Consider the following 126,266-nt stretch of genomic DNA (forward strand, 5'->3'; position numbering starts at 1 on the left):
ATCAGAGTTTCCGCAAACATTTAAAAAATTTCCCCTTGAATTAATCATTGAATTTTAATGGGCCACCACAAAATAAGTGTGATTAACCCTAACCCTTCGGCGCTTCTGTATTTTTTTCTTTTTAATATCAAGAACGGTTTTATAATCAAGAAAATGAAATATCTTCTAACAGGTGTCAAGCCCACAACACTGCTTGATATGATTTACGGTTTTATAATGCATTAATGATGGGACTGCATTTTCGTCTGCCGATGTTGTCATGCAACCTTTTGAGCGTTGTTTAGTTTGGTTGTAATTGCGCAAGGTTGAACGAAGACACAAAGCCAAAGCCCTTGCATGCTTGTGTGGGACTTTGTTAAATACAACACTTTTTGAATGTCATTTGTTAGGATCGTGCGTTTTTTAAAGTCGTTCGTTAGGATCGTGTGTCAGTCAAGCAACAATATTAGCACCATACAATTAAATAAAGAGAATGAAAAAAATTGCATGACAGCTTTTTTGTTACTCACAAGTGTCAGTATTAGTGAGATCAAAAACTTTCACATGATCTCGATGTGTTTTCATGGTAGCCTGGTCATTCAAACGCTGCTGTGTTAGTGTAGACCGCAAATGTGTTTTCAAGTTCCGAAACACAGAAAAGATCCCTCTGCATCACATGCAGAGATGGGAATAACGATAAAAGTTTTCATTTCTGGAATAAATTTTCATGCCATGTCTGCTAAAGCGCAATTTTTTTTAAAGTTTTTTGCTGACTTTGGCTGTAGAGATAGAACAAAATTAGCTCAGCAACAATACAACATTAACCATAATAACACAAATAAAACATAGCAAATGTTTTCGTTTATACATAGCCCTTTTCAAGCCTTCATCTTTTAAAGGCATGAAAAGGAATATATGTATAGTCGCGGAATGGCCCGTTTCGGCGAGTCCGATTCGACGAGTCCGATTCGACTAGTCCGATTCGGCGAGTTCCCTATTCGGCGAGAGCCTTTTTCGGCGAGTGCCCTATTCGGCGAGTTTTTGAAATTTTTAAAAGGAAATTATCGGGTACCGTAGCCTAATTACAATTGCCGTTTTTACATCGTTTTAACATCGCTAAACGTTGAAATCGTGCAGAAAGGAATAAAAATAAAATGTTTGAACTATTAAATTAAAATTCGTCATGTCAGTTCAGTTGTTTTTATTTTTGACCATCATATGAAAAACAATACACGTCGACATAGCAAAGGTGTAGAAAAAGGTAGAAGCGACAAAACGCGAACGTTAAAACGTGCTTGTGACCGAAGTAAGTTATTGAGTTGAAAGAAATTTGGCACGGTTGCAACACCTTCAGAAAAATTTAAGATATGAAGGGAAAATAAAACAAAGAAAATGTTACAAAAAAAATCATGCTTATGTGTATAAGTTAGTACTTTTGAATAGTTAAAATGATTAGTTTGGATCAACAAATGAGAACCCATTGTAGTAACAGAATGAAAAGGCTAACCAAATGTGTGGCCTATCGTTTTAACGTCGCTAAACGTTGAAATCCTGTAGAAAAGAGAACTTTGCTGACTAGGATACGTTGAAACTGAAAAACATTCACAGAAGCCCTACGATACGTTGCATTTTTAAGATAATGTATTCAGACGTTGAATCAATGTACAAATGAAATGTTATGCTAAATGGGTTCTTGGAACAATTCGAAAGGCTTCTGTGAATGTTTCTCAGCTTCAACGTATCCTAGTCAGCAAAGTTCTCTTTTCTACACGATTTCAACATTTAGCGACGTTAAAACGATGTAAAAACGGAAATTTTTGCTGGTTGGGATAACTGGGCTACGGTACCCGATAATTTCTTTTAAATCCAAGCTGTAGGCCACACATTTGTTGATCCAAACTAATCATTTTAACTATTCAAAAGTGCTAACTTACAGACATAAACATGATTTATTTTATTTTTTTTTGTAACATTTTCTTTGTTTTATTTTCCCTTCATATCTTAAATTTTTCTGAAGGTGTTGCGACCGTGCCAAATTTCTTTCCATAGGCGCCGACTTTTCAAAAGACCTTGGGGGGCGAGAAAAGTGATAACGTCATAACCATAGCGCTATTTACTCGATTAAAATAGTCTTTGATTAAGCTTAGTGTCGTGTTTATATTAACAAATAGGTCGCAAACCGAATTTATTAGAAGCGCTGCTTGAAAGGATTAGTTTTACGCACGCAGTACGCCTAATCGTAAAAATTTTGATATTGTTAGCTCATAATTGGAACAGTTGGAAAACAAGCCGATTCCTTTCCTTTTCGTGCGAGTGAACAACAACGATCAAGACAGTGAAGTTATCGAAATAAAACGCAAAAAATCATGATCTCAAGCAGAGTGAAAACCCGGTATCAGTTTTATTAACCTCGTTTCGCTAATTACTTACTTTCAAAGCGTTGACAACGGCGAAGTGTTTTCTCTTCTGTTTTTTATCGAAAGTGTTTATAGTCTTTTATTGAATACAGTAGGCTATACTCGAGTAAAGGTCGAGATGTTCGCAAGTGATTTTCACCTCAAAAAGACAAGTTCAACTAACACGGGACAAGCTGTTGTCTCCAGCTCAGCAATTTTCAAAATGAACGCACTAAAAATCATTGTCGACGTAGATTACGGATTGTGAAATCGCGTCGGCTTAAGTGAAAGTTTTGAATACGTTTATTTGCAGTGATTCAAACTTAATTTTCAAATTCAATGATTTCTTGTCAATTCTAAACTTTATGCACTTGTTGAGCAATATGCAAAGCTCACGAGACAAAACAGAAAGAGGAGATCATTTTTTTATTTTTGCGTGTAGGATATATTCGTTCTTATTATTACGTAACATTCCATGATCGTTAAAGTCGATGTCAAACCTTAGCGGTCGCATAAAACAATGATGTCAGGTTAGCTAGGTGATAATAGCGGTGAAAGACGTCGTTAATGCAGGCAATATCTGCGACCAACACCATTAAACACCTTTTCTTTTTTCGGTTTTCAATTTAATTCTCACACATTGCAAAAACAATGCTTTCTGTTGAATCACAATTGATCTCACAGCGGGAAGACCTCGTTGAAAATAGCGCGTCTAATTTAGCTGGTTTACTTAATATTGCAGTGAATAGTTACGTGACTATTCCAGCAGTACTCTACCATCTACTTTGAAATTTCCATACCGTATGAGATAGCCATGCGATCAGCTGCTGTTTTGCGGGCAAGAGCAACGTAGGCTTTTCTTGCTTTAGTCATTCTTTAAGTCCGTTTAAATTATCTAAATCTCCTTCGCGAAGTGTTTTATATTTGAAACACCACTTGTCATCACCATTTTTGTTGCCCCTCAACCATAAATTTACGGGGGGCACCGGCCCCCCCTGAAGTCGGCGCGTATGTTTCTTTCAACTCAGTAACTTACTTCGGTCACAAGCACGTTTTAACGTTCGCGTTTTGCCGTTTCTACCTTTTTCTCGACCTTTGCTATGTTGACGTGTATTGTTTTTCATATGATGGTCAGAAATAAAAACAACTGAACTGACATGACGAATTTTAATTTAATAGTTCAAACATTTTATTTTTATTCCTTTCTGCACAATTTCAACGTTTAGCGACGTTAAAACTATGTAAAAACGGCAATTATAATTAGGCTACGGTACCCGATGATTTCCTTTCAAAAATTTCAAAAACTCGCCGAATAGGGCACTCGCCGAAAAAGGCTCTCGCCGAATAGGGAACTCGCCGAATCGGACTAGTCGAATCGGACTCGCCGAATCGGACTCGCCGAATAGTAGCAGACCCGTATAGTCGAAGCTCGCTGCACCCTTGGGATCTTGCAGTAGGGTGAGATTATTATTGGCTGACCATGAGGCCAGGCTTTTTCCGTCGGTGTTGGTGGTGTTGTAGCCCCAGTCAATGTGGTGGCAATTAAAATCGCCAGCATAGAGGCTTCGTTGGGAGAACACTGGGATGGTGGCTGTTGGTGTTAAGCGTGACGGTGGTGGCTTATAGACATTGATGATGTGATAGCCTGATATGTCTATGCATAGCCACTCTATCTCCGATTTGGTGTTGGATTGGTCTATTGGAGTCCAACTCAGTTGCTCGTGGACAAACGTGGCAAGGCCGTGTTTCCTGCTGATGGTTGCGAGTGTGAAGTTGGGTAATACCAATTTATCCACATATGTGCAGTAGGTCTCCTGGAGGAGAATAACGAGGGCCTGATGTTTTGTGGCCAGGTACTCGATGATACTGAGTTTGCTGGCCGTAATGCCCTCGGTGTTCAGCTGCAGTGCGGTGGTCGGTTGGTATTTTTTGACAGAGGAGCTGCCTCGCCCTGAGAAGGGCGTTTCCCTATCCACCCTGCGATATTTAGGTGCGGAGCACTGTGGCGCCCGTTCATTTAGGTGCTATTCCTAGTAAAGTCTGCAGAATGTATCAGCTTGGCAGGTAGGGCAATGCTTTTCACACAAAATGTTATATTGAACAAAATATATGTTGTTTTGTTGAAGCACGGCTGCGCGTGCATTTACTTGTTGTTAGTGTTGGCTTCAATGAGTGAACCTGCTTTGTCCGGCAATGCTTTTCACACAAAATGTTATATTGAACAGAAAAATATATTGTTTTTTTAATGGGCGTGTTTGGCATTTACTTGTTGTTAGTCCAGGTTTGCGTCGGCGACAGCTTTATCAATAAATTATTCAAGTTTCCGAACATGACTGAGTTCACTTTTAGTTTTAAAAGTCAAATAATAACTACACTAAACAGTAAACATCAGTAAAAAGTATACCGTAGCCTATATTCAAGTGGGTGGTAGGCTTGAGTGAAGACTGAAGAGTAACTTAGTTTTCCGTCAAAACCCCGACTAAGCTGAGCTGATACTATCTGCAGACTTTACTAGGAATAGCGCCTAAATGAACGGGCGCCACAGTGCTCCGCACCTAAATATCCTGACGCCACAGTCTGCGCGCCTATTTGACCGGCGCCTAACTGTCTGCCCCTAAAAGACGTAGACCCTCGTTTCGCATATCTCTTCTGTGTCTTGAAGATATGGTACTGACGGGAGGGACCACGAGAAGGTGCTTGTTCTCCCCCCCACTTTGTACGGAATAACAACAGCCTTAATTCAAAGGCGGATTGGACGATGTTGACTGTTGAGTATGTGGGGATTGGATCCAATATGCGCTTCACACAGCCCATGCCCCATAGTGATGGAGTCACTTGCAAAGATGAGGTCCAGGTTTGAGCCTCGTTTCCATCTTCCGCTGTTAAAGGAAGGAGGCAGCTTGGGGTGCCAAGTTATTATGTATGAGGTGCAAGTTATTATCGTCAGCCCATTTTTCAACGGCTTCTCCATCTTTAGTCGTGTTTCTATAGCCCCAGCTCGAGCTGTGGCTGTTGAAGTCACCAATAAACAAACCAGGCGTACTGCCATTTTGCTCCATCAGTTCGTTTGGTATGAAGGGTTCATTTTGGGGCTTATAGACAGATGTTACGTCTATTCCATCGAGGTGGGGAGTCAGGCATTCAGTGTTATTGCTATCATCGGACGAAACTGAGTTAATGCGTGATCCAGATCTTACGTACATAGCACTGCCATGTTTACCATGAGGGATTTCGTTGACGAGGTCCATGCCGGGTATTCTTGGCCAATGGTGTGTAGCACTTCGGTGGGTTTTCTGTAGGCAGAGGACATCACATTGATGTTGCTTGCAGAGTTCAGCAAGGATGGCTGATTTTGCTGAAGAAAACCCTTTGATATTGGCCGAGATCACATTTAGAGCAAGCCCTAAAAAGGGCTGGCTAGGCGCTAGAGTAGGCACGGTTGTCGTGTGACTTGGTGAAGACATTGGTTTCACTTCTGGTGTTTGTTAGCTCTGGTCGAAGTTACTTGTAGGGAAGACCACGTAGAGGCTGTCTTCATCTTCCGCTTGGTGGTGATTTTGCGGAGAAACTAGGGGAAAGTTAATCCCCCAAAATTAAGCCCTTTTACAACTCAATGGGAATGCATGTGCTGCAAACTCTTTGCAACTGGTTTTATTAATGAGAAAATAGGCACAGAGCACGAAAAGTTTGATTAAACTACAAAGAACAAGGCAAAACAATAGTGCAGCAATGTCCAAGGGGTTTCAAAATCTAATATTTACTCCTCATAGTCATAGTCTTCTTCGGCTCCACCATGGGGCATGTGTGCATTCAAGCCTGTCACATACTATAATGCTTCTTCAAGATATCAGGCCAGTGATTAGTCTTTCACTTTCTGAGGAATTATGGAGCAAGCCTGTGTAGAGGAGATCAGTGGAGTACTCAACCGGAGTGAACGGTGGCTTTAAATACCGAAAACTTTGCTTCAACATGGTATTCATGTCTGTAGCCTGTTAAGTGGGCTGTATCTGAGGATTTTAAACTGGGTGATTTTTCGGTCCTTAGTTTTAATCTTGTAACTTTTTCAAAAATGTTTTTACAATCTTTTATGTCACTTCCTTTCATGGTGGATTGGTGGTCAACTGAAAGCGGTCACAGATTATGTCGTTTCAGCCGGTGTAAAGCTGGACATGGTGGCGCTTTCTCTGCATTCTCTCTATAATGCCGAACTCTTTGTCACATGGCAGATAACAATAACCGTACGTGGCAGATGGTGAGTGATGGAATCCAATCTTCCATGCAATACCAAAGAATGCAGATATTGCACCTAACGCATCAAGAGTGTTCTCCTCAAGACCATCAATACTTTTGATAACCCACCAAGGTCGATCAACATAGCAACTGTCTTTTTGTCGCGTTATTTTTTTTTTGTTTATTTTTTTTTACTCATAAAATTATGAATTGTTAAAAAAAATCACTAGTCTTTTTTCCCTCTTTTTTTTCTTCTAAATTTGTAAAAAATTTATTAAGGTGTTGCGATATTTTAAACTGATTGTCCTGCTTTGGTATCATGCACGTTATAACGTCCGCGTTTTGTCGCTTCTACCTTTTTCTAGACCTCTGCTATGTTTGTAATATTTTGTTTTTTCATTGTGATGGTCAGAAATTAAAACAAACTGAACTTAAATCAGTGAATCTTGCGGGAGGTTTTCGGCTTCTCCGAGGACGCTCTCGGACAACTCCATCTGCTGTTTATATTGTTTGGACAGACACACGTGTCGAAAACGTTAGAGTTTATTTTTAATTATGTTACATTTGTGTATGTAATACATCATGTTAAACCCGCTGAAGTTACTTTATTTTATTTCTCTATGGTTCAACAAAGCAAACTCTCTACCAAAGCTTTATATTAGTTTGTGTAACATGGAAACAAAAGACTGTGCTTTTGTTAAAAGTTTGTGTACTATAGTTATTACTTTTCAAGATGTCACTTTTGTGCGCATGGTTTGTGCTTTTATGGATATAGAATTTAACTTGCGATATTTTTGCTGATAAGTATTCGACTATGCGATTATTCGCACTGTTTACCAATATTGAATTTTTCACAGTTTGTTACCTGTGTTTCAGGTTATAGGCTATTTATCCTGCAATATTTTTCATACTTTGTATATAAGTCTTTTGTTTGGTCAACCATCGCTAATGCACGACTCATTGATATCAACCATTCACTTCACCTTTCACCATGAATCAAAGTGAAGCAATTCTGGTAAAGCTTGAAGAATGTGAACCATACGGAATCAATAACCAAGAACAAGTGGTGAAATTGAAAATTCATGAGAGAAGTCACACTGGTGAAAAACCATACAAGTGTGATTTATGTGAAAAATCATTTCCACAACATAGTAGCTTAATTCGGCATAAAATGATTCACACTGGTGAAAAGCCATATAAATGTGACGTCTGTGAGAAATTGTTTGCTCAGGTCAATAACCTGAAACGTCATATGCAAATTCACACTGGTGAAAAGCCATATAAATGTAACGTGTGTGCGAAATCGTTTGCACAGATCAGTCACCTGAAAGGTCATATGCAAATTCACACTGGTGAAAAGCCATATAATTGTGACGTGTGTGAGAAATCGTTTGCACAGGTCGGTTACCTGAAAGGTCATATGCGAATTCACACTGGTGAAAAGCTATATAAATGTGACGTGTGTGAGAAATCGTTTGCACAGGTCAGTCACCTGAAAGGTCATGTGCAAATTCACACTGGTGAAAAGCCATATAAATGTGACGTGTGTGCGAAATCGTTTGCACGGGTCAGTTACCTGAAAGGTCATATGCAAATTCACACTGGTGATAAGCCATATAAATGTGACCTGTGTGAGAAATCGTTTTCACAGGCCAGTCACCTGAAAAGGCATATGCAAATTCACACTGGTGAAAAGCCATATAAATGTGACGTATGTGAGAAATCGTTTACACGGGTCGATAACCTGAAAAGTCATATGCAAAGTCACACTGGTGAAAAGCCATATAAATGTAATGTATGTGAGAAATCGTTTTCACAGGTCAGTCACCTGAAAGATCATATGCGAATTCACACTGGTGATAAGCCATATAAATGTGACGTGTGTGCGAAATCGTTTGCACAGGTCAGTAACCTGAAACGGCATGTGCGAATTCACGCTGGTGATTAGGCATAGAAATGTGACCTGTGTGTGAAATCGTTTGCACAGGTCAGTAACCCCTGAAACACCATATGCGAATTGACACTGGTGAAAAGCCAAAATGTGATGTCGGCCTATGTGAGAAAGTGGTTCCGTGTGTTAGCAATTTGAATAGTCAGAAGATGGAGAAACACTCTGGAGGAAAGTTATAGGAATGTGATTTATTTGTTATTATTTATTTATTATTATGTTAACTATTTGTCTGCTTTTTCTTTGTTTTTGGTGAATAGATATTAAGAGATTGTTTTGTTTGATTGGGATTACTTTGTATGCTACCTTGTTACTATGAATATAGATTATCGCTTGTGATATTTTTGAATGTTTTGTATTGCTAATCGTTGTATAACAGGATCGGCAACCTTTCTTTAACCGAGGGCCAAAACCAAAATTTACAAAGTCTTGGCGGGCCGTAACTCACATTTTCCATTAACAAATTTTTTTTTATAAAATTGTCACAACTTTCGAATTTATAAAATTTAATCAGATTGAGTCCTGATTTCGTTAACAAAATCACAAAATATAACATACATTTATTGCTAGAACAACATTAATGTGAGATTTTGCAGTTGTTTTGGTTTGAAAGTTTTTGAAGTTCAAGCTGTAAATTGGATAAGGAAAGAAGCATGACATCTTGCAAGTGGTCGTCAAAAAATGTTGTTCTCAAGTTGTTCTTGGTGAGTTTCATTGACGAAAATAGATTTTTACATGCGTAAGTGCTGCCAAATAATGACCCCCTTTTTTGGCATGATTAATCAAGTTAGAATTTTGTTTCCACCCAAGAATTTTTATAGAAGTCAAGCAGTGATACACTCTCGGCGTGAAATTTCAATTATAGCTCGTTTCTGCATTGTATCCATCTGTGCATCAGATGGAGTAGGACTTAATACTTTAATGTTGCTTTCGAGAGAACGAATGTCACCAAAGCGGGATGAAAATGTGTTGTATCATAGAAACAAATGACGTATTGCTCGTAGGTTTGTTCTTCTGCAGTGTAGCAAAGTGAGCATAATTTGCGTTTTCCAGCTGACTTTCCCAGAGTCGTAGTTTTGTTTTGAATGCGCGTAGGCTAGGCCAGGGGTGCCGGAAGCGGGGGATTAGGAGGGAGGATGCCTTCCCTGCCCTCAATTTTTTTGTTGATGGTGGGGCAATGGTGCCCTTTAAGGTCATGTAAACTACTGCACATTGTGCAATATAACAATTTTTGCTATTTGCTTTTAGCCTAATTGTAGCCTAATCTTTCATTTTTGCCTTAAAAATGATATTCAGTTATTCACGGCACAAAATTCTGCAACACAGTAGGTTACATCATTATAACATAGCATGATGTCCTTCATTGTATACCGGACACTTGTATCATTACTCGATAGTGAGCTGATAAATAAGCATTATTGCTATATCTTATCTTAAAAATTAAAAAAAATTGGCTTGTGTTATTTTTTTTTGTTTATTTTTTTTTTACTCATAAATTGTTAAAAAAAATCACTAGCCTTTTTTCCCCTCTCTTTTTTTTCTAAATTTGTAAAAATTTTATTCAGGTGTTGCGACCGTGCCATATTTTAAACTGGTATTCCTGCTTTGGTATCATGCACATTATAACGTTCGTGTTTTGTCTCTTCTACCTTTTTCTAGACCTCTGCTATGTTTGTAATATTTTGTTTTTTCATTGTGATGGTCAGAAATTAAAACAAACTGAGCTTAAATCAGCGAATCTTGCGGGAGGTTTTCGGCTTCTCCGAGGACGCTCTCGGACAGATTCCATCTGCTGTTCATATTGTTTGGACAGATACGTACGTGTTGAAAACGTTAGAGTTTATTTTTAATTATGTTATTTTTGTGCATGTAATGTATATATACATCATGTTAAACTCGCTGAAGTTACTTTGTTTTATTTCTCTATGGTTCAACAAAGCAAACTCTACCCAAGCTTTATACAGTCGAAATCGTTTAAGCGCATAGTCAATTTGTCAAGCTTTTTTATGCGCTTAAACGGTATATGCGCTTAACCGTTTACATTGTTTGACAGTATCCTATACGTCAATACCGAACGTTTATCTAACGCAAAAGCGTGAAAACAGACCGCTGGACTTTTTCGATGAACGAAGGCATTGAGCCTTAATACGTAACCCGGAGTGTTAGGAGATTTACAGAATATTCTAGAATAGTACTGTACAACCGAATTCCAAATAACGTTACTACTTTGTTTGGCTGTTGGTCAGCGAAGTGTGACGCAGCAACAACTGTTCACGCGCGTTCCTCGTGGCTTTCGGGTAGCTGCCGTGATCACCCAACCGTAACGAATTCGCTTCAGCGAGCAAGAAAGAAAATTCACTAATCATGCGATTTAGATTTTCCTTAGTCTTGTGGTTCTACAGTTCGTACTGCGACGTAATGATACTTGTTTATGATGTAACAATCCATAAATGAAATGTGGTCTTGTGATTCATACAGCACTGTACTCAAATCATAGAAGAGAAGGCCTTTTTTCGTGCGGTTTTACTTTATTGTTTAAATCATGTAGGCGCTAACTGTCTGTCTTGAGGTGTTATCTTGAGCAACTTTGCTTTGCCAAAGGAAATATGCGGTTAAGTGATAAAAGTCTACAAATCTATCAAGAATTCCTAGTCGCTTAGCCGATTTATGCGATTAATCATTATGCGACTAACCGTTGAATTTTCTTCACAAGTGAATGGGAATGGTTTGAGATTATGCAATGCTATGCTCTAAAGCGATTTATGCTCTTAACCGATATGCGACTAGCCGATTTCGACTGTATTAGTTTGCGTAACATGGAAAATAAAAGACTGTGCTTTCGTTAAAATTTGTGTAATATAATTATTACTTTTCAAGATGTCACTTTTGTGCGCATGGTTTGTGCTTTTATGGATATAGAATTTAACTTGCGATATTTTTGGAGATAAGTATTCGACTATGCGATTATTCGCACTGTTTACCAATATTGAATATTTCACAGTTTGTTACCTGTGTTTCAGGTTATATAATAGGCTGTTTATCCTGCAATATTTTTCATACTTTGTATATAAGTCTTTTGTTTTGTCAACCATCGGTAATGTACCACTAATTCAAAACGACCATTCACTTCACCATGAATCAAAGTGAAGCAATTCTGGTAAAGCTTGAAGATTGTGAACCATATGGAATCAATAACCAAGAACAAGTGGTGAAATTGAAAATTCATGAGAGAAGTCACACTGGTGAAAAGCCATACAATTGTGATTTATGTGAAAAATCATTTCCACAACATAGTAGTTTAATTCGGCATGAAATGATTCACACTGATGAAAAGCCGTATAAGTGTGACGTGTGTGAGAAATTGTTTTCCCAGGCCAATAACCTGAAACGTCATATGCGAATTCACACTGGTGAAAAGCCATATAAATGTAACGTGTGCGAGAAATCGTTTGCACAGGTCAGTGACCTGAAACGTCATGTGCAAATTCACACAGGTGAAAAGCCATATAATTGTGACGTGTGTGAGAAATCGTTTGCCCTCATCGGTAACTTGAAAGGTCATATGCGAATTCACACTGGTGAAAAGCCATATAAATGTAACGTGTGTGAGAAATCGTTTGCACAGGTCAGTGACCTGAAACGTCATGTGCAAATTCACACAGGTGAAAAGCCATATAAATGTGACGTGTGTGAGAAATCGTTTGCCCTCATCGGTAACTTGAAAGGTCATATGCGAATTCACACTGGTGAAAAGCTATATATTTGTGACGTGTGTGAGAAATCGTTTGCCCTCGTCAGTAACCTGAAAGGTCATATGCGAATTCACACTGGTGAAAAGCCATATAAATGTGACGTGTGTGCAAAATCGTTTGCACGGGTCAGTCACCTGAAATGTCATATGCGAATTCACACTGGTGATAAGCCATATAAATGTGACGTGTGTGAGAAATCGTTTGCACAGGTCAGTCACCTGAAAAGGCATATGCAAATTCACACTGGTGATAAGCCATATAAATGTGACGTTTGTGCGAAATCGTTTGCACAGGTCAGTAACCTGAAACGGCATATGCGAATTCACACTGGTGATTAGCCATAAAAATGTGACTTGTGTGTGAAATCGTTTGCACAATGCACAGGTCAGTAACCTGAAACGGCATATGTGAATTGACACTGGTGAAAAGCCAAAATGTGATGTAGGACATAGTCGTAGGCCTATGTGAAAAAGTGGTTCCATGTGTTAGCAATTTGAATAGTCAGAAGATGGAGAAACACTCTGGAGGAAAGTTATAGGAATGTGATTTATTTGTTATTTATTTATTGTTATGTTAACTATTTGTCTGCTTTTCCTTTGTTTTTGGTGAATAGATATTAAGAGATTGTTTTGTTTGATTGGGATTACTTTGTATGCTACCTTGTTACTATGAATATAGATTATCGCTTGTGATATTTTTGAATGTTTTGTATTGCTAATCATTGTATAACAGGATCGGCAACCTTTTATTAACCGCGGGCCAAAACCAAAATTTACAAAGTCTTGGCAGACCGTAGCTCACATTTTCCATTAACAAATTATTTTTTTATAAAGTTGTCACAACTTTCGAATTTATAAAATTTAATCAGACTAAGTCCTGATTTCATTAACAAAATCACAAAATATAACATACATTTATTGCTAGAACAACATTAATGTGAGATTTTGCAGTTGTTTTGGTTTGAAAGTTTTTGAAGTTCAAGCTGTAAGTTGGATAAGGAAAGAAGCATGACATCTTGCAAGTGGTCGTCTAAAAATGTTGTTCTCAAGTTGTTCTTGGTGAGTTTCATTGACGAAAATAGATTTTTACATGCGTAAGTGCTGCCAAATAATGACCCCCTTTTTTTGGCATGATTAATCAAGTTGGGATATTGTTTCCACTCAAGAAATATTATAATAGAAGTCAAGCAGTGATACACTCTCGGCGTGAAATTTCAATTTTAGCTCGTTTCTGCATTGTATCCATCTGTGCATCAGATGGAGTAGGACTTAATACTTTTTAATGTCGCTTTCAAGAGAACGAATGCCACCAAAGCTGGATGAAAATGTGTTGTATCATAGAAACAAATGATGTATTGCTCGTAGGTTTGTTCTTCTGCAATGTAGCAAAGAGAGCATAATTTGCATTTTGCAGTTGACTTTCCCAGAGTTGTAGTTTTGTTTCAAATGCGTGTAGGCTAGGCTAGGGGCACCGAAAGCGGGGGGCAAGAGGGAGGATGCACCCCTGCCCTCAATTTTTCTGTAGATCAGGGGCAATGGTGCCCTTTTAAGGTCATGTAAACTACTGCACATTGTGCAATATAACAATTACACATTTATAACACTGAAGATGAAGACAGTATAGTTTTCGAAACGTTATACACTTGTACACTCTTTAGCATACATATCGTCTCGACTTAGCCAACAGATGATTGAGTCAAAAGGAATGTTTAAAGGTTTGTCGGGTGTTATGACGATTCACATCATGAACGGTATAAAAGTCACCAAAGAAGCGGAGAAAATAAAGCGTAGTCTGTGTTATAATTAAGGATGTGCCGATTAATCGGAATCGGCAGGTATCGGCAATTTTTGGAGAATCGGCATCGGAATCGGCATCGGAAAAAATTGCCGATTCTTTCCGATTCTTTATCAAAGTTTCCTAATTAAAAGTAGCGCGAGCGCGTGGAAATGCCGATCAAAGAACGGCTTCTTTGAACAACCGCATTAGCGTCAACTAGCATTCGGAGAGCAGTAGTCTAAAACTCTAAACTATGACGATTGTCCGCCATTTTGTAAACTCTTGTTTAGTAGGCGCGAGATCAAAATACTTTCTTTCTTTGAAATGACGAAAAACGTTCAAAGAGAAAGTCAGACCAGATAAAATATAAAAGTTGAATGAATACACAACGGTTGGAAGTTAAAGGAGAAATGGATTATTACGTAATAGTTATTAGCTTGCAGTATGCGATGCGCTAAAAGCAAGTTAAGAGAAAAAGCGAGGAAGTATAAACTGCAAAGAAAATGAGAACAACTGTCTGAAAGATTCAAAACGCTTTTGAAAAAAAACAAAGGGCGTCAATGGAAAACAACGTGTGAAGTTGCAAGTTATATTTTTTCAGACGCTGAATTGCAGTGAATTAATTTTGTCACTTAGTAAACACGTGAAAAAAGATTAGGCTACCTCGTTTGCGCAATAATCACTCGATAGTTTGTTCAACGCATGAAACGGACTATGTTACAGCCAAATGCTGTCCCGGCTCTAGTCGGCATTCGGCAAAATTAGGGAGTTTTCTTTGATCTGTAGAATATACCTTAATGCAGACATTTTTAGCGCAGCAAGAAGAGAAATGATTTGGTGGAAAGCAAACAATACTATGTTTCCTAAGCTGAGCAAAATTGCAAATAAATTGCTTTCGTCACCACCATCGTCGATCGAAAGCGAACGAATTTTTAGCACAGGTGGCAATATTTTTACGCCTTAACGGAACAGACTTACTACAGCAACTGGTGAAAAGTTGATGTTATTGCATTTTAATTTACGTGCCTTTAATTTTGAATATTAAAAAGCGGAAATGTTCTTTGAAATTATTGTTTAATCGTTGTAAAATTCGTAGTCACTGAAAGTTGCTTAATGTTAATTTACAAAGCAGAGAGAAGTGAACTCCAAGTATAGGCCTATTACGCTTAATGCGTTCAACAAACAATCGTGTGATTGCGCAAACGTAATCAAACCAGCTACCCGGTAATCTTCACGTGTTTGCTAAGCAACAAGATTGGCTGCAACTCTTAGGGTTGTTGGTATTTTACCCGACCCAAAAAATCCGGGTGGGTTTTTTTGATAAAACCCACTTAAAAAAACCCAAAAAAACCCATAAAAAACCCAGAGCATCATATTTGTCCAGTTTTTATTAGAAAATTAAAAAAATGAACAAAAACACTACAAGGCACTTAAAACAAACTTTACATTAGGACTTAAGGATGTGAATTTAGGGGTGTTCGATTTCAATTATTTGAATATTCGGAATTCGAAATTCAATTTATTTTCGATTTCCGAATTTCGATTTCGAATATCACAACTATTCACCACACTGCAAAATGTGATTTTATTAAAAGAAACGCTATGAAAATTCGCTAGAAAACACGAAAAAACGCCATGAAAATTTGCGAAAAAAGAATACAAAATAACGTCTACAGCTCCAGGCCCATGTTGGTATTTAAGAACACAAGCTGATCGACATGGTCACCCGTCAGTCGGGATCTCAGCTTCGTGACGGTCAGGCCAGCTTTTGAAAACGTCGCTCCGCTGGAGCCGAGGTCGCTGGGGTCACAAACACCTTCTCGGCTAGCTTTTTCAGCAGCGGTAGCTCGCCTTCGTTTGCTTTCCACCAGGAAAGCGGATCAGCTTGCCTAAAAGCAAGCTTCTGCTTCATAAAATAGGAAATCTCGTTTGAGATTGAGCTGATTTCATCATCATCACTGTTGTTGGAGTCTTTCATCTGGACCCTGCCCATGGAGAAGAGTTCCGTCAGAGTGGTCTGGCGTCTTCGCTCATCGCCTGTGTTGGCTCAACGTCGGGGCTATCGGAATTGGAAGAACTGACACCTCCCGTTGGCTGCACGCGCGTGGAAGACAACGACGTTGCGCACGACTTTTCTCAATGCACATGTGCAGGACTGGCTGTTGGACCCGCGAGAGCGTGTGATAGTCACGTGATCGGCGATGCACATGCGTCGAAGTCTTTTTTTGCTTGCAAAATGCGACAAGACAGATTTCGCGCCAGTCGCGTTACTTTCAACCGCGTTCAGCCGAAAGGACAGCTATAATTTCGAATATGCCTGATACGAAAACGAATTTCGAATATCACCTTAATCGAAATCAAATCGACATTGAACACCCCTAGATGTGATTGTGAAGTAAATTTCCAAGAATAAACTGAAAACGCAGTGGATATTGTACACTGTACAGTACACAAAAATCAAGTAATGTCACTTTGTGTACACTACACTAAAACTCATTTATGCAAAAAGGCCTTATAGTTAAACTGGTGAAAGTACTACTCTACTGTAGTCTGTATCTACTCTACTGAAAGTACTACTCTACTGAATCTACCTTTTTTTTGCATCTTTTTTAAAAAACCCAATAAAACCCAAAAAAACCCGGGTTTTTTTAAAAAAACCCGGGCGGGTTGGGCTTTTTTAAAAAAACCCGGGTTTTTCTCAACCCTGGCAACTCTGCATTCAAAAACAATACTAATTTCTTCACAAGATGTTTTTCTTTTTTCGCCTATTGATGCACTTTGAATGCAAGGCTGGTGTGTTACTTTTTTAAAGGTTTTTGTATATTCAATACCGCTGCGTTCATTTTCTTTTACACTCTAGTCTTTTTCTCTTCTTGTTTCTGGCACCTTCTTGAATTCTGCGAGAAAAATACTGCAAACCGCACAAGATAATATTTTGCACATTGCATTAAGCTACGTTTATTTCACACTCTGTGAGCAATGGCGATTTTTCTCTTTTCCCTGATTTTCGCAACAAATAAAACGCGTGTCTATCACCACTTTGTAGCGCGCAAGAAGCGAAGAACTACCATAAAAAATCACGCTGTCTAGAGCAGGCGACAAAGTGAACGCTTTTAGACATTTCAAAGGCAGCAACTTGTAACAAAATCGCAACCACTTGTAGAGCGCCAACTAAAAGCAGCTTTAATCATTTAACCAAAGAATCGGTATCGGCATCGGAATCGGCACATATTTAAGAATCGGAATCGGCATCAGCAAAAATTCTGTAATCGGCACATCCCTAGTTATAATCACATTAATCAAAAGTTAGGGGTTTGGTTATAAAATAATACATCACTAGGCAGGCAGGCAGCGTACCATTGAGAGCCCAGGCCTGTGATTGTTGGAAGGCTCAAAATTATGATTTCATACTTTACGCACGAAAATGTTGGTTAAAACCATCCTAAACGACTAAATTCAACCATAAAAGTTGTCATTCTTTGGTCCTGGGGGGGGGGCTACTTGTAAACATGTTCTGTTAAAAAGCGCCCTAAATTAAATCATAAAAGTTGGTTATTCTCCTGTGTGGGGGGAGGGGGATAGGGTAGCAAAAGCAGGCTTGAGAAAAACGTGTTTGGGCTTTTTTGTGTTTTTTAATAATTATTGGAAAAAGGTAGTTTCACGCTTATTTCACTTCAAAATGAATTTCGGAGCCTGAGTCGAAAAAAGTGACTTCGTTCACCTCTGCTGGGCAGTGGGCATGTGGTGAATGCAAAATTTAATGAAGAAAGGTTATTGGTCAGATGATTAATTTGATTATGTTTAACAAGATTTTATGTTTGAGTTTTGGTAGAAAGCTTGACTTGTTGCAGGCTACCAGATACATAATTATAACTCTCAGTAATGTTAGCGGGGAATAATTATAGGCTATATCTTAGAGAAATAATAAATAAATTTGACATTTTAAAGCTGTAGAAGCGACACCTCAACAGCACCATCAACAACTGACACAAATTCAAATCATGATAGCCTACACAAATTGGCGAGGGACAGATCACATGATACGCACAACACAAAACATTAAATAATAGTTTTATTGCAGCCTGATGCTATTATTGCGCACAGATGTGCAATTCTGCAGTAAAATGTTGTATGGTGTGCAATACGTGTAAGCAAACCTCATGTGTTTTGACAAAGGGGGCCCGGAGTGAGACGGGGGCACCGGAATGACTCTTCGTTTTCGTACAGTACCCCGAGTGAAAAATTTTCTCAGAAGCCCTGTAGGCAGGTCATATAATGGGCTACTATAATTTGTAAAGCGGCGGCGGGCTGGATGATTTTCCTTGATGGGCCATAGGTTGCCGACCCCTGTATAACTTTTCGTAATTCGTTTCCTGTGTTTCTGGACAGGAGTCGTTTGTGGTATTTTTTGAACTTGTTGAGAACACGTTCTAACCCGACAATAATTAATCTTTGATTGAATTTCAAACTACGCCATGACTTGATATTGCTTTAAGCAGTATATATTTGTGTTTTCTGATTTGTTTTTGTCACATTGCCGTCGGTTTGTTGTCAGTTTCCTTGCTGTTTTGATTCTGTTGTTTACTTTAGTTTGCAAGATAACTTTCTTATTAACAAATTAGACGTCTAATTGAGGAAATGTTAATGTTGCACTACAGTCTATATTGCTTAGTAAAGTATGGATTTAAAAGACTTGTGCCCTAGCATAGACTCTTAACTGCGGATCCACAAAGTAAAGGCGCCAAACAACAATGGCAGCAAGTTTCGACGAAGCTATCGAACTTCTGATAAAATGAATAAGAATGAACTTTTGAATAAGAATAATCTATTTAAACTGAATAAGAATTTTTTGACTTATTTTTGATTTAAAACGTTGTTTCAACTTCAACAATATGCCAACAACCTTGCTTTCGTGAATATAGACTGCAACCTGTGATTGTTTTGATAATGAATATTCTCACTGTTAACCATTATTGAACCTTTCCTATTTCCATTTTGTAGCCTAATTGTGTTTTAGGTTTGTTTTTGTTTTTTTATATCCTGTAACATGTCGCAAAAAGACTGCTTAGTGTAACATTGAAAAGAATTATGGTTCTTTTGTTTTTAAAAATAACAATGCGGACACAATACATGTATAATTTTCCTGGATTTAGCCAAAGCCTTCGACACTGTGAACCACCACATATTTTTCAACAAGTTGGAACACTATGGCATTCGAGGACAAATGAATAAATTATTATCATCGTATTTGTCTCAAAGAAAGCAGTTTATAAAATATGAAGACACTTCATCAGACCTTAAAGATATTACTTGCGGAATACCACAAGGTTCGGTGCTAGGCCCACTTCTTTTTCTTTTGTATATCAACGACTTGCCCTGCAGTACTAAAATGAATGTTAGGCTGTATGCAGACGACACAGTTATTTTTATCTCAGGTAAAAATTGGAAGCTGTTCAAGAGGAAGTAAACATAAATAAACAAAGAAATGCTGCATATCAATGACTGGTTAAAAGCAAACAAACTAACTTTAAATTACACTAAGTCATCATTCTTACTATTAGAGGAGCATCAAACAAAAAGCTTTGATTATAAACAATCTAAAATACAAGTTAACGCAAATGATATTATTTATCGAACAACTTTTGCAAAGTACCTCGGAATTAACATTGACGAGAATTTAGATTGGAAAGTGCATATTGATGACATATGCCAAAGACTTTCAAAATTTCTGGAACCTTTTTCAAAATAAGAAAATACCTGAACAGAAAAGTGTTACTGAGCCTTTACACTGCAATGGTCAATACTATTATTAGCTATGAAATCATCAGTTGGGGTTCAGCTTCAAAAAAAAACAATTAAATCGAATATATACTAGTCTTGCAAAACAGAATCATATGAGCCATAACATTTAGCACATGAACAACTACAGCAGCTCCGCTCTGTCAGAAGTGTTGTGTGCTACCTGTAAACCTCATCTACAAACATTAAGTTACAAAAATTATGTTTAAGTACAAAAGTGAACAATCTTTACTGGATACTTCCAAACTCAAAGAGAAATACGCTACCATAACACAAGATCTTCTCAACAGAATAATTATTTTTTGCCAAGAGTTGAAACGAAGAAGTCAAGCTCTAGCCTCAAAGTGCAAGGTCCAAAAGTATGGAATGAAGTCCCACACTTTCCAACGTCAAAGCCTTCAGTGATAACTAAAATTACATTATTTGAAAATGATGACAAACCAGTTGCCTACATGAAAAGCAACTTAGCCTACCTCTACAAACAATTACGCTGTTTAAGTTGGCTATGTCAAACACTGACTTATTGCCGTTCATTGTTTAACGTCCATTCGCCAATTCGAGTGCTTTCTTTAATCCATTTATGTCTTCATTAATGACCAGTTGGGAGCAGCTGACTAGACGACCAAACGGTCTTTTGCTGCTCCTGGTAAATCAGATTGAATTTGTTAACACTGAGCGTACTTATGCGTTCCTCCATGTTCATGAACTGTTTGTTATTGTGATGTAAGCTTATTGTGTGTCCTACTATTATAGAATCTGATTGGCAAATAAAGTTATTTCTCTCTCTCCAGAAACTTCAAGTCGCAACTTAGAGTCAGAAATTACACCAGCAAGTTCTTCCTAAGAGTTAGGAAAGAGGTATTTGGCAGTCTACTTTGTTTTAGCATTGCAAATGGGTTTTGAATGCAATCTAATTTGGCATTGTCCAATTCTGGAAGAAAATGAAGCAGAGACTCGATAACGTTTGATTTCACATCATTGTTAGCAAAAAAAACACACATGTGTGATGTATGTATAATTATGTTGTAAATCCTTTCCACATTATTTTAAGTTGACGTTTCATTCTTGTGAAAAAGCTTTCGTCTGTGATGTGTTTAAAATCTTTTCTTAAGTTAATTATTTGAAGCCCCATCAGCTATAGTTCAATTATGTTTCTTATTAGTTTGTGTAACATGGAAATAAAAGACTGTGCTTTCGTTAACAGTTTGTGTAATATAATTATTACTTTTCAAGATGTAACTTTTGTGCGCATGGTTTGTGCTTTTATGGATATAGAATTTAACTTGCAATATTTTTAGAGATCTACTTGTGTTTCAGGTTATAGGCTGTTTATCCTGCAATATTTTTGATACTTTGTATATAAGTCTTTTGTTTGGTCAACCATCGCTAATGTACTGCTTATTCAAATCAACCATTCACTTCACCTTTTACTATGAATCAAAGTGAAGCAATTCTGGTAAAGCTTGAAGTACTTGAAGGTTGTGAACCATATGGAATCAATAACCAAGAACAAGTGGTGAAATTGAAAATTCATGAGAAAAGTCACACTGGTGAAAAGCCATACAATTGTGATTTGTATGAAAAATCATTTCCACAACGTAGTAGTTTAATTCGGCATAAAATCATTCACACCGGTGAAAAGCCATATAAATGTGACTTGTGTGAGAAATCGTTTGCACAGGTCAGATACCTGAAAGGTCATATGCGAATTCACACTGGTGAAAAGCCATATAAATGTGACATGTGTGAGTAATCATTTGCACAGGTCGGTGACCTGAAAAGTCATATGCGAATTCACACTGGTGAAAAGCCATATAAATGTGACTTGTGTGAGAAATCGTTTGCACAGGTCAGTCACCTGAAAGGTCATATGCGAATTCACACTGGTGAAAAGCCATATAAATGTGACGTGTGTGAGAAATCGTTTGCACAGGTCAGTAACCTTAAAGATCATATGCGAATTCACACTGGTGATAAGCCATATAAATGTGACATGTGTGAGAAATCGTTTTCACAGGTCAGTCACCTGAAAAGCCATATGCAAATTCACACTGGTGAAAAGCCATACAAATGTGACGTGTGTGAGATATCGTTTGCACAGGTTAGTCACCTGAAATGTCACATGCAAATTCACACTGGTGAAAAGCCATATAAATGTGACGTGTGTAAGAAATCGTTTGCACGGGTCGCTAGCCTGAAAAGTCATAAGCAAGTTCACAATGGTGAAAAGCCATATAAATGTAATGTATGTGAGAAATCGTTTTCACAAGTCAGTCACCTGAAAGATCATATGCGAATTCACACTGGTGATAAGCCATATAAATGTGACGTGTGTGCGAAATCGTTTGCACGGGTCAGTAACCTGAAACGGCATATGCAAATTCACACTGGTGATAAGCCATAGAAATGTGACGTGTGTGCGAAATCGTTTGCATAGGTCAGTAACCTGAAACGGCATATGCGAATTGACACTGGTGAAAAGCCAAAATGTGATGTAGGCCTATGTGAAAAAGTGTTTCCGTGTGTTAGCAATTTGAATAGTCAGAAGATGGAGAAACACTCTGGAGGAAATTTATAGGAATGTGATGTATTTGTTATTATTTATTTATTATTATGTTAACTATTTCTCTGCTTTTCCTTTGTTTTTGGTGAATGGGTATTAAGAGATTGTTTTGTTTGATTGAAATTACTTTGTATGCTACCTTGTTACTATGAATATAGATTATCGCTTGAATGTTTTGTATTGCTAATCGTCGTATAACAGGGTCGGCAACCTTTTTCTAACCGCGGGCCAAAACCAAAATTTACAAAGTCTTGGCGGGCTGTAGCTCACATTTTCCATTTAACAAATTATTTTTTTATAAAGTTGTCAAAACTTTCGAATTATAAGATTTAATCAGATTAAGTCCTAATTTAGTTAACAAAATCACAAAATATAACATACATTTATTGCTAGAACAACATTAATGTGAGATTTTGCAGTTGTTTTGGTTTGAAAGTTTTTGAAATTCAAGCTGTAGGTTGGATAAGGAAAGAAGCATGACATCTTGCAAGTGGTCGTCAAAAAATGTTGTTCTCAAGTTGTTCTTGGTGAGTTTCATTGACGAAAATAGATTTTTACATGCGTAAATGCTGCCAATTAATGACCCCTTTTTTGGCATGATTAAGCAAGTTGGGATATTGTTTCCACTCAAGAAATTTTATAGAAGTCAAGCAGTGATACACTCTCAGCGTGAAGTTTCAATTTTAGCTCATTTCTGCATTGTATCCATCTGTGCATCAGATGGAGTAGGACTTAAACTTTAATGTCGCTTTCGAGAGAACGAATGTCACCATAGCGCAGGTGTTCTTAACCTTTTTTGTCTTGTTTACCCCTTGCTAAATGAAAAAAGTAAAATTTACCCCCACCGTTTTGGTGTCTCCTTGTGATGTCATCATATCCAGTCAACCATGCTTCACGCAGATAGTAGTTGGAAAAGGTATAATAACTTCAAATGCATGCTTAGTCAGCGTAGGAAACTCTTCGACTAATCCACACCAAAACTTGGAATAGTCACCATTGCATGATAAGAATTTGGAACAATGCTGATGTTAGACCTTCTACATTTAGCTGTAGCAGCTTGATGCCTTCCTTTACGGTGTTAAAATATACCTGCCCTAACAAGGGCACATGCTCAGGGGAGGCATCACGCTTATCAGACTTCTTTGTCTGTGACCTGCAATTTTTGCAGTTTCTGCTTCTGATTGCTTGACGACGGAACAATGCTTTGTTGAACATTGAAGATCAATCAATTCATCTTTGCAAAGATCATCGTCAGTAACACTTTCTAACTTGGCTTCGAAGGGATGAGTTATCTAAAGAGCAGTACTGTTAAAACTTTCACCTTCGAAAAGTTCTTTTTTAAGGCGACAAGGTGCTGGCATAATTCGACTTCGAGGTCAGAAATCTCGTTGCGACTTTTTAATCATCAAATGTTGGAAAATTTGGGTAAATTCCTTTTTAAACTCTTCTACTTCACAGATCTAATTTTGTCTGAAAGCTCTCAATTTTATCATTTACATATATGTAATGTAATATACAATATATATATTATAATGGTAACAATTTTTCCTTGCATTTGCATATTGAGCTGGTTCAAACTTGAATAAATGTTTGTCAAGTAAGCCAATGTATCAATAAATTTATTGTCGCCAAAGTGCTTACTCAACGGGGATTTGCGTTCTCGAAGAAAAAATCTCGATTTCACCATGTAGTTCAAAAACTCGAGACAAAACAAGACCCCTAGAGAGCCACCGAACTTTGGTGTGATAAAGGAGAACAGAGTGTAGGCTTCTGATCCCATCTGATCACAAGCCACTTTGAAAAGAAGATGATTAAGAGCACGTGCCCTGATAAAATTCACACATTCAACCACATGCTTCAATACTGTTTTCAAATATTCTGGAAGGTTTTACTTGCTAGTGCATGTAGATGAACGGCACAGTGTGTAGAAATGATGCTCGGTACGCGTTTTTTCACCACAGTTGTAAAGCCAGACGTAGCACCGAGCATAGAAGGGGCACCGTCTGTGCAAAGTGACCCCACATGATTCCAGGATATATTATTTTGCTGAAAGAAATTAGGCCTATCCATTTTTTCAGAATTATAACCGCTTTGGTACCGTAGTCGTCTCTAAACTTTCGAGTGCAACACTACCAGTTTTTTAATAACTGAAAAATTGAAGTTTGCTTTAATTTATGATTCAATAAATTTACCCCCTGAGGGTAAATTTACCCCCGGTTAAGAACCTCTGCTATAGCGGGATGAAAATGTGTTGTATCATAGAAACAAGTGACGTATTGCTCGTAGGTTTGTTCTTTTGCAGTGTGGTGCTCTTTTAAAGTCATGTAAACTACTGCACATTGTGCAATATACAGGGGTCCCACTCGGCATAAAATCATAAAAAATCATAAAATTTTGCTTGATTTGGTAAAAATCATAAAATAGCATAAAATTTAGACACAATCATAAAAAATCATAAAATTTAGTTGTGATGGAGAACTGAGCATGTAAAAATCAAAAAATTGATATAGTGTAATGTGTAACAGTTCCAACCATGATAACAGAATAATTATTCGTGCAACGATTGTGACGCCGTCTATTGAATGCACTGATTTAGGATAACATGTGGTTGCGTAATCAAGTCCAGCGTTGCCTGTGGAGCTGGAATTAGAAAAGGATCGTAGCTAGATACTTTCATTGCATGTTTTAAACGTCATTAGACATAGGCTAGACAGTAGACAAGTAGACGCTGACAAGATTTCAAGACATTGCAGTTATTGTGGGAGAATGGTGATAGGATAATTTGACAGCAATGTTTTGGGAAAAAGCGTAGGGTTAGGCAAGGAAACTATTGAGGCCATTTGCAAGCAATGTGTTACTCAGGCCTCGAAATTCATGGCAGACATGTCCTTAAATCTTGAATGGGACTTCTGACATTATTTCCTGCAGTTTTTGTCTCAGCAAAAAAACTTCAAGTCAAACATTGCATCCACCCAGAGATACAAAAGGATTTCAGAAGCATTAAAAGATCCTTTGATTGAATATATTTCATTTGTATCATTTGCTTCTGGTGACTTTGAACGGTTTTTAGTCCTATTCCAATGTGAAGAGCCACTGATTCACATTCTTTACTCAGCAATCTGCTATCTGATCACGGCTTTGTTTAGTAAATTTATCAACAACAAAAAAAACATCATCCACAGAGTCAGAAAATATTTTGCTTGATGTCACAAAGAACTTCAGAAGCCGTTGAACTTGATTGATGCTGGAACACAAGCAAAAATTTTAGTCAGTGATATTGCAGTCCTTACTGAAGCTGACAAGAAATTTAAATCTGACTGTCTGAACTTTTTTGTGGTTGCTACAAGTTACCTTTTACATCATTTGTCATTCCATTCATCTGTTCTTAAGCAGGCACAATTTTTGGGATGCAATCTCGATCTTTTCAGGAGGAAAAATTTAAAATTGCCGATACTGCGATCAGCCACTTCGGCTTTTTTTTAATTTTTTCTCTTGATCTTTTCAGGGTACGAAATGAGGGTACGAAGTGTTTAGAGTACAAATTAGGTTGCACCCAATTTTTGTACCCAGAAAAATGAAATAATGTTGGAGCTACAACTTCTATCGTCAATCTAACTTGGACAGTCTCCAATTGCCTTAAAAAGTGTCCTGCAAATGCTTTTGCAATTGATGTACATCTGTTTTAAGAGAAGAGCTTTATGATAAGGCAAGACTGCAGGGGTTATGGTATCAATCTAAGGATATTCTAGATGAGTTTTACAAAAAGACTGATCTTGAAAGTAACAAATAGCTACACCAATTCCTAATCTTCTTACTGGACTCAAGCACTAATCAAATATGGTTTAACAGTAACACCCCTACCAAAAGTGTCTTCCTACAAGACAATTGACTATTATTGGACAAAAATTGGAGGCCTGTTAGATGATGCTGGGATAAAAAAATATCCGCAACTATTTTGTCTTGCAAAATATGTTCTAACATTAAGTCATGGTTAGAGCTGGGCGATATTACGATATTTCGATACAATACGATATTTTTTTGGCAGCGATATTTATTCACAAACCTCCTATTTTATCGTTTATAAATGTACTGAAACTATAGCAACATTTTCGCATGCGCAGGTACACAGACATCGCATGCGCAGACAACCCAGTGTGTGTGCATGGTTTACGCATTACAAGCAGTCTTTGTGATTACGCAATCCTGCTTATTGATTCCCATGTGTTGCGTTGTTGCGAAGGATGAAATCCGGTAAATACGATAGGAAACTAGCAAGCTGACTGAATTTACGTAGCATAGCGTAGCGGCCATAGCATAGTGTAGCGGCCGTAGCCTACAGTAGCTACAGCTAGGTAAATACTTTATTTTGTTTTGCTACTCACAACTGCATCTCTATTTTGCATCAAAAACTATCAACAAGGATAGCTGCATCTGTACATGGTGGCGAGCTACAGCACTGATTTTTCCTACACTTGCAAAAGTTGCAAGAAAACTTCTGTGCATTCAAGCCACCGGTGTTAGTTGTGAAAGGGAGTTTTCACTTAGTGGCTCAATTGTTTCCAAGAAGACAGGCCTCGAAATTCAAGACGGGCATGTCCGCCGTCACAGCATGTGATGTCTGCGGGAAGTACCATCTAGATCGGTCATACTTGTCCGCCGAGAAATAACACAGAAACTAGCGATGCAAATCGTCATTGCATAGCACGAACAATTGTTGTGAGAATATAATTTCCCGTGCATCTACAGTAGAAAATGTGAATACTGTATCCCTTAGCTTCCATTCAAGCAAGAAAATTTTCGATTTTTACGTTGTTTCAACGATTGATGACATTGAATCAGCGTAACAAAGGTGAATTCTTTGCTAAGAACCGATGGGAGTACCGGTAAACTAATCACGCGCAACAGTTCAAGTCTTACGTCACAATGTCTTGCTTTGATCTCCGAGTAATATTGCTAAGGCAAGGTTGGCTACAAAATTAGATTATACCAGTAGGCTATTACAGCAAGATGCAGCAAAATTTGTTAAGTTTTGGTATTACAGTAAGAAAGAAAAGGCCTAAGAAAAATTCACTTTCGCTCACATGACACGCAAAAATAAACCTAAAGAAAAACGCCTGTGAAACTTTGCACAGCAGAAAATAGTACGGTAGCGTTAGTGTAGAAGTTTTCCGACTCGTACCCAGAGCATTGTGATGCAAGAAGCCACACGACCTCGTTCGGTGGAAGTTAATCATTTATGCGGCGTATTAAGCAGCTACATGGTGCTTTCACTCTTCAAGCGCACGTCATTGGTCTGAAGAAAGCCTTTCAGAGCGGCTTTGCTGAAATTTTAAAAAGCCTTCTAAACCGTAGCTATTGTTCTCAAATGGCGAAGAATTATCAAGATAAAATGATTAAGCATGATCGACGCTAAAACTGGTGTGTCCGCTGTGAAACTTAATTTGTCCGCCGAGATAGCTGCTCAGACCGGACACGTTTGTCCGCCGTCAACAAAAACAAATTTCGAGGCCTGAGAAGAGATTGTGCCTAAAACCCTGCAATGTCAACATGCTGACATTTTGGTCTAAAAATCTTTAGTTTGCGAAGGTTAAATCGCAGCATTGTTTGCAATAAATGTTGTTCATGTCAGCATAGGCGCCGACTTTTAATTTTGCACGGGGTGGCGGATAGCACAATATGGCAATCTAAAAACTATCAAACTGCATGTTTTTGTTTGATTTTTACTAAACGTGTTTCGTAGATGCAATTGTCTTTTCACACCTGATTTGTAGCTCGATAATTTACAAAGCAACTTTAAAACAAAGCACAGGAAGTATGTCGTGAATTTTATTGTTACGTTGCTGCTCTGACACTTAACATTTGGCAAAAGTATTTTTGCGAACAGCAGCTCTGTCAATCCAACTGTTAATCAACTGGTCAAGTTGTACCCGTTAAGCTTCAGCTTAATAAACATTTAAAATTAGGACATGATTCAATCGCTGTTGTGTCATGGTAGATCGCAAGTAGGTTTTTATGCGCCTGAGTGCACTAAACGATCGCTCCGCCTCGCAGGTGGTGGAAGGCAACGATAAGTATATTTTCACAATGCAGACCATGTTTGGAAGCATTAATGAAATTGTTTCATTGCTTGCAAATTGATCAAGCAGTTGAAACATAGTTGAAACAAAAATCTGTTTTTAATATTGTTCCATGTAAACGTGTAAATTTGCAGAACATTAAAACTGCTACTTTACTAAGTGCACTTTTCAAATAAAACTCAAAAAGTTTCGAAAATTGCATTTTTTTAATGAAATTTGAAAATAGATATTCATTTATTCATTTAGGGGTGGAGCCATCAATTATTGAGATAATTTTGTTTCCAAGTATTTCATAGCTGTCATAATTTATAGCGATATTATGAGCAGTTTAAACTTTTTCAAAAAATTTTTGAGGGAGACAATGGAAAAATCGGATTTTATTGATTAATAAATCCCATTGTAAACCTAACAATTACAAATGTAACAATGACTTATGACAAGTAACAAATAAAACGATCGCAACAACAACAAGGAAAAAACTCATAGCCACGTGTTGCATAATCTTCACGTAGCTTGCTTGATGTTACGCGAGTGTCATGCTTGTGACAAAAACAATCATTTTCTTCGCAATACTGTATTTGTTCACCTCTTGCTTTACGTTGACTTGAAGCGAAAACCAATGATCAAAAAAAAGTTGAAACATCCGTTTAAATTACATTTATTTGCAGTAAGTAATGTAACCTAAACGGGGTGGCTGCCTCCCCGCCACAGCGGTTACGGGGTGGCGTGGCCACCCCGTAACCCCGTAAGTCGGCGCCAGTGCATGTCAGTACCAGTGCTCAGTATGTTTTTCATGCAGTTATAGAAAGCGGTGCTTTGCAATTCGCCGTAAAATATCGAAACTTAGATAATATCGTTTTATTTTTGGTAATATCGTATCAAAATTATTTTACCAATATCGCCCAGCTCTAGTCATGGTAATGCCAGTCCTGAAAGAAGTTTCTCCATTAATAAACATTTGATTGATTCACATAGAAGTTCTCTTAAAGAAATCACAATTGTTGCACTGAGAATGGTGAAAGGTGAACTAAATCGGTATGATGATGAGGTAAACTTTCCCATTAACAGAACACTAGTTTCAGAACTAAAAGGGTGCTCATACAAAGTATATGGCTGACCTTGAGCAGGAAAGAGGTCTTGAAGAAAAATTGAGAAAAGAGAAAGAAAGTGCTCAGGCTACTGTTAAAGCCAACAATATGGCAGAAAAACAAAAGGAAATCAAAAAAATTGAAGATGAAATTAAAAAAAACTGAAGCAAGCATTAAAGCTGCTGTTGAAATTATTGGCGATGGGCATGCAAAGCTTCAGGAGGCATTGTCAAACAAAGCGTTGGATCGAAAAGTTTTTCAAGCAGCTGAAGCAAGAATTGACATCGCCGTAATCGTAAAAGAAAATGTGAGAAAGTGCTTCCTAATGCTATAGCCTAGGCTCCAAACTGAAATTAAAAAGAAAAGATTGTAAAAGGGAATTTTTTACCAGTTAACTTTGTCTCAACAAGTTAAGTTGACTTTGAAATTGAACGAACGCCATTTTCAGTCTTATTTCTATTTTGTTCGTGTTTCAACTGCCTTGCTGTGAGTATGAAGTAGACTAAAATTATGCTGACTTACAATCGGTATCTCTCTCTCTTAGTTTTTGTTTGCATTTTCTTGATCTAGTATGGCTTAGGTTTTTTGTACTTCAGAATCAGAAATTTTATCATCATCATCCTATCAGAAATTTTATTATCATTATCCTATCATTTTTCAATTCAGTGTTGTGAAGAGGCTGTTCTATACTATGAATGGCCGCTATAGTTTTTCATAGGGTCACTTTGGCCACTAGTCGAGTAAGGATCATTGGTTATGATACCTATGGAGGTTTATTTTAAGTTTAGAGTTAAGCCTGAACTTATTTAAAGTAAGGTCATTACTCGGTTCGAGATCTGAAATAGCGCTAGATCAGCTTTGGGTTGCATTAACCATATATAGTGGCCACTCGTATTTTAGAAAAGCCCCTATTAGTGTTAAAATATAGGTCTGTAGCTATTTGAAACTAGGTATTCTACTGTTCTTGCATTTAATTAAGTGACATAGTAGCCAACTAGCCATGTTCTACACTATGGTATTGCAGCTTCCTGAACAGTTGTTTCGTTTATTGTAAAGCACTATTGCATCACATATTTCACTTTCTTCACACATTACATATTCATTTTCTTTATTTTTTAGGCTGGTTGTAGTAAGAGTGTAATAATATAATAACTGATTTACGGCACTCAGCAAAGCAGGGTGATCTAGACATTCAGTTTGACCATTTGAGTACAGGTAATGTTACTAAAAAGTTGGTTTACATGAGCCATGCTAGAAAGATCAAGCCACAGCAACTACTGATTAACAGGTCTGTTCCAAAGGAATTATGATAAGTTAGATTTCTGCAGAACCTAGAAGTAGCCTACTGGTTATTCCCAATGTCTTCGCAAGTCTGTTGTTGCGTTGATTTGATTTTTAAAGTGCAGCTTGCTCTGAACTGAGCTAAACAATTTAACCATATTGAAATAATGTAAAGAATAACAAGCTTACAGTATATTATTATATGTTTTGTACTTTCACTCAAAAGCTGTAGCCTATGTTGGGTTTGACGTGATGACTTGCATTGATTGTTTTTCCGTAATCGCTTTTTATCCTTAAATTGTAAAAAGAAATACTTTAAAAAATTGAATATAACAAAACATCGAGCTCTGATGTAAAATCATAAAAAAAGCATAAAATTTTGATGAAAAATCATAAAAAAATCATAAAATAACCAAAAAAATTCATAAAAAATCATAAAATTTTTGACTTTTTTGGCATAAAATCATAAAAAAAGTAGGAAACTTTTGAGTGGGACCCCTGAATATAACAATTTCTGCTATTCGCTTTTACCCTGATCTTTCATTTTTGCCATAAAAATAATATTCAGTTATTCACGGCACAAAATTCTGCAACACAGAAGGTTACATCATTATAACATAGCATGATGTCCATCTTTGTATATATAATTATATATAGATGTCCTTTTTTATAATTACACCAGCAAGTTCTTCCTAAGAGTTAGGAAAGAGGTATTTGGCAGTCTACTTTGTTTTAGCATTGCAAATGGGTTTTGAATGCAATCTAATTTGACATTGTCCAATTCTAGAAGAAAATGAAGCAGAGACTCAATAACGTTTGATTTCACATCATTGTTAGAAAAAAAAACACACATGCAGTGATACACTCTCGGCGTGAAATTTCAATTTTAGCTCGTTTCTGCATTGTATCCATCTGTGTATCAGATGGAGTAGGACTTAATACTTTAATGTCGCTTTCAAGAGAACGAATGTCACCATAGCGGGATGAAAATGAGTTGTATCATAGAAACAAATACTGTATTGCTCGTACGTTTGTTCTTCTGCAGTGTAGCAAAGAGAGCATAATTTACATTTTCCAGTTGACTTTCCCAGAGTCGTAGTTTTGTTTCGAATGCGTGTAGGCTAGGCCAAGGGCACCAAAAGTGGGGGGCAAGAGGGAGGATGCACCCCTGCCCTCAATTTTTCTGTAGATAAAGAGGCAATGGTGCCCTTTTTAGGTCATGTAAACTACTGCACATTGTGCAATATAACAATTTCTGCTATTCGCTTTTAGCCTAATTATAGCCTAATCTTTCATTTTTGCCTGAAAATAGTATTCAGTTATTCACGGCACAAAATTCTGCAATACAGTAGGTTGCATCATTATAACATAGCATGATGTCCTTCTTTGCATACCGGACACTTGTATCATTACTCGATAGTGAGCTGATAGATGAGCGTTATTGCTATATCTTATCTTTAAAATTAAACAAAAAATTGGTTTTTCAGCAACAAAAGTGCTCGTTTTTCATAATCCTGCCTCCTCAGTCAAAAATCGTTCTGGCGCCCTTAGGCTAGGGGCAGTGGAATACCGGGACGACTCGCTTTCGGAATGGCCCGTTTCGGCGAGTCCGATTCGACGAGTCCGATTCGACTAGTCCGATTCGGCGAGTTCCCTATTCGGCGAGAGCCTTTTTCGGCGAGTGCCCTATTCGGCGAGTTTTTGAAATTTTTAAAAGGAAATTATCGGGTACCGTAGCCTAATTACAATTGCCGTTTTTACATAGTTTTAACATCGCTAAACGTTGAAATCGTGCAGAAAGGAATAAAAATAAAATGTTTGAACTATTAAATTAAAATTCGTCATGTCAGTTCAGTTGTTTTTATTTTTGACCATCATATCAAAAACAATACACGTCGACATAGCAAAGGTGTAGAAAAAGGTAGAAGCGACAAAACGCGAACGTTAAAACGTGCTTGTGACCGAAGTAAGTTATTGAGTTGAAAGAAATTTGGCACGGTCGCAACACCTTCAGAAAAATTTAAGATATGAAGGGAAAATGTTACAAAGAAAATGTTACAAAAAAAATCATGCTTATGTGTATAAGTTAGTACTTTTGAATAGTTAAAATGATTAGTTTGGATCAACAAATGAGAACCCATTGTAGTAACAGAATGAAAAGGCTAACCAAATGTGTGGCCTATCGTTTTAACGTCGCTAAACGTTGAAATCCTGTAGAAAAGAGAACTTTGCTGACTAGGATACGTTGAAACTGAAAAACATTCACAGAAGCCCTACGATACGTTGCATTTTTAAGATAATGTATTCAGACGTTGAATCAATGTACAAATGAAATGTTATGCTAAGTGGGTTCTTGGAACAATCCGTAGGGGTTCTGTGAATGTTTCTCAGCTTCAACGTATCCTAGTCAGCAAAGTTCTCTTTTCTACACGATTTCAACGTTTAGCGACGTTAAAACGATGTAAAAACGGAAATTTTTGCTGGTTGGGATAACTGGGCTACGGTACCCGATAATTTCTTTTAAATCCAAGCTGTAGGCCACACATTTGTTGATCCAAACTAATCATTTTAACTATTCAAAAGTGCTAACTTACAGACATAAACATGATTTATTTTTTTATTTTTTGTAACATTTTCTTTGTTTTATTTTCCCTTCATATCTTAAATTTTTCTGAAGGTGTTGCGACCGTGCCAAATTTCTTTCCATAGGCGCCGACTTTTCAAAAAACCTTGGGGGGCGAGAAAGGTGATAACGTCATAACCATAGCGCTATTTACTCAATTAAAATAGTCTTTGATTAAGCTTAGTGTCGTGTTTATATTAACAAATAGGTCGCAAACCGAATTTATTAGAAGCGCTGCTTGAAAGGATTAGTTTTACGCACGCAGTACGCCTAGTCGTAAAAAGTTTGATATTGTTAGCTCATAATTGGAACTGTTGGAAAACAAGCCGATTCATTTCCTTTTCGTGCGAGTGAACAACAACGATCAAGACAGTGAAGTTATCGAAATAAAACGCAAAAATCATTATCTCAAGCAGAGTGAAAACCCGGTATCAGTTTTATTAACCTCGTTTCGCTAATTACTTACTTTCAAAGCGTTGACAACGGCGAAGTGTTTTCTCTTCTGTTTTTTATCGAAAGTCTTTATAGTCTTTTATTGAATACAGTAGGCTATACTCGAGTAAAGGTCGAGATGTTCGCAAGTGATTTTCACCTCAAAAAAACAAGTTCAACTAACACGAGACAAGCTGTTGCCTCCAGCTCAGCAATTTTCAAAATGAACGCACTAAAAATCATTGTCGACGTAGATTACGGATTGTGAAATCGCGTCGGCTTAAGTGAAAGTTTTGAATACGTTTATTTGCAGTGATTCAAACTTAATTTTCAAATTCAATGATTTCTTGTCAATTCTAAACTTTATGCACTTGTTGAGCAATATGCAAAGCTCACGAGACAAAACAGAAAGAGGAGATCATTTTTTTATTTTTGCGTGTAGGATATAATCGTTCTTATTATTACGTAACATTCCATGATCGTTAAAGTCGATGTCAAACCTTAGCGGCCGCATAAAACAATGATGTCAGGTTAGCTAGGTGATAATAGCGGTGAGAGACGTCGTTAATGCAAGCAATATCTGCGACCAAGACCATTAAACACCTTTTCTTTTTTCGGTTTTCAATTTAATTCTCACACATTGCAAAAACAATGCGTTCTGTTGAATCACAATTGATCTCACAGCGGGAAGACCTCGTTGAAAATAGCGCGTCTAATTTAGCTGGTTTACTTAATATTGCAGTGAATAGTTACGTGACTATTCCAGCAGTACTCTACCATCTACTTTGAAATTTCCATACCGTATGACAGTAGTTCTCAAACTGTGCGTCGCGACGCCCTGGTGCGTCGTTTCACTTTTCCAAGGGCGTCGCAGAATAGTTTCGTTTCTAGGCTGAACTCAGTTTAAGATTATAAAAATGAGGTTAACCCTTTGATGATTGCTGGGACACATGTGTCCCATGCACTTAGCTATTACACCGCAATTAACTAAAAAAATTGCCACTGCTGATACCCTAACGCAGTATTGGATGTCTAATTCAAAAAAAATTGCTGACTCTGAATCATTTTTCTTGGTGTTATTTCAGTTTGAAAACAGTGAAGAGTTGAGGTTACAAGTGCGTTTTTTTCCCTTCAAATTTGCGAAGCATATTTATTACATTTGTCCAAGCTCGAGTCGAAATTTGCAAAATACTTCCCGGAAAATTTTTTAAACTACGAATGGATTCGTGATCCTTTCGTGGTAGAAAATCCGGCAAATTTTTGGATTCAATGAATGACGATTATCCAGGTTTGGTGCAAGAAAGCACTGCAAATTATTATCCCATTCGCTACGTCGTATTTATGTGAAGCAGGATTTTCTGCCTTGGCGGTGATAAAACGAAATATCGATCACGAATAAACAGTGAAAGAAAAATGCGTGTGGCAATTTCAAAAATTCTCCCTAGATTCAATGAACTTTATGAAAACAAACAAGCCCACACGTCACATTATATAATATGCATTGTTTTTTGTTGTTGTATCAATAAGCAAAACTTTAATAATAAGTTTCTGCATTTACTTTTATTTGCTGGTGCGTCGCAAGTCAAGAAAACTTTTCTAGAGGCGTCGCAACAAAAAAAAGTTTGAGAACCACTGCCGTATGAGATAGCCATGCGATCAGCTGCTGTTTTGCGGGCAAGAGCAACGTAGGCTTTTCTTGCATTCGGCATTCTTTAAGTCCGTTTAAATTATCTAAATCTCCTTCGCGAAGTGTTTTATATTTGAAACACCACTTGTCATCACCATTTTTGTTGCCCCTCAACCATAAATTTACGGGGGGCGCCGGCCCCCCCTGAAGTCGGCGCGTATGTTTCTTTCAACTCAATAACTTACTTCGGTCACAAGCACGTTTTAACGTTCGCGTTTTGTCGCTTCTACCTTTTTTACACCTTTGCTATGTTGACGTGTATTGTTTTTCATATGATGGTCAGAAATAAAAACAACTGAACTGACATGACGAATTTTAATTTAATAGTTCAAACATTTTATTTTTATTCCTTTCTGCACAATTTCAACGTTTAGCGACGTTAAAACGATGTAAAAACGGCAATTATAATTAGGCTACGGTACCCGATAATTTCCTTTCAAAAATTTCAAAAACTCGCCGAATAGGGCACTCGCCGAAAAAGGCTCTCGCCGAATAGGGAACTCGCCGAATCGGACTAGTCGAATCGGACTCGCCGAATCGGACTCGCCGAATAGTAGCAGACCCGACTCGCTTTATTGATGTTTCTTACGATATGGACGGCTGTAGGGTCATTGTGAAACTTAGAAATTGGCAGAACTGCAAAAAGTTTTCTTTGCGTTTGTGTAAATTTATTTTTATCAAATAAAATGCTATGTATTTTGCGTAAGGTTTAGAATGCTAGAACATCGGCAGAACCTTGCTACTGCAGTGTGAGGCTAACTACTGTTACTACTGTAGTGTGAAATCCATTGCTGCATTATTATGACTAGTATAGCATTACTACATAAACATGATATCACATATTTTCATGCATTTGTTTTGGCAATACACACTTTGTACACATGCAGGCAGATTACATACGCTGCACCTGGGTATGCGACATATGGCGGTAGACCTTAAGCTGCAGTTTCACCAAATTTTGTCATAATATTATGACCCTCCAGTTGTCCACCTTATTTTTGAGTGAGCAATCCCCTACTTCTACTGGGTCTGCTACTATTCGGCTAGTCCGATTGGGCTAGTCCGATTTGGCAATTACCCTATTCGGGTCTGCTACTATTCGGTGAGTCCGATTCGGTGAGTCCGATTTGGTGAGTCTGATTCGGTGAGTTCCTAACCTCTAACCCCTAACCCTAAACCCCTAACCCTAAAACGGCAATGATAATTAGGCTACGGTACCCGATAATTTAAAAAAAAAATTAAAAAAATCCCCCTTTAAGGGATCGGACTCACCGAATCGGACTCACCGAATCAGACTCACCAAATCGGACTCACCGAAACGGGCCATTCCGACCCTATTCGGCCACAGCCCGATTCGGCTAGTCCGATTGGGCTAGTTCCCTATTTGGCTCACAGTCTTTATCAGTTAGTTGCCTATTCGGCAATTTTTTGAAAATCCAACGATAATCCTTCTGTAATCCAACAAAATCCTGTAAATCCAACCACTCCTTCTGTTTATTTATAGAGTTTTGTATTTTATTCCACATTAGGCTATCGTTTCTTTTGCATTCTTGCATTTTATCCAGTGTTTACTTTTGAGTGCCTTCCCAGACGGCAAAATCCGTCATTTTTACATTGATACAACGTTTGCAGACGTTAAATCAATGTAAAAATGGCAGATTTTACTGTCTGGGTGAGCGGTGTGATAAATTAAAGCCTTCGGTTGCGTCATAATGAATTGCGTAATTACTACCCCTTGACGGAGGAGCAAGACCACGCGCGCCGGTATTTAAAAGAGAGCAACGGAGAAAAAAGTGAGAAGCGAGGTAAAGTTGTTTACCATAGAAATGCTTGTCACAAAGCAATAGCAAAATTCTGGAAAACCTTTTTGAATGCACTGATTAATGATTTTAATTGGGAAAGAAAGCCAGAAGTAGACATTTTTTTATTCAGGTTAAAGTGAAACCACTCTACGTTGGACTAAAGTTCAAAGTAACTATCAAGTTGCCTTGCAAAGCGGAAGATCAAAGTTTGCAAAACCGATCGTAAAGTTGATTTTGCCCAAAAATTAGGTCGTTGAAATCAATGCTTAATTACTCGTAACTTTCACGTGATATACCGTAGGCCTAAATTTTTTTGTAGTCAGAGTGTAAAGATGGAGGTTTGATGTTATCGAATTGAATCGCCGGTTAATACTTACCGCCGGTTAACTAAATTGATGGTGTTACGGCTGCGTGATTCTCCGCTCCTTGCGTATTTTTTAATGTTTGTGTTTTTATCCGGCAACCCTGTTTTTCTTATCTTTCTAAAATGTGGCTAGTTTGAAATCACTTAAAAGAAAGCTTGGAACTAAGTTTAAATGGTCATTAGTGAAAATGAATAGTTGTATGTTGTCCTTATTAAGTCGATCGGAACTGCCACAAGGAAATCTGTACTTGAATTGATTGTTCGTTTGGAAGAAATTCAGTTTTCTCTTTGGGTCTTGGTTTCGCCAACGTCAGTCTTCACCTTGACATCAATCAATATACACAACAATTTCAATTGGCGTGGTTGTACATTGGAGTCCAGAGGAGGCTGTCGCATTAAAAACCTATACTGACAGGCTGGTAAACTGCTGACGCTGTCAAAGCATCTGACGTCAGCCACAATAACTGACGTTGTTTATTTATAAGCAGCCTAAACCTAGCTGACCCTAACTTGTTTATTGTTTATTTAACTTGGGATTTGAACATTACTTCTACACGATGGCCAAACATGAGCAGTTCGGTTCCCTCTTAGACGAATTCAAGAAATGTTTAAAAACTATTAATAGGTTAAAAGTTACATCCAGTGACAGTGCAGAGATTTGATGTGCTGTTGGGAAATTGTATTCGTCATTGGATGCCTTAGAAGAGTGCTTTGTGAGCACAAAGGAAAGCAATCTGGATGAAGAAGGAAAATTCAAAGAAGAGTTTGAAAATTGTGAGAAGCTTGTCGATCAAGCCAACAAGAGTGTTGAAGAAGCGCTTCAAAGACTTGCAATCGAGTTTAGCTCCAGTGACTCAATGTCTGCTGTCTCTGGTGCCTCAAGAAAATCAAAGCAACCTGTAGGTCCCAAGAACCCATCCACAAAATCCCATCCCATTCCTGAAGGAAACAATAATGGACATGTAACCTTGAAAATTCCAAAAGAAGAAGCCAGATCCACGGCAATAAACCGTGGTCCACATGAATCAAGTTTAAATTCAATGCTGCACAATATTCCTGTAGAATCGGAACACGAGCAGCAACATCGGATCATGTCGTCTATGGAAAATCTGCACATGGAAAAAGAATACAACAATAGAGCTCCCTTATATGCTGAAAGGGCAACTGCAAGTTACCGCATCCCTGACATCAAGATTGATGTGTTCAAGGGCAACATCATTGAATTTCCAGCTTGGGAAACTGCCTTTGATGCCCTAATAGGAGATAGGGTCCATTGTCCTAAACACAAGCTGAATCTCCTTGGTCAATATTTGGATAAAGATGCAAAGGAGCTCATTACCGGTTTGCTTCTACACTAAAGCGAAAATGCGTACTTTATTGCAAGAAATCCCCTGAAAGAAAGGTATGGCAATCCAAGCGCGATTGGTCAGGCGTTTCTTCACAAGCTTTCCTCGTGGCCAAGGATCAGTCCTCGACAGACGGCGGAGCTTCAGCACCTGTCAGACTTTCTGATACAGGTTGCTGAAGTAAAACAGTCTGTTAATGGTCTTCAAATTCTGGACTTCCCACAAGAGTCCACCAAAATCATTCAAAAGCTTCCAGTTTACATGCAAAATAAATGGCGAGAAAGGGTTTTCTATTACAAAAGAACTGCAGGCCAGTACCCACCCTTTGAAGAATTAGTAAAGTTTGTCGAAGTTGGATCAGAGGAAGTGAATATTCCCGAACTGACAGGGCTAAATCCTGAAGTGCTGTCATTTAAAAACGCCATTAAAGACCCCAAACCAGCAAGGACATTTGCCACTACTAGCGAAGAAAGAAACTATAACTGTGTGGTACAGTGCAATTGCCAAGGAAGGCACGTCATCAATGATTGTTCTAAATTCTTGGAGATAGTGCGTGATCAGCAGCTTCAATTTTTGAAGGACAATCGACTTTGCTTTGCTTGCGGGCGCTGTAGTGACCACCGAGCTCAACAATGTTTGCACAGAGCAGTGTGTCAAATTTGCCGGAGACGTCATCTCACTGTAGAGGTAGGGGATAAAGTGTGACCTTCTCAGATTTTGCTCTGTCCACATTTTTTGGAAAGTATTTATGATAACTATCAACAATATGCAAAAAATTTTAAAAAATATTTATTTTTCATCAGTAGACACAATTTTTAAAATTTTGACCATATTTGCGAGAAAAAACGTAAATATTCGGTTTTCGGCATGTTTTGATGAATTCATAATAAAGAGTGTAGAGTAGAGTGTAGGTCCTCTACATGCAAGTATGCTGGGTACGTTCCACTTGACCCACTTTATTCTTCTGCACATCCTTAATTTTATTTTGACCTTAGTTGACCCCAAGAGCAGAGGCCTGACCTTTCGTTTCGTGACCTTTAGAATAGTGAAAATTCGAACAATTTTCTTTGTGTATGAAGACAGGAAAAATATTACGAAGTAAATAGTTGAAACCTACGAGAGATTGGCTACAGCAGCCTCACTGACTACATCTTCTATTGTCTGACTGACTTCTAAGCAATTATGGGAAAAAAAGATAATCCAATGACTAATGCTGCAAGCAAGAACTTGCAGGTAGAAGAGCATGTTGCAATTGCATTGTCATCTGATCATCGACCATATCATTTGCTTTGCAAAAGCCATACTGTTGAGAAGCCACCAATAACTCTTTGAGGTATTTTTTTCCATTCTTTTTTCAGATTAGCCTTCAGTGCTTCGAAACTTTGGTGGTGTTTAGTCGAAACCTTGCTCTCAAGGTAAGACCAGATGCTAAAGTCTAGGAGATCAAGGAGGCCATTCTTCCTTTTAAATGAAAAACGGCACATTGGCTGAAAACCAGTTTTGCGTTCTCTTAGCTCCATGTGAAGGGGCAGAATCTTGTTGGAATGACCAATTACGTTTTTTGAAGTGTTTCCTTTCCCAAGGCAACAATGAGCTTTCAAGAATATCATTTCGGTAGTTTTCTTGGTTCAATTTCACTCCTTGATCCACAAAAATCAATGGACTCCTTCTTGATTTGTTGACTGCGGCCCACGCCCCACACCATCACTGATGCCACCCCTGTGACCACCCAGGGTTCCATGTCACCATCTTTTGACCAAACACGATCATTCTGACTGTTAAAATGATGCTGGACATCAAATTTCTTCTCATCGCTCAACACTAGGTTTGGCAGCATGCCTCTTCGTTCAATGCGTGAGAGCAGAAATCTGACTCTGGAGAGACGTTTCTCAATAGTATTGGCATTTAGCAACTGTTTCTTCATGTGTTTGAATGGGCTCAATGGCTCATCTTCAAATCCTTCTTGAGAACTGTGAACATGGTTCCATAGGCCACGTTTGCCTCTTTTGCCAGTTTTTGAATTGGATCTCTTGTAATGTTAATTATTATTCATGACCCTGTATTTGAAGATCTTAAGAATGGTAAAATGGATAGGCTACTTTGGGTGATTTTGTTGTGCACTATAAACATGTACCGATATATCTTCCAGATACAGTCTTGAAATCTAAAATCGTACAATACATGTGCTATGATTCTGCAGCAGCCATACAGTTACAATGTGGTCGAGAATATGGCTTTGCTCAAGAAAACCAAAAATGTGCCACAAAATTGGACAAACTTTCAGAGCAGGATCTTCAAAACTTACCAATTAACAACCTCGATTGTGAGCGTGACCTGGGAAAATTTAGCCACCTGTCAAGTAGTAGCGAAATATCGCATTAATAAGTTCACTGCAAGAGGCATACGCACCGACATGAACTTATACCAAAGTAATCAAGGAAGAGTCGACAATAGATCAAAACAAATCATGAAAATCCTGAAGGTAAGAGAAACTAATTGGACGCCTGAATAAAAGGATGTATCCCGAGAAAAAACTGAGGCCAAATTAATGAAACGACAAGAAAAGGATAATGCAACGAAATTATTAGAATTGTGCAAAAAGTTGAATGGTCCTTGCACATCCACAACAGAACTTGGATCGATCCTGGCATTAAAATGTGACAAGCAGGAAAAAATTGTGAGAGCGGAATTGGCATATTACCGCCATACACACAAAGTGGATGCAATTTGAATGCCCGGATTATTCAAACTAAACAATATTTCCCATGAGGAATGTCTCGAAAATCTGTGCATTTTGTTGAGTGATATTGATTCATCAGTCTTCAGTACTGTAACAATCATGGACTTGCCGAGTAATCAAGGTGTCCTTCATGCGATGCATATTACCAAAACTGGAGTTCACCCTGTTCCAGATATTTGCGAAGAAAACAATTTGGAGGAAAACAGCTTATGCGTTACAGTGTGGGAAATGGCAGACGGACCTACAGGGTTTATTGGGTATGTACGTTCCCACAAAGGAAACATGGTGGTAGAAGTTGAACATTTGCATAGAGTACAACCTAAAAGCAGCCGGCTATGGAAATACCCCGAACATAATGACATTGAGGATGTTGACATGGAACAAGTGTTGCCATGTAAACCAGATGGTGATTGGGAAATGACTGGTGGATGCATGATGAAACTCATGCTTAAGAATGCAGATGACATTATAAACGCATTTTATCTTTGAACTTGAAGTAAAAAAGATAAAAATGCACGTTCAAATAGTATTGATTTAGGCTATATTTTCAAAGTGACTTTTTTCCAGGCTCCTTGCACGAAAGTGTGAGTTTCACGCTACGGTAACCGGATTCCTGCTACCGAAGTGTGAAACTCACACTTCCGTACAAGAAGCCTGGAAAAAAGTCACTTTGAGAATATGAAAACTGCAACTACGGTACCCGAAAACTGTTGCGCAGTATGTGTTTTCACACTTCGGGGAAAGGAATCAGGCATGCAACCACCGTTTTTACACTTGCGCACCTGAAAGTTCTGCTACCGAACTTCCATTTTCTAGGTTTGGTCCCAGGAAAAATTGGTCATAGTCATACAGCTGGGGAACGAATCTCGCAAACTACACTTGCGTACGGTACCTGATTTCCTTGAAAATTAAGGCTGCCATATATTTTGAATTGTTGGTGTGAGTTAATTGTACAATGTACATATCGTTGAAACTTAGCTTTCTTTTTTTTTATTCTTCGTTTCGCGAATTTGAAAGAACTAATCTTGCAAATGATGTCTACTGATGTGTAGTTGACGGATTTTAGTATTTTTTGCAGTTTTGAAGCCGTACATTAAAACTGTTTCCAAAATGGTTGGACACTGATGTTTTTGACACTACCCCCCAAAAAATGTGTTGTATCCCCTATCTCTACTTACTGGACTTCATTTCGAAAGGTCACCAGATAATCAGGCAACAACAAGTGGACAGTTGCATTCCAGGTGCGTAGAAGTTTGCAAGAGCGAAAATGAAGTCCAAGGATGTGACAACTCCATGATTGTTCCATTGTGGGTTCGTAGCAAGCATAATCCATCTAAAGAAATTCTATGCTACGCAGTTCTCGATGATCAGTCCAATAGTTGCTTCATTTCTAATGAGCTGCGAGTGCAATTAGGCTTGGCTGGGTGTGAGACCAACTTGACCCTGTCCACTGTTTACAAAAGTAATGCCACAATTTCAACAAGAAAGTTAAATGACTTAGAAGTCGTTAGTTTTAACCGCACCACTAAAATCAACTTGCCTGCTGTTTTTACATGAGATAACATCCCAGCCAGTCGATCCCAGATTCCCAAACCCGAAGTAGCTCGAAAGTGGAACCATCTACAGCCTATTGCCGAGAAAATAGCACCATACTTGCCACAAGTTCCAGTCAGTCTACTAATTGGTAACAACGTTCCGCAGGCTGTTAAACCAAGAGAGATTTTGTCTGGCGAAGACGACCAACCTTATGGCCAACGTTCGTTGCTTGGCTGGGGAATTGTTGGAGTAGTGTGCCATTCCACTAGGAACAGTGTATCAGTCGCTCATCGTGTCAATGTCGAGAATTTGGAACATCAGCAAAATGCAAAACTTAATAGCATACCCAGCACATTTGTTTATCCCACCAATGCCAAAGAAGTAATCAATCCTTCTCAAATTCGAAAGGTAATGGAGTCTGATTTTATTGATCACAACCTAGACGGTACTATGTCTGTACATGACAAAACATTTCTCAACATTCTTTCTCATGACATCACACAACAAGAAGATGGCCATTACGTCATGCCCTTACCAGTAAAATCTGAACAAGTCATGTTGCCTGATAATAAAGCTTTAGCTCTAAAGAGAATTAATCAGCTTAAAAGGAGGTTTGACAGAAACCCCAGATTCGAATCGGACTATATAACCTTTATGAAAGACGTTGTTTCCACATGTGCAGCAAAGAAGCCTGGAAAAATTCGTGTGGTATTTGATTGTTCAGCAGAATTTCAAGGTGTGTCTCTCAATGACCACTTGTTGCAAGGTCCCAACCTAACAAACAAACTAGTGGGTGTCCTTTGCAGATTTTGAAAAGAAAGGATTGCCTTAATGACCGATATCAAATCTATGTTTCATCAGTTCTATGTTTCAGAGAAGCACAGAGATCTCTTGAGGTTTCTGTGGTGGGAGGATGGAAATACCAGCAAGCCTTTGCAAGTCTTCAGAATGAAAGTCCATCTATTCGGGGCTACCAGCTCACCAGGTTGTGCGAATTTCGGTTTGAAACAAGCAGCTGAAGATGGGGAAGCGGAATTTGGTAAGGATGTTTCTGACTTCATAAAACACGACTTTTATGTTGACGATGGCTTGACTTCAGTCCCTTCCGCTGATGAGGCTGTTTCTCTTATAACAGGAAGTATAGCTCTTTGTGAAAGGGCTGGCTTAAAACTTCACAAATGCTTGTCAAATGATAGATCCGTCCTTGATGCAATACCAGAAGAAAAAAGAGCTGATGGTGTGAAAGCATTAGATCTTAACAAAGATCCTCTTCCTCTTGAGCATGCACTGGGAATTTTATGGTGCGTTGAAAACGATTCATTTCAGTTTAGAATTATACTCAAAGACCTTCCTTTCACCAGAAGAGGGATACTGTCTACTGTTAGTTCCATTTTTGATCCTATTGGGTTCGTTGCCCCTGTTGTTCTGGAGGGAAAGAAGATCTTGCAACAACTATGTCGAGAGGGTGCAAAATGGGATGACCCTATTCCTGAAATGTTAGCTTCCAGATGGCGTAAATGGAGATCTGAGATTAGTGCCTTAAGCACCCTTGAAATTCAGAGATGCATCCAACCTGAAGGTTTTGGAACAGTTCAAAAGGTAGAACTCCATCACTTTTCAGACGCCTGTGAGCACGGTTATGGCCAATGCTCATATATTCGGCTTAAAAACAGTGCTGATCAAGTTCATTGCTCCTTTCTTATTGGAAAAGCTAGAGTAGCTCCACTAAAACAATTTACCATCCCTCGGCTAGAGCTCACTGCCGCCCTGCTGTCAGCTAGAATGAGTAAATATGTTAGAGAAGAGATGGGGTATTCAAATGTGGTAGAACATTTTTGGACTGACAGCAAAATTGTACTTGGTTACATAAACAACGAAGCCAAAATATTCCATGTTTATGTGGCCAACCGAGTGCAACAGATTCGAGATCTTTGCAGTCCTGACTCCTGGTACCATGTAGAATCCAAGGCTAATCCAAGCGATGAAGCTAGCAGAGGCATGAACACACAACGCTTTTTAAAAGGATCTATGTGGCTTCAAGGCCCAGAATTTTTATGGGCTGATTCTGACCTTTCTGCTACTGCAAGGTCCACGTTGGACGAAGCAACCGCAAGCGAAATGCAAAAGGAAATGCGCAAGGCTACTGTCCGAACAACACTGGCTGTCAACGAACGTTCAAAACCAACCAATCAATTTGAGACATCTCGTTTGGACCGATTTTCTTCTTGGCTGAGCGCCAAAAGGGCGGTAGCAAACTGTCTGCTTCTAAAGGCTAAGCTACTACACAAAATTAGGAAAAACACTTCTGTATTCGCTGAAGCAGTATCTGCAAACTGCTTGAGAACCGCAGAGATAGAGATAATCAAAGGCTTGCAACAGGAACATTTTAGTGAAGAAGTATCATTTCTCTCCAGTTTCCAACAGGAAGGTCATTCTCATCTGACACGTACAACTGTGAAAAGGACTAGCAGTCTTTACAAATTTGATCCCTTTTTAGATAAAAATGGTATCTTGCGAGTCGGTGGTCGAATTAGAAATACTTCCATTTCTGACCTTGCCAAACACCAGGCGGTTATTCCAAGAAAAACTCATGTAGCGCATCTGATAATTGACCATTGTCACAAGGAAGTCAGCCACATGGGTCGTGGAATCACCCACAATCATTTGCGACAGAGTGGTTTCTGGATAATTGGTGGATCTTCTGCAGTAGGTTACCACATCAGCAATTGCGTTGTTTGTAAGCATTGGAGAGGTGCTCTTCAAACACAAAAAATGGCCGATCTTCCCAGTGAGCGATTGAGTGAGGAGCCCCCTTTTACGTTTTCCGGCGTTGACTTCTTTGGTCCATACTATCTCCGAGAAAAGCGATCGATCTTGAAAAGGTATGGTGTGGTATTTACCTGCATGTCGAGCCGAGCTGTCCACTTAGAGACCGCCAACACAATGGATACGAGCTCGTATATTAACGCCCTTAGAAGGTTTCTTGCACGACGAGGCCCAATATGTCAACTACGATCAGACTGTGGTTCTAACCTGATTGGCGCCAATAATGATTTAATACAAGCTAAACGTGAAATGAACGAAAAACACATTGGTAACTTTCTCTTACAACATCACTGTGACTTAATCACAAATAAATTTAATGTACCTCACTCCAGTCACATGAATGGAGCGGTCGAACGACAGATCCGCACCATTCGAAGTGCTCTTGACCCGATGCTTAAAACGTGTGGCAGTCAACTAGATGACGAGTTATTTCGGACCTTGATGACAGAAGTTGAAAACATTGTTAACTCCAGACCCCTTTCAACCGATCAGCTATGCGACCCCGAATGTCCTGCCCCACTTACTCCCAATCATCTGTTAACCATGAAACCTAAGATACTACTTCCACCCCCAGGAATATTTCAGCGGGCTGACCTCTATGCCAGAAAGAGATGGAAGAGAGTCCAACATCTTGCCAATGAGTTTTGGTTTCGTTGGAGGAAAGAATTTATTCACAATTTGCAGTCCAAACGGAAATGGTGTTCCAGACGACGCAATCTAAAGACCGGCGACATTGTGATTGTCTCTGACGACGCCGCTCCACGCAATCACTGGCCACTTGCCAGAATTGACTCGGTTATTCCTAGCGATGACGGACTAGTACGCAAGGTCAAACTACGCATGGCTAATGCACATCTTGACAATCACGGTAGACCGACTAAAACTGTTTCGGTTTTAAGTAGGCCCGTCCACAAGGTGATTCTTCTTCTATCCACGGATGAGGACTAAGTTCGAGGATGACAGAAGGAGAAGGAGCAACGTGTGCGAAGAAAAACAATTGCAATAGGCCTATCTCATTATTCATTGTAAACTGCCCCAGTCGACGTTTAACCTGTGAAATCTGTGAAAAAAATCTTTATGGTGATAAAGCTGTTTTTTGGGGGGCGATGTTACGGCTGCGTGATTCTCCGCTCCTTGCGTATTTTTTAATGTTTGTGTTTTTATCCGGCAACCCTGTTTTTCTTATCTTTCTAAAATGTGGCTAGTTTGAAATCACTTAAAAGAAAGCTTGGAACTAAGTTTAAATGGTCATTAGTGAAAATGAATAGTTGTATGTTGTCCTTATTAAGTCGATCGGAACTGCCACAAGGAAATCTGTACTTGAATTGATTGTTCGTTTGGAAGAAATTCAGTTTTCTCTTTGGGTCTTGGTTTCGCCAACGTCAGTCTTCACCTTGACATCAATCAATATACACAACAATTTCAATTGGCGTGGTTGTACATTGGAGTCCAGAGGAGGCTGTCGCATTAAAAACCTATACTGACAGGCTGGTAAACTGCTGACGCTGTCAAAGCATCTGACGTCAGCCACAATAACTGACGTTGTTTATTTATAAGCAGCCTAAACCTAGCTGACCCTAACTTGTTTATTGTTTATTTAACTTGGGATTTGAACATTACTTCTACACGATGGCCAAACATGAGCAGTTCGGTTCCCTCTTAGACGAATTCAAGAAATGTTTAAAAACTATTAATAGGTTAAAAGTTACATCCAGTGACAGTGCAGAGATTCGATGTGCTGTTGGGAAATTGTATTCGTCATTGGATGCCTTAGAAGAGTGCTTTGTGAGCGCAAAGGAAAGCAATCTGGATGAAGAAGGAAAATTCAAAGAAGAGTTTGAAAATTGTGAGAAGCTTGTCGATCAAGCCAACAAGAGTGTTGAAGAAGCGCTTCAAAGACTTGCAATCGAGTTTAGCTCCAGTGACTCAATGTCTGCTGTCTCTGGTGCCTCAAGAAAATCAAAGCAACCTGTAGGTCCCAAGAACCCATCCACAAAATCCCATCCCATTCCTGAAGGAAACAATAATGGACATGTAACCTTGAAAATTCCAAAAGAAGAAGCCAGATCCACGGCAATAAACCGTGGTCCACATGAATCAAGTTTAAATTCAATGCTGCACAATATTCCTGTAGAATCGGAACACGAGCAGCAACATCGGATCATGTCGTCTATGGAAAATCTGCACATGGAAAAAGAATACAACAATAGAGCTCCCTTATATGCTGAAAGGGCAACTGCAAGTTACCGCATCCCTGACATCAAGATTGATGTGTTCAAGGGCAACATCATTGAATTTCCAGCTTGGGAAACTGCCTTTGATGCCCTAATAGGAGATAGGGTCCATTGTCCTAAACACAAGCTGAATCTCCTTGGTCAATATTTGGATAAAGATGCAAAGGAGCTCATTACCGGTTTGCTTCTACACTAAAGCGAAAATGCGTACTTTATTGCAAGAAATCCCCTGAAAGAAAGGTATGGCAATCCAAGCGCGATTGGTCAGGCGTTTCTTCACAAGCTTTCCTCGTGGCCAAGGATCAGTCCTCGACAGACGGCGGAGCTTCAGCACCTGTCAGACTTTCTGATACAGGTTGCTGAAGTAAAACAGTCTGTTAATGGTCTTCAAATTCTGGACTTCCCACAAGAGTCCACCAAAATCATTCAAAAGCTTCCAGTTTACATGCAAAATAAATGGCGAGAAAGGGTTTTCTATTACAAAAGAACTGCAGGCCAGTACCCACCCTTTGAAGAATTAGTAAAGTTTGTCGAAGTTGGATCAGAGGAAGTGAATATTCCCGAACTGACAGGGCTAAATCCTGAAGTGCTGTCATTTAAAAACGCCATTAAAGACCCCAAACCAGCAAGGACATTTGCCACTACTAGCGAAGAAAGAAACTATAACTGTGTGGTACAGTGCAATTGCCAAGGAAGGCACGTCATCAATGATTGTTCTAAATTCTTGGAGATAGTGCGTGATCAGCAGCTTCAATTTTTGAAGGACAATCGACTTTGCTTTGCTTGCGGGCGCTGTAGTGACCACCGAGCTCAACAATGTTTGCACAGAGCAGTGTGTCAAATTTGCCGGAGACGTCATCTCACTGTAGAGGTAGGGGATAAAGTGTGACCTTCTCAGATTTTGCTCTGTCCACATTTTTTGGAAAGTATTTATGATAACTATCAACAATATGCAAAAAATTTTAAAAAATATTTATTTTTCATCAGTAGACACAATTTTTAAAATTTTGACCATATTTGCGAGAAAAAACGTAAATATTCGGTTTTCGGCATGTTTTGATGAATTCATAATAAAGAGTGTAGAGTAGAGTGTAGGTCCTCTACATGCAAGTATGCTGGGTACGTTCCACTTGACCCACTTTATTCTTCTGCACATCCTTAATTTTATTTTGACCTTAGTTGACCCCAAGAGCAGAGGCCTGACCTTTCGTTTCGTGACCTTTAGAATAGTGAAAATTCGAACAATTTTCTTTGTGTATGAAGACAGGAAAAATATTACGAAGTAAATAGTTGAAACCTACGAGAGATTGGCTACAGCAGCCTCACTGACTACATCTTCTATTGTCTGACTGACTTCTAAGCAATTATGGGAAAAAAAGATAATCCAATGACTAATGCTGCAAGCAAGAACTTGCAGGTAGAAGAGCATGTTGCAATTGCATTGTCATCTGATCATCGACCATATCATTTGCTTTGCAAAAGCCATACTGTTGAGAAGCCACCAATAACTCTTTGAGGTATTTTTTTCCATTCTTTTTTCAGATTAGCCTTCAGTGCTTCGAAACTTTGGTGGTGTTTAGTCGAAACCTTGCTCTCAAGGTAAGACCAGATGCTAAAGTCTAGGAGATCAAGGAGGCCATTCTTCCTTTTAAATGAAAAACGGCACATTGGCTGAAAACCAGTTTTGCGTTCTCTTAGCTCCATGTGAAGGGGCAGAATCTTGTTGGAATGACCAATTACGTTTTTTGAAGTGTTTCCTTTCCCAAGGCAACAATGAGCTTTCAAGAATATCATTTCGGTAGTTTTCTTGGTTCAATTTCACTCCTTGATCCACAAAAATCAATGGACTCCTTCTTGATTTGTTGACTGCGGCCCACGCCCCACACCATCACTGATGCCACCCCTGTGACCACCCAGGGTTCCATGTCACCATCTTTTGACCAAACACGATCATTCTGACTGTTAAAATGATGCTGGACATCAAATTTCTTCTCATCGCTCAACACTAGGTTTGGCAGCATGCCTCTTCGTTCAATGCGTGAGAGCAGAAATCTGACTCTGGAGAGACGTTTCTCAATAGTATTGGCATTTAGCAACTGTTTCTTCATGTGTTTGAATGGGCTCAATGGCTCATCTTCAAATCCTTCTTGAGAACTGTGAACATGGTTCCATAGGCCACGTTTGCCTCTTTTGCCAGTTTTTGAATTGGATCTCTTGTAATGTTAATTATTATTCATGACCCTGTATTTGAAGATCTTAAGAATGGTAAAATGGATAGGCTACTTTGGGTGATTTTGTTGTGCACTATAAACATGTACCGATATATCTTCCAGATACAGTCTTGAAATCTAAAATCGTACAATACATGTGCTATGATTCTGCAGCAGCCATACAGTTACAATGTGGTCGAGAATATGGCTTTGCTCAAGAAAACCAAAAATGTGCCACAAAATTGGACAAACTTTCAGAGCAGGATCTTCAAAACTTACCAATTAACAACCTCGATTGTGAGCGTGACCTGGGAAAATTTAGCCACCTGTCAAGTAGTAGCGAAATATCGCATTAATAAGTTCACTGCAAGAGGCATACGCACCGACATGAACTTATACCAAAGTAATCAAGGAAGAGTCGACAATAGATCAAAACAAATCATGAAAATCCTGAAGGTAAGAGAAACTAATTGGACGCCTGAATAAAAGGATGTATCCCGAGAAAAAACTGAGGCCAAATTAATGAAACGACAAGAAAAGGATAATGCAACGAAATTATTAGAATTGTGCAAAAAGTTGAATGGTCCTTGCACATCCACAACAGAACTTGGATCGATCCTGGCATTAAAATGTGACAAGCAGGAAAAAATTGTGAGAGCGGAATTGGCATATTACCGCCATACACACAAAGTGGATGCAATTTGAATGCCCGGATTATTCAAACTAAACAATATTTCCCATGAGGAATGTCTCGAAAATCTGTGCATTTTGTTGAGTGATATTGATTCATCAGTCTTCAGTACTGTAACAATCATGGACTTGCCGAGTAATCAAGGTGTCCTTCATGCGATGCATATTACCAAAACTGGAGTTCACCCTGTTCCAGATATTTGCGAAGAAAACAATTTGGAGGAAAACAGCTTATGCGTTACAGTGTGGGAAATGGCAGACGGACCTACAGGGTTTATTGGGTATGTACGTTCCCACAAAGGAAACATGGTGGTAGAAGTTGAACATTTGCATAGAGTACAACCTAAAAGCAGCCGGCTATGGAAATACCCCGAACATAATGACATTGAGGATGTTGACATGGAACAAGTGTTGCCATGTAAACCAGATGGTGATTGGGAAATGACTGGTGGATGCATGATGAAACTCATGCTTAAGAATGCAGATGACATTATAAACGCATTTTATCTTTGAACTTGAAGTAAAAAAGATAAAAATGCACGTTCAAATAGTATTGATTTAGGCTATATTTTCAAAGTGACTTTTTTCCAGGCTCCTTGCACGAAAGTGTGAGTTTCACGCTACGGTAACCGGATTCCTGCTACCGAAGTGTGAAACTCACACTTCCGTACAAGAAGCCTGGAAAAAAGTCACTTTGAGAATATGAAAACTGCAACTACGGTACCCGAAAACTGTTGCGCAGTATGTGTTTTCACACTTCGGGGAAAGGAATCAGGCATGCAACCACCGTTTTTACACTTGCGCACCTGAAAGTTCTGCTACCGAACTTCCATTTTCTAGGTTTGGTCCCAGGAAAAATTGGTCATAGTCATACAGCTGGGGAACGAATCTCGCAAACTACACTTGCGTACGGTACCTGATTTCCTTGAAAATTAAGGCTGCCATATATTTTGAATTGTTGGTGTGAGTTAATTGTACAATGTACATATCGTTGAAACTTAGCTTTCTTTTTTTTTATTCTTCGTTTCGCGAATTTGAAAGAACTAATCTTGCAAATGATGTCTACTGATGTGTAGTTGACGGATTTTAGTATTTTTTGCAGTTTTGAAGCCGTACATTAAAACTGTTTCCAAAATGGTTGGACACTGATGTTTTTGACACTACCCCCCAAAAAATGTGTTGTATCCCCTATCTCTACTTACTGGACTTCATTTCGAAAGGTCACCAGATAATCAGGCAACAACAAGTGGACAGTTGCATTCCAGGTGCGTAGAAGTTTGCAAGAGCGAAAATGAAGTCCAAGGATGTGACAACTCCATGATTGTTCCATTGTGGGTTCGTAGCAAGCATAATCCATCTAAAGAAATTCTATGCTACGCAGTTCTCGATGATCAGTCCAATAGTTGCTTCATTTCTAATGAGCTGCGAGTGCAATTAGGCTTGGCTGGGTGTGAGACCAACTTGACCCTGTCCACTGTTTACAAAAGTAATGCCACAATTTCAACAAGAAAGTTAAATGACTTAGAAGTCGTTAGTTTTAACCGCACCACTAAAATCAACTTGCCTGCTGTTTTTACATGAGATAACATCCCAGCCAGTCGATCCCAGATTCCCAAACCCGAAGTAGCTCGAAAGTGGAACCATCTACAGCCTATTGCCGAGAAAATAGCACCATACTTGCCACAAGTTCCAGTCAGTCTACTAATTGGTAACAACGTTCCGCAGGCTGTTAAACCAAGAGAGATTTTGTCTGGCGAAGACGACCAACCTTATGGCCAACGTTCGTTGCTTGGCTGGGGAATTGTTGGAGTAGTGTGCCATTCCACTAGGAACAGTGTATCAGTCGCTCATCGTGTCAATGTCGAGAATTTGGAACATCAGCAAAATGCAAAACTTAATAGCATACCCAGCACATTTGTTTATCCCACCAATGCCAAAGAAGTAATCAATCCTTCTCAAATTCGAAAGGTAATGGAGTCTGATTTTATTGATCACAACCTAGACGGTACTATGTCTGTACATGACAAAACATTTCTCAACATTCTTTCTCATGACATCACACAACAAGAAGATGGCCATTACGTCATGCCCTTACCAGTAAAATCTGAACAAGTCATGTTGCCTGATAATAAAGCTTTAGCTCTAAAGAGAATTAATCAGCTTAAAAGGAGGTTTGACAGAAACCCCAGATTCGAATCGGACTATATAACCTTTATGAAAGACGTTGTTTCCACATGTGCAGCAAAGAAGCCTGGAAAAATTCGTGTGGTATTTGATTGTTCAGCAGAATTTCAAGGTGTGTCTCTCAATGACCACTTGTTGCAAGGTCCCAACCTAACAAACAAACTAGTGGGTGTCCTTTGCAGATTTTGAAAAGAAAGGATTGCCTTAATGACCGATATCAAATCTATGTTTCATCAGTTCTATGTTTCAGAGAAGCACAGAGATCTCTTGAGGTTTCTGTGGTGGGAGGATGGAAATACCAGCAAGCCTTTGCAAGTCTTCAGAATGAAAGTCCATCTATTCGGGGCTACCAGCTCACCAGGTTGTGCGAATTTCGGTTTGAAACAAGCAGCTGAAGATGGGGAAGCGGAATTTGGTAAGGATGTTTCTGACTTCATAAAACACGACTTTTATGTTGACGATGGCTTGACTTCAGTCCCTTCCGCTGATGAGGCTGTTTCTCTTATAACAGGAAGTATAGCTCTTTGTGAAAGGGCTGGCTTAAAACTTCACAAATGCTTGTCAAATGATAGATCCGTCCTTGATGCAATACCAGAAGAAAAAAGAGCTGATGGTGTGAAAGCATTAGATCTTAACAAAGATCCTCTTCCTCTTGAGCATGCACTGGGAATTTTATGGTGCGTTGAAAACGATTCATTTCAGTTTAGAATTATACTCAAAGACCTTCCTTTCACCAGAAGAGGGATACTGTCTACTGTTAGTTCCATTTTTGATCCTATTGGGTTCGTTGCCCCTGTTGTTCTGGAGGGAAAGAAGATCTTGCAACAACTATGTCGAGAGGGTGCAAAATGGGATGACCCTATTCCTGAAATGTTAGCTTCCAGATGGCGTAAATGGAGATCTGAGATTAGTGCCTTAAGCACCCTTGAAATTCAGAGATGCATCCAACCTGAAGGTTTTGGAACAGTTCAAAAGGTAGAACTCCATCACTTTTCAGACGCCTGTGAGCACGGTTATGGCCAATGCTCATATATTCGGCTTAAAAACAGTGCTGATCAAGTTCATTGCTCCTTTCTTATTGGAAAAGCTAGAGTAGCTCCACTAAAACAATTTACCATCCCTCGGCTAGAGCTCACTGCCGCCCTGCTGTCAGCTAGAATGAGTAAATATGTTAGAGAAGAGATGGGGTATTCAAATGTGGTAGAACATTTTTGGACTGACAGCAAAATTGTACTTGGTTACATAAACAACGAAGCCAAAATATTCCATGTTTATGTGGCCAACCGAGTGCAACAGATTCGAGATCTTTGCAGTCCTGACTCCTGGTACCATGTAGAATCCAAGGCTAATCCAAGCGATGAAGCTAGCAGAGGCATGAACACACAACGCTTTTTAAAAGGATCTATGTGGCTTCAAGGCCCAGAATTTTTATGGGCTGATTCTGACCTTTCTGCTACTGCAAGGTCCACGTTGGACGAAGCAACCGCAAGCGAAATGCAAAAGGAAATGCGCAAGGCTACTGTCCGAACAACACTGGCTGTCAACGAACGTTCAAAACCAACCAATCAATTTGAGACATCTCGTTTGGACCGATTTTCTTCTTGGCTGAGCGCCAAAAGGGCGGTAGCAAACTGTCTGCTTCTAAAGGCTAAGCTACTACACAAAATTAGGAAAAACACTTCTGTATTCGCTGAAGCAGTATCTGCAAACTGCTTGAGAACCGCAGAGATAGAGATAATCAAAGGCTTGCAACAGGAACATTTTAGTGAAGAAGTATCATTTCTCTCCAGTTTCCAACAGGAAGGTCATTCTCATCTGACACGTACAACTGTGAAAAGGACTAGCAGTCTTTACAAATTTGATCCCTTTTTAGATAAAAATGGTATCTTGCGAGTCGGTGGTCGAATTAGAAATACTTCCATTTCTGACCTTGCCAAACACCAGGCGGTTATTCCAAGAAAAACTCATGTAGCGCATCTGATAATTGACCATTGTCACAAGGAAGTCAGCCACATGGGTCGTGGAATCACCCACAATCATTTGCGACAGAGTGGTTTCTGGATAATTGGTGGATCTTCTGCAGTAGGTTACCACATCAGCAATTGCGTTGTTTGTAAGCATTGGAGAGGTGCTCTTCAAACACAAAAAATGGCCGATCTTCCCAGTGAGCGATTGAGTGAGGAGCCCCCTTTTACGTTTTCCGGCGTTGACTTCTTTGGTCCATACTATCTCCGAGAAAAGCGATCGATCTTGAAAAGGTATGGTGTGGTATTTACCTGCATGTCGAGCCGAGCTGTCCACTTAGAGACCGCCAACACAATGGATACGAGCTCGTATATTAACGCCCTTAGAAGGTTTCTTGCACGACGAGGCCCAATATGTCAACTACGATCAGACTGTGGTTCTAACCTGATTGGCGCCAATAATGATTTAATACAAGCTAAACGTGAAATGAACGAAAAACACATTGGTAACTTTCTCTTACAACATCACTGTGACTTAATCACAAATAAATTTAATGTACCTCACTCCAGTCACATGAATGGAGCGGTCGAACGACAGATCCGCACCATTCGAAGTGCTCTTGACCCGATGCTTAAAACGTGTGGCAGTCAACTAGATGACGAGTTATTTCGGACCTTGATGACAGAAGTTGAAAACATTGTTAACTCCAGACCCCTTTCAACCGATCAGCTATGCGACCCCGAATGTCCTGCCCCACTTACTCCCAATCATCTGTTAACCATGAAACCTAAGATACTACTTCCACCCCCAGGAATATTTCAGCGGGCTGACCTCTATGCCAGAAAGAGATGGAAGAGAGTCCAACATCTTGCCAATGAGTTTTGGTTTCGTTGGAGGAAAGAATTTATTCACAATTTGCAGTCCAAACGGAAATGGTGTTCCAGACGACGCAATCTAAAGACCGGCGACATTGTGATTGTCTCTGACGACGCCGCTCCACGCAATCACTGGCCACTTGCCAGAATTGACTCGGTTATTCCTAGCGATGACGGACTAGTACGCAAGGTCAAACTACGCATGGCTAATGCACATCTTGACAATCACGGTAGACCGACTAAAACTGTTTCGGTTTTAAGTAGGCCCGTCCACAAGGTGATTCTTCTTCTATCCACGGATGAGGACTAAGTTCGAGGATGACAGAAGGAGAAGGAGCAACGTGTGCGAAGAAAAACAATTGCAATAGGCCTATCTCATTATTCATTGTAAACTGCCCCAGTCGACGTTTAACCTGTGAAATCTGTGAAAAAAATCTTTATGGTGATAAAGCTTTTTTTGGGGGGCGATGTTACGGCTGCGTGATTCTCCGCTCCTTGCGTATTTTTTAATGTTTGTGTTTTTATCCGGCAACCCTGTTTTTCTTATCTTTCTAAAATGTGGCTAGTTTGAAATCACTTAAAAGAAAGCTTGGAACTAAGTTTAAATGGTCATTAGTGAAAATGAATAGTTGTATGTTGTCCTTATTAAGTCGATCGGAACTGCCACAAGGAAATCTGTACTTGAATTGATTGTTTGTTTGGAAGAAATTCAGTTTTCTCTTTGGGTCTTGGTTTCGCCAACGTCAGTCTTCACCTTGACATCAATCAATATACACAACAATTTCAATTGGCGTGGTTGTACATTGGAGTCCAGAGGAGGCTGTCGCATTAAAAACCTATACTGACAGGCTGGTAAACTGCTGACGCTGTCAAAGCATCTGACGTCAGCCACAGATGGACCGTGCATTATCGTAAAAACTGTCCGTTCGCGCACTTGCCACTTTGACTATATATATATGATAATAATTATATAACTTTGTTTTAGACTTTAGAGCATCAAATTTATGCTATCTCCGTTATTAATAACTCGTATGTAAGTGTTTACATGTATTTTGACCATAGGCGCCTAAGCCGTAGGGGCCTGTCCCCCACGCATATTTCTGCGTGGGGGCAAATTTTTATGCTGTGTTGATACATAAAACAATAGATGAACTAGCGATCAGCAGCAGGAAAACATTTTTTGAATGCAAACCGCAACAGCTTCGCAATAAATAATCACTACAACGAGTAGTGATGCTACAATCCCACACCAGGCAACAAAATCTGTCATTTTTACATTGATTTAACGTCTGCAGACGTTGAATCAATGTAGATATGATTGATTTTGCTGCCTGGGACATAGCAAAAATCTACCATTTTGTGTCGATTCAATGTCATCAGATGTTGAATGCTCCCAAAAAAAAAACATAATTTGCTACGTAGAGGGAGCGTGCGTTTAGCTTTATGAGCTTGCAAACAGACTTGATGTCGCTTTTGAAAGTCGATACGGTACCTCTGCAGTGCCCAGTGAATCGCTCGCTGTGAAAATGAACTTGAAGTCTCGGCCGAGGTAACCACTAACCAACGCAACAAGGGCTGGTACAAACCGCATTGTGCACACTCCGCATAATCAACGCATTCACGCAAAGTGAATGGCGCACACACGACCGTTGCCATAGAAACCCGATCAAAGGCGGAATATGCGCATCATTTGTTTCATCTGCATCGCGAAAACGGGCGTTTTACAGCGGTCAGTCACAAGTTGCGATATTGTAGTGAAAAGAGAGCAATGTCAAGTCGAAAACTTAATCAAACGTCTCTTCGTAACTATTTTTCAAGGGCTGCTTACGCATGTCACCAACTTTTAAATTTATTCAAGGTGACGTGCTGCTGAATTGATGTAAACATGAATGATTTTACTTTCCACAAGTATATTTTCAAGCGTATGATCAAGTTAGCATTCGCATTCCATTTTCAAAACATTGTTATTCCATTTACAGTGTACCTTTTAGTAAACCTTTTCGTCTCTTGTTTCATGCTAATAAATCTAGTTCGTTGCTAAACTTTATGTTGTGCTTAGCTTAAAGAGTCGCAGTCCATCAACCGCTAGCTAACGCAGACGCATGTCATGTGTTTGCTTAACCGAAGTGGTCTAGTTTTGTTTATAATAATTGACATTTGCTGAATTTACGTTGCTGCTGATGAAATACGCTTTCGCCCCCACGGCCAAAAAAATAGTTAGGCGCCTATGATTTTGAAAAATAACGCACTCTAACAACTAACAAAACACTTCTGTTTATCTCATGACTAACCTCTATTGTCAATCATGAAAAATGTTGTTTTGATATAAAACACATATTTTGAACGAACCCAGACAACAATAATGATGGATTTTGCCGTCTGGGAAAGCACTCAAAGGTAAACACTGGATAAAATGCAAGAATGCAAAAGAAACGATAGCCTATTGTGGAATAAAATACAAAATTTTCTAAATAAACAGAAGGCGTCGTTGGATTTACAGAAAGATTTTGTTGGATTACAGAAGGTTATTGTTGGATTTTCAAAGAATTGCCGAATAGGGAACTAACTGATAAAGACTGTAGCCAAATAGGGAACTAGCCCAATCGGACTAGCCGAATAGGGTAATAGCCGAATCGGACTAGCCGAAACGGGCCATTCCGTCTTAGAGAAATAAATGAATGAATTTGAAAATTTTACATTTTAAAGCTGTACAAGCGACATCTCAGCAGCACCATCAACAACTGACACGAATTCAATGCAGGATAACCTACACAAATTGGCGAGGGACAGATCACATGATACGCACGACACAAAACATTAAATAATAGTTTTATTGCAGCCTGATGCTATTATTGCGCACAGATGTCCAATTCTGCAGTAAAATGTTGTATGGTGTGCAATACGTGTAAGCAAACATCACACGTTTTGACAAAGGGGGCCCAGAGTGAGGAGGGCCGGAATGACTCTTCGTACAGTACCCCTAGTGAAAATTTCTCTCAGAGGCCCTGTAGGCAGGTCATATAATAGCTACTATAATTTGTAAATCGGCGGCTAGCCGGATGATTTTCCTTGGCGGGCCGTAGGTTGCCGACCCCTGTATAACTTTTCGTGATTCGTTTCCTGTGTTTCTGGACAGGAGTCGTTTGTGGTATTTTTTGAACTTGTTGAGAACACGTTCTAACTGGTTAAAAGCAAACAAACTAACTTTAAAGTATACTAACTCATCATTTTTACTATTAGAGGAGCATCAAACAAAAAGCTTTGATTATGAACAATTTAAAATACAAGTTAACACAAATGATATTATTTATAGAACAACTTCTGCAAAGCACCTCGGAATTAACATTGATGAGAATTTAGATTGGAAAGTGCATATTGATGACATATATATATGCCAAAGACTTTCAAAATTTCTGGAGCCTTTTTCAAAATAAGAAAATACCTGAACAGAAAAGTGTTACTGAGCCTTTACACTGCAATGGCCCATACTATTATTAGCTATGGAATCGTCAGTTGGGGTTCAGCTTCAAAAAAAACAACTAAATCGAATATTAGTCTTGCAAAACAGAATCATACGAGCCATAACATTTGGCGAACGAACAACTACAGCAGCTCCGCTCTATCAGAAGTGTTGTGTACTACCCATAGAAATCCTAAGAGAGTAGAAGCGTCATTCCCATTCACGCTCCACACATCGCGATGGCACCGCTCGAGTGCGCCCGCCAACACTTTTGTTAGCACAACCAATTGTGAAAGCCTATTCAACTACGTGCTAATGAATGGTAAACTTTTCATTTAAACCAAAGACAGGCAAGACACAACAATAACACAGGGTTGAGCATTACAACAGTATATTACATATTTACAAATAGTTCAACATTCAAACGTTTTCAGCTTAACTTAAGCCCTCATCAGGAATCTGCAAATGTTTATAAACTACAATAAATTTCACTTCTTGACAGTGACTACCATAACTAACTAACTAAACAACTAACTAAAAGCATCGAGAAACACGCAACGATTAAAAGCAATAAAGTGGAAAACATACAGACAGACGAAAAGTAAATTACATTAAGAAAAGGCAACTGCGTGACTAAGTTACAAATGAATTTGCACCACGCTGTACGTGATACACTAGTAAATGTTGAGAAGAATGGAGGCGCCTCACGCAAATAATTTGAACAATGATTTGTAAAATATGATTTTATAAAATTTATTTGTTTAATTTTGGGTTGTAGCGTTTGATTAACAGCGCTTCCTGAATTTTTGTGTCAAATTGGGATTTGCCTTTACGTAAAATTTTAAATGAGTCAGTAGAGAATTTTTGATCTGTACAAAAAGAACAATCCATGATATGGTCTTTGATGGCACTTTTCTTTAAGTCTCTAAAGTTCAGATGCTCCCGTACTCTCGTGGTCAAATGTCTGGTGGACATACCGATGTACGTCAATGCCGAATCACACGAACATGTAAAACTGTATACGACATTTGAGCAGAGAGACGAAGGCGTCTGGGACTTTAGTTGAAAATACGAACTAATTTTAAAAGTTTTATATATAGGAAAAACGTCCACATCAAATTTATTTTTCATAAACTGTCCGATTTTACGAGCAAACGTTTTGGATTCTTTTCCCACAAACGGAATGGACAAGCAATGTTTCACGTTGAACTCATTTTCAGCCTTTTCTTTTTGGTTGGAATTCTCAGAGATAAAGCGATTCAATATTTTCTCAAAGTACAATTTTGGATAACCATTATTATAGAACATTTGTTTTAATTTATCTGTTTCAATATTAAAAAGAGCATCATTGCAGCAAATCATTTTAGCCCGAGCTAATAGGCACATGATCAAACCAGATTTCCATTTCAATGGGCATAATGCATCAAAATTCAAAAACAAACCAGTATGAGTTGGTTTGCGCCAAACCCAAGTATCAAATCCAGTGGGATTACTTTTAATTTCTACGTCCAAAAAAGGAAGGGTTTCACGTGCTTTTTCGATTGTAAATTTAATGTTTTTATGTTGAGAGTTCAGCACATCTAAAAAGGTTTGACATGAGGTCTCTTTATTAAATACCGCAAAAATGTCATCAATGTAACGTAAGAACAACTTCGGGTGAAATGCTAGATGCTTTTCAAATAATTTTGTTTCCAAATGTGCCAGAAAAAAATTAGCAATAGTAGGGCCCAATGGAGATCCCATGGCCACACCGTCAATTTGTTTAAACAATTGGTTTTTATACATAAATATGCCTTCGGTAGCTAAATTCATTAACTTGACAAATACGTCACGCTTGAAAGGTAATTGAGTTGGTTTTGTTTCCGAATAAATGTAGTCAGCAAATATGTTAACAGTCTTTTTCAAAGGTACGTTTGTAAACAGAGATTTAACATCAAAACTGACCATCATCTACCCAGAAAAAGGAGAATAATCTTTTAGTTTTTCTAAAAAATAATTTGTGGAGTTAAGCAACAATCATTTTTTAAATCAAATCAAATTTTACAAATCATTAATCAAATTCTTTTTATTTCCCAAGCGGAGTCCCTCTTCCTCCTGAAGTTTGTACAACTCTTTGATGTACTGCCACTTTATTGCATTGCCTTCTCCATCTTTGATAATGCCGTACGAAGCTGGAGTGCTTCGCATTAGCTTCAACATATGACAAATATCCAGGTATACATGCACTTTATGATCTGGATTCTGAGGATGACCAAATGATGGGGTAAGTTCAGGGACTGTCATCTCTGCTCCTAGCGTCTCCAGCATTAAGTGACAGGAAGGACCATCACAGGTTATAGATTGGATCCATATGCCGATATCTTAGAGCTTGCTGAGACACTGCTATATCAAATTTGCTCTTTCATTTCCTGTAATGCCCTTGATGAGAAAATATCCAACCGGTATCTTCCATGATGCATTCAGAGGTACCACCATGAACACAAGTGCTTCTGAAGCGATTGGATTGGAGTCATCGCAACAACCTGTGCCCATATCCACATACCCTTGGAACCTCTTACCATCCCACGGGACATGTTTCTTAATAGCTATCTCGTCCATCATGAGAGCGCACACTAGTTCCTGACCTCTATCTTTTGCCTTCTTAGCTTGTGCGTGTAATGAAGTAATGCCTCTGCTGTAAACCCTGGCTGACCATCGACTGTGCTGTACCACTTTCGAATGACAGATGGGTGGAGAGTTGTAAATCAAATGTCTTTCGAACAAAACGATGTGCCTTGGCTGAATAAAAGTTCAGCGTCAAAGCAAAGGCACGGAGAGCAGGTGGATACTTTTCCTTGCTTAGGCCATCTTTGTCTTTTGCTTTTACCAGGCGCTTCATCAGTGTACCTGGATAGTTGCATGAGGATTGAAGCACTTCCAGTCCAGTCTCCGACAACATATGTTTCTCAGTGATTTGACAACGGTCTCTAAGGTGTCTACCTTTTTACGAATTCTGCATGTCCTTTTTTGTGAGTTTTTCAGCCGCTTTTGTAGGGACCTAGCTGTGTCATGCATCTTGTCCAGTTTTCTTTTCATACTTTTTGGACTCTGAGAAATAAAGTATGTGTGATCGTGCTGCTTGACTGGAGTTGTTGGCACAGATGGTTTGTCAAACGTACCAGTCGGAATTGGTGTAGTCTCTGATGTGGTTGGCAATTCTGAAGGCATGTCTGGGCTGCTTCTGATGAGTGGAGGCTTGCGCTTTTTCATAGTCTAGAAATATATAAACAAGAAATGAATAAAAAATGAAAAAAAAGCAGTTAATTGTCTGATGTATGCAGAGTAAAGGACAATAACACAAGACAAAAAAGTCAGTATACTTTGCATAATGCATATAAGATAATGTATTCTCCACTTTGGGTAAGGTTGCATTAGACTTTTTTTAATCTTACAAATTATTATATCATACAGAGTAAAAAAAAATCACCACGCACACAAAAAATGAATATATATATAAAAAAATAAGAATACAAACTCAGGCATTGAGAAGCATTATATAACAAAGCAAGGTACCGTAATTTGGGGTGAATAGGGACTGCGGGGTGAATAGAAACAAAAACAGATTTTTGTATGTTTAAAAAAAAAATTACTTAAACTTAATGTTTCAAACACAATATTTGCTTTGCACATACATATAAGTTTACAGGTTGTTTAAGGCTGATAACTTTTTTGAATAATATATTGTAACTGCAAAGAGACCAAAATCACTTGGGTAAGTTTTTTTCTTATTTATTTATTATGGTCAAAACTTTGTTTATGGAAATCGGTTTAGTAGAAAATAACACTTTTTCTGGGTTTGCACCTTGTTGGGTTGGTTATCGCACATATAATATAAAAAAAAATTGGACCAGCTATGTTTACGTTGATTGTGCTTAATTTTTATTCTCTTTTTCAAGACAAAAATTGCAACTTTTGTGGGGTGAATAGAGACAATGCCAAGAAATTACAAACCGAAGTTGGGAGCCAAGAGCTACAATAAATATGATGCCAACACCTTGCAAAAAGCTCTTGAAGCTATAGGCCTAGATAGGGGAAAGACTTACAGAAAAGTCACAGAAACGTTCAACATTTCAAAAAGTGTATTGGCTAGACATCACAAAGTCAAGATATGAAGCTCCAAGGAGGTCAGCTAGCTTTAGGAGAAGCATTAGAGGAGCATCTAGTTGGTCGACTCTTGCTATGTGCACAGTGGGGCTACCCCATGGTCAAATTTGACACAAGATGCATCATAAAAGCTCAATTTGATAGAAGGGGAATTCAACACACAAAGTTTAAGAATAATATGCCGGGTAATGACTGGGTAGAATCGTTTCTCAAACGGCACAAAGATGTGTTGGCTCTTGAGCTGATGTTTCTACTTACTTTAGACCAGGGGTCACCAACTGGCGGCCCGCGGAAGGTATCAGCGTACAAGTATAACCTAAAATACTTTTCTTGAGTTAAAGAGCACGAAGGCAAAAAATACTTTCCGGGAAGCATATTTTCGCTTTGCATACGATCCACCGATTGACCAATCAGATTATAGTTCTAGATGGGGTTTGCTTAAAGTTATTCCAATGCGATGTCCAGCCACACTGACCCAGTGGTTGATTAAAACGTCTGTTTTCGAATTTCGAAATTGTCTGTGAGCATAGGGTTGCTTATTTTAAGTTTGCAAATGTCATGTAAACACTAGTGTGCGTTCCACCGTTATTGTGTTTCACGAGCAGTGTTTTCTTTATGCAAGTTTTTGTTGGCAAAATAGGTCGGTGTGCCAACTCAATTTACAATAAATTGGCAAAATAATATACTATATAAATTTAAAAACTTTTCTGATTGTATTATGAAAATATTTAGCTTAGTACTGCAAAATGTTTTTTTTTAAAGAAATATGGAACGCTTCACGATTTTGCGTCTCATCCTTGCGCAGGGGCCATGCTAATCTTCTCTTTATCATTCCAATTTTAGTATATGTTCTGCCGAAGCAAGTCCTGCAAAATGTTGGTAATCAACAATTCTTGCCACACTGATAAGCACCGCAAGTGAGTGTTGTCAATAATAAGAAAAAGACGGTAGGCTGTCACAAAAAGGATGAAAAACCAACTCATTGCTTTATTAGAGGAAAGACTGTTCAAGAATTACGATTTTTTGGTGATTTCCACAAGCGTTTGTTTCATGGTGCCTGGTTTCTTTTTCCTTGTTATTGGAGCCTATTTTTTGCTGATATGTTTGCAGGTCACTATTGTTGCCTGTATTGCGATGTGTCAAACATTTCCTTGTTTACTGAAATTGTTAATTGCAAAATATCTTTTGTGAAGCGAAGTGACAACACCGCTCTTGCTTGGCGATGAATATTCTGATTTTTTTGTTTGTCGTATCCAGGTTTACACCTGGTAGTTGAAGATTTAGATTAAGTGGACGGGAAGGCAAGGAAGCCAATCTGGGTACGAAATGCGTTCTTTTCTAGCATAAGAGTCAACCTACCTAACATTTTATTAGTGCGGCCCGCCACAGCTCTCTTTAGTGCCAAAGTGGCCCGCATGCAAAAAAGGTTGGTGACCCCTGCTTTAGACAATTATACGTGGACAAGCAATTATTAGACTGAAGTGGGATGCATTTTTGTAAAAATTTGACTGCATCTTTTAATGTTGATTGATTTTTAATAAAATTTTGATTTTTAAATTTTTTGACGTTTTATTCTAATAAGAAAGCTTTTTGCAATATGCCAAGCACTGACAGTTTCAAACCTTTGCATTTCTTCAAATTCAAAGCATCAAGTGCCAAAGCTTCAGATATGGTGTTCCTATTCATTTCATGCGCAGACCGAAAAGGTTTAAAATTAGAAAAAAAATAAAATGTCCCTATTCACCCCAGATGTTGGGGTGAATAGGAACATCAATTTTTTCTATTTTTCAATTTTTTCTAAATATCTTAAACTGCTTAGGATTTTAAAAAAATATAAAATTGCATAAACGTAGGTGTAACATGTGGACATAAATCAAACTATTAAGAATGGCAACACTATGTTCATGGAAAAGCCTGTGTAACAAAAACTTTCAAAATTGTCACTATTCACCCCAAATTATGGTACACGTTTTTTTTAAACAGTGTTTTGCGCAGGCTTACAAATGAAAGCCCCACATTTTCAAATAGGCATGGAGACACAATGCAATTTTACCAATTTTTTCTTCTATACTACTTCAAGTAAATTCAAGATTTGAATTAACCTGAAACATTGACAGAGATGAACAGGGTATTAGGCCTACTACTGCTCACCTTTTTGAGATGTGTAGGAAAGCTGAAAATGGTTGGAATGGAACCCTCACGCAGTCTGGTTTGTACGCCGGTGCGATCAAAACAGTCCCCTGCAAAATGGTCAGAGCATATGGAGGAATACTGACCAGGTGTCCACTTGTCCCTCTTCATCTTGACGAGCCATTCTTTTAGAAAGGAAGAACCCGCTTTGGGAAATCTGTAAATTGATAAAGAAAAAAATACACTCTTTTAAGTACAAATGTAGGTGGTGGACAAAATAATTCAAGGCAAATCAATCATATTCTGTAATTCCATGGTTTAGGCATGCATGGCAGTGCTTGTTTTTTTTTTTCTTCTTTTGTTTTTCTCTGTCTCTTTCATTTAACGTCAGCTAGCATAACATTGCTTTTGCAACCTTAATTTTTCCTTGACCTTAACTGTTTATATAACATAGCTTAGCTTAGCCTGACTTAACTTTGTCTTTAGTTACTGTTCCCAACATCAAGCCAACCAACACCACACAACCTGTAAGTTGCAAAATCACTGGAATATGACATGTAGTGCGACAATAAACAAGACAAAAAACTGCTGTTGTTAATATTAAATTTAAAAGAAAATCATGAAAATGTACAGGCAAAACTTCTAGTTTTTAAATCATTCCATCTAGTTTCAAGATCTCACGTACACGAAAACGAATGAATGGGACCGATATATCGACTATACACGCCAAAATTTTCGTAGCACAATTGCCCAAGTCAGATTCGGAGGTAAAAAGCCTGATTTAAGTACTTATTTGGTCACTTAAATACATTAAATGATATAGGTTACAGTCTATGAAAAGTTTTCCTTGAGCCCTTTTTGAGGCAATTTGTGCAGTTAATAGCTGCACAATAAAGCATTTTGTAAACAATTTGTAGCACATATATCAAATTGAGAAAGCTACAGCGGTGACTACCATGTGCTAACAAAGATGGCGGCTAGCAAGTTGCGACGGTGCCGCATAAAGCGCTCTATGACGCTTCTACTCTCTTAGGATTTCTATGGTACTACATGTAAACCTCATCTATAAACATGAAATTGCAAAAAATATGTTTAAGTACAAAAGTGAACGATATTTACTGGATACTTCCAAACTCAAAGAGAAATACACTACCATAACACAAGATTTTCTCAACAGAATAACTATTTTTTGCCAAGAGTTGAAACGAAGAAGTCAAGCTCTAGCCTCAAAGTGCAAGGTCCAAAAGTATGGAATGAAATCCCACACTTTCCAACGTCAATGCCTTCAGTGATGAACTAAAATTACATTATTTGAAAATGATGACAAACCAGTTGCCTACATGAAAAGCAACTTAGCCTACCTTTACAAACAATTACGCTGTTTAAGTTGACTATATCAAACACTGACTTATTGCCATTCATTGTTTAATGCCATTAGCCAATTCGAGTGCTTTCTTCAATCCATTTGTGTCTTCATTAATGACCAGTTGGGAGCAGCTGACTAGACGACCAAACGGTCTTTCGCTGTTCCTGGTTAATCAGATTAAATTTGTTAACACTAAGCGTACTTATGTGTTCCTTTATGCTCATGAACTGTTTGTTATTGTGATGTAAGCTTATTGTGTATCGTACTATTATAGAATCTGATTGGCAAATAAAGTTATTTCTCTCTCCAGAAACTTCAAGCCACAACTTAGAGTCAGAAATTACACCAGCGAGTTCTTCCTAAGAGTTAGGAAAGAGGTATTTGGCAGTCTACTTTGTTTTAATAGCATTGCAAATGGGTTTGAATGCAATCTAATTTGGCATTGTCCAATTCTGGAAGAAAATGAAGCAAAGACTCAATAACGTTTGATTTCACATCATTGTTAGAAATGTGTATAATGTTGTAAATCTTTTCCACATTATTTTAAGTTGACGTTTCATTTTTGTGAAAGAGCTTTCGTCTGTGATGTGTGTAAAATCTTCTCTTAAGTTAATTATTTGAAGCACCATCAGCTATAGTTCAGTTATGTTTTATATTAGTTTGTGTAACATGGAAATAAAAGACTGTGCTTTCGTTAAAAGTTTGTGTAATATAATTATTACTTTTCAAGATGTCACTTTTGTGCGCATGGTTTGTGCTTTTATGGATATAGAATTTAACTTGCGATATTTTTGGAGATAAGTATTCGCCTATGCGATTATTCGCACTGTTTACCAAAGTAAATTTTTCACAGTTTGTTACCTGTGTTTCAGGTTATAGTCTGTTCATCAGCTGCAATATTTTTCATACTTTGTAAGTCTTTTGTTTGGTCAACCATCGCTAATGTACCACTAATTCAAATCAACAATTCACTTCACCTTTTACCATGAATCAAAGTGAAGCAATTCTGGTAAAGCTTGAAGATTGTGAACCATATGGAAAGAATAACCAAGAACAAGTGGTGAAATTGAAAATTCATGAGAGAAGTCACACTGGTGAAAAGCCATACAAGTGTGATTTATGTGAAAAATCATTTCCACAACATAGTAGTTTAATTCGGCATAAAATGATTCACACTGATGAAAAGCCATATAAATGTGACATGTGTGAGAAATCGTTTGCCCTCGTCGGTAACCTGAAACGTCATATGCGAATTCACACTGGTGAAAAGCCATATAAATGTAACATGTGTGAGAAATTGTTTGCACGGGTCGGTAACCTGAAACGTCATATGCGAATTCACACTGGTGAAAAGCCATATAAATGTGACGTGTGTGAGAAATCGTTTGTACAGGTCAGTCACCTGAAAGGTCATATGCAAATTCACACTGGTGAAAAGCCATATAAATGTGACGTGTGTGAGAAATCGTTTGGACGGGTCGGTCACCTGAAAGGTCATATGCGAATTCACACTGGTGAAAAGCCATATAAATGTGACGTGTGTGAGAAATCGTTTGCACTGGTCAGTAGCCTGAAAGGTCATATGCATATTCATACTGGTGAAAAGTCATATAAATGTGACGTGTGTGCGAAATCGTTTGCACAGGTCAGTAGCCTGAAAAGTCATGTGCAAATTCACACTGGTGAAAAGCCATATAAATGTAATGTATGTGAGAAATCGTTTTCACAGGTCAGTCACCTGAAATGTCATATGCGAATTCACACTGGTGAAAAGCCATATAAATGTGACGTGTGTGCGAAATCGTTTGCACAGATCAGTACCCTGAAACGGCATATGCAAATTCACACTGGTGATAAGCCATAGAAATGTTACGTGTGTGCGAAATCGTTTGCACAGGTCTGTAACCTGAAACGTCATATGCAAATTGACACTGGTGAAAAGCCAAAGTGTGATGTCGGCCTATGTGAAAAAGTGGTTCCATGTGTTAGCAATTTGAATAGTTAGAAGATGGAGAAACACTCTGGAGGAAAGTTATAGGAATGTGATTTATTTGTTATTATTTATTTATTATTGTGTTAACTATTTGTTTGCTTTTCCTTTGTTTTTGGTGAATGGGTATTAAGCATGGTATTAAGAGATTGTTTTGTTTGATTGAAGTTACTTTGTAGTTTGTATGCTACCTTGTTACTATGAATATAGATTATCGCTTGAATGATTTGTATTGCTAATCGTCGTATAACAGGGTCGGCAACATTTTTCTAACGGTACCCGGTCAATTGGTCGAAAGACATTTGGTCGACAGTCATTTGGTCGACAGACATTTGGTCGACAGGACGTTTGGTTGACAGACATTTGGTCGACAAGACATTTGGTCGACAGGACATTTGGTCGACAGACATTTGGTCGACAGGACGTTTGGTCGACAGACATTTGGTCGACAGGACATTTGGTCGACAGACATTTGGTCGACAGGACATTTGGTCGACAGAACGATTAATTTTAGGGTTAACTAACTCTAACCTAACCCTAACCTAATCCTAACCTAACCCTAGCCCTAACCCTAACTCTATCCCTAACCTTAACCCTAACCCTAACCTAACCCTAACTCTAACCCAAATGTCCTGTCGACTAAATGTCTTGTCGACCAAATGTCTGTCGACCAAATGTCTTGTCGACCAAATGTCTGTCGACCAAATGTCTTGTCGACCAAATGTCTTGTCGACCAAATGTCCTGTCGACCAAATGTCTGTCGACCAATTGTCTGTCGACCAAACGTCCTGTCGACCAAATGACTGTCGACCAATTGACTGTCGACCAAATGTCTTTCGACCAATCGACCGGCCACCTTTCTAACCGCGGGCCAAAACCAAAATTTACAAAGTCTTGGCAGGCCGTAGCTCACATTTTCCATTAACAAATTATTTTTTTTATAAAGTTGTCACAACTTTCGAGTTGATAAAATTTAATCAAATTGAGTCCTGATTTTGTTAACAAAATCACAAAATATAACATATATTTATTGCTAGAACAACATTAATGTGAGATTTTGCAGTTGTTTCGGTTTGAAAGTTTTTGAAATTCAAGCTGTAAGTTGGATAAGGAAAGAAGCATGACATCTTGCAAGTGGTCGTCAAAAAATGTTGTTCTCAAGTTGTTCTTGGTGAGTTTCATTGACAAAAATAGATTTTTACATGCGTAAGTGCTGCCAAATAATGACCCCCTTTTTTGGCATGATTAATCAAGTTGGGATATTGTTTCCACTCTAGAAATTTTGTAGCAGTGTCACACTGCATGCAGTGATACACTCTCGCCGTGAAGTTTCAATTTTAGCTCGTTTCTGCACTGTAGCCCAACTCCATTTGATAGCCTATACTTCTCTTGCATTGTATCCATCTGTGCATCAGATGTAGTAGGACTTAATACTTTAATGTCACTTTCAAGAGAACAAATGTCACCAAAGCCGGATGAAAATGTGTACTATCATAGAAGCAAATAACGTATTGCTCGTAGGTTTGTTCTTTTGCAGTCTAGCAAAGAGAGCATCATTTGCGTTTTCCAGCTGACTTTCCCAGAGTCGTAGTTTTGTTTCGAATGCGCGTAGGCTAGTCCAGGGGCGCCGCAAGCGGGGGATTATGAGGGAGGATGCCCCCTGTCCTCAATTTTTTTGTTGATGGAGGGGCAATGGTGCCCTTTTAAGGTCATGTAAACTACTGCACATTGTGCAATATAACAATTTCTGCTATTTGCTTTTAGCCTAATTGTAGCCTAATCTTTCATTTTTGCCATAAAAAGTAATATTCAGTTATTCACGGCACAAAGTTCTGCAACACAGTAGGTTACATCATTATAACATAGCATGATGTCCTTCATTGTATACCGGACACTTGTATCATTACTCGATAGTGAGCTGATAGATGAGCGTTATCGCTATACGTATCTTATCTTAAAAATTAAAAAAACGTTGGCTTTTCAGCAACAAAAGTGCTCGTTTTTCATAATCCTGCCCCCTCCCCCCCAGTCAAAAATCGTTCTGGCGCCCCTGGGCTAGGCTTGCATGCATCCACATCTTGTGTATCAATTAGAGCTTTCCCTAAAGGTGCACATTTAAGTTGTTGAGATGTGATGGTAATGCGACCAGAAGTGCCAAATTAGAACAAAATGTTGTTAATCTACGTGCAAACATGTTCTGTTAAAAGCGCCCTAAATTAAATCATAAAAGTTGGTTATTCTCCTGTTTGGGAGAGGGGCCGTAGGGTAGCAAAAGCAGGCTTGAGAAAGACGTGTTTGGGTTTTTTTTTTTTTAGTAATTATTTGAAAAAGGTAGTTTCACACTTATTTCACTTCAAAATGAATTTCAGAGCCGGACTCGAAAAAAGTGACTTCGTTCACCTCGGCTAGGCATGTGGTGAATGCAAAATTTAATGAAGAAAGGTTATTGGTCAGATGATTAATTTGATTATGTTTAACAAGATTTTATGTTTGAGCCTTGGTAGAGAGCTTGACTTGTTGCAGGCTACCAGATACATATAACACTCAGTAACATTAGCGGGAATAATTATAGGCTGTATCTTAAAGAAATAAAGGAATGAATTTGAAATTTTTACATTTTAAAGCTGTACAAGCGACACTTCAACAGCACTATCAACAACTGACACGAATTCAATGCAGGATAGCCTACACAAATTGGTGAGGGACAGATCACATGATACGCACAACACAAAACATTAAATAATAGTTTTATTGCAGCCTGATGCTATTATTGCGCACAGATGTCCAATTCTGCAGTAAAATGTTGTATGGTGTGCATTGTGCAATACGCATAAGCAAACATCTAGCGTTTTGACAAAGGGGGTCCGGAGTGAGAGGGGGGCCGGAATGATTCTTCGTTCAGTACCCCTAGTGAAAATTTCTCACAGAGGCCCTGTAGGCAGGTCATATAATAGGCTACTATAATTTGTAAAGCGGCGGCGGGCGAGATGATTTTCCTTGGCGGGCCGTAGGTTGCCGACCCCTGTATAACTTTTCGTGATTCGTTTCCTGTGTTTCTGGACAGGAGTCGTTTGTGGTATTTTTTGAACATGTTGAGAACACGTTCTAACCCGACTATAATTAATCTTTGATTGAATTTCAAACTACACCCTGACTTGATATTGCTTTATTTGTGTTTTCTGATTGTTTTTTTGTCACATTGCTGTAGGTTTGTTTTGAGTTTCCTTGCTGGTTTGATTCTGTTGTTTAGTTTAGTTTGCAAGATAACTTTCTTATTAGCAAGTTAGACGTCTGATTGAGGAAATGTTGATGTTGCACTACAGTCTATATTGCTTAATAAAGTATGGATTTAAAAGACTTGTGCCCTAGCATAGACTCTTAACTGCGGATCCACAAAGTACAGGCGCTAAACAACAATGGCAGCATGTTTCCACGAAGCTATCGAACTGCTGATAAAATGAATAAGAATGAACTTTTGAATAAGAATAATGCATTTAAACTGAATAAGAATTTTTTGACTTATTTTTGATTTAAAACGTTGTTTCAACTTCAATGTTGTTTGCCGTATCCAGGCTTACGCCCGGTGGTTGAAGATTTAGATTAAGTGGACGGGAAGGCAAGGAAGCCAATCTTCGTGTCCACCTTCAGGCATGCCTTTAAGTGTCCTGCCACAGACACAGCCGCATGCTCTTGAGCGGTGTCGAACCGGCGCCCTTTCGATTGCCGTTCCAGTGTTCTCACCACTCGGCTATGCAGCCGACTTTTTTTTGTCGTATCCAGGCTTACACCCGGTGGTTGAAGATTTAGATTAAGTGGACGGGAAAGCAAGAAAGCCAATCTTCGTGTCCACCTTCAGGCATGCCTTTAAGTGTCCTGCCACAGACACAGCCGCATGCTCTTGAGCGGTGTCGAACCGGCGCCCTTTCGATTACCGTTCTAGTGTTCTCACCACTCGGCTATGCAGCCGAAAAAACTTCAATGATATGCCAACAACATTGCTTTCGTCAATATAGACTGCAACCTGTGATTGTTTTGATAATGAATCTTCTCACTGGTAACCATTATTGAACCTTTCCTATTTCCATTTGGTAGCCTACTTGTGTTTCAGGTTTGTTTTTGTTTTTTTGGATCCTGCAACATGTCGCAAAAGGACTGCTTAGTGTAACATTGAAAAGAATAATGGTTCTTTTGTTTTTAAAAATAACAATGGGGACACAATACATGTATAATTTTCTTGGATTTAACCAAAGCCTTCGACACTGTAAACCACCACATATTATTGAACAAGTTGGAACACTATGGCATTCGAGGACAAATGAATAAATTATTATCATCGTATTTGTCTCAAAGAAAGCAGTTTATAAAACGTGAAGACACTTCATCAGACCTTAAAGAATAAATATTACTTGCGGAATACCACAAGGTTCAGTGCTAGGTCCACTTCTTTTTCTTTTGTATATTAACGACTTACCCTGCAGTACTAAAATGAGTGTTAGGCTGTATGCATATGACACAGTTCTTTTTACCTCAAGTAAAACATTGGAAGCTGTTCAAGAGGAAGTAAACAAACTAAACAAAGAAATGCTGCATATCAATGACTGGTTAAAAGCGAACAAACTAACTTTAAATTACACTAAGTCATCATTCTTACTATTAGAGGAGCGAGAAACAAAAAGCTTTGATTATGAACAATTTAAAATACAAGTTAACGCAAATGATATTATTTATAGAACAGCTTCTGCAAAGTACCTCGGAATTAACATTGACAAGAATTTAGTTTGGAAAGTGCATATTGACGACATATGCTAAAGACTTTCAAAATTCCCGGAATGGCCCGTTTTGGTGAGTCCGATTCGGTGAGTCCGATCCCCGGGGAATTTTTTTCAATTTTTTTTTAAATTATTGGGTACCGTAGCCTAATTATCATTGCGGTTTTAGGGGTTTGGGGTTAGGGTTAGAGGTTAGGAACTCACCGAATCAGACTCACCGAATCGGACTCACCGAATAGTAGCAGACCCAAAATTTCTGGACCTTTTTTCAAACAAGAAAATACCTGAACAGAAAAGTGTTACTGAGCCTTTACTCTGCAATGGCCCACACTATTATTAGCTATGGAATCGTCAGTTGGGGTTCAGCTTCAAAAAAACAATTAAATCAAATATTAGTCTTGCAAAACAGAATCATACGAGCCATAACATGTAGCGAACAAACAACTACAGCAGCTCCGCTCTGTCAGAAGTGTTGTGTACTACCTGTAAACCTCATCTATAAACATGAAATTGCAAAAATTATGTTTAAGTACAAAAGTGAACAATTTTTACTGGATACTTCCAAACTCAAAGAGAAATACACTACCATAACACAAGATCCTCTGAACAGAATAACTATTTTTTGCCAAGAGTTGAAACGAAGAAGTCAAGCTCTAGCCTCAAAGTGCAAGGTCCAAAAGTATGGAATGAAATCCCACACTTTCCAACGTTAATGCCTTCAGTGATAAACTAAAATTACATTATTTGAAAATGACGACAAACCAGTTGCCTACATGAAAAGCAACTTAGCCTACCTCTACAAACAATTACGCTGTTTAAGTTGACTATATCAAACACTAACTTATTGCCGTTCATTGTTTAATGCCATTAGCCAATTTAAGTGCTTTCTTCAATCCATTTGTGTCTTCATTAATGACCAGTTGGAGCAGCTGATTAGACGACCAAACGGTCTTTCGCTGCTCCTGGTTAATCAGATTGAATTTGTTAACACTGAGCGTACTTATGAGTTCCTCTATGTTCATGAACTGTTTGTTATTGTGATGTAAGCTTATTGTGTATCGTACTGTTATAGAATCTGATTGGCAAATAAAGTTCTTTCTCTCTCTCACTCTCCAGAAACTTCAAGCCGCAACTTAGAGTCAGAAATTACACTGTCACCAAGTTCTTCCTAAGAGTTAGGAAAGAGGTATTTGGCAGTCTACTTTGTCTTAGCATTGCAAATGGGTTTTGAAACCAATCTAATTTGGCATTGTCCAATTCTTGAAGAAAATGAAGCAAAACCTCAATAACGTTTGATTTCACATCATTGTTAGCAAAAAAAAACACATATGTATGATGTATGTCTAATTGTATATGTTGTAAATCCTTTCCACATTATTTTAAGATGACGTTTCTTTCTTGTGAAAAAGCTTTCGTCTGTGATGTGTGTAAAATCTTCTCTTAAGTTAATCATTTGAAGCTCCATTAGCTATAGTTCAATTATATACGTTTTACATTAATTTGTGTAACATGGAAATAAAAGACTGTGCTTTCGTTAAAGTTTGTGTAATATAATTATTACTTTTCAAGATGTCATTTTTGTGCGCATGGCTTGTGCTTTTATGGATATAGAATTTAACTTGCAATATTTTTGGAGATAAGTATTCGACTACCGGTATGCGATTATTCGCACTGTTTACCAATATTGAATTTTTCACAGTTTGTTTCCTGTGTTTCAGGTTATAGGCTGTTTATCCTGCAATATTTTTCATACTTTGTGAGTCTTTTGTTTGGTCAACCATCGCTAATGTACCACTAATTCAAATCAACAATTCACTTCACCTTTTACCATGAATCAAAGTGAAGCAATACTGGTAAAGCTTGAAGTACTTGAAGATTGTGAACCATATGGAATCAATAATCAAGAACAAGGGGTGACATTGAAAATTCATGAGAGAAGTCACACTGGTGAAAAGCCATACAATTGTGATTTATGTGAAAAATCATTTCCACAACGTAGCGATTTAATTCGGCATAAAATGATTCACACTGGTGAAAAGCCATATAAATGTGACATGTGTGAGAAATCGTTTGCACAGGTCAGTCACCTGAAAGGTCATATGCGAATTCACACTGGTGAAAAGCCATACAAATGTGACACGTGTGAGAAATCGTTTGCACAGGTCGGTAACCTGAAACGTCATATGCGAATTCACACTGGTGACAAGCCATATAAATGTAACGTGTGTGAGAAATCGTTTTCACAGGTCAATAACCTGAAAGGTCATATGCGAATTCACACTGGTGAAAAGCCACACAAATGTAACATGTGTAACAAATCGTTTGCACAGGTCGGTCACCTGAAAGGTCATATACAAATTCACGCTGGTGAAAAGCCATATAAATGTGACGTGTGTGAAAAATCGTTTTCACAGGTCGGTCACCTGAAAAATCATATGCGAATTCACACTGGTGAAAAGCCATATAAATGTGACGTGTGTGAGAAATCGTTTTCACAGGTCAGTCACCTGAAAGGTCATGTGCAAATTCACACTGGTGAAAAGCCATATAAATGTGATGTGTGCGTGAAATCGTTTGCACGGGTCAGTAGCCTGAAAGATCATATGCGAACTCACACTGGTGATAAGCCATATAAATGTGACGTGTGCAAGAAATCGTTTGCACTGGTGAGTAGCCTGAAAGTTCATATGCAAATTCACACTGGTGAAAAGCCATATGAATGTGACTTGTGCGAAAAATCGTTTGCACGGGTCAGTTACCTGAAAGATCATATGCAAATTCACACTGGGGAAAAGTCATATGAATGTGACGTGTGTAAGAAATCGTTTGCGCGGGTCACTAACCTGAAAGGTCATATGCAAATTCACACTGGTGACAAGCCATATAAATGTGACTTATTTGAGAAATCGTTTGCACAGGTCAGTCACCTGAAAGGTCATATGCAAATTCACACTGGTGAAAGGCCATTTAAATGTGACGTGTGTGAGAAATCGTTTGCACGGGTCGGTCACCTGAAAAATCATATGCGAATTCACACTGGTGAAAAGCCATATAAATGTGACCTGTGTGAGAAATCGTTTTCACAGGTCAGTCACCTGAAAGGTCATGTGCAAATTCACACTGGTGAAAAGCCGTATAAATGTGACGGGTGCGTGAAATCGTTTGCACGGGTCAGTAGCCTGAAAGATCATATGCGAATTCACACTGGTGATAAGCCATATAAATGTGACGTGTGCGAGAAATCGTTTGCACTGGTGAGTAGCCTGAAAGGTCATATGCAAATTCACACTGGTGAAAAACCATATAAATGTGACTTGTGCGAAAAATCGTTTGCACGGGTCAGTTACCTGAAAGGTCATATGCAAATTCACACTGGTGAAAAGTCATATGAATGTGACGTGTGTAAGAAATCGTTTGCGCGGGTCGCTAACCTGAAGGGTCATATGCAAATTCACACTGCTGAAAAGCCTTATAAATGTAATGTATGTGAGAAATCGTTTTCACAGGTCAGGTACCTGAAATGTCATATGCGAATTCACACTGGTGATAAGCCATATAAATGTGACGTGTGTGCGAAATCGTTTGCACAGGTCAGTAACCTGAAACGGCATATGCGAATTCACACTGGTGATAAGCGATAGAAGTGTTACGTGTGTGCAAAATCGTTTGCACAGGTCAGTAACCTGAAACAGCATATGCGAATTGACGCTGGTGAAAAGCCACAATGTGATGTCGGCCTATGTGAAAAAGTTGTTCCGTGTGTTAGCAATTTGAATAGTCAAAAGATGGAGAAACACTCTGGAGGAAAGTTATAGAAATGTGATTTATTTGTTATTATTTATTTATTATTATGTTAACTATTTGCCTGCTTTTCCTTTGTTTTTGGTGAATGGGTATTAAGAGATTGTTTTATTTGATTGAGGTTACTTTGTATGCTACTTTGTTACCATGAATATAGATTATCGCTTGTGTTGTTTTTGAATGTTTTGTATTGCTAATCGTCATATAACAGGGTCGGCAACGCTTTTCTAATCGCGGCCAAAACCAAAATTTACAAAGTCTTGGCAGGCCGTAGCTCATTTTCCCATAACAAATTTTTTTTGATAAAGTCACAACTTTCGGATTTATAAAATTAAATCAGATTAAGTCCTGATTTCATTAACAAATCACAAAATATAACATATATACATTTATTGCTAGAACAACATATTAATGTGAGATTTTGCAGTTGTTTTGGTTTAAAAGTTTTTGAAGTTCAAGTCATAAGTTGGATAAGGAAAGAAGCATGACATCTTGCAAGTGGTCGTCTAAAAATGTTGTTCTCAAGTTGTTCTTGGTGAGTTTCATTGACGAAAATAGATTTTTACATGCGTAAGTGCTGCCAATTAATGACCCCTTTTTTGGCATGATTAATCAAGTTGGGATATTGTTTCCACTCAAGAAATTTTATAGAAGTCAAGCAGTGATGCACTCTCGGCTTGAAATTTCAATTTTAGCTCGTTTCTGCACTGTAGCTCAACTCCTTTTGATAGCCTACTTCTCTTGTATTGTATCCATCCGGAATGGCCCGTTTTGGTGAGTCCAATTCGGTGAGTTCCCTATTCGGTGAGAGCCTTTTTCGGTGAAAGCCCTATTCGGTGATTTTTTTTTTATTGCGGTTATATCATTGCGGTTATAGGGTTAAGGGTGAGGGGTTACGGATTAGGATCTTATTTCAACGTTTAGCAACGTTAAAATAATATAAAAGCGGCAATGATAATTAGGCTATGGTTCCCGACAATTTTCAAAAAAAACCTCAAAAAAATCACCGAAAAGGGCTCTCACCGAAAAAGGCTCTCACAGAAAAGGCTCCCACCGAATCGGACTCACCGAATAGTAGCAGACCCGTATCCATCTGTGCATCAGATGGAGTAGGTCTTAATACTTTAATGTCGCTTTCGAGAGAACGAATGTCACCAAAGCGGGGTGAAAATGTTTTGTATCATAGAAACAAATGACGTATTGCTCATAGGTTTGTTCTTCTGCAGTGTAGCAAAGAGAGCATACTGTAATTTGCGTTTTCCAGCTGACTTTCCCAGAGGCTTAGTTTTGTTTAGAATGCGCGTAGGCTAGGCCAGGGGCGCCGGAAGTGAGGGGTTAGGAGAGAGGATGCCCCCCTGCCCTCAATTTTTCTGTTGATGGAGGTGCAATGATGCCCTTTTAAGGTCATGTAAACTACTGCACATTGTGCAATATAACAATTTCTGCTATTTGCTTTTAGCCTAATTGTAGCCTAATCTTTCATTTTTACCTTAACAATAATATTCAGTTATTCACTGTCCAAAATTCTGCAACACAGTAGGTTACATCATTATAACATAGCATGACATCTTTCTTTGTATACCGGACACTTGTATCATTACTCGATAGTGAGCTGATAGATCAATCATGGATGATGAAACTAAAGACCGGCTGCTCTCTAGCAGCCTTTCAGTGTAGTCCGGGAACATCGTGAATCTGGGGTGGTAAAAGGGTAGACCCTCGGCCCCAGAAGCTCAGACGACGACGAGCTGATAGATGAGCATTATCGCTATATCTTATCTTAAAAATTAAACAAAAAATTGGCTTTTCAGCAACAAAACTGCCCTTTTCATAATCCTGCCCCCCTCCCAGTCAAAAATCGTTCTGGCACCCCTGGGCTAGGCCTACATGCATCCACATCTTGTGTATCAATTGGAGCTTTCCCTAAAGGTGCACATTCAAGTTGTTCAGATGTGATGTTAAATCGACCAGAAATGCCAAATTAGAACCGAATCTTGTTTATGAAAACTTGAATAGTTTAAATGATTACTTTGGATCAACAAATGTGTGGACAGGTTTTATGTCTATAAGTTAGTACTTTTGAATAGTTAAAATGATTACTATGGATTAACAAATGTGTGGACACTGGACAGCTTAGCTTGGATTGAAAAAAAAGTATCGGGTACCGTAGCCTAGTTATCCCGACCAGCAGAAATTGCCGTTTTTACATCGTTTTAACGTCGCTAAACATCGAAATCGTATAGAAAAAAGAACTTTTGCTGACTAGGATACGTTGAAACTGAGAAACATTCACAGAAGCCCTTCGATTTGTTCCAAGAACCCAGTTAGCCTAATAGTCCGGCAGCTCGTGACGTATTTGTAACATCATAAGGTACAAAAGGTTTGAGTGTTTTATCAACCTTGCCCCACTGTGGGATGTTCAGAAACCCACATTTAACGAATTGCTTTATTAGGTCAATATCGAGCTTTATAAATGCAGAGGTGGGGAAATAATTTTCTCTCTGTCAACAAGTGGCTCATGTAGAATATTGGGATCATCAGGTTTAAGTCAGATCTCGGTCACAAAGCTACTGTCACTTCAAAAGTACAGTAAAAACGCATTTGCTTTCGATCGAAAGTATGATACCTTCGCTTCTTTTCCAAGCAAATTTTTCTCATTTAGTCTGGATGCTAAGAGCTCCGAAGCTATTTTTCCTAGTCCCCAATCTCGTGCCAAATCATTAAACTTTCGTTGATTCAATACTCCGCGTTCTGAATCATCTTCAATTGCAACATCTTCATCATTAGGCCTGCCATCACAAAGACATTCATCATGATCCAAATCTTCGAGCGTAAGTGTTTTAATGGAAACTGGAACTGGGATTTCAGCTGAATGAGGCACTGAACGTATAACTGATGGAAGACTTGGATACTTATTTTTACGTTTATTTTTCTTCTTATACCCTGAAGTTTGCACCAAGCAAAAGTAACAGTCCGTGTAATGATCTTTAGGATCTCGCCAAACCCTGGTTACACCGAATGCCAATTTGTCACGTGTTCCCTTGGTCTACATCTGTAAACTCTCGATACACTGCTTGCATACCTTGTGGGGTGCCCAAGACTTATCTTCAACACCAGGTTTTATTTTAAAATGGGCAAAGTAGGCTTGTTTGACAAATGCACTGAAGTCTTTTCTTTAGCTAGAAATAGTAAAACTGCCGCAGATATACACTGACGACGAGAAACAGCAGACCCAGACAAGATAGTATTCTAACAAACCAACATGTAGTAGTAGCCTATACATACATGGTTGAAAGTGGAAAGCAACTAACTTCAATTTTACCATTCTAATCTAGTTTTATTGGATGATTGCATCCTCCAACCAAAAATAGGGGAAATAGCATCGACCTAAATCGATGCCTGTGCTTTTTTTGCGTATTAATTCAGTTGGCCCTTCTTGTATATAACTTACAATATGATTAGCTTGTGCATTCCTATTACGTATGGAAAAGCAATACGGCTAAACTCGTGAAAAGTTGCATATTTTGGATATATGCTGTAGAGCAAAAACTTGACGGGATAGAAGAAAACTGGCGGCATTTTTGGAATCAGCACACAGGAATTAGCCTAAATCAAGTGCAAAATCAGTCAACAAATTTTTTTTTCAAAATTGTTCCCCAGTTGGAAAAGGTAGTTGAAAAAGGTAGTTTCACGCTTATTTCACTTCAAAATGAATTTCGGAGCCGGAGTCGTGACTTCGTTCACCTCTGCTAGGCATGTGGTGAATGCAAAATTTAATGAAAAAAGGTTATTGGTCAGATGATTAATTTGAATATGTTTAACAAGATGTTATATTTACGAAATGGGCCGTTTCGGCTAGTCCGATTCGACTAGTCCCATTAGGCTAGTCCGATTCGGCTAGTTCCCTATTCGGCTACAGTTTTGAATTGTGTCACGGTTTCTTTCTATCTCTTACCAGGAAAGAGACTTGGAACGGTTCAATGACGTAGTTTAATGGGATATAACCAAAAAGCAGTCAATTAAATGTCGAATAGTTCTACTAGTGAAATGATATGAAAACGCTTGAAGGACTCCAACGAATGGTTCACCACTTCCAGCAATTAATCAAAGTAACAGTAAACAGAAAATAAATCAATAGCTTTTTTTCCTTGGTCTGAACCTTAAAACATTTGACCAGGCTAACATTATTATTATTAGTGATATTGCTTTCTGTATTAGGTAGATCGCCCATTTGAGGAAGTGTCATAGTACCAGATCACCTTTTTCAGTTGGTTTTTCCCATTTTTGATAACAGTAAACAGCAATAGATTCCAACGCTGGCGGCTTTTGATTGAGTTTAACGTGATCCACTCACAGCTTCTCATACGATTCTAATTTCAATCAGAAATTATATTAGCATCAACTTTGCTTTACTCGTATTCAATACTTCAACTCTCGATCAACAATAATCTTTGCGTCTATTAACAACTGCTACTACTACAACAATGATCTCTCATCACCAACTCATCATAATAATCAACTCATCATAATAATTCATCAACTCATAAACAATTACGCAAATTACACCACTATTTATAGAGGGTCGTTCGGTCCAGCAACTTCGAGAAGGTTATGTAATATTGCATCACACGAACTCATCGTTCTGTCACGTTGCACTGAGCGTAAACAAGCAAGTTTAAAGAAGATTCTAGATCTGCACGTAGCAATTGAATGATCTAGAATACACGTTACATAATACAGATTTCGTAATCAGAGGTTACTTCAGGACAATGACCGATGATAACCTATAGCATAAGAATTTTACAATCAAAACAGCACGCTCGATCATGATACAAGCAGCCCGACGCAAGGCCTTGCACATTGATTGTGACAAATTGTATTTTGTATTTTATTCCAAAATATCGTTTCTATTGCATTCCAACAAAGAAAAATAAATTAAAATGAAATTTAGCGGAAAATGTTTGAACTATTAAATTGAAATGTTTGCTCACATAAAATCGACATGTATCCTACGTCACTGTCTGTATGCAAACTTAGAATATATTAGAATCCGCAACTATTACAAAATTCTAAATCAAACGACGCTTTCTGTTTATTTAGAGAATTTTGTATTTTATTCCACAATATCGTTTCTTTTATAGTTGAAATAATCGAAGCTTTAGATGAGTGGTGTTTAGACCTAACCACTGAGATCTTAAATCATATATATGACACCAAATACATCTCTAGTGATATGGTACGTTCTATATTCATAACTTTACCAAAGAAAACCGGAGCAACAGAATGCTCACTCCACAGAACAATTAGCCTTGTGAATCATCTAACAAAGATCTTACTCCGAATCATGATGATGAGATTGAGACCAAAACTAAAATCGAAAATTTCAACAGCACAGTTTGGATTTGTTCCAGACAAAGGGACCACAAAAGAAATTTTTATATTAAAAATGATAACAGAGAAATGTATGTCCGATTTTTCTGTTTATTTAGAGTATTTTGTATTTATTCCACAATATCGTTTCTTTTGCATTCTTGCATTTTATCCAGTGTTTATCTTTGAGTGCCTTCCCTGACGGAAAAATCCGTCACTTTTACATTGATTTAACATCTGCAGACGTTGAATCAATGTAAAAATGACAAATTTTGTTGTCTGGGTTCGTTCAAAATAAGTATTTTACATCAAAATAACATTTTTCATGATTAACAATAGAGGTTAATTAGATAAAGTCTAAGCGAAAACGTGTCAACGAAAAAAAGACAGTTGCCAAATAGAGTTTGACATAAAAGATAAAGTTACAACCTAAGTGGCAGTTTAGAATAAACCTGGGTTTCAGTGTTACATGACCTGGGATTCTATTGGTTATTTCCTTCGTTAGACTCTATGTTGATGTTACTTTATCATGGCAGAAAAAGACTGTTGCCGAATAGGGAACTAGCCGAATTGGATTGTAGCCGAATAGGGAACTAGCCAAATCGGACTAGCCGAATAGTAGCAGACCCTTATATTTAAGCCTTAGTAGAGAGCTTGACTTGTTGCAGGCTACCAGATACATATAACACTCAGTAACGTTAGCGGGGAATAATTATAGGCTATATCTTAGAGAAATATATAAATGAATGAATTTGAAAATTTTACATTTTAAAGCTGTACAAGCGACACCTCTCAACAGCACCATCAACAACTGACCCGAATTCAATACAGGATGGGTCTGCTACTATTCGGTGTGTTCCTAACCTCTAACCCTTTACCCCTAACCCTAAAACGGCAATGATAATTAAGCTACTGTACCCGATAATTTAAAAAAAAAAATTAAAAAAAATCACTGAATAGGGATAAGACTCACCAAATCGGACTCACCAAAACGGGCCATTCCGATGCAGGATAGCCTACACAAATTGGCGAGGGACAGATCACATGATACGCACAACACAAAACATTAAATAATAGTTTTATTGCAGCCTGATGCTATTGTTGCGCACAGATGTCCAATTCTGCAGTAAAATGTTGTATGGTGTGCAATACGCGTAAGCAAACATCACGCGTTTTGACAAAGGGAGCCCGGAGTGAGAGGGGGGCCGGAATGACTCTTCGTACAGTACCCCTAGTGAAAATTTCTCTCAGAGGCCCTGTAGGCAGGTCATATAATTAACAGGCTACTATAATTTGTAAAGCGGCGGCGGGCCGGATGATTTTCCTTGGCGGGCCGTAGGTTGTCGACCCCTGTAGCCTATAACTTGTCGTGATTTGTTTCCTGTGTTTCTGGACAGGAGTCGTTTGTGGTATTTTTTGAACTTATTGAGAACACGTTCCAGGGATATCTATAACTACGGGATTGGAAACTCTGTGGAACTGAAAACCATTTTATACACCAGTAGGGTCACTTTTCTTTGTGCGCTGCTGTGATAAGTAATCACATAAATTGACCTCAAAGGGCAGCAAGTATTAGGCTAAACGAACAACCAAAAGTGTAACAATCAATTCACCTGCTGTAAATTGTAAGGTCTACGCTTGCCTGGTTTGTTTATTTGTTTGTATTCCATTAGTGCAGTCATGTTGTATTTTGTTTGCGGCTTAAAAAATTTCCAGAATGACTATTGGTTTTAGCTCTGATGACATCGTAAACGGATTAGTTTCGTACTAGATTGGTCTGTGAACAAGTTGATGATACAACAGCATATTTCACTGATTGCTGAACACTCCTCGTTTACTTCTGATCCGATTTGCAGCACGCAAAATGCTAAAGAACAAGAGTAGGCGGTTTTTGGACTCGTTGTATTCATTCATTTTTTGGATTCATCGTTTTTTTTCTAGCAGCGTAAATGTACTTTTATAATCAATTAAGTTTTACTGTGAGTGTACATTTTGTATTATTATTGTAAAATCGAATTTTGTGTATCTTTTAGTCGGTATTTTGTTTTGTTAATCTCTCTGTAATCGTAGTATGTGATGACCCTACTGATGTATAGCACTGGATAGAGTTTCCAATCCCGTAGTTATAGATATCCCTGACACGTTCTAACCCGACAATAATTAATCTTTGATTGAATTTCAAACTACACCATGACTTGATATTGCTTTAAGCAATATATATTTGTGTTTTCTGATTTTTTGTCACATTGCCTTTGGTTTGTTTTGAGTTTCCTTGCTGTTTTGATTCTGTTATTTACTTTAGTTTGCAAGATAACTTTCTTATTAGCAAATTAGACGTCTAATTGAGGAAATGTTGATGTTGCACTACAGTCTATATTGCTTAGTAAAGTATGGATTTAAAAGACTTGTGCCCTAGCATAGACTCTTAACTGCGGATCCACAAAGTAAAGGCGCCAAACAACAATGGAAGCAAGTTTCGACGAAGCTATCGAACTGCTGATGAAATGAATAAGAATGAACTTTTGAATAAGAATAATGTATTTAAACTGAATAAGAATTTTTTGACTTATTTTTGATTTAAAACGTTGTTTCAGCTTCAACAATATGCCAACAACCTTGCTTTCGTGAATATAGACTGCAACCTGTGATTGTTTTGATAATGAATATTCTCACTATTAACCATTATTGAACCTTTCCTATTTCCATTTGGTAGCCTACTTGTGTTTCAGGTTTGTTTTTTTGGATCCTGCAACATTGTTTTATAAAGTAGACTCAAGATTAACCTATCATAAGGCTTTATTCACTTAAAACGAAACATCTGAAAACATAAACTACAATACAATTTGATACTCTTTACGTATAGCTTACACCAAACCACAACCATCTTCACAGCTGACAACACTAACTGAAAGAGCGTTTACAACAAAAGAGAGAGAAACTAAATTAGCACGTTTGCTTTTAGCAGAAGTCGTGAACAGCAAACGGCAAGGAAAGGAGTTGATGCTCAAGGCAGAAACTGTAACAAGAGTTGTTCCTCTCATCACATTCATCCTCCTAAAAATATTACCATAAACATTTGCAAACAGGTTTATGCACAAACAGTTCAAACGTATGGAACACATTCATAACGATCTACAGGTTTTCTTATACGCGTGGATATCCTTAAGGTAGTTGGAGGAGTCGGAGAGGATCAACAGGAGAAGGTACATTAGATTCATGTGAAACGTCAAGATCACGATCAGTATTATCACAATTATCAGGAATATCACGTGAAATTTCAGCAGGAACATCAATGTCATGTCTCTGCAATGAGTCCGCCGTCTCTGGCAGTTCTGCGTCCATCGAAACATTCTGCTCACATGAAGACTGCCCTATCGGTGCAATATCTCTGAGCTATACTGTTGTTTCCCTCCCTGTTGGGAATCGAATGTGGGCATAGTTTGGAGTGGCATGAACAAGCTCCACTTCCTCAACAAGTGGATCGTATTTAGTAGAGCAACTATGAGACTTCAAATACACATTGCCAGGAGTACTCAACCACGTAGGCACGGAAACACCAAAGGATGAGCGATGTTTAAATGAAAATAGCCGTTCGTGAGGTGTTTCATTTGTAGCAGTACACAACAGTGACCAAACTGAATGCAAAGCATCAGACAATACAAGTTCCCACTGCGATATCAAGTTTACGTGATTTCAAAGCAAGTTTTACTGCAGACCATATGATCCCATTATACCGCTCACACTGACCATTACCAGGAGCATTGTATAGAGATGTGCGGCTACACGCAATTCCTCTGCTATGCAAGTAAGTGATGTGTTCACGCGAGAGGAATGCAGAGCCAATATCGGAATGAACATGGGCAGGCATTCCAAACATAAAGAACAATTTGTTCAAACAAGAAATTACAGATTGTGCATCCGTACTGCGACAAGGAAACGAAAATGGAAAGTGTGAAAATTCATCAACAATTGTCAGTACAAATCGATTTTTAGTTGAGGATGGCAAGGGACCCTTAAAATCTAAACTTATACGTTCGAACGGTTGTGTAGCTGTTATAACTTGCGCTGGAGGAGGCCTGTAAAATTTAGGTTTTACTTCGGCACATATACTACAACTTTGTACAACGTTACGAACTTCATCGAGAGTATATGGTAAATTTTTTGCCCGAACAAAATGGTACAAACGAGTACCGCCAGGATGGCATTATGAATCGTGAAGTTTATGCAAGGCGTTGCTATGTGTAGTGGCGCAATAAACCCGAGAAAGTGCATCGGGGGCAGCGTTACAGTGTCCAGCACGGTATACTATGTCAAAATCATATTCGCCAAGACTCATGCGCCAACGCAAATTTTGTCATTCTTGATTTTACCATAGTTCTTTGAGTTGTACATGAATGTTACTGACCTTTGATCCGTAATTATGGTAAAATGTCTACCTGCCAGGAAATACGACCATTTCCGTACAGCCTCCACAATGGCTAAGGCCTCCTTGTCAACACTGGACTGATGACGTTCATTCTTATTGAGCATTCTTGAGAAGAAGGCCACAGGGCGACCTTGGTTTAGGGTTGCTGAGATAGCATTGTCTGAGGCATCAGTTTCTAGCACGAAAGGAAGCTGCTCATCAATAACTCCAAGTGCAGCTGCTGAGAGATCCTCTTTTAATGTCTTGATTGCTTGCAGTGTTTCGTCATCGAGTGGAAATCTTCGTGCCGCAACTAAAGGTTTAATTTTTTCGGAGTACCCCTGTGCCCATTGTGCATGGTAGGCGAACATTCCCACCATGCGCTGGAGCTGTTACGGGCTTGTTGGGATTGGCATGAAAAGGACAGGTGTAACACGGTCAGGGTCTGGTTTCATTACTCCATGTGATATGCAGTACCCCAACAATGTTGTGGTCTCTGTACCATAAACACATTTCTCTTCATTTAAGGTTAACCTACATTCTTTGGCTGCATCCAAAAACGTCTTCAAATTTTCGTCGTGTTCCTCGCGCGTATTGCCACATATGGTGACGTCATCGAGGTAAGCGTAGGTTCCTTTGCATTTGTATGTGGAAATAATATCGCTTATAACCCGTTGGAAACAGGGTACTGCATTTTTCAGTCCGAATGGAATCCATGTTTATGCGAGCCAATAAATGTTTATGCGAGCCATAACATTTAGCGAACGAACAACTACTGCAGCTTCGCTCTATCAGAAGTGTTGTGTACTACCTGTAAACCTCGTCTATAAACATGAAATTGCAAAAATTATGTTTAAGTACAAAAGTGAACATCTGCCAACAATTTTTACTGGATACTGTACTTTCAAACTCAAAGAGAAATACACTACCATAGCACAAGATCTCAACAGAATAACTATTTTTGCCAAGAGTTGAAACGAAGAAGTCAAGCTCTAGCCTCAATTGTATGGAATGAAGTCCCACACTTTCCAACGTCAAAGCCTTCAGTGATAAACTAAAATTACATTATTTGAAAATGACGACAAACCAGTTGCCTACATGAAAAGCAACTTAGCCTACCTCAACAAACAATTACGCTGTTTAAGTTGACTAGATATCAAACACTGACTTATTGCCGTTCATTGTTTAATGCCATTCGCCAATTCGAGTGCTTTCTTTAATCCATTTATGTTTGCATTAATGACCAGTTGGGAGCAGCTGACTAGACGACCAAACGGTCTTTCCCTGCTCCTGGTTAATCAGATTGAATTTGTTAACACTGAGCGTACTTATGCGTTCCTCCATGTTCATGAACTGTTTGTTATTGTGATGTAAGCTTATTGTGTATCATACTATTATAGAATCTGATTGGCAAATAAAGTTATTTCTCTCTCTCCAGAAACTTCAAGCCGCAACTTAGAGTCAGAAATTACACCAGCAAGTTCTTCCTAAGAGTTAGGAAAGAGGTATTTGGCAGTCTACTTTGTTTTAGCATTGCAAATGGTTTTGAATGCAATCTAATTTGGCATTGTCCATTCTGGAAGAAAATGAAGCAGAGACTCGATAACGTTTGATTTCACATCATTGTTAGCAAAAAAAACCCACAAGTTGACGTTTCATTCTTGTGAAAAAGCTTTCGTCTGTGATGTGTGTAAAATCTTCTCTTAAGTTAATCATTTGAAGCTCCATCAGCTATAGTTCAACTATGTTTCATATTAGTTTGTGTAACATGGAAATAAAAGACTGTGCTTTCGTTAAAAGTTTGTGTAATAATTATTACTTTTCAAGATGTCACTTTTGTGCGCATGGTTTGTGCTTTTATGGATATAGAATTTAACTTGCAATATTTTTGGAGATAAGTTTTCGAGTATTCGCACTGTTTACCAATATTGAATTTTTCACAGTTTGTTACTTGTGTTTCAGGTTATAGGCTGTTTATCCTGCAATGTTTTTCATACTTTGTATATAAGTCTTTTGTTTGGTCAACCATCACTAATGTACCACTAATTCAAATCAACCCTTCACTTCACCTTTTTACCATGAATCAAAGTGAAGCAATTCTGGTAAAGCTTGAAGCACTTGAAGATTGTGAACCATATGGAATCAATAATCAAGAACAAGTGATGAAATTGAAAATTCATGAGAGAAGTCACACTAGTGAAAAGCCATACAATTGTGATTTGTGTGAAAAATCATTTCCACAACGTAGTAGTTTAATTCGGCATAATAAGATTCACACTGGTGAAAAGCCATATAAATGTGACATGTGTGAGAAATCATTTGCCCTCGTCGGTAACCTGAAACGTCATATGCGAATTCACACTGGTGAAAAGCCATATAAATGTGACCTGTGTGAGAAATCATTTGCACAGGTCGGTGACCTGAAAGGTCATATGCGAATTCACACTGGTGAAAAGCCATATAAATGTGACATGTGTGCGAAATCATTTGCACAGGTCGGTGACCTGAAACGTCATATGCGAATTCACACTGGTGAAAAGCCATATAAATGTGACTTGTGTGAGAAATCGTTTGCACAGGTCAGTCACCTGAAAGGTCATATACGAATTCACACTGGTGAAAAGCCATATAAATGTGACCTGTGTGAGAAATCGTTTTCACAGGTCAGTCACCTGAAAGGTCATGTGCAAATTCATACTGGTGAAAAGCCATATAAATGTGATGTGTGTGCGAAATCGTTTGCACTGGTCAGTCACCTGAAAGATCATATGCGAATTCACACTGGTAATAAGCCATATAAATGTGACGTGTGTGAGAAATCGTTTTCACAGGTCAGTCACCTGAAAAGCCATATGCAAATTCACACTGGTGAAAAGCCATATAAATGTGACGTGTGCGAGAAATCGTTTGCACAGGTCAGTCACCTGAAATGTCATATGCGAATTCACACTGGTGAAAAGCCATATAAATGTGACGTGTGTAAGAAATCGTTTGCACGGGTCGCTAGCCTGAAAAGTCATACGCAAGTTCACACTGGTGAAAAGCCATATAAATGTAATGTATGTGAGAAGTCGTTTTCACAGGCCAGTCACCTGAAACGACATATGCGAATTCACACTGGTGATAAGCCATATAAATGTGACGTGTGTGCGAAATCGTTTGCACAGGTCAGTAACCTGAAACGGCATATGCGAATTCACACTGGTGATAAGCCATAGAAATGTGACGTGTGTGCGAAATCGTTTGCATAGGTCAGTAACCTGAAACGGCATATGCGAATTGACACTGGTGAAAAGCCAAAATGTGATGTCGGCCTATGTGAAAAAGTGGTTCCATGTGTTAGCAATTTGAATAGTCAGAAGATGGAGAAACACTCTGGAGGAATGTTATAGGAATGTGATGTACAGGGTGCGGCAAAAGTCCTTGGACGACTTAAAAATTGAATAATTCTTTTAAAAGTTAATGAAACAAGATAAAGTTTTAACATGTATTAGAGAAGACAGTTGGCAACATATTTACAAAATTTCATTCAATATGACCTCCTCTCGCCTGAATAACAAGTTCAAGTCTCTTGTAGAAACTCTTAGCAGCGTTACACAGGGTTTCCTGGGGTATTTTGAGCCATGCTTTTTCCAAGGAGCGTTTCAGAGCATCCACAGACCCATGAGACGAAGCACACGCATTTGCCTCCAAAATGGACCAAACGGAAAAATCCATGGGGTTCAAATCTGGTGATGATGGGGGCCAAAGTTGCTTGCTCCAAAAACTTGGGAAATTGTCCTTACACCATTTCTGGGTTTTGTTTGACGTGTGTAATGGTGCTCCATCTTGCTGGAATGTGAAAGGCCTCTCCTTGAAGTGTTTCTTGGCCTCTTGAAGTGCCAGAGTCAAAGTCAACTCGATGTAAGAATTTGTGTTCACTGTTTCATCTGTGTGCGTACCATCTTTCAGTTTGTTAAGGAGAATCTTCGCTCGAGTCAATCGTTTTTCCTTTTGGAGATCCGTGAGGTGCTGGCAGGTTTGCATTTTGAGAGACGACAACTTCAACTCAGTTTTAACAATTCTTCTCGTGGTTTTTTCACTCACATCCATGTCATGAGCCATTCCCCTCATGGATCTCTTTGGGTTGCGCCTAACACGAGCTTTGACAGCTTTGACGAGCTTTGGAGTGCTAGCAGTTCGTGGTCTTCCATTTCAAGGTCGATCTGCAGCATTTCCAAGTTCCTCAAATCTCTTCACAGTGTGATAAACTGTTGATCTGGGAGCTTTAATCAGCTTTACAATCTCAGAGTTTGTCTTTCCAGCGCGTTGGAGTTCAATAATGGCTTCACGTTTAGCCTTCATACTATTAAGTTCAATTAAATTTTATCACCCCAAGTAATGAAATCTGAAAGATAGGGTTTATTACATTCCATATCGAACAATAACAACGAGGTAAACAGATTAAAACCTACTATAATTAATTTACAAAATATGTCCAAGGGCTTATGCCGCACCCTGTATTTGTTATGATGTATTTATTATTATGTTAACTATTTGTCTGCTATTCCTTTGTTTTTGGTGAATGGATATTAAGAGATTGTTTTGTTTGGTTGAAATTACTTTGTATACTACCTTGTTACTATGAATATAGATTATCACTTGTGATATTTTTGAATGTTTTGTATTGCTAATCGTCATATAACAGGGTCAGCAACCTTTTTCTAACCGAGGGCCAAAACCAAAATTTTACAAAGTCTTGGCGGGCCGTAGCTCACATTTTCCATTAACAAATCACTTTTTTTATAAAGTTGTCAAAACTTTCGAATTATAAGATTTAATCAGATTAAGTCCTGATTTCGTTAACAAAATCACAAAATATAACATACATTTATTGCTAGAACAACATTAATGTGAGATTTTGCAGTTGTTTTGATTTGAAAGTTTTTGAAGTTCAAGCCGTAAGTTGGATAAGGAAAGAAGCATGACATCTTGCAAGTGGTCGTCTAAAAATGTTGTTCTCAAGTTGTTCTTGGTGAGTTTCATTGACGAAAATAGGTTTTTACATGCGTAAATGCTGCCAAATAATGACCCCTTTTTTGGCATGATTAATCAAGTTGGGATATTGTGTCCACTCAAGAAATTTTATAGAAGTCAAGCAGTGAAGCACTCTTGGCGTGAAATTTCAATTTTAGCTCATTTCTGCATTGTATCCATCTGTGCATCAGATGGAGTAGGACTTAAACTTTAATGTCGCTTTCGAGAGAACGAATGTCACCATAGCGCAGGTGTTTTTAACCTTTTTTGTCTTGTTTACCCCTTGCTAAATGAAAAAAGTAAAATTTACCCCCACCGTTTTGGTGGTTCCTTGTGATGTCATCATATCCAGTCAACCATGCTTCACGCAGATAGTAGTTGGAAAAGGTATAATAACTTCAAATGCATGCTTAGTCAGCGTAGGAAACTCTTCGACTAATCCACACCAAAACTTGGAATAGTCACCATTGCATGATAAGAATTTGGAACAATGCTGATGTTAGACCTTCTACATTTAGCTGTAGCAGCTTGATGCCTTCCTTTACGGTGTTAAAATATACCTGCCCTAACAAGGGCACATGCTCAGGGGAGGCATCACGCTTATCAGACTTCTTTGTCTGTGACCTGCAATTTTTGCAGTTTCTGCTTCTGATTGCTTGACGACGGAACAATGCTTTGTTGCACATTGAAGATCAATCAATTCATCTTTGTAAAGATCATCGTCAGTAACACTTTCTAACTTCGCTTCGAAGGGATGAGTTATCTAAAGAGCAGTACTGTTAAAACTTTCACCTTCGAAAAGTTCTTTTTTAAGGCGACAAGGTGCTGGCATAATTCGACTTCAAGGTCAGAAATCTCGTTGCGACTTTTTAATCATCAAATGTTGGAAAATTTGGGTAAATTCCTTTTTAAACTCTTCTACTTCACAGATCTAATTTTGTCTGAAAGCTCTCAATTTTATCATTTACATATATGTAATGTAATATACAATATATATATTATAATGGTAACAATTTTTCCTTGCATTTGCATATTGAGCTGGTTCAAACTTGAAAAAATGTTTGTCAAGTAAGCCAATGTATCAATAAATTTATTGTCGCCAAAGTGCTTACTTAACGGGGATTTGCGTTCTCGAAGAAAAAATCTCGATTTCACCATGTAGTTCGAAAACTCGAGACAAAACAAGACCCCTAGAGAGCCACCGAACTTTGGTGTGATAAAGGAGAACAGAGTGTAGGCTTCTGATCCCATCTGATCATAAGCCACTTTGAAAAGAAGATGATTAAGAGCATGTGCCCTGATAAAATTCACACATTCAACCATCATCATCATCATTTTGTTCCTTCCTCGTATGGAGGGTTGGATACAATGCGCCATTGTTCTCGACCATGAGCTGTGCGTACTGCACATTCATAAGTTAATTTTGTCCATTTTGTGATGTTTGTTGTCCAAATCATTCTTGGTCTGCCTTTACTTCTTTTACCGTTTATCTTCCCTTCTATTAATGATCTTTGTAATGAATTTTGCCTGATTGTGTGTCCGAAATACTTCAATTTTCTTCTTTTGACTGTTTGTAAGAGCATTTTGCTTGAATTGAATTTGGAGAGTACTTCATCGTTAGTGATCTTTTGTTTCCATGAAATTTTTAACATTCGCCTGTATGTCCAGAGCTCGAAGGCATCGATCCGTTTCTCCATTTTTTGTGACATTGTCCAAGTTTCGGAATTGTATAATAGGGTCGACCAAATATAGCATTTTAATATCCTGAGACGAGTTGATAAATTTAAACGTTGATTGGTTAAAATATTTTTCATTTTTCCAAATGTAGTTCTTGCAATTTCTATCCGTCTAAGAATTTCATGATCACACCTCCCATCTTCAGTTATTAAATGACCAAGATATGAAAAAGATTTTACTTTTTGTATAATTTCGTTGTCAATTATAATTTGGAGTACTGAAGTGTCTGGTGATTTTGAGATTATCATTGATTTGGTCTTTTTAGCGTTAATTTTCATATTAAATTCTTTACCAATTGAGTTAACATTGTCCAATATTTCTTGAAGATCTTCTTGTGATTCAGCCAAAAGAACAGTATCATCAGCATAGCGTAAATTTGTTATGTTTACGCCACCAACTTTTACTCCTCTCATATCATCAATGGATCGAAAAATCATTTCTGTATATAAATTAAAAAGACATGGAGAAAGTACACATCCTTGGCGTACTCCACGCTTGATATCAATTCCTTTAGACAAATCTTTTTCCATGCGAATAAATGCTTTTTGATTCCAGTACAAATTGATAATAAGACGTAAGTCTTTGCCATTCATACCAATATTGGACAAACAATGAATCAGTTTCTCATGGTTAACTCTATCAAATGCTTTCTCATAATCAATAAAACATGCATATACATCTTTATTTACTGCATTGTAACTCTCACAAATTGTTCTGAAGTTAAGTATACCCTCTCGTGTTCCTTTACCAGTTATAAATCCACTTTGAGTCATGCTAACCTCATTCTCAATAGATTTTCGATTTCTTAATAAAATTATTCTCAACAAAATTTTCAGTACATGACTGATCAAACTTAATGTTCTAAAGTCACTGCAGTTCTTTGCTTTGGATTTCTTTGGTAGTCTGACAAAAACAGTTTCATTCATTTCTTTAGGTATAAATCCAGTCATATATATTTCATTACATAATTTGTGTATGCGTTTTAAACTTATGCCATTGAGTGCTTTTAGCATTTCTGGATAAATGTTATCCTTTCCTGCAGCTTTATTACATTTCAGATCTTGAATGGCTTTCTCAACTTCAGATATCAATATTTCTTCTCCTTCATTATTGGTAATTTCAGGCATGCCATACATGTTCTATCATCATCATATAATTCTGTTACATACTCTTCCCATCTACTCTTTATATCCTCTTCCTGAAATAACATTTTTCCTCCACTATCCATGATGCAGCTGTTTGCTTGTTCAACTTTTTTCAAACATGTTAGCTGTTTAACTTTATTGTGTAATTCAAGTGACTTATGAGATGCTTCTAGATGTTCTATTTCACTGCATTGATTTTCCCACCACCTTTGTTTAGCATCTTTGCATAACTGGGATATTTCCTTATTTAAAGCTTTATATTTCTTGTGATTATTGAATTTGTTTTTCTTTCTCTGTTGCATTAAGTCAAGTATCTTCTCAGTAATCCAAGGCTGTTTAATATTTTTCCTCTTTGATGGTAGAATGTTAGTAGCTGCATCATTTAAGGTTTCTTTAATTTCATTCCAACTTCTATCTATAGTTTCTTGTGTAATTACTTGAGGAATTTCTGTTTGCTGTAATAATTCAAATTTAAATTTATTGTTTACTGTAATACTGAATTTCTCTCGATATTGTTCATTTTTAAGCATGTTCATGTCGGTATGTTCTGACATATTTGTTCTTTTCACTCTTTTTAGCTTTATTTGGATTTTCATAACAACTGGATTGTGGTCAGACATTATGTCACATCCTGGATACGTTTTAACTTGTCTTACTGCATTTCTGAACCTCTGGTTTATCATAACATAGTCAATTTGATTCCGAAATTGATAACCTGGACTTTGCCATGTATACAACCGCCTAGCAGGATGTTGAAAAAGAGTGTTCGCTATTACTAAATCATTAAGTTTACAAAATTCCAGCAACCTTCTTCCACGTTCATTTAAATTGCCAAATCCATAACGACCAGTTGTGGGATATTCATGATGATCACCCACTATTGCATTAAAATCGCCCATTACTATATTAACTTCTCCACTTTTAGTATATTTAAGTACATCCTTTATTGACTCATAAAACAACTCAACTTCTTCATCGGTATGTTCTTGGGTTGATGCATAGATTTGTAATATATTTACATTAAATGGTGCTGCAGACAATTTAATCATCATAACTCTGTTAGAAATTGGCGAATATCCAATGACTGAGTTAGCTATTTCTTTTTTCATTATCATACCGACGCCGTACATATGCTGTTCTCCTCCTGAATATACAAAAACAAATCTATCTTCTGTCACTTTACCATCACCTATCCATCTAGTTTCACTTATCCCAATTAAATCAAAGTTCATGACCGACATCTCTTGTTTTAAATTTTCGTATCGACCTGCTTTATAAAGGGTTCTTACATTCCATGTTCCTATTTTGAGTGCCCTTTTTCTAGTATTCAGCAGTCTACCATCAGACTTATGCCTTCCAGAGGGATTTGGGCATAAGCCATCATCACGAGCAGCTGTGCACATAGAAGAGGTTTCTCCTTCCCTGTAGCTTTTAGGGGACTTCACAGCAGGGGGCCCTGATCAGTCTCCATGACTCATTTTCGTTTTAATAGCTAGCATTGTTTACTATGGAATATATACTTGGTAAGGCTCCAATCTTTTCCAAGGTGACCAGCCACTGTACTCTAAACGTCAAAAGTGTGCCTAAACGGGTCACATCGTTTTGCTATCATGCCTTCCAAGCCATTGACTATTTATGGTTCTTCTGCCTTTTCAGCCATTCTAGACTTTATGCACTTAAAGGGATTGACTTCCCTACCATGTTAAAGCTGTTCTAACATGCGCCTCATTTAGTTTAGCCAGCATTATGCCGTTACCAGGGTGTGGCCGTTGGTGTGCATTACCAACTTCGTGGAGCCATAAATGAGACTTAGGGTTTATATGAAGGACCAATGTTACCATTGCTCTCATATGAGAAAATGGAAGAACTAGAGGTGCTACCTTTCACACAAACCCCCATACACCCCAATTCAACCACCACATTCAACCACATGCTTCAATACTGTTTTCAAATATTCTGGAAGGTTTTACTTGCTAGTGCATGTAGATGAACGGCACAGTGTGTAGAAATGATGCTCGGTACGCGTTTTTTCACCACAGTTGTAAAGCCAGACGTAGCACCGAGCATAGAAGGGGCACCGTCTGTGCAAAGTGACCCCACATGATTCCAGGATATATTATTTTGCTGAAAGAAGTTAGGCCTATCCATTTTTTCAGAATTATAACCGCTTTGGTACCGTAGTCGTCTCTAAACTTTCGAGTGCAACACTACCAGTTTTTTAATTACTGAAAAATTGAAGTTTGCTTTAATTTATGATTCAATAAATTTACCCCCTGAGGGTAAATTTACCCCCGGTTAAGAACCTCTGCTATAGCGGGATGAAAATGTGTTGTATCATAGAAACAAGTGACGTATTGCTCGTAGGTTTGTTCTTTTGCAGTGTGGTGCTCTTTTAAAGTCATGTAAACTACTGCACATTGTGCAATATAACAATTTCTGCTATTCGCTTTTACCCTGATCTTTCATTTTTGCCATAAAAATAATATTCAGTTATTCACGGCACAAAATTCTGCAACACAGTAGGTTACATCATTATAACATAGCATGATGTCCTTCTTTGTATATATAATTATATATAGATGTCCTTTTTTATAATTACACCAGCAAGTTCTTCCTAAGAGTTAGGAAAGAGGTATTTGGCAGTCTACTTTGTTTTAGCATTGCAAATGGGTTTTGAATGCAATCTAATTTGACATTGTCCAATTCTAGAAGAAAATGAAGCAGAGACTCAATAACGTTTGATTTCACATCATTGTTAGAAAAAAAAACACACATGCAGTGATACACTCTCGGCGTGAAATTTCAATTATAGCTCGTTTCTGCATTGTATCCATCTGTGTATCAGATGGAGTAGGACTTAATACTTTAATGTCGCTTTCAAGAGAACGAATGTCACCATAGCGGGATGAAAATGTGTTGTATCATAGAAACAAATAACGTATTGCTCATAGGTTTGTTCTTCTGCAGTGTAGCAAAGAGAGCATAATTTACATTTTCCAGTTGACTTTCCCAGAGTCGTAGTTTTGTTTCGAATGCGTGTAGGCTAGGCCAAGGGCGCCAAAAGCGGGGGGCAAGAGGGAGGATGCACCCCTGCCCTCAATTTTTCTGTAGATAAAGAGGCAATGGTGCCCTTTTTAGGTCATGTAAACTACTGCACATTGTGCAATATAACAATTTCTGCTATTCGCTTTTAGCCTAATTATAGCCTAATCTTTCATTTTTGCCTGAAAATAATATTCAGTTATTCACGGCACAAAATTCTGCAATACAGTAGGTTGCATCATTATAACATAGCATGATGTCCTTCTTTGCATACCGGACACTTGTATCATTACTCGATAGTGAGCTGATAGATGAGCGTTATTGCTATATCTTATCTTTAAAATTAAACAAAAAATTGGTTTTTCAGCAACAAAAGTGCTCTTTTTTCATAATCCTGCCTCCTCAGTCAAAAATCGTTCTGGCGCCCCTAGGCTAGGGGCAGTGGAATACCGGGACGACTCGCTTTATTGATTTTTTTTACGATATGGACGGCTGTAGGGTCATTGTGAAACTTAGAAATTGGCAGAACTGCAAAAAGTTTTCTTTGCGTTTGTGTAAATTTATTTTTATCAAATAAAATGCTATGTATTTTGCGTAAGGTTTAGAATGCTAGAACATCGGCCGAACCTTGCTACTGCAATGTGAGGCTAACTACTGTTACTACTGTAGTGTGAAATCTATTGCTGCATTATTATGACTAGTATAGCATTACATAAACATGATATCACATATTTTCATGCATTTGTTTTGGCAATACACACTTTGTACACATGCAGGCAGATCACATACGCTGCACCTGGGTATGCGACATATGGCGGTAGACCTTAAGCTGCAGTTTCACCAAATTTTGTCATAATATTATGACCCTCCAGTTGTCCACCTTATTTTTGAGTGAGCAATCCCCTACTTCTACTGGGTCTGCTACTATTCGGCTAGTCCGATTGGGCTAGTCCGATTGGGCTAGTCCGATTCGGCTATTACCCTATTCGGGTCTGCTACTATTCGGTGAGTCCGATTCGGTGAGTCCGATTCGGTGAGTCTGATTCGGTGAGTTCCTAACCTCTAACCCCTAACCCTAAAACGGCAATGATAATTAGGCTACGGTACCCGATAATTTAAAAAAAAATTTAAAAAAGTCCCCCTTTAAGGGATCGGACTCACCGAATCGGACTCACCGAATCAGACTCACCGAATCGGACTCACCGAAACGGGCCATTCCGACCCTATTCGGCTACAGCCCGATTCGGCTAGTCCGATTGGGCTAGTTCCCTATTTGGCTCACAGTCTTTATCAGTTAGTTGCCTATTCGGCAATTTTTTGAAAATCCAACGATAATCCTTCTGTAATCCAACAAAATCCTGTAAATCCAACCACTCCTTCTGTTTATTTATAGAGTTTTGTATTTTATTCCACAATAGGCTATCGTTTCTTTTGCATTCTTGCATTTTATCCAGTGTTTACTTTTGAGTGCCTTCCCAGACGGCAAAAGCCGTCATTTTTACATTGATACAACGTTTGCAGACGTTAAATCAATGTAAAAATGGCAGATTTTACTGTCTGGGTGAGCGGTGTGATAAATTAAAGCCTTCGGTTGCGTCATAATGAATTGCGTAATTACTACCCCTTGACGGAGGAGCAAGACTACGCGCGCCGGTATTTAAAAGAGAGCAACGGAGAAAAAAGTGAGAAGCGAGGTAAAGTTGTTTACCATAGAAATGCTTGTCACAAAGCAATAGCAAAATTCTGGAAAACCTTTTTGAATGCACTGATTAATGATTTTAATTGGGAAAGAAAGCCAGAAGTAGACATTTTTTTATTCAGGTTAAAGTGAAACCACTCTACGTTGGACTAAAGTTCAAAGTAACTATCAAGTTGCCTTGCAAAGCGGAAGATCAAAGTTTGCAAAACCGGTCGTAAAGTTGATTTTGCCCAAAAATTAGGTCGTTGAAATCAATGCTTAATTACTCGTAACTTTCACGTGATATACCGTAGGCCTAATTTTTTTTGTAGTCAGAGTGTAAAGATGGAGGTTTGATGTTATCGAATTGAATCGCCGGTTAATACTTACCGCCGGTTAACTAAATTGATGGTGTTACGGCTGCGTGATTCTCCGCTCCTTGTGTATTTTTTAATGTTTGTGTTTTTATCCGGCAACCCTGTTTTTCTTATCTTTTTAAAATGTGGCTAGTTTGAAATCACTTAAAAGAAAGCTTGGAACTAAGTTTAAATGGTCATTAGTGAAAATGAATAGTTGTATGTTGTCCTTATTAAGTCGATCGGAACTGCCACAAGGAAATCTGTACTTGAATTGATTGTTCGTTTGGAAGAAATTCAGTTTTCTCTTTGGGTCTTGGTTTCGCCAACGTCAGTCTTCACCTTGACATCAATCAATATACACAACAATTTCAATTGGCGTGGTTGTACATTGGAGTCCAGAGGAGGCTGTCGCATTAAAAACCTATACTGACAGGCTGGTAAACTGCTGACGCTGTCAAAGCATCTGACGTCAGCCACAATAACTGACGTTGTTTATTTATAAGCAGCCTAAACCTAGCTGACCCTAACTTGTTTATTGTTTATTTAACTTGGGATTTGAACATTACTTCTACACGATGGCCAAACATGAGCAGTTCGGTTCCCTCTTAGACGAATTCAAGAAATGTTTAAAAACTATTAATAGGTTAAAAGTTACATCCAGTGACAGTGCAGAGATTCGATGTGCTGTTGGGAAATTGTATTCGTCATTGGATGCCTTAGAAGAGTCCTTTGTGAGCGCAAAGGAAAGCAAGGAAAGCGCTTCAAAGACTTGCAATCGAGTTTAGCTCCAGTGACTCAATGTCTGCTGTCTCTGGTGCCTCAAGAAAATCAAAGCAACCTGTAGGTCCCAAGAACCCATCCACAAAATCCCATCCCATTCCTGAAGGAAACAATAATGGACATGTAACCTTGAAAATTCCAAAAGAAGAAGCCAGATCCACGGCAATAAACCGTGGTCCACATGAATCAAGTTTAAATTCAATGCTGCACAATATTCCTGTAGAATCGGAACACGAGCAGCAACATCGGATCATGTCGTCTATGGAAAATCTGCACATGGAAAGAGAATACAACAATAGAGCTCCCTTATATGCTGAAAGGGCAAGTGCAAGTTACCGCATCCCTGACATCAAGATTGATATGTTCAAGGGCAACATCATTGAATTTCCAGCTTGGGAAACTGCCTTTGATGCCCTAATAGGAGATAGGGTTCATTGTCCTAAACACAAGCTGAATCTCCTTGGTCAATATTTGGATAAAGATGCAAAGGAGCTCATTACCGGTTTGCTTCTACACCAAAGCGAAAATGCGTACTTTATTGCAAGAAATCCCCTGAAAGAAAGGTATGGCAATCCAAGCGCGATTGGTCAGGCGTTTCTTCACCAGCTTTCCTCGTGGCCAAGGATCAGTCCTCGACAGACGGCGGAGCTTCAGCACCTGTCAGACTTTCTGATACAGGTTGCTGAAGTAAAACAGTCTGTTAATGGTCTTCAAATTCTGGACTTCCCACAAGAGTCCACCAAAATCATTCAAAAGCTTCCAGTTTACATGCAAAATAAATGGCGAGAAAGGGTTTTCTATTACAAAAGAACTGCAGGCCAGTACCCACCCTTTGAAGAATTAGTAAAGTTTGTCGAAGTTGGATCAGAGGAAGTGAATATTCCCGAACTGACAGGGCTAAATCCTGAAGTGCTGTCATTTAAAAACGCCATTAAAGACCCCAAACCAGCAAGGACATTTGCCACTACTAGCGAAGAAAGAAACTATAACTGTGTGGTACAGTGCAATTGCCAAGGAAGGCACGTCATTAATGATTGTTCTAAATTCTTGGAGATAGTGCGTGATCAGCGGCTTCAATTTTTGAAGGACAATCGACTTTGCTTTGCTTGCGGGCGCTGTAGTGACCACCGGGCTCAACAATGTTTGCACAGAGCAGTGTGTCAAATTTGCCGGAGACGTCATCTCACTGGACTTCATTTCGAAAGGTCACCAGATAATCAGGCAACAACAAGTGGACAGTTGCATTCCAGGTGCGTAGAAGTTTGCAAGAGCGAAAATGAAGTCCAAGGATGTGACAACTCCATGATTGTTCCATTGTGGGTTCGTAGCAAGCATAATCCATCTAAAGAAATTCTATGCTACGCAGTTCTCGATGATCAGTCCAATAGTTGCTTCATTTCTAATGAGCTGCGAGTGCAATTAGGCTTGGCTGGGTGTGAGACCAACTTGACCCTGTCCACTGTTTACAAAAGTAATGCCACAATTTCAACAAGAAAGTTAAATGACTTAGAAGTCGTTAGTTTTGACCGCACCACTAAAATCAACTTGCCTGCTGTTTTTACAAGAGATAACATCCCAGCCAGTCGATCCAAGATTCCCAAACCCGAAGTAGCTCGAAAGTGGAACCATCTACAGCCTATTGCCGAGAAAATAGCACCATACTTGCCACAAGTTCCAGTCAGTCTACTAATTGGTAACAACGTTCCGCAGGCTGTTAAACCAAGAGAGATTTTGTCTGGCGAAGACGACCAACCTTATGGCCAACGTTCGTTGTTTGGCTGGGGAATTGTTGGAGTAGTGTGCCATTCCACTAGGAACAGTGTATCAGTCGCTCATCGTGTCAATGTCGAGAATTTGGAACATCAGCAAAATGCAAAACTTAATAGCATACCCAGCACATTTGTTTATCCCACCAATGCCAAAGAAGTAATCAATCCTTCTCAAATTCGAAAGGTAATGGAGTCTGATTTTATTGATCACAACCTAGACGGTACTATGTCTGTACATGACAGAACATTTCTCAACATTCTTTCTCATGACATCACACAACAAGAAGATGGCCATTACGTCATGCCCTTACCAGTAAAATCTGAACAAGTCATGTTGCCTGATAATAAAGCTTTAGCTCTAAAGAGAATTAATCAGCTTAAAAGGAGGTTTGACAGAAACCCCAGATTCGAATCGGACTATATAACCTTTATGAAAGACGTTGTTTCCACATGTGCAGAAAAGGTGGTGGATGATGATCATGGTGCAGAGAAGACTGGCAAAATTAATTACATCCCTCATACTGGAGTATACCACCCAAAGAAGCCTGGAAAAATTCGTGTGGTATTTGATTGTTCAGCAGAATTTCAAGGTGTGTCTCTCAATGACCACTTGTTGCAAGGTCCCAACCTAACAAACAAACTAGTGGGTGTCCTTTGCAGATTTCGAAAAGAAAGGATTGCCTTAATGACCGATATCAAATCTATGTTTCATCAGTTCTATGTTTCAGAGAAGCACAGAGATGTCTTGAGGTTTCTGTGGTGGGAGGATGGAAATACCAGCAAGCCTTTGCAAATCTTCAGAATGAAAGTCCATCTATTCGGGGCTACCAGCTCACCAGGTTGTGCGAATTTCGGTTTGAAACAAGCAGCTGAAGATGGGGAAGCGGAATTTGGTAAGGATGTTTCTGACTTCATAAAACACGACTTTTATGTTGACGATGGCTTGACTTCAGTCCCTTCCGCTGATGAGGCTGTTTCTCTTATAACAGGAAGTATAGCTCTTTGTGAAAGGGCTGGCTTAAAACTTCACAAATGCTTGTCAAATGATAGATCCGTCCTTGATGCAATACCAGAAGAAAAAAGAGCTGATGGTGTGAAAGCATTAGATCTTAACAAAGATCCTCTTCCTCTTGAGCATGCACTGGGAATTTTATGGTGCGTTGAAAACGATTCATTTCAGTTTAGAATTATACTCAAAGACCTTCCTTTCACCAGAAGAGGGATACTGTCTACTGTTAGTTCCATTTTTGATCCTATTGGGTTCGTTGCCCCTGTTGTTCTGGAGGGAAGGAAGATCTTGCAACAACTATGTCGAGAGGGTGCAAAATGGGATGACCCTATTCCTGAAATGTTAGCTTCCAGATGGCGTAAATGGAGATCTGAGATTAGTGCCTTAAGCACCCTTGAAATTCAGAGATGCATCCAACCTGAAGGTTTTGGAACAGTTCAAAAGGTAGAGCTCCATCACTTTTCAGACGCCTGTGAGCACGGTTATGGCCAATGCTCATATATTCGGCTTAAAAACAGTGCTGATCAAGTTCATTGCTCCTTTCTTATTGGAAAAGCTAGAGTAGCTCCACTAAAACAATTTACCATCCCTCGGCTAGAGCTCACTGCCGCCCTGCTGTCAGCTAGAATGAGTAAATATGTTAGAGAAGAGATGGGGTATTCAAATGTGGTAGAACATTTTTGGACAGACAGCAAAATTGTACTTGGTTACATAAACAACGAAGCCAAAAGATTCCATGTTTATGTGGCCAACCGAGTGCAACAGATTCGAGATCTTTGCAGTCCTGACTCCTGGTACCATGTAGAATCCAAGGCTAATCCAAGCGATGAAGCTAGCAGAGGCATGAACACACAACGCTTTTTAAAAGGATCTATGTGGCTTCAAGGCCCAGAATTTTTATGGGGTGATTCTGACCTTTCTGCTACTGCAAGGTCCACGTTGGACGAAGCAACCGCAAGCGAAATGCAAAAGGAAATGCGCAAGGCTACTGTCCGAACAACACTGGCTGTCAACGAACGTTCAAAACCAACCAATCAATTTGAAACATCTCGTTTGGACCGATTTTCTTCTTGGCTGAGCGCCAAAAGGGCGGTAGCAAACTGTCTGCTTCTAAAGGCTAAGCTACTACACAAAATTAGGAAAAACACTTCTGTATTCGCTGAAGCAGTATCTGCAAACTGCTTGAGAACCGCAGAGATAGAGATAATCAAAGGCTTGCAACAGGAACATTTTAGTGAAGAAGTATCATTTCTCTCCAGTTTCCAACAGGAAGGTCATTCTCATCTGACACGTACAACTGTGAAAAGGACTAGCAGTCTTTACAAATTAGATCCCTTTTTAGATGAAAATGGTATCTTGCGAGTCGGTGGTCGAATTAGAAATGCTTCCATTTCTGACCTTGCCAAACACCCGGCGGTTATTCCAAGAAAAACTCATGTAGCGCATCTGATAATTGACCATTGTCACAAGGAAGTCAGCCACATGGGTCGTGGAATCACCCACAATCATTTGCGACAGAGTGGTTTCTGGATAATTGGTGGATCTTCTGCAGTAGGTTACCACATCAGCAATTGCGTTGTTTGTAAGCATTGGAGAGGTGCTCTTCAAACACAAAAAATGGCCGATCTTCCCAGTGAGCGATTGAGTGAGGAGCCCCCTTTTACGTTTTCCGGCGTTGACTTCTTTGGTCCATACTATCTCCGAGAAAAGCGATCGATCTTGAAAAGGTATGGTGTGGTATTTACCTGCATGTCGAGCCGAGCTGTCCACTTAGAGACCGCCAACACAATGGATACGAGCTCGTATATTAACGCCCTTAGAAGGTTTCTTGCACGACGAGGCCCAATATGTCAACTACGATCAGACTGTGGTTCTAACCTGATTGGCGCCAATAATGATTTAATACAAGCTAAACGTGAAATGAACGAAAAACACATTGGTAACTTTCTCTTACAACATCACTGTGACTTAATCACAAATAAATTTAATGTACCTCACTCCAGTCACATGAATGGAGCGGTCGAATGACAGATCCGCACCATTCGAAGTGCTCTTGACCCGATGCTTAAAACATGTGGCAGTCAACTAGATGACGAGTTATTTCGGACCTTGATGACAGAAGTTGAAAACATTGTTAACTCCAGACCCCTTTCAACCGATCAGCTATGCGACCCAGAATGTCCTGCCCCACTTACTCCCAATCATCTGTTAACCATGAAACCTAAGATACTACTTCCACCCCCAGGAATATTTCAGCGGGCTGACCTCTATGCAAGAAAGAGATGGAAGAGAGTCCAACATCTTGCCAATGAGTTTTGGTTTCGTTGGAGGAAAGAATTTATTCACAATTTGCAGTCCAAACGGAAATGGTGTTTCAGACGACGCAATCTAAAGACCGGCGACATTGTGATTGTCTCTGACGACGCCGCTCCACGCAATCACTGGCCACTTGCCAGAATTGACTCGGTTATTCCTAGCGATGACGGACTAGTACGCAAGGTCAAACTACGCATGGCTAATGCACATCTTGACAATCGCGGTAGACCGACTAAAACTGTTTCGTTTTTAAGTAGGCCCGTCCACAAGGTGATTCTTCTTCTATCCACGGATGAGGACTAAGTTTGAGGATGACAGAAGGAGAAGGAGCAACGTGTGCGAAGAAAAACAATTGCAATAGGCCTATCTCATTATTCATTGTAAACTGCCCCAGTCGACGTTTAACCTGCGAAATCTGTGAAAAAAGTCTTTATGGTGATAAAGCTGTTTTTTGGGGGGCGATGTTACGGCTGCGTGATTCTCCGCTCCTTGCGTATTTTTTAATGTTTGTGTTTTTATCCGGCAACCCTGTTTTTCTTATCTTTTTAAAATGTGGCTAGTTTGAAATCACTTAAAAGAAAGCTTGGAACTAAGTTTAAATGGTCATTAGTGAAAATGAATAGTTGTATGTTGTCCTTATTAAGTCGATCGGAACTGCCACAAGGAAATCTGTACTTGAATTGATTGTTCGTTTGGAAGAAATTCAGTTTTCTCTTTGGGTCTTGGTTTCGCCAACGTCAGTCTTCACCTTGACATCAATCAATATACACAACAATTTCAATTGGCGTGGTTGTACATTGGAGTCCAGAGGAGGCTGTCGCATTAAAAACCTATACTGACAGGCTGGTAAACTGCTGACGCTGTCAAAGCATCTGACGTCAGCCACAGATGGACCGTGCATTATCGTAAAAACTGTCCGTTCACGCACTTGCCACTTTGACTATATATATATGATAATAATTATATAACTTTGTTTTAGACTTTAGAGCATCAAATTTATGCTATCTCCGTAATTAATAACTCGTATGTAAGTTTTTACATGTATTTTGAACATAGGCGCCTAAGCCGTAGGGGCCTGTCCCCCACGCATATTTCTGCGTGGGGGCAAATTTTTATGCTGTGTTGATACATAAAACAATAGATGAACTAGCGATCGGCAGCAGGAAAACATTTTTTGAATGCAAACCGCAACAGCTTTGCAATAAATAATCACTACAACGAGTAGTGATGCTACAATCCCACACCAGGCAACAAAATCTGTCATTTTTACATTGATTTAACGTCTGCAGACGTTGAATCAATGTAGATATGATTGATTTTGCTGCCTGGGACATAGCAAAAATCTACCATTTTGTGTCGATTCAATGTCATCAGATGTTGAATGCTCCCAAAAAAAAAACATAATTTGCTACGTAGAGGGAGCGTGCGTTTAGCTTTATGAGCTTGCAAACAGACTTGATGTCGCTTTTGAAAGTCGAAACCTCTGTGGTGCCCAGTGAATCGCTCGCTGTGAAAATGAACTTGAAGTCTCGGCCGAGGTAACCACTAACCAATGCAACAAGGGCTGGTACAAACCGCATTGCGCACACGCCGCATAATCAACGCATTCACGCAAAGTGAATGGCGCACACATGACCGTTGCCATAGAAACCCGATCAAAGGCGGAATATGCGCATCATTTGTTTCATCTGCATCGCGAAAACGGGCGTTTTACAGCGGTCAGTCACAAGTTGCGATATTGTAAAGAAAAGAGAGCAATGTCAAGTCGAAAACTTAATCAAACGTCTCTTCGTAACTATTTTTCAAGGGCTGCTAACGGATGTCACCAACTTTTAAATTTATTCATGGTGACGTGCTGCTGAATTGATGTAAACATGAATGATTTTACTTTCCACAAGTATATTTTCAAGCGTATGATCAAGTTAGTATTAGCATTCCATTTTCAAAACATTGTCATTCCATTTACAGTGTACCTTTTAGTAAACCTTTTCGTCTCTTGTTTCATGCTAATAAATCTAGTTCGTTGCTAAACTTTATGTTGTGCTTAGCTTAAAGAGTCGCAGTCCATCAACCGCTAGCTAACGCAGACGCATGTCATGTGTTTGCTTAACCGAAGTGGTCTAGTTTTGTTTATAATAATTGACATTTGCTGAATTTACGTTGCTGCTGATGAAATACGCTTTCGCCCCCACGGCCAAAAAAATAGTTAGGCGCCTATGATTTTGAACAATAACGCACTCTAACAACTAACAAAACACTTCTGTTTATCTCATGACTAACCTCTATTGTCAATCATGAAAAATGTTGTTTTGATATAAAACACATATTTTGAACGAACCCAGACAACAAAAATGACGGATTTTGCCGTCTGGGAAAGCACTCAAAGGTAAACACTGGATAAAATGCAAGAATGCAAAAGAAACGATAGCCTATTGTGGAATAAAATACAAAATTCTCTAAATAAACAGAAGGCGTCGTTGGATTTACAGAAAGATTTTGTTGGATTACAGAAGGTTATCGTTGGATTTTCAAAGAATTGCCGAATAGGGAACTAACTGATAAAGACTGTAGCCAAATAGGGAACTAGCCCAATCGGACTAGCCGAATAGGGTAATAGCCGAATCGGACTAGCCGAAACGGGCCATTCCGTCTTAGAGAAATAAATGAATGAATTTGAAAATTTTACATTTTTAAAGCTGTACAAGCGACATCTCAGCAGCACCATCAACAACTGACACGAATTCAATGCAGGATAGCCTACACAAATTGGCGAGGGACAGATCACATGATACGCACGACACAAAACATTAAATAATAATTTTATTGCAGCCTGATGCTATTATTGCGCACAGATGTCCAATTCTGCAGTAAAATGTTGTATGGTGTGCAATACGCGTAAGCAAACATCACACGTTTTGACAAAGGGGGCCCAGAGTGAGGAGGGCCGGAATGACTCTTCGTACAGTACCCCTAGTGAAAATTTCTCTCAGAGGCCCTGTAGGCAGGTCATATAATAGGCTACTATAATTTGTAAAGCGGCGGCTAGCCGGATGATTTTCCTTGATGGGCCGTAGGTTGCCAACCCCTGTATAACTTTTCGTGATTCGTTTCTTGTGTTTCTGGACAGGAGTCGTTTGTGGTGTTTTTTGAACTTGTTGAGAACACGTTCTAACTGGTTTAAAGCAAACAAACTAACTTTAAAGTATACTAACTCATCATTTTTACTATTAGAGGAGCATCAAACAAAAAGCTTTGATTATGAACAATTTAAAATACAAGTTAACACAAATGATATTATTTATAGAACAACTTCTGCAAAGCACCTCGGAATTAACATTGATGAGAATTTAGATTGGAAAGTGCATATTGATGACATATATATATGCCAAAAACTTTCAAAATTTCTGGAGCCTTTTTCAAAATAAGAAAATACCTGAACAGAAAAGTGTTACTGAGCCTTTACACTGCAATGGCCCATACTATTATTAGCTATAGAATCGTCAGTTGGGGTTCAGCTTCAAAAAAAACAACTAAATCGAATATTAGTCTTGCAAAACAGAATCATACGAGCCATAACATTTGGCGAACGAACAACTACAGCAGCTCCGCTCTATCAAAAGTGTTGTGTACTACCCATAGAAATCCTAAGAGAGTAGAAGCGTCATTCACGCTCCACACATCGCGATGGCACCGCTCGAGTGCGCCCGCCAACATTTTTGTTAGCACAACCAATTGTGAAAGCCTATTCAACTACGTGCTAATGAATGGTAAACTTTTCATTTAAACCAAAGACAGGCAAGACACAACAATAACACAGGGTTGAGCATTACAACAGTATATTACATATCTACAAATAGTTCAACATTCAAACGTTTTCAGCTTAACTTAAGCCCTCATCAGGAATCTGCAAATGTTTATAAACTACAATAAATTTCACTTCTTGACAGTGACTACCGTAACTAACTAACTAAACAACTAACTAAAAGCATCGAGAAACACGCAACGATTAAAAGCAATAAAGTGGAAAACATACAGACAGACGAAAAGTAAATGACATTAAGAAAAGGCAACTGCGTGACTAAGTTACAAATGAATTTGCACCACGGGGTACGTGATACACTAGTAAATGTTGAGAAGAATGGAGGCGCCTCACGCAAATAATTTGAACAATGATTTGTAAAATATGATTTTATAAAATTTGTTTGTTTAAGTTTGGATTGTAGCGTTTGATTAACAGCGCTTCCTGAATTTTTGTGTCAAATTGGGATTTGCCTTTACGTAAAATTTTAAATGAGTCAGTAGAGAATTTTTGATCTGTGCAAAAAGAACAATCCATGATATGGTCTTTGATGGCACTTTTCTTTAAGTCTCTAAAGTTCAGATGCTCCCGTACTCTCGTGGTCAAATGTCTGGTGGACATACCGATGTACGTCAATGCCGCATCACACGAACATGTAAAACTGTATACGACATTTGAGCAGAGAGACGAAGGCGTCTGGGACTTTAGTTGAAAATACGAACTAATTTTAAAAGTTTTATATATAGGAAAAACGTCCACATCAAATTTATTTTTCATAAACTGTCCGATTTTACGAGCAAACGTTTTGGATTCTTTTCCCACAAACGGAATGGACAAGCAATGTTTCACGTTGAACTCATTTTCAGCCTTTTCTTTTTGGTTGGAATTCTCAGAGATAAAGCGATTCAATATTTTCTCAAAGTACAATTTTGGATAACCATTATTATAGAACATTTGTTTTAATTTATCTGTTTCAATATTAAAAAGAGCATCATTGCAGCAAATCATTTTAGCCCGAGCTAATAGGCACATGATCAAACCAGATTTCCATTTCAATGGGCATAATGCATCAAAATTCAAAAACAAACCAGTATGAGTTGGTTTGCGCCAAACCCAAGTATCAAATCCAGTGGGATTACTTTTAATTTCTACGTCCAAAAAAGGAAGGGTTTCACGTGCTTTTTCGATTGTAAATTTAATGTTTTTATGTTGAGAGTTCAGCACATCTAAAAAGGTTTGACATGAGGTCTCTTTTTTAAATACCGCAAAAATGTCATCAATGTAACGTAAGAACAACTTCTGGTGAAATGCTAGATGCTTTTCAAATAATTTTGTTTCCAAATGTGCCAGAAAAAAATTAGCAATAGTAGGGCCCAATGGAGATCCCATGGCCACACCGTCAATTTGTTTAAACAATTGGTTTTTATACATAGATATGCCTTCGGTAGCTAAATTCATTAACTTGACAAATACGTCACGCTTGAAAGGTAATTGAGTTGGTTTTGTTTCCGAATAAATGTAGTCAGCAAATATGTTAACAGTCTTTTTCAAAGGTACGTTTGTAAACAGAGATTTAACATCAAAACTGACCATCATCTGCCCAGAAGAAGGAGAATAATCTTTTAGTTTTTCTAAAAAATGATTTGTGGAGTTAAGCAACAATCATTTTTTAAATCAAATCAAATTTTACAAATCATTAATCAAATTCTTTTTATTTCCCAAGCGGAGTCCCTCTTCCTCCTGAAGTTTGTACAACTCTTTGATGTACTGCCACTTTATTGCATTGCCTTCTCCATCTTTGATAATGCCGTACGAAGCTAGAGTGCTTCGCATTAGCTTCAACATATGACAAATATCCAGGTATACATGCACTTTATGATCTGGATTCTGAGGATGACCAAATGATGGGGTAAGTTCAGGGACTGTCATCTCTGCTCCTAGCGTCTCCAGCATTAAGTGACAGGAAGGACCATCACAGGTTATAGATTGGATCCATATGCCGATATCTTAGAGCTTGCTGAGACACTGCTGTATCAAATTTGCTCTTTCATTTCCTGTAATGCCCTTGATGAGAAAATATCCAACCGGTATCTTCCATGATGCATTCAGAGGTACCACCATGAACACAAGTGCTTCTGAAGCGATTGGATTGGAGTCATCGCAACAACCTGTGCCCATATCCACATACCCTTGGAACCTCTTACCATCCCACCGGACATGTTTCTTAATAGCTATCTTGTCCATCATGAGAGCGCACACTAGTTCCTGACCTCTATCTTTTGCCTTCTTAGCTTGTGCGTGTAATGAAGTAATGCCTCTGCTGTAAACCCTGGCTGACCATCGACTGTGCTGTACCACTTTCGAATGACAGATGGGTGGAGAGTTGTAAATCAAATGTCTTTCGAACAAAACGATGTGCCTTGGCTGAATAAAAGTTCAGCGTCAAAGCAAAGGCACGGAGAGCAGGTGGATACTTTTCCTTGCTTAGGCCATCTTTGTCTTTTGCTTTTACCAGGCGCTTCATCAGTGTACCTGGATAGTTGCATGAGGATTGAAGCACTTCCAGTCCAGTCTCCGACAACATATGTTTCTCTTTCAGTGATTTGACAACGGTCTCTAAGGTGTCTACCTTTTTACGAATTCTGCATGTCCTTTTTTGTGAGTTTTTCAGCCGCTTTTGTAGGGACCTAGCTGTGTCATGCATCTTGTCCAGTTTTTTTTTCATACTTTTTGGACTCTGAGAAATAAAGTATGTGTGATCGTGCTGCTTGACTGGAGTTGTTGGCACAGATGGTTTGTCAAACGTACCAGTCGGAATTGGTGTAGTCTCTGATGTGGTTGGCAATTCTGAAGGCATGTCTGGGCTGCTTCTGATGAGTGGAGGCTTGCGCTTTTTCACAGTCTAAAAATATATAAACAAGAAATGAATAAAAAATGAAAAAAAAGCAGTTAATTGTCTGATTATGCAGAGTAAAGGACAATAACACAAGACAAAAAAGTCAGTATACTTTGCATAATGCATATAAGATAATGTATTCTCCACTTTGGGTAAGGTTGCATTAGACTTTTTTTAATCTTACAAATTATTATATCATACAGAGTAAAAAAAAATCACCACGCACACACAAAATGAATATATATATAAAAAAATAAGAATACAACTCAGGCATTGAGAAGCATTATATAACAAAGCAAGGTACCGTAATTTGGGGTGAATAGGGACTGCGGGGTGAATAGAAACAAAAACAGATTTTTGTATGTTTAAAAAAAATATTACTTAAACTTAATATTTCAAACACAATATTTGCTTTGCACATACATATAAGTTTACAGGTTGTTTAAGGCTGATAACTTTTTTGAATAATATATTGTAACTGCAAAGAGACCAAAATCACTTGGGTAAGTTTTTTTCTTATTTATTATGGTCAAAACTTTGTTTATGGAAATCGGTTTAGTAGAAAATAACACTTTTTCTGGGTTTGCACCTTGTTGGGTTGGTTATCACACATATAATATTAAAAAAAAATTGGACCAGCTATGTTTACGTTGATTGTGCTTAATTTTTATTCTCTTTTTCAAGACAAAAATTGCAACTTTTGTGAGTTGAATAGAGACAATGCCAAGAAATTACAAACCGAAGTTGGGAGCCAAGAGCTACAATAAATATGATGCCAACACCTTGCAAAAAGCTCTAGAAGCTATAGGCCTAGATAGGGGAAAGACTTACAGAAAAGTCACAGAAACGTTCAACATTTCAAAAAGTGTATTGGCTAGACATCACAAAGTCAAGATATGAAGCTCCAAGGAGGTCAGCTAGCTTTAGGAGAAGCATTAGAGGAGCATCTAGTTGGTCGACTCTTGCTATGTGCACAGTGGGGCTACCCCATGGTCAAATTTGACACAAGATGCATCATAAAAGCTCAATTTGATAGAAGGGGAATTCAACACACAAAGTTTAAGAATAATATGCCGGGTAATGACTGGGTAGAATCGTTTCTCAAACGGCACAAAGATGTGTTGGCTCTTGAGCTGATGTTTCTACTTACTTTAGACCAGGGGTCACCAACTGGCGGCCCGCGGAAGGTATCAGCGTACAAGTATAACCAAAAATACGTTTCTTGAGTTAAAGAGCACGAAGGCAAAAAATACTTTCCGGGAAGCATATTTTCGCTTTGCATACGATTCCACCGATTGACCAATCAGATTATAGTTGTAGATGGGGGTTGCTTAAAGTTATTCCAATGCGATGTCCAGCCACACTGACCCAGTGGTTGATTAAAACGTCTGTTTTCGAATTTCGAAATTGTCTGTGAGCATAGGGTTGCTTATTTTAAGTTTGCAAATGTCATGTAAACACTAGTGTGCGTTCCACCGTTATTGTGTTTCACGACCAGTGTTCTCTTTATGCAAGTTTTTGTTGGCAAAATAGGTCGGTGTGTCAACTCAATTTATAATAAATTGGCAAAATAATATACTATATAAATTTAAAAACTTTTCTGATTGTATTATGAAAATATTTAGCTTAGTACTGCAAAATGTTTTAAAGAAATATGGAACGCTTCACGATTTTGCGTGTCATCCTTGCGCAGGGGCCATGCTAATCTTCTCTGTATCGTTCCAATTTTAGTATTATATATGTTCTGCCGAAGCAAGTCCTGCAAAATGTTGGTAATCAACAATTCTTGCCACACTGATAAGCACCGCAAGTGAGTGTTGTCAATAATAAGAAAAAGACGGTAGGCTGTCACAAAAAGGATGAAAAACCAACTCATTGCTTTATTAGAGGGAAGACTGTTCAAGAATTACGATTTTTTGGTGATTTCCACAAGCGTTTGTTTCATGGTGCCTGGTTTCTTTTTCCTTGTTATTGGAGCCTATTTTTTGCTGATATGTTTGCAGGTCACTATTGTTGCCTGTATTGCGATGTGTCAAACATTTCCTTGTTTACTGAAATTGTTAATTGCAAAATATCTTTTGTGAAGCGAAGTGACAACACCGCTCTTGCTTGGCGATGAATATTCTGATTTTTTTGTTTGTCGTATCCAGGTTTACACCTGGTAGTTGAAGATTTAGATTAAGTGGACGGGAAGGCAAGGAAGCCAATCTGGGTACGAAATGCGTTCTTTTCTAGCATAAGAGTCAACCTACCTAACATTTTATTAGTGCGGCCCGCCACAGCTCTCTTTAGTGCCAAAGTGGCCCGCATGCAAAAAAGGTTGGTGACCCCTGCTTTAGACAATTATACGTGGACAAGCAATTATTAGACTGAAGTGGGATGCATTTTTGTAAAAATTTGACTGCATCTTTTAATGTTGATTGATTTTTAATAAAATTTTGATTTTTAAATTTTTTGACGTTTTATTCTAATAAGAAAGCTTTTTGCAATATGCCAAGCACTGACAGTTTCAAACCTTTGCATTTCTTCAAATTCAAAGCATCAAGTGCCAAAGCTTCAGATATGGTGTTCCTATTCATTTCATGCGCAGACCGAAAAGGTTTAAAATTAGAAAAAAAATAAAATGTCTCTATTTACCCCAGATGTTGGGGTGAAAGTTCATGGAAAAGCCTGTGTAACAAAAACCTTCAAAATTGTCACTATTCACCCCAAATTATGGTACACGTTTTTTTTAAACAGTGTTTTGCGCAGGCTTACAAATGAAAGCCCCACATTTTCAAATAGGCATGGAGACACAATGCAATTTTACCAATTTTTCTTCTATACTACTTCAAGTAAATTCAAGATTTGAATTAACCTGAAACATTGACAGAGATGAACAGGGTATTAGGCCTACTACTGCTCACCTTTTTGAGATGTGTAGGAAAGCTGAAAATGGTTGGAATGGAAACCTCACGCAGTCTGGTTTGTACGCCGGTGCGATCAAAACAGTCCCCTGCAAAATGGTCAGAGCATATGGAGGAATACTGACCAGGTGTCCACTTGTCCCTCTTCATCTTGACGAGCCATTCTTTTAGAAGGGAAGAACCCGCTTTGGGAAATCTGTAAATTGATAAAGAAAAAAATACACTCTTTTAAGTACAAATGTAGGTGGTGGACAAAATAATTCAAGGCAAATCAATCATATTCTGTAATTCCATGGTTTAGGCATGCATGTCAGTGCTTGTTTTTTTTTCTTCTTTTGTTTTTCTCTGTCTCTTTCATTTAACGTCAGCTAGCATAACATTGCTTTTGCAACCTTAATTTTTCCTTGACCTTAACTATTTATATAACATAGCTTAGCTTAGCCTGACTTAACTTTGTCTTTAGTTACTGTTCCCAACATCAAGCCAACCAACACCACACAACCTGTAAGTTGCAAAATCACTGGAATATGACATGTAGAGCGACAATAAACAAGACAAAAAACTGCTGTTGTTAATATTTAATTTTAAAAGAAAATCATGAAAATGTACAGGCAAAACTCCTAGTTTTTAAATCATTCCATCTAGTTTCAAGATCTTACGTACACGAAAACGAATGAATGGGACCGATATATCAACTATACACGCCAAAATTTTCGTAGCACAATTGCCCAAGTCAGATTCGGAGGTAAAAAGCCTGATTTAAGTACTTGTTTGGTCACTTAAATACATTAAATGATATAAGTTACAGTCTATGAAAAGTTTTCCTTGAGCCCTTTTTGAGGCAATTTGTGCAGTTAATAGCTACACAATAAGGCATTTTGTAAACAATTTGTAGCACATATATCAAATTGAGAAAGCTCCAGCGGTGACTACCATGTTCTAACAAAGATGGCGGCTAGCAAGTTGCGACGGTGCCGCATAAAGCGCTCTATGACGCTTCTACTCTCTTAGGATTTCTATGGTACTACCTGTAAACCTCATCTATAAACATGAAATTGCAAAAAATATGTTTAAGTACAAAAGTGAACGATATTTACTGGATATTTTCAAACTCAAAAGAGAAATACACTACCATAACACAAGATTTTCTCAACAGAATAACTATTTTTTGCCAAGAGTTGAAACGAAGAAGTCAAGCTCTAGCCTCAAAGTGCAAGGTCCAAAAGTATGGAATGAAATCCCACACTTTCCAACGTCAATGCCTTCAGTGATGAACTAAAATTACATTATTTGAAAATGATGACAAACCAGTTGCCTACATGAAAAGCAACTTAGCCTACACGCTGTTTAAGTTGACTATATCAAACACTGACTTATTGCCGTTCATTGTTTAATGCCATTAGCCAATTCGAGTGTTTTCTTCAATCCATTTGTGTCTTCATTAATGACCAGTTGGAGCAGCTGACTAGACGACCAAACGGTCTTTCGCTGCTCCTGGTTAATCAGATTGAATTTGTTAACACTGAGCGTACTTATGTGTTCCTTTATGCTCATGAACTGTTTGTTATTGTGATGTAAGCTTATTGTGTATCGTCCTATTATAGAATCTGATTGGCAAATAAAGTTATTTCTCTCTCCAGAAACTTCAAGCCACAACTTAGAGTCAGAAATTACACCAGCGAGTTCTTCCTAAGAGTTAGGAAAGAGGTATTTGGCAGTCTACTTTGTTTTAGCATTGCAAATGGGTTTGAATGCAATCTAATTTGGCATTGTCCAATTCTGGAAGAAAATGAAGCAGAGACTCGATAACGTTTGATTTCACATCATTGTTAGCAAAAAAACACACATGTGTGATGTATGTATAATTGTATATGTTGCAAATCCTTTCCACATTATTTTAAGTTGACGTTTCATTCTTGTATCAGAACATCAAAACATCAAAGAGTATCAGAACATCAAAACCGTTCTTGAAAAGTTAAAGTACCATGAGCATGGTTGGCTCATCTGTGTAGATTTAAAAATGGTGAACTTTTAGCTAGGGCAACAAAGTGGCTACACCAAATACCCATGTTTCCTATGCTACTGGGACAGCAGGGCCAAGGATCAGCACTGGAGCAAAGAAGAGTGGCCTCCAAGGCTCACCTTGACACCTGGAAACAAAAATATCATACGTGATCAGTTAGTTGATATCAAAAAGATCCTCTTGCCTCCTCTTCACATCAAGCTTGGTCTCATGAAACAATATGTAAAAGCTTTGGATCATGAAGGAGAGTGTTTTAAGTATATATGTTATGCTTTTCCTGGTCTCAGTGAAGAGAAAAAAAGAGCTGGGATTTTCAATGGACCTCAAATCAGGCAATTGTTAAAGGATGAAAATTTTGTAAAATCAATCTTGCCATTCGAGGCTAGAGCTTGGAATGCTTTCGGTGCTGTTGTGAGAAATTTTTTGGGAAACAGAAAAACAGAAAATTATAAAGATCTCTTGAGGGAGCTACTGCTTAGTTTTGAAGATTGGGGATGCAGGATGAGCATCAAAGTTCACTATTTGAAGAGCCATGCGGATAAGTTTCCAGAAAACCTTGGGAAAGTTAGTGAGGAACAGGGTGAACGTTTCCACCAGGATATTAAAATTATGGAGGAACGTTATCATGGTCGGTGGGATTGTCATATGATGGCCGACTATTGCTGGAGTTTTAAAAGAGAAATTCCAGATGCTGCTCATAAAAGAAAGTCCCTCAAAAGAGCATTTTTAAGCTTATAAGTGAAGAGTTCATATTTTATGAAAGCTCTTTTTTTGACTGTTTCTGAACTCGCCCTGCCCAAGTCCCTTTGAGTCAATCTTTATTTTGGCACTTTGCTATTTCTGTGTGTGTCTTCAGAATTTCTGCACTCCTTTGGAATGTCTATGTGCATATTGTGTGAACTGTAGGCTATAATTCAAACAATACCTTGTCACTGTCCTATCGACATGTTCGTCAGCATAATGTAGCGTTTAATGTTATTATGGTTGCTCTTTTGCATGCCTATTTTTTATTCCAAAGGCATGAAATTTTAATAAAGACAACGCAAATTTGTGTGAATATAATATAGAATGCTTGTTTGCTAATTAAAGCTAGATTATTGCAGGTAAAACAGTGTTTATTGCATCAAAATTCCTTGTTATGACAACACGAAGGGGGATAAAAATTGATTTTTTTCAAAAATTAGGGATATTTCATATCTCAAAAACGTGATGTGATAGAGAAAATCTGAGTTTATTTTCGGATTCAGCGCCCCAAAATTAGCTAAAATGAGTTGTCAAAACCCAAACCTGAAATTTTGTGTAGACCAGTGTTATATATGTTTTATATTAGTTTGTGTAACATGGAAATAAAGGACTGTGCTTTCGTTAAAAGTTTGTGTAATATAATTATTACTTTTCAAGATGTCACTTTTGTGCGCATGGTTTGTGCTTTTATGGATATAGAATTTAACTTGCGATATTTTTGGAGATAGGTATTCGACTATGCGATTATTCGCACTGTTTACCAAAGTAAATTTTTCACAGTTTGTTACCTGTGTTTCAGGTTATAGTCTGTTCATCAGCTGCAATATTTTTCATACTTTGTAAGTCTTTTGTTTGGTCAACCATCGCTAATGTACCACTAATTCAAATCAACAATTCACTTCACCTTTTACCATGAATCAAAGTGAAGCAATTCTGGTAAAGCTTGAAGATTGTGAACCATATGGAATCAATAACCAAGAACAAGGGGTGAAATTGAAAATTCATGAGAGAAGTCACACTGGTGAAAAGCCATACAAGTGTGATTTATGTGAAAAATCATTTCCACAACCTAGTAGTTTAATTCGGCATAAAATGATTCACACTGATGAAAAGCCATATAAATGTGACATGTGTGAAAAATCGTTTGCCCTCGTCGGTAACCTGAAACGTCATATGCGAATTCACACTGGTGAAAAGCCATATAAATGTAACATGTGTGAGAAATTGTTTGCACGGGTCGGTAACCTGAAACGTCATATGCGAATTCACACTGGTGAAAAGCCATATAAATGGGACGTGTGTGATAAATCGTTTGTACAGGTCAGTCACCTGAAAGGTCATATGCAAATTCACACTGGTGAAAAGCCATATAAATGTGACGTGTGTGAGAAATCGTTTGGACGGGTCGGTCACCTGAAAGGTCATATGCGAATTCACACTGGTGAAAAGCCATATAAATGTGACGTGTGTGAGAAATCGTTTGCACTGGTCAGTAGCCTGAAAGGTCATATGCATATTCATACTGGTGAAAAGTCATATAAATGTGACGTGTGTGCGAAATCGTTTGCACAGGTCAGTAGCCTGAAAAGTCATGTGCAAATTCACACTGGTGAAAAGCCATATAAATGTAATGTATGTGAGAAATCGTTTTCACAGGTCAGTCACCTGAAAGGTCATATGCGAATTCACACTGGTGAAAAGCCATATAAATGTGACGTGTGTGCGAAATCGTTTGCACAGATCAGTACCCTGAAACGGCATATGCAAATTCACACTGGTGATAAGCCATAGAAATGTTACGTGTGTGCGAAATCGTTTGCACAGGTCGGTAACCTGAAACGTCATATGCAAATTGACACTGGTGAAAAGCCAAAGTGTGATGTCGGCCTATGTGAAAAAGTGGTTCCATGTGTTAGCAATTTGAATAGTCAGAAGATGGAGAAACACTCTGGAGGAAAGTTATAGGAATGTGATTTATTTGTTATTATTTATTTATTATTGTGTTAACTATTTGTTTGCTTTTCCTTTGTTTTTGGTGAATGGGTATTAAGAGATTGTTTTGTTTGATTGAAGTTACTTTGTAGTTTGTATGCTACCTTGTTACTATGAATATAGATTATCGCTTGAATGTTTTGTATTGCTAATCGTCGTATAACAGGGTCGGCAACATTTTTCTAACCGCGGGCCAAAACCAAAATTTACAAAGTCTTGGCAGGCCGTAGCTCACATTTTCCATTAACAAATTATTTTTTTTATAAAGTTGTCACAACTTTCGAGTTGATAAAATTTAATCAAATTGAGTCCTGATTTTGTTAACAAAATCACAAAATATAACATACATTTATTGCTAGAACAACATTAATGTGAGATTTTGCAGTTGTTTTGGTTTGAAAGTTTTTGAAGTTCAAGCTGTAAGTTGGATATGGAAAGAAACATGACATCTTGCAAGTGGTCGTCAAAATATGTTGTTCTCAAGTTGTTTTTGGTGAGTTTCATTGACGAAAATAGATTTTTACATGCGTAAATGCTGCCAAATAATGACCCCCGTTTTTAGCATGATTAATCAAGTTAGGATATTGTTTCCACTCTAGAAATTTTGTAGAAGTCAAGCAGTGATACACTCTCGCCGTGAAGTTTCAATTTTAGCTCGTTTCTGCACTGTAGCCCAACTCCATTTGATAGCCTACTTCTCTTGCATTGTATCCATCTGTGCATCAGATGTAGTAGGACTTAATACTTTAATGTCACTTTCAAGAGAACAAATGTCACCAAAGCGGGATGAAAATGTGTTCTATCATAGAAGCAAATAACGTATTGCTCGTAGGTTTGTTCTTTTGCAGTCTAGCAAAGAGAGCATCATTTGCGTTTTCCAGCTGACTTTCCCAGAGTCGTAGTTTTGTTTCGAATGCGCGTAGGCTAGGCCAGGGGCGCCGCAAGCGGGGGATTAGGAGGGAGGATGCCCCCCTGTCCTCAATTTTTTTGTTGAAGGAGGGGCAATGGTGCCCTTTTAAGGTCATGTAAACTACTGCACATTGTGCAATATAACAATTTCTGCTATTCGCTTTTAGCCTAATTGTAGCCTAATCTTTCATTTTTGCCGTAAAAAATAATATTCAGTTATTCACGGCACAAAATTCTGCAACACAGTAGGTTACATCATTATAACATAGCATGATGTCTTTCATTGTATACCGGACACTTGTATCATTACTCGATAGTGAGCTGATAGATGAGCGTTATCGCTATACGTATCTTATCTTAAAATTGTCGGCTGCATAGCCGAGTGGTGAAAACACTGGAACGGCAATCGAAAGGGCGCCGGTTCGACACCGCTCAAGAGCATGCGGCTGTGTCTGTGGCAGGACACTTAAAGGCATGCCTGAAGGTGGACACGAAGATTGGCTTCCTTTCCTTCCCGTCCACTTAATCTAAATCTTCAACCACCAGGTGTAAGCCTGGATACGACAAAAAAAAAATCTTAAAATTAAAAAAACGTTGGCTTTTCAGCAACAAAAGTGCTCGTTTTTCATAATCCTGCCCCCCCCCCCCCCCAGTCAAAAATCGTTCTTGCGCCCCTGGGCTAGGCTTGCATGCATCCACATCTTGTGTATCAATTGGAGCTTTCCCTAATGGTGCACATTCAAGTTGTTGAAATGTGATGTTAATGCGACCAGAAATGCCAAATTAGAACAGAATGTTGTTAATCTACGTGCAAACATGTTCTGTTAAAAGCGCCCTAAATTAAATCATAAAAGTTGGTTATTCTCCTGTTTGGGAGAGGGGCCGTAGGGTAGCAAAAGCAGGCTTGAGAAAGACGTGTTTGGGTTTTTTTTTTGTTTTTTAATAATTGTTTGAAAAAGGTAGTTTCACACTTATTTCACTTCAAAATGAATTTCAGAGCCGGAGTCGAAAAAAGTGACTTCGTTCACCTCTGCTAGGCATGTGGTGAATGCAAAATTTAATGAAGAAAGGTTATTGGTCAGATGATTAATTTGATTATGTTTAACAAGATTTTATGTTTGAGCCTTGGTAGAGAGCTTGACTTGTTGCAGGCTACCAGATACATATAACACTCAGTAACATTAGCGGGAATAATTATAGGCTGTATCTTAAAGAAATAAAGGAATGAATTTGAAAATTTTACATTTTAAAGCTGTACAAGCGACACTTCAACAGCACTATCAACTACTGACACGAATTCAATGCAGGATAGCCTACACAAATTGGTGAGGGACAGATCACATGATACGCACAACACAAAACATTAAATAATAGTTTTATTGCAGCCTGATGCTATTATTGCGCACAGATGTCCAATTCTGCAGTAAAATGTTGTATGGTGTGCAATACGCATAAGCAAACATCTAGCGTTTTGACAAAGGGGGTCCGGAGTGAGAGGGGGGGCCGGAATGATTCTTCGTTCAGTACCCATAGTGAAAATTTCTCACAGAGGCCCTGTAGACAGGTCATATAATAGGCTACTATAATTTGTAAAGCGACGGCGGGCCAGATGATTTTCCTTGGCGGGCCGTAGGTTGCCGACCCCTGTATAACTTTTCGTGATTCGTTTCCTGTGTTTCTGGACAGGAGTCGTTTGTGGTATTTTTTGAACATGTTGAGAACACCTTCTAACCCGACTATAATTAATCTTTGATTGAATTTCAAACTACACCCTGACTTGATATTGCTTTATTTGTGTTTTCTGATTGTTTTTTTTGTTACATTGCTGTAGGTTTGTTTTGAGTTTCCTTGCTGGTTTGATTCTGTTGTTTACTTGAGTTTGCAAGATAACTTTCTTATTAGCAAGTTAGACGTCTGATTGAGGAAATGTTGATGTTGCACTACAGTCTATATTGCTTAATAAAGTATGGATTTAAAAGACTTGTGCCCTAGCATAGACTCTTAACTGCGGATCCACAAAGTACAGGCGCTAAACAACAATGGCAGCATGTTTCCACGAAGCTATCGAACTGCTGATAAAATGAATAAGAATGAACTTTTGAATAAGAATAATGCATTTAAACTGAATAAGAATTTTTTGACTTATTTTTGATTTAAAACGTTGTTTCAACTTCAATGATATGCCAATAACCTTGCTTTCGTGAATATAGACTGCAACCTGTGATTGTTTTGATAATGAATATTCTCACTGGTAACCATTATTGAACCTTTCCTATTTCCATTTGGTAGCCTACTTGTGTTTCAGGTTTGTTTTTGTTTTTTTGGATCCTGCAACATGTCGCAAAAAGACTGCTTAGTGTAACATTGAAAAGAATAATGGTTCTTTTGTTTTTAAAAATAACAATGGGGACACAATACATGTATAATTTTCCTGGATTTAACCAAAGCCTTCGACAATGTAAACCACCACATATTATTGAACAAGTTGGAACACTATGGCATTCGAGGACAAATGAATAAATTATTATCATCGTATTTGTCTCAAAGAAAGCAGTTTATAAAACGTGAAGACACTTCATCAGACCTTAAAGAATAAATATTACTTGCGGAATACCACAAGGTTCAGTGCTAGGCCCACTTCTTTTTCTTTTGTATATCAACGACTTGCCCTGCAGTACTAAAATGAGTGTTAGGCTGTATGCATATGACACAGTTCTTTTTACCTCAAGTAAAACATTGGAAGCTGTTCAAGAGGAAGTAAACATAACTAAACAAAGAAATGCTGCATATCAATGACTGGTTAAAAGCGAACAAACTAACTTTAAATTACACTAAGTCATCATTCTTACTATTAGAGGAGCGAGAAACAAAAAGCTTTGATTATGAACAATTTAAAATACAAGTTAACGCAAATGATATTATTTATAGAACAGCTTCTGCAAAGTACCTCGGAATTAACATTGACAAGAATTTAGTTTGGAAAGTGCATATTGACGACATATGCTAAAGACTTTCAAAATTTCCGGAATGGTCCGTTTTGGTGAGTCCGATTCGGTGAGTCCGATCCCCGGGGAATTTTTTCAATTTTTTTTTAAATTATCGGGTACCGTAGCCTAATTATCATTGCGGTTTTAGGGGTTTGGGTTTAGGGTTAGGGGTTAGAGGTTAGGAACTCACCGAATCAGACTCACCGAATCGGACTCACCGAATAGTAGCAGACCCAAAATTTCTGGACCTTTTTTCAAACAAGAAAATACCTGAACAGAAAAGTGTTACTGAGCCTTTACTCTGTAATGGCCCACACTATTATTAGCTATGGAATCGTCAGTTGGGGTTCAGCTTTAAAAAAACAATTAAATCGAATATTTGTCTTGCAAAACAGAATCATACGAGCCATAACATTTAGCGAACAAACAACTACAGCAGCTCCGCTCTGTCAGAAGTGTTGTGTACTATCTGTAAACCTCATCTATAAACATGAAATTGCAAAAATTATGTTTAAGTACAAAAGTGAACAATCTTTACTGGATACTTCCAAACTCAAAGAGAAATACACTACCATAACACAAGATCCTCTGAACAGAATAACTATTTTTTGCCAAGAGTTGAAACGAAGAAGTCAAGCTCTAGCCTCAAAGTGCAAGGTCCAAAACTATGGAATGAAATCCCACACTTTCCAACGTCAAAGCCTTCAGTGATAAAGTAAAATTACATTATTTGAAAATGACGACAAACCAGTTGCCTACATGAAAAGCAACTTAGCCTACCTCTACAAACAATTACGCTGTTTAAGTTGACTATATCAAACACTGACTTATTGCCGTTCATTGTTTAATGCCATTAGCCAATTCGAGTGCTTTCTTCAATTCATTTGTGTCTTCATTAATGACCAGTTGGAGCAGCTGACTAGACGACCAAACGGTCTTTCGCTGCTCCTGGTTAATCAGATTGAATTTGTTAACACTGAGCGTACTTATGAGTTCCTCTATGTTCATGAACTGTTGGTTATTGTGATGTAAGCTTATTGTGTATCGTACTGTTATAGAATCTGATTGGCAAATAAAGTTCTTTCTCTCTCTCACTCTCCAGAAACTTCAAGCCGCAACTTAGAGTCAGAAATTACACTGTCACCAAGTTCTTCCTAAGAGTTAGGAAAGAGGTATTTGGCAGTCTACTTTGTCTTAGCATTGCAAATGGGTTTTGAATGCAATCTAATTTGGCATTGTCCAATTCTTGAAGAAAATGAAGCAAAAACTCAATAACGTTTGATTTCACATCATTGTTAGCAAAAAAAACCACATTTGTATGA

The 126,266-nt window shown here is 38.4% G+C and overlaps 1 protein-coding gene and 2 non-coding genes across 3 annotated transcripts; 1 reads left to right on the forward strand and 2 right to left on the reverse strand.

Moving 5' to 3' along the window:
- Positions 1-7,824: 7,824 nt before the first annotated feature.
- LOC145782833 (uncharacterized) lies at positions 7,825-121,021 on the forward strand. Its single transcript, XM_082594599.1, is given in 11 exon segments — positions 7,825-8,508; positions 11,927-12,598; positions 21,646-22,233; positions 43,385-43,389; positions 68,649-69,449; positions 76,102-77,987; positions 86,571-86,635; positions 88,366-88,457; positions 89,085-89,207; positions 89,927-91,004; positions 120,377-121,021. Coding segments are annotated over 11 exon segments (6,606 nt in total). The 5' UTR covers positions 7,825-7,857.
- LOC145783724 (U6 spliceosomal RNA) lies at positions 64,767-64,871 on the reverse strand. Its single transcript, XR_014290945.1, has one exon. It is a non-coding gene; the product is annotated as a U6 spliceosomal RNA (small nuclear RNA).
- LOC145783725 (U6 spliceosomal RNA) lies at positions 115,032-115,141 on the reverse strand. Its single transcript, XR_014290946.1, has one exon. It is a non-coding gene; the product is annotated as a U6 spliceosomal RNA (small nuclear RNA).
- Positions 121,022-126,266: the final 5,245 nt, after the last annotated feature.

Source organism: Aplidium turbinatum, chromosome 14 (assembly GCF_918807975.1).
Source record: "Aplidium turbinatum chromosome 14, kaAplTurb1.1, whole genome shotgun sequence".
In the NCBI taxonomy this organism is placed as follows: domain Eukaryota; kingdom Metazoa; phylum Chordata; class Ascidiacea; order Aplousobranchia; family Polyclinidae; genus Aplidium; species Aplidium turbinatum.